The sequence below is a fragment of the Antechinus flavipes genome, chromosome 3 (assembly GCF_016432865.1).
Source record: "Antechinus flavipes isolate AdamAnt ecotype Samford, QLD, Australia chromosome 3, AdamAnt_v2, whole genome shotgun sequence".
Lineage (NCBI taxonomy): Eukaryota > Metazoa > Chordata > Mammalia > Dasyuromorphia > Dasyuridae > Antechinus > Antechinus flavipes.
The window spans coordinates 420,601,553-420,745,731 of record NC_067400.1 but is presented as its reverse complement, the minus strand read 5'-3'; the positions used below and the strand labels follow the sequence as shown (position 1 = coordinate 420,745,731).

At 35.8% G+C, this 144,179-nt stretch overlaps 2 protein-coding genes across 3 annotated transcripts in view; both read left to right on the top strand.

Annotated features, from left to right (window-relative positions):
- Window positions 1-25,572, top strand: part of GAD1 (glutamate decarboxylase 1) — a 56,070-nt gene extending 30,498 nt beyond the window's left edge. For both annotated transcript variants that reach the window (XM_051986189.1, XM_051986190.1), the window contains exons 8-17: window positions 772-887; window positions 972-1,051; window positions 1,282-1,336; window positions 4,525-4,641; window positions 6,478-6,542; window positions 9,839-9,917; window positions 11,146-11,295; window positions 11,994-12,101; window positions 17,477-17,566; window positions 23,614-25,572. In XM_051986189.1, coding sequence (XP_051842149.1) covers window positions 772-887; window positions 972-1,051; window positions 1,282-1,336; window positions 4,525-4,641; window positions 6,478-6,542; window positions 9,839-9,917; window positions 11,146-11,295; window positions 11,994-12,101; window positions 17,477-17,566; window positions 23,614-23,787 — 1,034 coding nt within the window. In that variant the 3' untranslated portion in view covers window positions 23,788-25,572. The remainder of the gene's footprint in view (window positions 1-771; window positions 888-971; window positions 1,052-1,281; window positions 1,337-4,524; window positions 4,642-6,477; window positions 6,543-9,838; window positions 9,918-11,145; window positions 11,296-11,993; window positions 12,102-17,476; window positions 17,567-23,613) is intronic.
- Window positions 25,573-82,461: 56,889 nt separating this feature from the next.
- GORASP2 (golgi reassembly stacking protein 2) lies at window positions 82,462-127,127 on the top strand. The gene is made up of 10 exons (XM_051986188.1): window positions 82,462-82,610; window positions 110,024-110,104; window positions 111,214-111,417; window positions 111,740-111,826; window positions 112,622-112,752; window positions 115,447-115,579; window positions 118,532-118,655; window positions 121,856-121,942; window positions 123,148-123,258; window positions 126,067-127,127. The coding sequence occupies exons 1-10, from the start codon at window positions 82,548-82,550 to the stop codon at window positions 126,396-126,398; spliced, it is 1,353 nt and encodes a 450-aa protein (XP_051842148.1). The 5' UTR covers window positions 82,462-82,547; the 3' UTR covers window positions 126,399-127,127.
- Window positions 127,128-144,179: the final 17,052 nt, after the last annotated feature.

Here is a 144,179-nt window from a genome sequence, read left to right as displayed (position 1 = left end):
GAAATATAATGATTGACCATTCAGTGCTCTTTGAGGAGACTTGGTATTCAGTCTTCCCACATGCATTTATTTAACACCTACTGTATTCAAAGCATTATGGTAGATACTAGAGATACAGTGACAAAAAGTCTTCTCTCAAGAAGCATGTGGATTGGGGGACTGAAAATTCAGGAGGCAAGAATTTTCAGGAAGTTCCTTTGTTTTCTCTCTGATTTCATTTTTATAACTTTTCTGTGCCTCAGTTTCCTCATCCATAAAACAGTAATAATAATACTTATTATTGCACAGTTTGTTTGAAAGCACAAGTAAAATGCTTCCATGGGAATAGCTTCAATCTATCACAACAATCTATGACATATAATAAGCCTTCAAATTATTGATTGACTTTATGATTGAGTCATTGATCAACCTCATATTGAAAACAGAAAGGTTATATTTTTTGATTACTACTGCCATCACTCCCTTTTTCATTTCTGCTCAATTTGAGAAAGGTAGGCCACTGGAAAAACCAAAAGCCAGTTTACAAAGGTGAATCTAATAATGAAAACTTCTAGCCCCAATACAGACGAGAGGATAGAAGTTGGGACCATAAGGGCCCCAATATCCCCATAAAGGGAATAGCTCAGTGTGTCCCAATTCAACAAGATGTCATTCCTTCCCAGTTTTCTCACCCTTCTTAATATCGTGAAATTCAAGCACTAACTTTGTTGTTTGGAGGAATAGCAAGCACAATGACAACCCCCCCTTAACACAAGGCTTATTTGGTTATAGGGGGTGCCATATCCAATATGTACAGCATCATGGCTGCTCGATATAAATACTTTCCAGAAGTCAAAACCAAAGGCATGGCAGCTGTTCCTAAGCTGGTCCTCTTTACCTCTGAACACGTAAGTTATAGCTCCTGCTCATGGACTTTAGTCTATCCTAAATGAAGATCTTCCTTGTCAATACATGGCTCTTTTTTGTTTCAGAGTCACTATTCAATAAAGAAAGCGGGGGCCGCACTTGGCTTTGGAACAGACAATGTGATTCTGATAAAATGCAATGAAAGGTAGGAGGAGAGAGTGACTGCTAAATTTTTTGATGTATTAAATGTGTTCATCTGTTAAATTTGTTTTACTGTGCTTAAGGGCTGGTTCAGTGCAATGTGCCAAGCTGCTAATGAGCTGGTGAAAATATCTGATTAAATTACTTTCTTCTGCATCTGAAGCTTCTTCACATGCAGCCTTGTTGATGCTTCTTAAAAAAAAAAAAATCTATCTCCTTCTGTTACAATTACAGGGGGAAAATCATCCCCGCTGACTTGGAGGCAAAAATTCTTGACGCCAAGAAAAAGGTGAGTGTGGTAGAAAAGTCTAAACAAGAGTCAGCCGTCCTAAGCAAGCCTGAATGTTTAGTTATCCACACATTACTGTGAACAAGTCATTTATTCTCCCTAAGCTTCAATTTCCTCAAATTAAAAAAAGGATAAGATTTATCTTATATTCCTACCTTATAGTTTGTTGTAAGGAAAGAGTTTTGTAGTATGATGTTATGGAAAGGCCACTGGACCTGGAATTAAAAGTCTTGTATTTGAGTCCCAGCTCTGATTTAGCCAAGCCATTTAATTTTTGTGAATCTCAGTTCCTCATCCAAATAAATAGATGGATATTTAGAGAGAGAGAAAGAGAGAGAGAGAAGCTCACAAGGTTATTGTGATAAAGGCTTTAAAAGACAATGTGCTATGTAAATGTGAGTTGTTAGAGTACCATAATACAAATAACCTCTGGTATTTACATTTTAAGTCTAGTTTTGCTCTAGAAATCAAAAGACATTATTAAACTAAAACATTATTTCATGAGAAATAGCCTTTTGCAGTAGATGATGAGATGGCTTTCACAATCAGGGAAAGTCTTCATTCAGATCCCATCTCTGATACCTATTGACAAAATCCAATCTGTTGGTGCCCCCAGATAACTCTTTAAGATGACAACTTGCATAGCAGGTCCTGAACTATAGTGGTAAAGGGAATTTTCCCGTTGGAATTACCAATCGATCAAATCACAGATACAGACTCCCAAAATATCATTTAATGTTACCTCTAACATTTTTTTCCTTCAATTTTTGTTGATTTCCAATTAACAGGTTGACTTGGATCTCTATAAAACTCTGTCTATATGGTGCACAAAAAAGCCACTTGAAAAGTGAAAAATTCAGCCAAAAATCAGTTATTTTGTCCACATTATGCTAAATAACTCTGTATTTTTGTTCTTACTTTCTTCTGAACTTTCCTTTTCTTTTTTCTTGCTCAATTGCTTGCTTGCTTAATCATCCTATGGAACACAGCTTTATTTAACTTTTAACTTGCTTTTTACATTGGTACAATCTCAGTTTAACATTGGAGTCTGTTTAGTACAGCTATTCTCATGTTCTAGTTTATGGCATATAGTAACATGTCTTTGCTGATCTAATCTCAGCAAATTCTATTAAGTGAAAAATCTTGTCGAACAGATGTATTCATAAAGGCCCTGCCATGTTACAGTCAATCCATTTAACTATAATGTTGTTTTGGTTTAGCATTCTTGCCTTCTGCTGTAACAATATCTATTTTCTGGGCTTTCAGTAGACTGAAGAGAAAAATAGATGAGAAGGAAAGAAACTGCTAAAGTTTGGGCAAGAATAATTCAACAATTTCAACTCAACATACATTTATTAATGATCTGCTCTATATAAAGTAAATGATAAACTCTGGGGCTAGAAAGATAAAAATAAAGTCTTTGTCCTCAGAGAGATTATATTCTATTCAGGCCTTACTATAGACATGGCATATAATCCAAGGAAAATGGAAGTGGAGAACATTAATAACAGGAAGGCTCATGGAAGGCTTCCTGGAGGAGGGGAAATCTGAGTTGAGTCTTAAAGCAAGATAAGAATTCTGAGAGGAAGGGATGAGGAAAGGTAGCTTGCACAGAGGCATGAGGTGGAAGTGGACTAAGATACCTCAAAACTCTTGACTCCCAGATGTCTCTAAACTCATTCCTCTTCTATTTCAACACTTCTTCCTTTCTTGTTTATATATTTTGATATATCTAGTATTTCAAGTTCCAAAAATGATGGATTTTTGTAACTTATTGCTACATTAACATAATCACAAGCCAAAAATATTTTAAAAAGGATGCCTACTAAGAAGAATGGACAATATCTATGTTTAAAAAAAAACCCACAAAGGTCTTATATGATGTCATTGGACAGTTGGCCACTTTACATAAGAGGCAGCAGGAAATACTGATAATAGCCCTTAAAATCATATGACCTAGGTCTCCTTTCTGTGCCTCAGTTTCCTCATCTGAAAAATGAAGAAGCTAAATTTAAATGATCCCTAAGGTCCTTTCCAATTCTATACCTATGATTCTATGAATTATGTCTCAGTCACTTATCAATTATCTCAGTCTGAAGTATTTTTAATATGTTTTTACTGATGTCTTTATCTTCGTATCATTGTCTTTACCCACACCCACATAGATTAAACAAGAAAGAAAAAGAGAGGGGAAAGAAAGAAGGGGAGGGAGAGAGATAGAGAAAGAGAGAGAGAAAATGTAATGGGTTGAGGCTTAAGTTGATGCACTGAGGTCCCAAGCACGTAATTGGACCATACTCTATTAATATATATGCTTGGAGAAAGAATGGTCCCACCCACTCTTTGTGCAAGTCCTGATGTGTTGTATAGGAAATGACGATTTTGGTGGGTGGAGGCAGGGGAGTGGAAAGGGAAGCAGAAAGAGAGACTGCTGGCTGGCGTCCTGTCACAGCTGCTCGCATTGCTATCGCGACCCCTCTTCACTTCTGATCCCCCCTTTACCTGCAATTCCCCTTCACCTCTGCTAGCTGGCTTCCTGTCGCAGCTGCCCATATTGCTATCGCAATCCTTCTTCACTCTACTGAGAATAAAGATTGAAGATTTTTCCCTTAACCTGAATTCCTGACTCAGGCTGATTTTAAATATGCGGTCATCACAAGAAAGGAAGGAAGGGAGGGAGAAGGAGAGAAAAGGAGGGAGGAAAAGAGGAAGGAAGGGAGGGAGGGAAGGAGGAAAAAGAGAGGGGAAGGGAGGGAAGAAGGAAGGAAGAAAGAAGGAAGGAAGGAAGGAAGAAAAGAGAGAGAAAGAGGGAGGAAATAAAGAAAGAAAAGGAGGGTGGATGAAGAGAAGAAAATAGGAAAGAAAGTAGGAAAGAAGGAAAGTAGGGAGGAAGGAAAGAGAAAGAAAGAAAGAAAGGGAATTTTATGTCTGATAATGTACATATCTACTCTCCCATCGATGTTTTGAGAGAAGAGATATGTTTCATTCTGTTGGAACCTTGTCTAACTATCTCTAATAACTACAGGATGTTTTTAAAAAATGAATTCAGCTGCCATCAGTTGAAATCAAACTTTGATACTTCTTGGTTCAAACAAGAGATGCTAAGTATTAATTAATTAAATAATTAATGAACACTCAATTAAAAATTAATTAAATGTTAATTAATTGTTCGTTGTCTTGTGCTATAGGGCTATGTTCCTCTTTATGTCAATGCGACCGCAGGCACAACTGTGTATGGAGCTTTTGATCCGATACCTGAGATTGCAGATATATGTCACAAATATAACCTCTGGCTGCATGTTGATGTAAGTTCTGGGACATACTAGACAGACCAGACCTAGCTAGGTGAGGGAATATAGTTCTCCGTTTGGGGAACTCAGGCTGTTTCCACTTCCACCCTCACTCCCCAATCTCTCCACATCCTCTCAGTCTCATGTTCTCCTCTGGTCCACAATCTGGCAAGTCTGGACAAATGTCCAAATTTGCCTCATAATCTGGTATTCTTCTTTAGATTTCTCTGGCCCCCTCCAGAATTACTTGAAATTTTTGGGGGGTTCATACCTACCAATTTCTTCCATAGCAGCTTCCATAGCAGTAAACTGCTCCTAGATGGCAAAGAGAGAGAGAGACAGACAGAAAGAGAGAGAGAGAGAGAGAGAGAGAGAGAGAGAGAGAGAGAGAGAGAAAGAGAGAGAAAGAGAGAGAAAGAGAGAGAAAGAGAGAGAAAGAGAGAGAGAGAGAGAGAGAGAGAGAGAGAAAGAGAGAGAGAAGAGAGAGAAGAGAGAGAGAGAGAGAGAGAGAGAGAGAGAGAGAGAGAAAGAGAGAGAGAGAGAGAGAGAGAGAGAGAAGAGATAAAGGAAGTGACCACACATGCTTGATTACCTGCTCTCAATGTAGCTGTCCATGCCCTTTGCTTAGGAAGATTAATCTAGAAATACAACATGGAAATACATATACTACTAAATGACATTTTCCCCCTGAATTTTTCTGAACAGACTTAAAGAACAACAGAAAACACTTTCAAATACATAACTATATTTCTTCTCTCCTCCTCTTCCCCTCCTCTCTCCCCTCTTTTTTCTGTGTCCCTCTCTCCTTCTCTTCCTCCCCCTTTCTCTCTTTCCCTCCCCCCCCTTTTTCTCTACCCTCCCCAAGGCTGTGCTGGTAAATATTTAACAACCATCTCACATTTAAAAAATTTTATGATGACACACTTTAACATTTAATCTGCACTAACAGTCTCCCATCACTTTCTTAATCTGTATAATCAACAAAACAACTAATAAATTCCTGATTTGTAGTATTTGCTGATTTTAAGGTGTAAGTGCTCATACACTGAAAATTTAACAATCTGATTCCAGCATACCTTTCTCATCCTCCTCTTTCTCTCTCCCCTTTCCCTTCTTCCTTCCTTTTCCCATTCTCACTCCTTTACTTTTTCTCTACTTTTTCTTTTTTTCTCAATATATCCTTCTACTGTCTGTATACTTGTCTCTATCTTATCTTTTTAACTCCTTAGACCACTGTTTTTTCTTTTGTGAAGCACTTGACAAAACATATACTACAAATATGATTCATTTCTGTCTCTCCCTGTTCTTTCCCTCATCCCTGTAGTATTTTTCATGGTTATCCTCAGGAAAACCTGGACATTTTGTAACTTGCTATAAATTTCAGCAACCACTTGAGTGACAGCCGTACAGATATTATCTTGCCACATATCTAGGTCCTTTGAGATACATCTCATGCAGTAGGAGCTAGATAACAGCCATCTTCCCTTCTGCAAAGCTCCCCCTAGTGATCCCTGACTCAAGCAACAATCTAGGAGAGTCTTTGATCTTTATCTCATCTATGCTCAATATCTTTGGACATCTGTAGTGTTACCACAGACTTTAACTAACTTTAACTAACCTGATCTCCCACCCTCCATCAATTAACTTTTATGCCTGGAACCTGGCCCTCAGAGAAATCAACTAAAAACATTTGCAAAGATTGAAGTTGTCTCCAGTTTCAGTTTATTTTGCCAGAGGAACTTCTGTATCTTATCTTCCATACAAGCCCCACATATTTAAAGGAGGAATGATCAACTAGCCTAGAAAGGAATTTGGAATCCCCTTATCCCTTTTCTTTCTCTGCTCTCACAGGCTGCTTGGGGAGGAGGTCTCCTCATGTCCAGAAAGCACCGTCACAAGCTCAATGGCATTGAAAGGTATGGGGCACAGTTTCCAGGAATTCTACCATTCAAATTATCAGACCCGCATAGTGTGGACCACTGATTCAGAATGGCACCTCCTTTGATTGCTTTGCAGAATCAGTTATTTTTCTACTTAGCTGGGAAAAGCTCGGATGCAGAGTTTGCAGTTTGCCATGTTCACCCGCTAATTCATTTTCTTTCTCTGCCTCATGTTGCTAGCTGGCTCTTTTGAGATAGAAAGGGGAGGCAGGTTGAGAGAACATCACTTACTCATTTATTACACCTTTTCTCCTTTCCAGTTCAAGGCTATTGGCAAAAAAATAAAAAGTAGCTTATGAATAGAGGAAAAAATCATAGTAGCCTCTCTGTTTTCTATAGTGACTTTTCTGGAATAAAGCCATTTCTCCTGGTCATTTTTGTAAGTAAAGAGACACAATAAATAAGGATGGCCATTGAAAACACAAGTGAACAAGGCTCCTCACAGAGAGGAGCCAATCCAGATGCAATTTAGATTTCTCAAACAACTTCCATTTCCAAGTTTTGAATCTGGAAAAACCTGAAATTTATTTTGATTCTAGGAATTTTCTTCTTTAGTGTGAGTATACATAAGTGCACATACATGTATGTCTAAATATACATGAAAACACATGTATACATGTGTGGAAGTATATGTTCATATAAGCACACATGGTATTGTATAGTATATGTGTGTATACTGAAGATGTAGACTATATATAAGGTGTATATATACACATATGCATATAAACACATTTACTAAGAGAAATTTTTTGGAATCAAAATATTTTTCAGATTTTCTTAGACTTAAGGTTTTAAATTGGGAATTTTTTGATGAATCAAAGAAATTCAAAAAACATTTATTAAAGACCTATGTATCTGCAAAGCATTGTGCTAGGAGCTGGAGCTGAAGAACAAAAATGAAGTTTTATCCTGGAAGAGATTATATTTTATTCTGGCTTCACAACATGCACAGCATAAGTATAGTCCAAGAAAAATGGAGGTGGAATAGAATGTTAACAACAGCTGGGTTCTTGGAAGCCTTCATGGAGGAGGCGGCACCAGAATTGAACCTTAAGAATTCTGAGAGATGGTAGCAAAGAAAGATGGCATGCTAAGCAGGGAGAATGGCTTGATCCAAAGCACAGAGGGGAAAGTATGATATTCAAAGATATAGATATAGATATACAGATGTCAGATATATACATATGTTTTACATATACATGGATATATATATATATATAAATGAATGTATTATAGATTATGCATTATATATTTTGGGGCAGGTAGATGGTGCAATGGACCAAAAGATACTCCTGGAGTCAAGAATACCTAAATTCAAATCTGACCTCAGATACTTACTATGTGACCCTGGACAAGTCACTTTAACCCTATTTGTCTCAATTCTTCAACTGTAAAATGAGCTGGAGATAGAAATAGCAAACCAGTCCAGTATCTCTGGAAAGAAAATCCTACAGAGGATGATAAAGAGTTAGACACTCCTAAAATCACATTAGCTTATGTGACCTAAAGAAAATCAAATCTTGACTAGATCATCTTATTTTCCATTAAGCAAAATTATATTGTTTATTTAGAATATTTGGGAAGTTCAGAAAAAATTATGACATTTTGTAAGACAAATATTCCTTAAAAATAGGACAATTTGTTATGCAAAGAACAAATGGGCTCTTGCTATTTGTAATGAACCTCAGCCCAACTCCTCTGCTCTAAGGCCCTTATGGCTTAAGCAGACTCCAAACTTTGACCCTTTTGGGTGAAATGAAAATTCAGTACTTGCAGTAAATTTGTTTTCTTCATTATAATTTTTGGAGGAAAGAATTAGTAAGGGTTTCTCTGACATTCTACAGACACAAATATATCTATTGAATACTTTCCCCAATGAAAGACTTCTGTGACATAAAAAAAGTTAAGAATTCTGGATAAGGGATTTAGCATTGGAAGGGTAAACAAACATTTCAAAGAAATCATTGATTATTGGGGACAGAATCTATCTGGTTCACCTGAAAATTTTTAATGTCTATGCATCATTGAAGCAAAATTGTTACAATCACTATTTATTCCATTTAGGGATTGTTGCAAAATCCTGTTTAACATGCATCTTAGTCACTTAATTGTCTTGGATAAAGTGATTAGGATATTAAGAGTCCTTAACTGTTAACTATGGTCACAATGGACATAGTAAAAGCATGATCATTTAGCATTTAAAATAACCTTGCTGATAGCAAATTTTAGAGTTGACTAGTCTATAGGCTTTTTAGGAATGTCTCCTCATACATCATCCCAATTAATTGTCTCTATTAAGAGGTATCTTTATACACTGGACCTGAAATCAAGGAAACCTCAGTTCAAATCCAGCCTCAGACACAAGGCTGATAGTTGCTCTGTTTGTATGTCTTATTCTCAACTTCCTTGTCTCTTCTGTTAATTTTAAAATTTAAAAGTTTTTTATTTTTAAATAAATTTAAATTAAAAAAATTTTAAAATCATTATATATAGCAACAATATTATAGCATGATCAATTCTGATGGACATGGCTCTCTTCAAAATTGAGGTGATTCAAACCAGTTCCAATTGTTCAGTGATGAAAAGAGCCAACTACACCCAGAGAGAGGACCATGGGAATTGAGTGTGGACCATTACATAGCATTTTCTTTTTTATTATTATTATAGTTTTTATTTACAAGATATATGTATGGGTAATTTTTTAGCATTGACAAAACCTTTTGTTCCAATTTTTCCCTTCCTTCCCCATACTCCCTCCCCCAGATGGCAGGTTGACCAATACATGTTAAATATGTTAAAGTATATGTTTTATATATACTTTATATATATATAAAAGTAACAATGTGTAACAATGGGCAAATCATTTAACATAATTATTCCCTAGTTTTCTCATTTGTAAAGTGGGGATAATAAAAGCAACTACCCCTCAGAGTTATTGTAAGAATCAAATAAGATGATATTTATAAAGCACTGTATAGATGCTATCTATGATAAGGAGGTAACTTTATAGTTAGATCTACCACCAGCTCATTTTATGGATAAGTACAAGAAGGAGGAGTCTGAATCACTTTCCTGGGGATAAGTGGCAGTATTTTGCTTACTGTACTGACACTGTGTTTACCAGTCAAACATGCACATTTATTTAATCAAACTAGGGTTGTGTGTGAAGAATATATCAGTTTATGAACATGTAGTGATGACAAAAGAGCATAATCTATTGTGCTCCATGATCTGCATCTCCTCTAATAAATATCAATTTCTTCTTTTTTCAGAGCCAATTCAGTTACCTGGAATCCTCACAAGATGATGGGCGTTCTGTTACAATGCTCTGCCATTCTCGTGCGGGAAAAGGTTTGCTTTCTTTCAGCAAATGACTCTGATGTACTAAAGGTTTTGGTAGCTGGAAATAAGGGAAAGAAAATGATAGCTGCTGGCAACAAGGCTAGCAACTCTGTTTTTAGGGCAGCCATAATACTGTCCTTCCCAGGCATGAATTTTTTAGTTTCCTGAACAAAAATCTGTCTGGGTATAATCAGACCAGGTTTTGTAGACATCAATAATCTACTATTAATAAATCCACAAGCATTAATTAAGTATCTGCTCTGGGGCAGGCATTGTAAAATAGTAGCTGCCCTCAAAAGGCTTACGTTCTAATGTGGGAGACAACATGTACGTGTATGTCTGTATGTATGGAGAGAGACAGAGAGACAAAAAGACAGTGATAGACAGATAGACAAAGAGAGAGACAGACAGAGATAGAGAGACAAAGAAATAGACAGAAAATCAGAGAGATAGACAAAGAGATAAACAGAGAGACAGAGACAGTGAAACAAAGAGACAGAGACAGAGAGACAAAGACACACAGAGAAATACAAAAATAGAGACAAAGAGATAGAAAGACAGAGAGACAGTGAAACAGAGAGATAGAGACAGAGAGACAAAGACCAACCAAGAAAGTGATAGAGACAGAGAGAAAGAAAGAAAGAAAGAAAGAAAGAAAGAAAGAAAGAAAGAAAGAAAAAAGAAAGAAAGAAAGAAAGAAAGAAAGAAAGAAAGAAAGAAAGAAAGAAAGAAAGAAAAAGACAGAAAGAGACAGAGAAAAAGAAAAACTGACAGAAATAAAGCTTTTATTATTTTTTTCATAGAAAATTTTAAAAGGAAGCATTTTTTTTGGTTTGTTTGAATCTGCCAATATTCCTACTTTGCCATTCAATGTATTGTTTCTAGGGCATTGTCAAAAGTATTATCACCCTAAACTAGCAGTGTTCCCATGAACTTCAGTAGGAGAGCCTGGAGTTAAGGGAGAGGATAGACAAGTACCCCAAAGGCTTTTTCTGATGGCAGTGCCTACAGTGGAAGAGGAAGAAATAGAAGTCAGGAAGCCCGAGAACTCTGCATTATATTTCTCCCAAGAGTGACCTCCCCCCTAATGGGACAAACATAAGATAACTTAGCAATATTAACAGGGGGGAAAATAAAAGCTGTATGTCATCTCAAGTCCCCTTTCCTTCGGGCAGCCAGTCATGTTTTAGAAAATCATGAATACAATATGCAAAAGTTTCTCTGTTTCCACCCACAGGGCATACTCCAAGGATGCAATCAAATGTGTGCAGGTTACCTATTCCAGCAAGATAAGCAGTATGACATTTCCTATGACACTGGAGACAAGGCCATCCAGTGTGGCCGCCATGTGGACATTTTCAAGTTTTGGTTGATGTGGAAAGCTAAGGTAAACAAGGGGAGAATCCAGGAAATGTGATAGAAATGTTTTCCCTTCTTATTTTCTGATCACATGATAGTAACAGAAGCTAGGGAAGGTAACCTTGGAGTCACTCACCTGTCATTAACATATATCATAAATAGTTGGCAAAGAGGATAATCTATAAAATGGTGACTGCCAGCCATTATGAAGGATGCAAATTTTGGCAGTTTTGAACCTCACAGTCTTGTTAGTCAACCCCAAGTCAGCTCTTCAGAAAGTTCATCAGCAAACACATGGCACTTCTGTTTAATTCTCAAAGCTTGTGCTTGTCTAGATTGACTAATTTGTCAATACTTGAACCCAACAAAATGTTCAAGACTCCTGCTAAGCCAGGGAATGCACAAAGACTAGTGGCTCTCTCCCACCTGCCTGTTGATCAATGGAAAGGTATGACAGTAGTGAGAAAAGTTACTTGTGTGTGGGAGGGGAGCAAGGGATGTTTGGTCAGAGTTCACTTAATACTTTCAGGTCCAAGATGGAGGGACATATGCATGTTCCAAAGCAGACAAGACTTCAGACTGAAAGCAATGGGCAGTAAAACTTAGTTCAGACAGGAGGTTGGACTAACTGACTTCTGGAGTTCCTCCCAATTCAATTTTATGATCCTAATGCATAAATGGGGAAATGATCCATTCTTATTACTATCTCTCTCCCTTTGAAAACAGGGCACAGTGGGATTTGAAAATCAGGTCAACAAGTGCCTGGATTTGGCAGAGTATCTATATGCGAAAATTAAAAATAGAGAAGAATTTGAAATGGTTTTTGATGGTGAGGTAAGTCATAATAGTCTATCCTAATTATAGCATATGTTGAAGGCTTTTGTTGTATTGAGTATTTTCATTAGTGGCGATTATGAGGCCGTATTTGTCCAGAATGCCAAGTATTGCCCTCCAAACAGTATTTTATGTTTTCATTATTGGTCTTTGGCTCAAAAAAAAATACTGCTATTCAAGACATTTTGGAATGTATTTTTAAAATGTTTTTTGACCCAGAATTCAGTTTGGAAATGGCATCATTAGACACACTAGCACATTCACAATTTTTTCTTGTAGGGTTGTGCTCAGTGATTACTTAGTCTGGCCTCTCTGTCTTTGGGAAACAGTGCATAGAAACCATTTAGGACAGCTGTGAAACTGACCTATTTCCCTATTCTTCCAGAGCTCTGGGAAAAGCCAGCTGATATCTTTCCTTGCTAGTAGTAAATCATCCCTGCTAATCTCTACAATCAGGAATTCATCTCTAAAATCCTTACTCCTGCAGAACAAATCTACTTTTTCCATTTTCTTTTCCTTAGAAGATTATCTTCTGTAACCCTTTACAAAGCTTTTTTAGTTTAAAATTTGGGGCCATCTTTTTTTTTTCCTCGGCATTTATCTTTATTTCTAAATATATGCCTCTCCCACCTATAAAGTAAAGACTTTACAGTCTAAGACTAACAAGAACCACAGTTCAGCATAATGAATGAGTCTGGCAGAATATACATAGTCCCTGACTTCTACAAAGAAAGGCAGAAGGCACATCTTCTCTTCTTACTTGGGGGCAAACCTTGGTTATTATAATTAATATTAATTCTTAAAATATTTTCAAATAATACAGGGAATAAATGTGAGCTTTATCTCTCTCCAAAACAAATTCTCAAAGAGATAAGTTTAACAATCATTTAACCCCATCTTCCAGAGGTAAAGCACATGACTCTGTCAAGTTGCCATCAACATAATGAACTTTTTAAAAATGCTATTCTACAATCTGGAGGAGATTTGAATAAGATTTCTTTTATGTAATTCCTCTTACAGATTTTATTATAGTCAGACAGTTTGCTGGTCATTTTGTCTTTGGGACCTTGATGGGGAAGTTGCTTTGACTTCATATTAGCAAATATTAAGAACTGTGAGAGGAATTAAATAAAGACATCTTGTTCAAATATCACCCAGGTTGTAGAATAAAACAAAACAAGCATAGACTAATCTGTAAGATTGTTGACTACTTATTATATAGGAAGGCCTTCAAAAAGGTCACTTCTCTCCCTCTGCCTCTAGAGTGGATTGGATTTAATGTTCTTTACCCAAAGAGTTGCCTACTCTCTCAATAAAATATTTTATTTATTTTTTCCCTGAGGCAATTGGGGTTAAGTGACTTGCCCAGGGTCACACAGCTAGGAAGTGTTAAGTGTCTGAGATCACATTTGAACTCAGGTCCTCCTGACTTCAGGGCTGGTACTCTATCCACTGCACCACCTAGCTGCCCTTTCCATAAAATATTTTTAAGGCAATTACACAAACTTTCTTTGTAATGCCTTCTCTAATGGTCCATGAGTTCTTTTTCATCTAGCCTGACCTCTAATAGAATCAACACATCAAGCCTCCCTTATTTTATTGTGCTTCTAGAGAGTTTGGTATTTCTGCCAAATCTTGGGGGACGAATAGGTGTTGCTAACCTGACAAAATGATGGGGAAATGAGTTCTCACAGGAGAGGATGCTGGCTTAAGGCAGGATCTTGGGAAGTATCTATTCGCTTGTAGGACTTGTTCTTAGAATTCTCTAATTGCAACTTGGTCATATGTCCTATTAACTATATCCCTATCAATATCCCAATTTTGTATGTCTCTCTCCCACACTACACTGTCTCCCCATCCCATTCACTCCCTAATTTATCATATTTTTTTCAAATGAGTTGTAAAGCTATATATATTGATGAAACACATTTCATTGGAGAGGAAGTAGAGTTGTCTGTGAGACTTGCTTTTGTGTCCATGGTCCAGTTCTTCCCTTTTGTACATGAGTAATAAAAATGCCTTGGCTAATCCAGAAAAAGTCAGACTATTGAATTTATTTTTTAAGGATCTTATTTGTCACTGGATTGATTTGGGTACTGTCAAAAATTCCACCACATATATACAAATATATGTAAATATTATATGTATATAGCGTATATGTACATATATATATATATTACATATCATTACATTACATATCAAATCATGTGCCCAAATATATGGAAGTTCATTTTATATTCTTCACTATAACTCAAAATGTTTATTAGGGATGTTGTCTATGTCCTATAATATTAGTTTTAAAATGAAGCTTTACTATAGCCTGTGAAAAGAATAAGAAAATTAACTTTAATCTAAATGTAGATCAACATTACACTGATTAAAATTTGAAATGTATTAAAATTGGATCAGTTTCTAGTAAATGAAAATTTCATAATCAAATACTATTAAGGAATAAGTGTTTATCCAAAAGACATTTTAAAAAAAACCTTAACTATCTATAAAATGTCCAAGAATATTTAGAACTTTGGTTATCCAAAGATCACAAAACTTATAGTTTAAGCTCTTACATTTTAAAATATTTTACAAGTTATTTGCATTTTATACACCATAGTCATTTCCTAACAAACCACATCCTCCATAGATCCCTTCTTAATAATTAAGAAATGAAGTTAAGAAAAACCAACAAACAGAATGGATTCAGAATTCCATGCCTCTGGTCCAAGAGGCATCTTACTTCCAAGAAGAGAAAAATGTTTCATCATTTGTTCTTTGGAACTAAAATTGGTCATGGTATTTAATATGAATTTTGATAGTGTTGTCTTAATTTTAAATAAATTTAATTACTGTAATCTTCGTGCATGTTGTTTTCCTGGCTCTGCTTTCTACCCTATGTATCAGCTCATACAAGTCTTTTCAGATTGTTCTGAATTCCTTATAGTTGTTGTTTTCTATAGTGCAATGACATCCAATTATATCCACAAACTACAGTTTGTTCAGTCATTCTCCCATTCTGTGGACTTGTTTTCTTGTTATTCAGAGGTGGGTTTTTTTGGCTTTTACTAGTATAAGAAGTGATGTTGTGACTATTTTGATATAAATATGACTATTATTTTTGGATCAAAGTATATAAATAGTTTTAAAAGTTTTCTTATATAATTTCAAATTGATTTCTATAATGGTTATATCAATTCACTGTTCCACCAAGAATATATTCCTGTTTCTGATTTATGAGAGTTCCTCCAGTATTGGCTATGCAACAGGGGTGCATAAGTCATCAACTTTACTTCTAGGTCACCTCCTCAGCTACCTTTCACTCATTTCCATATCTTATCTCACCATGATATGACAGCAAGGAGAATTGACAGTGTGGGAGAGGACAGACAAAATATGACAAACAAAAAGACAAGAAGTATATTTTTATATTTTCTAATGAGTTAATAATATAATATTTCAACCTATTTCCTAATCAACTATTCTCAGAGCCTTCATTCAGGTTCATCAAATATTATTTATTTAATAAACTGTAGAAACTTATTTTTTCCAAACTTAAAACTCTCTATGTGGTAAATCATGTAATCTCCTGGAATTAAATAAATATTAAGAATACTAAATATTTTAATTAATAATATAGTTTATTAAAAATGAATTCAATAATAAAACAAAGACATAGATAACTATTTATAGTATTTAGCACAATTAGAGTCAATTTACACCCTCACTGATGACAAATTACCTTATTTCTAAGAGCATAATCCATACCATTTAGCAGACTTTGAAAAAAGAATCTTTTTTATCCTTTTAGTTTCATAAAGAAAAAAGGTTGTCTCCATCATCCTTCTCCTTGGGCTCTCTTAGTCTTTCTCTAGATGTGACAGAAAAGTAGCATTTTAAGCTTTTATCAAGTCCTCATCCTTAAGAGTATATTTCCATGCTGACTTCATAAAGTGTTTTTAAAATTAATGTTTCCTCATAAAATAATAGTTGAGACAGTTCTCTCAAGAAAGAATTTCCCCCCTCACTTTTTTTATCTTAGTCTTCAGCACAATTTCTCATCAATTCTCTTTGATCAAAGTTAAACTCACACATAGTCACTCACTCAGCAGAGTGAAGCCCCTCATTAAATTGTAGTTACAATTGTAACTTGCACATATTATACATATATATGTAGTTTTTCTGATTTTTAAAGAGACAGTAACAGCTTCTATAGTCCCTGTCAGACAGGTTTTTGAAATGGGGTAAAACCATCTCTTTTATTTTCTTTGCTAGTTTGATGGATATGATTTAAAAACTCAAAGTTATTGTTTGCTATCATTTTGGAACATTATTTTATATGCTTGTTAATGGTCATTCTTATTTTGGCCACTTATTGGGGAATAACTCTTAACAAAATATGTTTTATTCATAGGAGAATCCCTCAGACCATCATTCCCAGACTGTTTTAGCCAATTTCTTAGAACTACTAGATTAAATAGAAGAGGAAAAACTTTAGAAGTCAGTCACATTGACATCAAGGAGAATGTGAGAGAGGACAGATAAACTGTGACAAACAAAAAGACAAAAATTCAAGCAGTTATGAGACCATGTAATAAAGGATAAAAAAAACTCCAAATACTCCAGTGGTCCCTGAGGACATCACTGCATTAAAACACACAAAAAAAATTCAGGCTTATAAATAGGGCTCTGAGTGAGAGGAATGCTAGAACCAGCTTGAATTGTCAAGAGAGTCAATTGTTAAATATTTTTACTGTGAATATTTACACCTCAAAAATGGATAAACTCTACAAGTTAGGGCTTGACTTAGTGTTTTATTGATTATCTAGACTTAATGTGGTGGGAGGTTAAGGTGAAGCTTAAAAGTGAATCATGTGTACTCTTTTTTGGTGGGGAGAGCAATTTGTCTAATATTTACTATCACATTCCTGTTCCAAGTCACCAAGAAGAAAAATTCAATTATGTTCATTGTAAATAAACTGAAATCTACAAATATTTATTGAGTATCTACTTTGTAATGGGATCTAAAAAGCAAGGAAGTATATCATATTATTAAAAAAAAATTTCAAGAAATTTGAGACATTATACAACAAATACATTATACATAGATTTTAAATTTAATTGCTTACAGAAAGATTTTTCAGTTATCTGGAAAATTCTCTTTTATGGAAAAAACTCATATATTCCCTGAGTATCAGGGAATCAGCATAACATGCTACTCTACTTTGTACAGCAACATTTGTTCAAACATATCATGCCATTGGAAATCTGAAAGCTTTACCTTGTTGACTGATCCTCCCACTTCATATATGACTTTGAGTAAGAATTTGGGGTTGGAGAAAACCTTTCCTTGGGTTTTCATATTGTTGTTTTTGCCTCCACAGCCTGAGCACACAAATGTTTGCTTCTGGTACATTCCACAAAGCCTCAGGGGTGTTCCAGACAGCGATGAAAGAAGAGAAAAACTTCACAAGGTATAGAGTATATATAATCTATCATCTATTCTTCTGCATTCTGTCTAACAGATTACAATTTAGCTTGTTCTCATATGATTGTTCTACTTATCAAGATCAAAGATTTTTGAATAGCTCAAGAGTTTTCTTTTTTGAGTTATCCTTGTCAATTTTGTTTTAAGGTCAACTCAATTATGTCGCTTTAGTAAATTATCTCAGTATTCATGAGTCCCCTTGGAATATAGCCAAAATTCCCTGGGCAAAGTAGTCTAATGAACATCCTTAGATAATGGCAGAGTCTCAGGCCTAGTACAGTAAAGGCCAGAGCTCTTCATAACTAATTGATCACCACTCTAGAGCTGTTTATCCATCTGACTTCTGTCTATCAACTAGGAACATGCATTTAATACAAAGTAAGAAATGAGGTAGGTGGTTCAGTGGTTAGAGTACTGAGCTTGAAAGACCTTAGACATTTATAGCTGTGGACCCTGGGCAAGTCACTTAACCCTCAGGTTCCTCATCTGTAAAATGAGCTAGAGAAAGAAAAGGCAACCCCTCTAGTCTCTGTGCCAAGAAAACCCCAAATATGTTCACAAAAAGTTTGGAGTGACTAAAAAAAAAGATTAAACAACAAAAGAGAATGAGATGAAAGGTTTGATGGAAACTTTGCTCAGGGGTTGAACTTTCAGTTATTTGTCAAAAAAAAAAAAAAAACACTTGAATAACTACTTGAGGACATTGTTTGAACCTATAAATACAAGTCCAAAGCAAATAATCCAGCCCTCCATTCAGACAGTCTCTATGGCAGACTAGGAATCAAATTTTGCTTTTTGATGCATTAAATCTGCTCCTCAGGATGATGAATTATCTTTTATATTAATAGTAATTTCCTTTCTAGTGGAATGCTTTTGTTATCATAGAGTCTCAAATTTTGAGGACTAGAGCAGTTGAAGAGTTTTAAATAATAGTAAAGCAGCTAATTAAAATTTAAAGAGGAGTGTCTAACACTAAAACCCAGAGCTCAAATGACTGTTTTGAACTTTACCTCAAAAATCTACTGAGCCCTGACAAGGTCTTTCTCTCCCTGTATCTTTTTCCTTTCCATATCTTCTTCCTCTTTGTCTCTCTCAAATATATATATATATATATGTCTGAATATACATATAGACGTTTTTATACATGTCTGACCCTTCTTTTCTCTCTTATCTCTCATTTGCTTCTATTCTTTCTATATCTTTCTCTCTATCTGTCACTTCCTTTCCGTTAATCTTTTTCTCACTCTCATTTTCTCCTCTTTCCTATATGTCCTTCCCTTTATCTTCTTTCCTCATTTCACTTTCTCTCCCTCCCTATCTCTTTCCTCTCCCCTTATATTTCTTCCATTTTCATTTTTTTCCCTGCATTTAACAAACCACAACCTAAAACTAAAGGTACTTTTTTAGTATTTGTTGGGTTCAGTGAACAAAGTTTTATGTTCCCTCTTTTTAATTTAAATGGTAGGAGTTGAAGTATTTTTATTTTTTTAAGAAAACATTCAAAACAAATTAAATTACTTTTTTATATAGCCATAAATTGTTTTTTTTGTAGGTAAATGGCCCTTGAGAAAATTTTATGTATATTCTCACCCTTTGTCTACATAGTGTCATAACCAGTATTCAGTTCAGTGAAGCACTGCATTAAACCAACCATTATTACTGAAAACAAAAATAAACAAAATCAAATATTAAAACTAACTGCAATTTTTTGCTTCTGAACCCATTATTTGGCATTTGATAGTCCCATCTTCAAAGTGCAAAGGCCTTGGAGAGCAGTAAAATCAGGGTCTGTTAAACTTAAAATGTCATAGAATAGCCTTTTGAAGACTATGTTTCATAGAATATCCATGGGTCATGCCTTAAGGTAAGTAAGAATAGGGAAAGTCAGCCTCAAGGTCTGAATTCCTAAAGTGTTTAAACAAAGCAGATTATAGATTAGCCCTCAATGTCATTGCTGGGATGCAGCAAACCTCAGTGGGATCATTAGCCTGTGACCAGGGAAGAAAAAATTTGCAGAAGAGCATGACATAATTTTAAAAAAGAAGGAATGGATGAGAAGATGGAAAAAAGAAGAAAAGAATATGGTTTCTGACAAAAAGTAGTTGAGTTCCATTGGCAAATCCTTTATTATAGGACTTGAATATATGTATATTATATATATATATATCTTATTCTTCCCAAGTTTGCCAATCAGAAATATAATTTATAAGTATGCTTAGACAATATAGATTGTCTATAAATTTTAGGTCGGGAAATAGACAAAACTGGAAAGATTGGCTAGTTTGGTGAGGTTGAAATATGGTAAGTTGTTGTCTTTCTTAAAAAAAGAGTCATCTAACCTAAAATAGGACAACTAGATGGCACAGTGAATAAAGTACCAAACCTGAAGTAAGGGCTCAGTTCAAATCCAGGCTCAGACACTTACTACCTATATGATCCTGGACAAGTCATTTAACCCTGTTTGCCTCAATTTCCTGATTCCAAGCCCAGTGCTCTATCCTGTACCACCTAGCTGCCCTGATGGTCTCTTAGGTCTATTCTAGATTCAGTTCTATGGTCCTACATAATTAAGTAATCCAAAGACTAGTATACTGTTCTGGGTGAGGTATCAGGAAGACCTAAGTTCAAATCCTGCCTGTGACACTTATTATCAATGTGACCCTGAGCAAATTATTTAACTTTTCTCTTCTTCATTTTCCTTGAGTCTAAAAAGAGGCAGATGGACTTGATAGTCCCTAAGATCCCTTCCAGCTCTAAAACTATGATCACTCAGCAGATTCCTTTTTTTAACCATATCAAAATGACTAACTGTCCCATCTCTTTCTTTTGAACTCATGGTAGGAATCTGCTGAAGCATTCATGGTTAAAAAAAAAAATAAGACTTTTCTGGAGATCAACAAAAATTTGGAACCTGAGCTGGAAATTATGGTAATTAAACCATGTATGCGAAGCAGTATATAGGGATGGGCAGTTTTCTTGAGGTTTCTAAAAGCTGGGGCTCTTTATGAAGAAAGACAGAGAAAGAAGAGAATGAGAAGGAGAAGGAGAAGAGAGAGGAGAGAGGAGAAGAAAGAGAAGAAGGAGGGAAAGGAGAAGGAGAAGGAGAAGAAGGAGGAGAAGGAGAAGGAAGAAGAATCAAATTAGACAGATATAGACTTCTGCCACCACTGTGCTGTCAGAGTTAAATCTTTGTCACCAGATTTATAGATGGTGCTGTTACAATCCAATATGTTCATTCTAACAAAGAGAAAGGTTCTGTTTCTTAAATAACTATTGTTCCCCACCCCATCTCCCTCTGTCTCTCTCTCTCTTCTCTCTCTCTCTCTCTCTCTCTCTCTCTCTCTCTCTCTCTCTCTCTCTCTCTCTCTCTCTCTCTCTCACACACACACACATTGTTTCTGTTTTTCTCTTCTTGCTGTTTCTCTCTCCCCTTACCCTCCTTCCCTCCTTTTCTGTCTCTGTCTTCCTTCTCTCCTCCTCTCCTTCTTTCTCTGTCTCTGTGTCTCTCTCTTTTCCTCTGTCTCTCTGTCTTTCATACTCATGCTCTATTTTCTGCCTCTTTCTTCTCTTTCTCTATCTCTCTCTTTCTTTCCTCCCTTCCTCCCTTCCTCTCTATGTCTTTTTTCTCTATGTGTGTATGTCTCTCCCTTCTCCCTCTCTCTGCCTTCCTTCCCTCCCTCCTTCTGTTTCTTTCTCTGTTTCTCTCCCTCTCTCTGTCTGTCTGTCTCTTCCCCTCCTTCTCTCCCTCCCTCTCTCTCTCTTTTTTTCATTCTCTTTCTCTGTCAACACATTCAGTCTTCACCATATAGGCTTCCCCCAATTATTTTCACAAACAACAAGACAATGAACTTAGTTTCATATCTAGAACAGAACAACTGAGGCTTTGTCCAGCTCAGAGTTAGAAGACACTGATTATATTTGCCAAAATTTAGCAGGGTAGAAGTATTGTAACTCAGCAAGAATAATTGAAAAGGAAACTATCAAATAGTTGCACTATGCCTTGCACTGCGTTATCCTACTTCAGTCTCCTCAGCAATAACTTCATGCTGAAATCTCTGCACAACAGGGGGTCGATATTGGACATCCTTTATGCCATTTATAATGGGTATGAAAATTTCACATTGCCTCTGTAGAGACTTTCCAGATATTGCTCTATTTTATCCCTCAAAAGCATATAACATAAGAATCCACTTCCTCCTCGTGTTTATCCAATCACTGTCCTCGCTTTATAGTTGAGAAATAGTGATTAACTAACTGATTAAATAATGATGATATAACTAATATTTATATAACACGTTAGAGTTTTCAAAGTATTTTACATGTTATTATCTCATTTGAGTGTGAGGTATACTGTGAGGTAGGTATCATTTTTATCTTCATTTCACAGATGAGGAAAATGAGGTTTAGAGGAGATGTGCTTTTCTGGGGGTCACTCTAAGACCCTAAGGTAAAATTTGAATATAGGTCTCCCTGACTCCAAAGCTCCAGAGCTTTATGTAACTACCACACAACACTGCCAACCAATAAATAGTGAGATACTTTTTGGGGGAGAGGCTGTCACAGAAAAAGATCAACAGTGTGGCTTTTGTCAAGCTCCAATTGGCAAAATTGAATGTGGCTAGCTGGAACAAATTTTGGGAAGTATTTCAGAGTTATATTTAAATAACTGCTTTTGGCTCTGCTGCGTGAGCCTGTATAGTTGCCCTTTTTCAACAGACACTGTTAGAATTGACTCTGGTAATATGCTGGTCCCTTAAACTCATGAAGTCTACTTTTAAACAGAATATGCCAAAAGAGGATCTCTCATCCCATGGGAGAAAATAGAGGCATCCAAAAAGCACGGGCCAACTATACTAACATATCATAGTGTATCTGGCCCATATTTTATACATGTCTATAGTAGTATAATACATTGTAGTTCTTTTAGGATACTGTCCAAGGATTTGGTTACTATTAACATTACTTAAATACAAGTCTTCCTAATTCTATCCATTATGACACATTGCCTCTTCCACAGCACATCAGCCACAATAAAAATAGGAATTTTCAACATTTTCCTTTTTTTATTCTTGCCCATGTTAAAAAATAGTAAAGGTATTTTTAGCTAAGTTGGTCTTTCTAAACTCCCCACTATACCTCAAATGCATTGAATTATTTATTATTGTTATTTACTGTTGTTATTAATGACAATATCTGTTAGCTGTTACAAAGCACTGTGTGTATGTATACAAACTCATTTGAAAAATATCCTTAAAGGATGTCAGAGGGAGATACGGACAAGTAGGATGGCTTAGAAACTAATAAGTTGATTTTATTACATGATTTTTTTTCACTTAATAGTCTTGTTTTTCCAATTAGATGTAAGATAGTTTTCAACATTCTTTTTGGTAAAATTTTGAGTTTCAAATTTTTTCTCTTCCTCCTCCCCAAGACAGCAAGCAATCTGATATATATTATACACGTACAATCATTTTAACGCATTTCCACATTAGTCATGTTGTGAAAGAAAAATCAGAACAAAAGGGAAAAACCTAGAGAAAAAAAATTAAAATGTATGCTTTGCTCTGCATTCAGTCTCCATAGTTCTCTTTGTGGATGCCAATGGCATTTTCTATCTCTCATCTACTGGAATTGTCTTGGATCTGTAGTTCTGAGAAGAGCTAAGTCTACCTTAGTTGATTATCACACAATCTTGCTATTACTGTGCACAGTGTTCTTCTGGTTCTACTCATTTCACTCAGCATCAGTCCACACTATATGATTTTTTAAAACAAAAGCTCTATTTATAAAGATTTTCAATTTCATAAATTACCCTCATTTTCTGTTCTTCAAATATGGAAAGTTTGTGTTTGTTAGATAGAAACATAGGATGATAGATTAACAGCTGGAAGGCACCTCAGACATCAAGGTAATTTGACCCCTCCTGTTAGTCTGTCAAGATAAGAACAACAAAAAATAAAAGTGATTTTAAAACGAATGAAAAAGAGAAGTTAAAGTTGGTCTTATGTGTTGTTTTGTGTTCTCTATCACAAGGTGGCACCGAAGATCAAAGCTCTGATGATGGAATCTGGAACAACTATGGTTGGATATCAGCCTCAGGGAGACAAAGCCAACTTCTTCCGGATGGTCATCTCAAATCCAGCAGCCACCAAGTCTGACATTGACTTCCTCATTGAGGAAATAGAAAGATTGGGGCAGGATCTGTAATAACAATTGGCAAATCCTTTCTTGCTTTCATGAGCTGTTTTCCAGAACTGGTTGCTTAACACCCAGTTCTACAGAACACATTTCATGGAAGTTTCCTTTCTAAATGTTCCACTCTCCTATGGCATCCTAGAACAAATCCTTATAAGTTGCTGATAACCTATAGGCCACTTTACTGAGGGAAAAAAAATATATTATTGTGATATGTACTGCTAAACCTTATTTAAGCCTGTTTATTGTAGTTAGCAAGAAACTAATAGGTCTTAAAAGAAGTCACAGATGAAAAACTCTTTACAGTATATATGTACAGTTATATATAATTATACATATGTATAGTGAGTAGGACCTTAGTAATAAGCAGCATGTTTTCCACTTTCAGAGAGCCAATTCTTCCTTCCACAGTTACTGAGAAGGGGGGTAACGTGCTGCAAACCAGCTTGCTAAATGAAAACAGGAAAGCTTTTATAAAACTGTAGTTCTGTAGATACAAAAGAAATTAATACTTAGCAGGACTTAATCTTACCCTCAGTTAGTCTCTCCAGCCTGACATAATGAATTAGGAAAATTCAGAACTATAACTAAGGACGAGCAAGAGAGGCTTTGTCCAGGATGCTAACATTTACAGGGCATTGACAGAACTTGTTTTCCTTCATCAGGAAGAAACAACTGAGCTTAGCACTTACTTAGGAAAAATAGTAAAAATAGGAAGCTGTCAGATGACAGTAGCTCCCTCCCCCAGTTGGCCTGAATCCCAGGTAAGCTTCTTTCAAGACACATTGTACTCCATTCCCAGGTGATGACCTCACTAGCAGCAGCTTCTAGATGTCCTGGGGTGTCTCCTCCCAAGAGATCTTGTGTCTTGAGATCTAAGCTCTTTCTCCAAGGGAGGTCTTCCTCCCACTAACCCATCCCTGCCCCAGATGAATTTGTCTTATTGCTTGCCCCAAGAATAGGCAGTTTGTGGTTCTTGCCCTGAGTTCCAGAACTGCTAGTTTACAGCTCTAGGATAGTCACCATCTGCTGCCCAAATAGTTACTCCCTCTCCATTAGTGTCATAGTAGGGGACAGTAGTAGCACAGTCCTTGTTAACAGGTATATTCTTGCTGTATTTTTAGAGATTACTTTGTGTAGATTGTGTATATTATTGTTAAATGACTGTGGCAGGAAAAAAGGAACATATGTAATGGTTTCAATAACTGTTCAATTGTAGGTATATGAAATATTTGCTTTATTTATATTGCAGAGATTTACCATGCTAAGAGGTGTCTTGTATTTTCTTCCATTTGTAATGTATCTTATTTATATTTTACTGATGTAAGTTTGAAATAATGTTTATGGTATTTTAGTGTTGTGAGCCAAAGAGAAAAGAGTAAAATTTAGTGAAATTTGCATTTCTATTAGAGTGCCCTTAAAAGTAATCACTTAAGGATCATTTTCCTGTCTGTAAAAGGAATTCTGATACTGTACATAGAGTTGAGTATATTGAAATCCCTTTACTTCCATAGAATCTGCACCTTTGTTACCCTTACTGTTTGGCTGTGTGTCCAGTTTTCCGAATGCTTTTCTAGTAAATCCTGGCTAACAACCAGGCCCTTGTACCTTTGTAGTAGATCAGGACCAAGCTCTGTGATTAGTTTAGCTAAATTCTATGGCATCATTTCTGAAGATCCTTATGGATCCTACGAGAGCACTGACCAGGCTCACCACTGTTTTGCAGAAAGAACATTTTAGAGTATATATGAGAAAAATGAATAAATAAAGATGTTCTCTTTGGAGAACTTGAATAGAGTGGTTTGCCAGTTTATCTTTTTAATTGAGAGAGATGTTTCCAATTGTAGTTCCAATTGTAGTCACCTGGGACACCTACAGATCATTCATTTCCCATTAGCCAACTGACTATGTGGCTAATTGCCTGCATTTTAACCTAAATCTCTATTCAATGTCAAAGCAAAGTCCCACAACCACCTAGGAACTGCAAGATTTTATTGTGGCCAGTCACTAATATTTGTTGATTTCAGTGTCTTGGAAAGGTTTTGCTCCCTTATCTCCTTTTCTGTTTTGCAGTTTAAGTCTTCATTTCTTGGTGACTCTGTGAAAGTTAGAAGCACAGAATGAAATAATTTGTCCTGCCCAGCGTGGTTTGGGTGATTCTAGTTTGCATGACTTTCTCTCAAGAAATAATGACATGACTGTGAAGGAATCCAGAAAAATAATGAATAAGGGTTTTGTGCAGAAGGGTTTTAAAAAAGAAGATTTTGAATTTATCCTCCTATAAAATTCCAAAGCTTTCTGGATATTTGCATGTAGCATCCCTATGTAAACAATTCTCTTTTATAAGAAGCCGTGTGATATAGTAGACAAGGCAGGGGATTTGGAATCATGAAAACCTGGGTTCAGATTCTGCCTCAACTTTGTGACTGAACATCATTTTACTCTCTGTTTTTCCATCTGCAAAATGAGATTAGATCTTAATGAACTCTAGGATCTCTTTCAACCCTAATTCTGTGACTCTTTGAAATATTTGCATGCAGTTCACAAAGTATAAAAATTGAACTTTGTGGAGCAAAGATCTAAAAGCAAAGATGTTTTCCCAAAAATCTTAGCCAGAATCCATAAATGATTTTGGTGTGATAGGAGGAACACAGAACTATAACTTGGGAGATCTGGATCTGAATTTTGACCCTACCATTTGGTACATTGGAAAGAACTCAAAATTTGAGGAGATTGGTTCAAATTCTGCCCCTTTCAATTATGATCTGTCTGCCTTTGAATGTCAATCTCTTCATTTATAAAATGAGAGAATTGAATTGGATTACTTTGAATCTAGAATTGACATCTGTTAAATTTTTAAATGTAATAGCTATTAGGTTATTGGGTGGTAAAAGTACAGTGAGTAGAGAGTTTTGGATCTGAAGACAGAAAGATTCATTTTCCTGAGTTCAAATATTGCCCCAGATATTTGATAGCTGAATGACTGTAGATGTCATTTAACTCTATTTGCCTCAATTTCCTCTTCTGTAAAATGAGCTGGAGAAAGAAACAGAAAACCACTCCAATATCTTTGCCAAGAAAATCACAGATTTCCATGAAGAGCTGAAAAAGACCGATGACATTAGGTAACATAATTGACCTAAAAAAGAAGATTACTTTTCAAGACAGTACTTGTGGTACTTTCTAATCTCAGCATTTTGTTCAAACTGAGAATTCTTTCTAAAGTAAGCCATTAGGATTAATTCTATACTCCAAGGCTTCATGTTCAAAACCCAGTGGCAGATAAGTTTATTTGGAAAAAGAAAGCTAGTTGGTTCTCAATCCTAAACATTTGGTTTTAAGGTTTTTCCCTTTGAAAGGAGCTGCCTCTCATGTATCCCAATTCTAATTACCTATGAGACTATTTCCTGGCAACTTATATAAAATGAATATAACATTCACTTCTCTGTATTCTTGTGCTTCCATAGTCTAAATTGTAAAGGTGTACATGATCTAGGTTTTCTGGTCCCTAAATCTGACTTTCATTAAGTACATGAATTCCTAAAGTGGCTCTTCTAGTCTTTCTCCCCGTAGTAGGCATTGTTTTGGAGTTTGGGGATTGTTATTTAGGAGAGAATCCCCATTGCCCACTAATCCAATTGATGAGTTTGGGAAAGGATAACTATTAAAGAAAGTTGAAAATGTCCAATGCTTGTGCCATGGAATCCTTTTTCAAAGCATTCAGGGGCAGCCCAATATCTCTTAACAGATAGACATAGAGAATGCTAAGTACCTAAGGGAAGCTCAGAATTTTAGAATAATTTATTCAGGGATAAATACTGGAAATTATTCAAGAAACAGATTGTTCCAACTTGTTAGAAAAACTTATTAGAATGATGATAAGTAATGAAGTTTTAATTTTTCAATAAAAATTTCTAACGCCTCCAAAATGGTTCTCTACAAACCCTTTAAGGATTCATACTTTTCATAAAAAAGAATGGCTCTTCATCTTTGCCAAGAATTTACCAATTCCTCCTTTTTTTTCTCCTCCTTTTTCTCTTCTTCCTCTTACTGCATGAAGCTAATGAGTAACTGGGAGTGGGGAGGACTAAAGAGAGGGAACTAACCAAAAGTAGACAAGGGAAAAGGGCGGTTCATCCAAAAGGAGATGAAAAGGATCCAAGAAAACTTGGTTCACTTTATAATTTTGCCATGGGCTAATTCTATAGTTGGATCTCTGATAGGAATCTCAAAATCAATGGAAATTCCACGAACAAATCTAATACAAGAGGGGCCACAATGAGCATAGAGTGACTGGGACTGGATGGGCCACACTTCCATCCAGTGGTGGTCCACTGGCTCAGCAGTAATATTAGCACCTTTCAACTTAGAAATAGTTGAGTTCAAATCCCAACAGGTCAAGTCACCAAATCATTCTGAATTTCAATTTTTTTATCTGTCAAAAAAGGAGATTAAACTAAATGATCACTAATATGTCTTATAATTTTAGAAGACATTATGATATTATGATGGGAGGTTTTTCTGTACTTCAAGTGAATTTTTTGTGACCTGACCCTACCTATCTCCTTCCTTCTCTTTGTTGGCCTGCCCAGTAGCAATATTTTGGGATCTCCATTTCCTTGCTATGGGGTACTGTGTACTGAAGCCTGAAGTTTCTCTCTGGTGACTGTCTTACCACTTGTTCCTTTCCCACTCCTTCAGGGACCAAGAACATTCCTAGTTCAGTTTCTTTTGTGAAAAATGCCAGAAATGAATTGCCCTATTGCTCTGCTCACCATTACTGCACCTTTCCAGTCCAAAATATTCCACCTTTATGCACAATGTATTATGTCTTCTCATACGAGAATATGCCCTTAAGGATAGAAACTTTCTTTTTTATATATCTGTATGCCACACTTAGCTCAATGCCTGGCACATCAATGAATCTTTTTTTGTTCATCCATTCATGTTTACTTTGAATCTTACTATAAAAAGTACACAATAATTAAAGAGAAACCCCTGAAGTTTTCATTCTATTTAAGGTGTGCTAAGGAAGCACTACATTTTTTAAAAACAGAAAGAACTTTGGATTCTTTGGATATAGTTTTGCCTTATAATCTCATTATTTTTGTATTAGGGGAAGCAAATTGCCATAAACTCTTATTTCCAGGCTGCATCATAATGGCTTCTAGACAACACCAAAATGTCCACATATAATTCCTGTAAGTAAATCAGCTTAGACAATGTTAGAGCAATTCTCTTCTCATTCCTTTCTTCTCCTGAGGGTAACCCTAAGAACAGAATAAACAAACAAAAAGCCAAAAAGAAAAATCCTTGCTATCTTGGTTTTGAGGCCTTAGGGATAAACAGACAAAAGAAGAATAAAGTACAAGAAGGGGAAGTTATTTGAGGAAATAAAGGTCCATTACAGCCTAATACCAGACAGAACTAGTTAGAATGCAGTTCCAGACTCAAAAGAGAAGAATAACTTGTCCTCGTTGCCTAATATTTTCACTGGTTTAGAGGGGAACCATTTCTGTTTTCCTCAAAGAGAAAGTAAAATGTTCTAGTGGGAGACAGGAGAAAAATGACTTCTTTAATTATGAAAATTATTTTAAATGTCTTCCCCAAACCAGAAACATCCTTTTTGAGTTTTGATTTGTACTAAGTTAACCAAATAAGCCCCTTAAATTGAACTGTTTCCCTTAAATCAATGGATTCAACCTAATAATAAACTTAGGGTTGTTCAGTCTTGTTCTACTCTTCATGATCCCATTGAACATAACATACCAGGTCATTTAATCCTCCACTGTTTCTTGAATTCTGTCCAAGTTCATGTTGATTGTTTCTAGACAATCTATCCATCTCATCCTCTGCTATTCCTTTTTCCTTTTGCCTTCAATCATTCCTAACCAACATCAGAGTCTCAAGATGTGACCAAAATATTTAAGCTTCAGTTACAGAATTTGGCTTTCCAGTGAATAGTCTGAATTAATTTCTTTAAGTATTGATTAATTTGACCTTCTTGCTATTCAAGATATTCTCAAAAATCTTCACCAACACAATTCAAAAGCATGAATTTTGTAGTGTTCAGCTTTCCTTATAGTACAACTTTGAATATTATTATATTATTATTATATCATTATTATAATAGTAATGCCCAGTAGCATTATTACTGGGAAAAAAACACAGGTTGTTTCTGTTTTTCCTCAAAAGCCCAGATGAAGTGCCACTTTCTCTATGAAGGCTTCTCTGTAAAGTTTTCCCTCTGTTCCAATTTTTTACTTTTTAAAATTTTATTTCTTCCTCTTATAAACTTAGCATATTTTCATTTGTATTATAATTATTTGTATGCATACATTAATCTCTTACTAGATTAGAGCTCCTTGTGAATAAAGAGTATGAAATTTTTCCCCCATAATCTCCTTCAGCACCAGGCAGGATGCCAACACCTTGCCAGAAAACTGGATCACTTCCATTTGAATTGTTCTGGCAAGATTCTGAAGATCACCTGATAAGATAATGTACCAAACACTGAAGTTCTTTCTCAAGCTGAATTGCCAAGCATTCATGTAGAGATCACAGTTCCAATGGGCTGACCATGTTGTTTGAACATCAAACGTATATTTGCCTAAAAGACTATTTTACTGAGAATTCACACAAGGCAAGCACTCACACAGAAGGAGTGATACAAGGACATTCTCAAGGTCTCTCTGAAGAATCTTCCAACTAACATGGGAGATAATGACAAAGAACCACCCAACATGGTGTGCCTACATCAAAGAAGGCACTGTGTTCTAAGAGCATTCTCAAAAATTCTGTTTTGCTCATAGAGCAAAATAGAATTGAGGTAGCTAAAAAGAAATATGAGATGTAAATGTAGAGACACCTCTACTCCAAATGTTCATGTGGGCTATTTGTGCTTGAACTGTGATAGAGCCTGTGTTTTTTACAGCTTTTTATTTTGAAAACATATGCATAGTTTTTAACATTCACCCTTGCAAAACCTTGTGTTCCAAATTGTTTTCTCCCTCCCTTCACCTCACCACCTCCCCCAGATGGCAAGTAATACAATATATGTTAAACATGTGCAATTCTTCTACACATATTTCCACAATTATAACTTTGCATGTATTTTGAAAATAAAAGTATTATTTTTTAAAAACTTACCTTACTTTATGAATGTAACAAAATGTTATTGTTCTGTATGAAATGATGAGCAGGATGATTTCAGAAAAACTTGGAAAGATTTACATGAACTGATGCTGAGTGAAGTGAGCAGAGCCAGAAGAACATTATATACAGTAAACAGCAATATTATGTGATCATCAACTGTGATGGATTTAGCTCTTCATAGCAAAGTGGTGATTCAAGATAATTACAATAGACTTGGGATGGAAAATGCCATCTGCATCCAGAGAAAAAATTACAGAGAATGAATATGGATCAAGACATAGTATTTTCATCTTGTGTCTTTTCCCCTTTTAGTCTGATTTTTCTTGCATAACATGACAAATAAGGAAATATATCTAAAAGGATTGTTCACGTTTGACCTAAAAAGAAAAGATCATACCTTGCCAAATCCCAGCCTGAGATTAATCCCAGCATCTGCTATATCCATTCCTACTCACATGGAAGTGAAGGAAGCACAAAGAGTGCTGAATGAAACTAGAGAAAATGACAAAACTATGATGACTTGGTCTGCTACAGATTTATACTATTTAATCTCAACTGGACCTTTAATGTGGCAAGACAATACTTTTATACAACCCTAATCAATTCACTGTTCCACTCAATACAGTGACTTTTCCAAATCTTTTTATACCACTTCACAACTACTATGGCTCCCCCTCTCCTCATATTTCATATTGTTTCATATTTCACAAAATGAGGCTATTTCCCCAAGATCTCTTTTCTTCATCTCGCTTCACTCAGATGCCTTCTACAACTATTTCCTTCTTTATCTCTTTCATACATGAAGAGATCACTCTGCTTCTTACCAAGGCAAACCCCTCTATATGTATCAATGATCTCATTCTATCCCATCTTCTCCAGCACATTGCCTTGCATCTATCATTCTCATTCTCTCACTAATTCTCAATATCTCCCCGAGTACTGACTGCTTCCCTATTGCCTGCAAACATTCTCATATTTCCCCCACCCCCAAAAAAAAACCTCTTCCTTGATCTGTGCATTTCTACTAATAATCATCATATATTTTCCCTGCCTTTTATAGCTAAACTCCTTGAGAAGGTTATTTGTAATGAATTCTTCAAAACGCTTCCCTTTTCTTGTCTTTTGCTCTCTTAATCTTTTGTAGTCTGGCTTCTAACCTCATCATTCAATTGAAACTAATCTCTCCAAATTTGCCAGTGATCTTTAGTTGCCAAATCTAATGGCCTTTTCCCAACTTACATCCTTCTTGACTTCTCTTAAGCCTTTTTCACTGTTAATCATCCTCTTCTCCTTGACATTCTCTTCTCTCTAGATATTAATGGCACTATCCTTGTTCTTCTCCTGCCTATATGATCACTCCTCAGTCTTTTTTCTGGATTTTCATCCAAGTCTGATCACTACTCTTGGGCATTACCTGAGGCTGTCTTGGGCTCATTTCCCTTCTCTATCTATATTATTTCACTTGATGATTTCATCAGCTCATATGGATTCACTTATCATTTCTATACTGTTGAGCCTAAAATATTCTTATCCATCCTTAACTTCTTTCTTGACTTCCAGTCTCACATCTTCAATTATTTGTTAGACGTCTTGAACTAGATGTCCTGTAAATACTTCAACATGTACAAAGCTGAAATCGTTATCTTTTCCCCCAATTTCTCCTTCCATTTTTTCACAAATTTTCTATTAACAGTGAGTACATAATTATCCTCTTCATCATCTAGGCATATAACTTAGGCATTATTCTCAGTGTACCATTCTTTCTCATCATATCTCATCTGTTACCAATCCTATCATTTCTACTTTTTCAACATCTCATATACATCCCCTTCTCTTTTCTGTCATGGTCACCACAATAGTGTCAGATCTTCATCACCTCATGCCTTGCCTATGGCAATAGTCTTCTGTTTGGTCTCTCTTCCTCTTTTACTTCCTACTTCATTCTATCCACCACTCAGATTTCCAGTAATCCTTCTAAAATTCAGATACGACCACATCACTGTCCTTTTTTTCAAACTCCAGTAACTCTCTATTACCTCCAAGATCAAATTATCAAAATCTCTATTGGGCTTTTAAAATTTTTTGTTACTTGGCCCTTTTCTCCCTTCTTATCATTTTATACCATACTATATATGTTGCATATACCTTCTGATGCAAGGACATTCCATCTATTAACTTCATTTTCACTAGCTGATCTTCATATTTAGACTTTTCTTCTCCTAATTGCCACTTTCTGATTTCCTTGTCTTCCTTAAATTCCCAGTTAAATTTATATCTTCTACTGGAAGCCTGTCCAAATATACATAGGTAGGAGAAAGTAGGATATCAGGCAATATTTAGTAATTTAAAACAAATGAAACATGGAGTTTTACACAAGGGAAATGATGCAAAATTAAGAATTGAAACTCAAAAGGAGAAATTGTCATCTTTTATTTTGCAAAGTCAAAATAAAACAAAAAATTATATTGCATGGCAACATTATATGGCATAAGATATGGAGCAAAAGTACAATCTATTAAGAATTTTAAGTGAGTTACACCCAAAAGTCAATAGAGGAATGGCACATGGTGGTTATAAGGGTAAAATTCATAACAATTATAAATTATAAATAAGGGATTCATCAAAGAAATGTCTGATGAAAATAGTAAACTAACCATATGGTAAGAATAGTGAGAAATATGATAGAAAGCAAGTGTCCCACTAACATCCTTCCAATGTTAGGATGTAGTTAGGAAGGCCTCTGTGTAAACATTTGGGAGGACATGGAAAAAATGGATGAAGATAAGTTGGGATTTATATCATCAGAAGGGACATACATAGCTATAAGACCTCAGGTCTATTTCTATTTTTGAGACTTTTGTGATTAAGAACCATTGAAGGTCTTTGATCAGGAAAGTATATATGATCAGACCTAAGTATTATATAAATTGAATGATTTAAAAGATATATTAAAGAAAGGGAGGACTAAAACAGAGAAAAATAATTAGGTAATTGCAATTGTGTAATCAAAAAGTAACAAGGCCCTCAACTAGGGTTCTGACCTTGAGAGTTGAAAAAAAGGAATGTGAACAAAGAAAGTCAAATCAAGTGCAATCAATGGAATTCAGAACAAAATATAATGACTAATGTTAGTTCTAAATAATTGATATTTTAAAAAAACCTATTTCCTTCTTCTCAGCCAAGAAATGATAAACCACAGCTAGAGGATATCACATATTCTGTCAGTCACAATCACTAAATCAGATGCTTTTATTTCACCTTTTTTTGTAAGCAAAGGTAATATTAGGAACTGAGTGGTAAAATGTGACTGTTGTATGAAAACAATAACTCATTAATCATTTAAAAATAAAGGATGGGATGGACATGCAAACTATTGCTGAAGTAGAATCAATAATACTTGGCAATTGATCAGATATGAGGGATGACTGAGGGGGAAGAATGTAAAAAGCTTCAATAATGATAATTCAGTAGAATTTTTTCTTTGATGCCTGGAGTTTCTTTCCCTTTTACAAATACCAATGAAAGAATTTTCCATACAACTTCACCTTTCCACTTTAGAAATTTCATATCAGTAAAGTTTTCATGTACCATTTCTGGGATAAGATTTATTCATAGTAAAATCCTTTGTTTCCTTAAAAAAAAACTCTACTCAAATGAGATCTATATAAAGGCTTTCTTGAGCCTCTCAGGTGCTAGTTCCATTCTTAACAACAATAAAAATGTTCCTTGTTTATACTTAGGGCTGGAGGCAAGGAAGAAAGGAAAGGAAGGGTGAGAGACAGAGAGAAACAGAGAGAGAGAGAGAGAGAGAGAGAGAGAGAGAGAGAGAGAGAGAGAGAGAGAGAGAGGGAGGAGGAGAAAAAGGAAGAAGAAAGGAGAAGAGGAGGAGGAGGAGGAGGAAATGGAGGAATAGCAGAAAGATGAAACTTTTGTTTAACTCTTCAACCAATAAAACAAAAAGAACAGGATTATCTGAAAATCCTAGTATCCTCTGTCTAAGAGGCTCCAGAAAATTTCTCAGAATAAATCTAATGTTGCTAGAGGTGCCATCATCACCAGAATCTGAAAAGGAATAATTCAACAACTACAGATGATTTGAAAAGCAAACTTCCATTTCAGCACCATGGACAGATAAGCATCAACATGTTCATAGATGAGACAAATGGAACCTGGAATCCAAGATCTCTATCAACTTAGTGGAATGAAAATTATCTAACATTCCTTTACCTACCTTTGCTGAAAATTTTGTGAATAACCCAGAAAATGAAACCAAAATGCCATTTTTTTTAACATTCATTAGCACTTTTTAAGTATTAAATTGCTGCCACTGAAAAGTTGAGAGGACACAAATAAGAATGTCCTTGCTGAAGTGTTTATTTCCTCTACTCTTTGCTAGCATTTTAAACAGATGGTATCAATTCAAATGAAAATGAGGTATATAATGAATTTTATTAAGATTAACTTTCAATTGGGGTTTTGCTTTATTGTGCATACCACAAATAATTGTGTAAGTACCTTGTAAACAGACTGTATATGTGATACAATCCATAGTTATTCATGCTCTATCAGTTATATTGCAATTTGGCCAAAGTTACCATATAATCTCAATAATCATTATATACTATTGCCATAATCAAGATGGGAGGGACATCTCAGAAGGTGAAAGTGACTTTTCAATTGTTTTTAGATGTTACTTTAGATGTTTATAGATGGATAGAACAGTTTTTAGATCATTATTGCTGGGTAGTTGAATGAAGATTTTTTTTAATGCCCTAAAGATTAGTTGGTAATTATACTTGATGTTGTCATTAAGAAGAAAAAAGACCCACCCTAAGAGATAACTTAACTATCTAATTGTTCTATACAGTAAGCTGATATTGTCTAGGGGAAAAATTAACATAAACGTTCTTTGAGTTTTGTTTCCCCAATAGGACGCCTCTCTATATAGGTCTACCTAATTAGATAGATACTTGGCTTCATGTGTGGAATTAGAAGAACCATAAATGAAATTAAAAGTTCCATTTAGTGGCTTTTCTTTTATATTTAAGTATCTTGGTTCTATCTAGCTCTGAGAAATCCATCACTCAGTTTCAGCTCTTATCGTGGACAGCAGTCATATTATTGGATTAGGCCCACTAACAATCCAGATGATCATCTTGTACCCAAGCACTGAGCATTTGCTTTTCTACATGAGTTACTGTTTACCTTTTATTTGGGGAGTGGGGGGAAGAGGGCATCCCACAGTCCTCTCTCAGTCTTGTCATTTCTCTCCTGTTACAAAGTTTCTCCTACTTTGCTGCCATACTTTGTTATAGTTTTTGCAAGATGGTCCCAAGAAATCTCATGAGGACACGGCCAGCATTTTTTACATCCAGCCCTCCTCGAGAAATAAACTCCCTTCTTCCCTGAAGGCATTGAGTCATTAGCTAGTAGGATGATGGTACAAAATGTCTGCTCACACATTTCCCTTTCATTTTTATTAATGGGACTCATTATGCCAGTGGTAACTGGGAATCTGGGGTTCAGAGTACATGTGACTGATTGAACTGATGATTCAGGTTGTTGAATGTACTAGTGAAAGAAGTAGCATGATAGCTGCTCCAATGTATCTTTTCAATAAATCTCACTTTACTACAAAAATCTGAGTCTCCCACATAGTCAAGTGACTATGTACTTCTTAATTCAAACTCAAAGACATGAGGCATCAGTCTCATGCAACTCCCCCTCACACTACTTCTTAATCCCATATTTTCTTTCTTTTTAAAAAGTAATTAATTAATTGATTTTAAAAATAATTATAACTTTTTATTGACAGAACCCATACCTGGGTAATTTTTTACAACTTTATCTCTTGCACTCACTTCTGTTCTGACTTTTCCTTTCCCTCCTTCCACCCCCTCCCCCAGATGGCAAGCAGTCCTATACATGTTAAAAATGTCACAATATATTCTAGATACAATATATGTGTGCAGAACCGAACAGTTTTCTTGTTGCACAGGAAAAATTGGATTCAGAAGGTAAAAATAACCTGGGAAGAAAAACAAAAATGCAAACAGTTTACATTCATTTTCCAGTGTTCTCTCTTTGGGTGTAGCTGCTTCTGTCCAACATTGATCAATTGAAACTATTAATTCCCATATTTTCTTTAAAACTTAAGTTCCTTATATGTAATGTCTAAACTTCTATTTCCTTCAACTATTTCTCCTTTAAACTACTATCTCTTACCCTTCCTTCCAACAAGGCCTCCATTTTCTCTGGATGAAATTCACTCAGTCATTTCTCATATATACATTATTAAAATGCAATAATTTCTCCAAAGATACTTCCAGACCTTAAATTATATTATCAATCAATTATCAAAATTATATGGTGCCGATTAAACAATGTAAAAATAAATCAGTGGAACTGAGTAATCAAGGAAAAATCAGAAATAACTGAAATAAATAATTCAGTGTCTAATAAATCTGAAAGTATAAATCACCTGAAAAAAAAAAATAATCCCCTACTAGCTAGAAGAATTACTAGGAAAACTGGGAAACAATTTGGCAGAATTAAGTTTAGACCATCATCTTATACCATATACCATAATGAATTCAAAATTAATAGGTGATTAAGGATCACACCATTAAAAAATTATTAGATAATCAGACAAAATACCTGGATTGTGAATTCTTAACCAAAATATAGAGAGAATCACAAAAGATAAAATAGATCATTTTCAGTATATAAAATTGAAATGTTTTTGTATGAACAATTTTTTTTAATTGTATGAAATTAAAAAGGAAAACAGTGTGGAGAAAATCTTTGTATCAAATGTCTCTAAGACATAGATAAAACAGGAAAGAAAGAGAGACAGACAGACAGATAGACACAGACACAGATAGAGGGAAACAGAGAAAGATAAAGAGATGGCTCCTTTGCGGGAGAAAAGGGAGACACACACTGAGAAATATAGGTTGCATTAAAACAAAAAATATTATTAAAAATTAGTTTGATAATAATAATTTCACCATATATTTCTAGTTCACAAAAAGAAGTTTATAGGATCAGTCCTGGAATAAAAAAGAAACAAGCGAGTTTATTGGACATAAAATTATTGTAAATATGAGAAGACTGAGCGACTCTTCAACAATGAGATGATTCAAACCAGTTCCAGTTGTTCAGTGCTGAAGAGAATCAGCTACACCCAGAGAAAGAACTGAGAAATGAGTGTGGACCACAACATATCCATTCGTTCTGTTCTTGGTTGCTTGCATTTTTGTTTTCCTTCTCAGGTTTTTTTCTTTCTTTCTAGATCTGATTTTTCTTATGCAGCAAGATAACTGTATAAATATGTATACATATATTGGATTTAACATATACTTTAAAATATTTAACATATATTGGACTACCTACCATCTAGGGGTGGGACAGAAGGAGGGGAAAAGTTGGAACAAAAGGTTTTGCAAGGGTCAATGATGAAAAAAAAAAAAAAGGAGAGAAGACTGAGCAAGATGTCTAATTCAAAGATATCTAAAATACGAATACTTCCATTATCAGAATTACAAATGGGAAAAAGTTGTTTGTAAGCTTAATTCCCAGGGTAACTGATCAGAAGAAGCCTTCTACTTCTCTACTTTTTGTCTCTCCTCTACTTGGGCTCCCAGGCTTTGTTTTTTTTTTTTTTTTTAATTAACAATTACTCTCAAATTATTCTACAATGTTAATGTCCATATCTGTCAACTCACTTATCTTTCCCAGACTTATTCGTGTATTTATACTTAGTTCTAACTGTGAGATTAAATGCTTTTGACCATAGTTAAAGGTATTTCAAGCATCATTCAAGAATTAGAGGAAAGGAGCACCATGTGAGTCCAGATTATAGTAACTAATTATTCTCTTGCTAATAAGGTCACAGGTTCAAGTTAAACAGATCACACAGTTTCCTCCTTCTCTGATTTTTAAAAAAGAAATTTAAAAAAGAAACATCTGAAAATGGCCATGATGTTAATATTGTGAATTAATCTTTACTGTCCTCACTTTTCCAAATAGCTATTTTAAACCATCATAATTTTGTCAGTAATCTTTTTCAGGTCCATCTTTCTGATAATATAGAATTCTTGTTTCTTATAACTGAGGTCTCTATTAGTTAGTTTGATAAAACAAAACCAAACAGCTTCCTTGCATTTTATTCAACTGATTAACTCCAACTGTTTTATTACTAAGCTTTTTAACTTAATAGTCTAAAGAGTATACCATAAAACACTTAATGAGTCTTTTCTTGGGACCTTATAAATTGTTAGGGTCTAATACACTTGAAGATTTGAGGTGGAAAAATTCTCATCTCCTTCTAAGGAAGCAGAAAGATCTTTTATTGTCATTGGATAAGAATTCTATGCACAAATAAAAAATCATTATCTATGGAAAGATATAGAAAGACAAAAGGGAATATATATATCTGAGGAGAGTGCAAGTAAATGTTTAACAACTGGGTCTACAAAAATACAAGACTACATTAAATTTAATCTGAATTGTTAACATTTTCTATATCACTTTCCTATCTAGACTATTAACAAAATAATACATTATTTGATACAAATTGGCCCCAATTTGTAGCATTTGCCAGTGTATGAGTTGTAAATATGCTAACACTGAAAATTTTACAATTGCCTCATCTTCTCAAGTTCAAATTCAGCCTCAGACACTTACTAACTGCAAGAAGTCACTTAGTCCTGTTTTCAGTTTTTTTCATCTCTAAAAAGAACTGAAGAAGGAAATAGTAAAAACATCCAATATCTTTGTGAGAAAACCCCAGAAATTGTTTTTTTTTAAATGTACTATACTTAATACAGACTTGCAGTTTTAAGTACAAATCTCTTTTCTGTTTCAAGTCAATTTGTGGCACATAGAAGTATCCAATTTTTTTCACATTTGACAAATTCAAGATAAAGATTTAGGTACATCATGTTTTTCTTTGTTGCTAAGGGAAGTTTATTGGGTTAGAGAAAGGCTAATGAATATGGGGTGTATTTGAAAAAGACTGCTACATAAAACCAGAAGGCAGAAGGAAAAATATATTAAAAAAAAAAAAAAGTTCCCAAACCAACCTCATTGTTTGTTGTTGCACTAGAATATAGAGAGAATGCTGCAGTTCTACTTTGCCAAATTTTTAACAAATTTTAACAAAACATGAGAATTGCTCATGTTTTTTTTCTCATGAGAATAATGGCATCATATGGGCAGATTTGCATTTTTTTGATATTTTTGTCAGCTATTTAGGCAAGGGTTGTGTGTGTATCAAATTTTCAGATGACACCAAACTAGAAGGTGGGGCTATCATATTGAAAGATAGGGTAAAGATCCCCCCAAAAAATTGATAGTTTAAAACGTGGGCCAAATCCTACTTGAATGCTTGGATGGAACTATGATCTCATCAATATGACAAGAGACATAACTCATACATACCTTTTCATCCTGACTCTCTTCTACATCTTCCCTAAATCCTCCAAAGTTCTAACCAATACACTGAGACCGTCTTCTAGATTTCTGTGAACAGAGTTGAGGGTCATTTTGTATTTTTCTGTTTTATCTGTGTTGTTGAGCCATTTTTCAGTCATATTTGACTCTTTGTAACCTCGTGGAGTTTTCTTGGCAAAGATACTAGAGTGGTTTGCCACTTCTTTCTCCAGCTCATTTTATAGATAAGGAACTGGCAAACAGGGTCACACAACTAGTAAGTGTCTGAGACCAGATTTGAACTTGGGAAGATGACTCTAGGCCCAGAACTCTTTCCATCTTGTCACCTAGCTGTGCTTCATGTATCACTATGTTAGAAAATTCACTGTCAAGTGACCAGGCTACTGGTTATTAGCCTGACCAATTGGCTGAAAAATATTTGTTGTTTAGGTCATGTTTAGATCAGCCTATCGAGCTAATCCAGTGCTGCTTCATAACTGTTAGGGATGTAAAATTAAGGTCTCCAAAAATTAGTTGTGAATCACAGGGTAAAAGGACACAGGAGAGAGGGGAAATACTTCAGGAATAGTGGACAAGAACAGACTATAGAAAATGGGGATTGAAGCTGAATCTTGCAGGAAGCCAAGAAAAAATGAGGGACAGGTGAGAAGGGAGATATGAAGGACATAAAGGATATCCCCCAAGTTGAGATATCCAAAACTCAGTTGCTGTTATGGAACAAAAAAATATGTTACAGAATAAAAAAATGGTACAGAAAAAAATAATACATATATATATATATATGGGACCATCTACATGGAGATGAAAATTGAACCTAGGGTAATTAATGAGATCATCAAACAAAATAGAATAGAGAACTTAAACTTTTTGTGTTAGGGACCTTTTTGGCAGTTTACTAAATACTATGGACTCCTCAGAGGGAAAAATGTTTTTAAGTATATAAAAGACAAAGAATACCAATTATCTGGAAACAGTTATCAAATATATCTTTATTTTTAAAAGATCAGAAATTTTATATCTCTAGATGCTTACATGAATAAAATAAAGAGAAGATCAATGAATTGAGTGTATAACTAAAAGTGCTAGAAAAAAGAACAAATTAACCCCCCCAATTAAATAACAAATTTGAAATTCTGAAAAATAAAAGGAGAGAGTAATAAATTTGAAAGTAAGAAAACTATTGAACTAATAAAACTGAGTTGGTTTTATGAAAAAAACCAACAAAAAATAAATAAATCTTTAATTTGATTAGAAAAAGGAAAAAAAAATAAAATTATCAAAAGTGAAAAGAGTGAACTTACCACCAATGAAGAGGAAATCAAAACAATAATTAGGAACTATTTTGTCCAATTGGATGCCAATAAATCTGATAATCTAATGAAATGAATGAATACTTTAAAAAGATCAGAGACCCTAACTTAATAACTGGTATAGAATTTTCCCACATCCCTTCCAAAATTTGTCATTTTTCTCTTCCTGTCGTGTTAGCCAATCTGATAGGTATGAGGTGGTTCTTCAGAGTTGTTTTAGTTTGTATTTCTCCAATCAATCATGATTTAAAGCACTTTTTCATATGACTATAGCCTTGATTTCTTTGTAAGAAAACTGCTTGTTCAAATAAGGGTCCCTTGTTCTTATTAGGAGACAAGATCAAAGGAGACAAGGAAGAAATAGTATGGAAGATGCTTAAAGTATATGCAATAAGAATGAAGCAGGGTGGGGGAGAGGGAAGAAGTTCTTGGTGAATGTCCTCATAGGTTTGGAATAGCCACTGTGTTGAGAGAGATGGTGAACTGATTTAGGGAGGTGTAAATGGATTGTTGCAGGAAATCAACAATTAGATATGGTAGCCACCTTAAACTCCATTAAGAGAGACAGAATATCTAGGATGAAAAAAAAAGGGATAATTTTGCTATACTCTATCCTTTTCAGACCAGATATGGGCCATTCACTTCTGGAAGTCATACTTTTAGGTGACATTGCTAAGCTTGGTAATAACCAGTAGAGGGTCACCAGAATGAAGGTCACCAGGTGAAAGAACTCAAAATATTTCAAAATAACCATCAGTTGAAGGCACATATATATCCAAGGTAAAGACTGTAGAGCAAGGAATAACAATGAGAACTATGAAATCAAATTCTGTCTAGCATATGGTACTCAGCTGAGCTCAACTTAATTTCTTTTTCTAAAGGACCCCAGAGTTAGAAAGGATCTTGTGGACCTTCTTGTCCAACAACTTATTTTACAAGTGAGAAGCCTGAGGTAGATAAAAGTAAACTAAGTTTTCTGGTATACTGACAAAACCAGGAAGAAGAGACCAGGGCTGCCCCAAGCAACATAATTGACTAGCACTGGATACTTCTCTTTATTCTGCTATCTAGTAACTTTATCCTATTATATAACTTCTGATTTTGCATACATTTTTTCCCTTATAGTTAAACCTTAGAAAATATTCTTTGTCTAGAATGTGTAGCCACAGATATGAGGAGAGAAAGAAGAAAATAAGTACCAGACTGAGGCATCGAAGTGGCACCGTGGATAGAACTCTGAAACTAGATTCAGGAAGACTGTAGTACAAATTCTAACTCATACATTCATAAGCAAATCACTTAATCCCACTGATCCTCAGTTTTCTCACCTATGCAATGGGGATGATAATAATAGTGCCTACCTTGCAGTGCTATTGTCATGATTAAATGAGATTATATATGTGAAAGTTTTTTTTTTTTTTGCAAAGTTCAAAGCACAATATAAATGCCAGCTATCATCACCATGGGGTATCTAGGTAGTACAGTAGAGTACCAGGTTGGGACTCAAAAAGACTCATTTTTCTGAGTTCAAATCTGGCCTCAAGCACTTACTGTGTAACTTTGAGTAAGTCACTTGAATCTTTTTGCCTCAGTTTCCTCATCTGTAAAATTATTTCCTTCTGTAAAAATATTTCTCTCTGGAGAAGAATATTAGGGGCAGCAGGTGTTTTCATAATTTATCATTAAAGAAAAAAAAATTTCCTCTGACTAGTGTAGAATACAGCCTCTCACTTCAGTCCTCTTTCCACTCTTTACTGAATAAGCTTTAGAGGAGCATATATTTCAAATGTGTAAATGTCTATAAATAGAATCAAGAATAACACTTGAATATAAAAACTTTGCTAGCCAATAGCTCCCTCGATGTAATCACAATAAACTTAAAATGAATTGGCATGCAAGGATAGAGGAGAGCACACATGAGTAAGAATCTCTAATTACTTTTTTCTTTGAATTGACCTCAGCTGATCTATTCATTAGCCCCATTCAGTGCTAAATAGTGATTTATCAGCCTGTGCTTCTTCTGACTGTCAGATTTATTTAATCAACTGTGACATCTCGCTTCTCACTTTGGAGTCTTTTTCAGGAAAGCTATAACTGACAAACACAAATAAGACTGTGGTGGATGGTTTGGTGTTTTTAGGACATAGATCCAACTGCCATTTGTGAAAATCCAAATTGATTTGGCTGATTGACTCTAGCTTTTTTCAATGTTCATTCAAAGACTCAGCTATCCATTTCTTTGCCTACTTTCTGAAATGACAGGACTTTAACGGTGCATTGCAAGGTCAACCCCTTTTTAATTAATAATGGTCATCAGATAAAGATTTATGGATAGGCTACCTTTTATTCTTCACTTAGGAGTGTGGTATTGTGGGAACTGCTTTGGACCAGGAGTCAGGAAATAGGAATTCTAATCCACCTACTTTCGTAAATAGCTAATTGTTTGATTAGAGGAAGCAGGAAGCTACTGGCTCTGGAAACAAAAGTCCTGGCTTTGGAGTCAGAAAACCTGGATTTAAATCTGCCTCAGCTGATGACTAGCTATGTAACAGTGGGCAAGCCAGTTAATCTCTATGTATGGATCCCAATGTCCTTATCTATAAAATAAGGAAATTGAACAGACTTTCCTCATATGTAAAATGAGTCCTTTGGACTAGAAGGCTTGTAGGATTTCTTTCCTATGAGCCTATAATCCATCCATTTCAATGTAGCTCCCTATGGCAGGTACAGAGAAAATCTGACTTATAAAATTTATTTTAAACCTATCCATCTTTGGTGGAGAACATTATATGCCACAGAAGACTAAAGCAGCAGAACCATAATCTGATATAGATTAAAGACCATTTCATCCATCTAGCTATAAAAGTGTCAAAAGAATAAGCAAGCAGCCAAAAGAAGGCGGGGGCAAGAGAAACCATTTAATTTGTTTAACATTTTTCATTCTCTGTTCATTAAAGGCAATAATAGTACATGTTTAAATTCTGTGACTCAAGAGAACATTTCATAAATTTTCTTTAAATTTGTTTTATTTATTTTATTCTGAATTTAAGAAATAAAACAAACATTTCCATGACACAGTAAAATAGAAAAAAATATTTTTAAACTATAAATCTAGTATGTAGAATTTTCTCTTCTTTTAAAATATATAATAAAGTTATCATCTAACTTTGGGTTGTTTTTTTTTTCTTCCCTACTCCCAGAAGTGGCGACCCTGAGACATAAAATACACACAGACACACAGACACCACACACACACACACACACACACACAGACACACACACACACACAAACACAGAGGTATATATATAATATACACATATATGTATATATATGTACACATATATACACATATGTATGCCTGTATATGTATATATAATGGCATTCCATGCATATTTCTATTTATCAATTCTTTCTCTTTTTTCCTACTATAAACTGATTTAAGATGAAATAAAAAACACCTCCTATACATAGTAACGTAATTTCTACCTACATGAACCCTTCTGTAGAGTGGCAGCTGCTTAGTCTATATTTTTGCTTATTAATTGGAAAAAGTGTATTATAATGGATAGAGAACAGGAAGATTGATTTGTTTTGGAAATCAAGATTTCCTCACTAGGAGTACCCTATACAAATTAAATAATGGGCCTAGTCAAAAATAAAATTTAATTTAAAATAAAACTTAAGTCCAGTTTTTACCATCCACATATGAATCTGGGCTCCTAAAAAAAAGACTTTGTTTTATATGTCAGTATGAAAAAACAGAGAACTTGCACAGCTTCATCATATCCAGAGCTATAGACCAAGCATTGATTTAGCCATATCTGAGCTATTTTGTTCCATCCCAGACATCACAGTTTAAGAAAGACATGATAAGCTGAAAAGTATCTAGAGGAATACAATATGAGGATTGATTAATCAAAGGCATTAGAGAAGAAAAGACTCAGCGATGTGATACATGATGGTGTCTTCAATATTTCACAAGTTGTCATGTAGAAGAACAATTACTCTTGAATGGCTTGACCTCAAGGGGTCAGACTATAAACAATGGGTAGAAGTGTCATAGAGGCAAAATTAAGCTTGATGTCAGGAAAATTTCCTTAGTAACTAGAGCTATCTAAGGATGTAAAAGAGTACTTCATAAGCCAGTAGGTTCCCCCCCACATTGGAAGTCTTCAAGCAGAAATTGGATGTGTGTTCATTAGTTATGTTGTATTGTTGTTCAGTCATCTCAATGGTGTCCGACTCATTTGGGATTTTCTGGAGTGCTTGACATTTCCTTCCGGAAAATTTTGTAGATGAGGAAACTGAGGTAAACAGGGTTAAGTGATTTGCCCAGGGTCATACACCTGTATATATAGGAGTATATGAAGTGTATAAGACCAGATCTGGAACTCAGGTCTTCCTGACTCCAGACCTGGCACTCTGTCCACTGCACCACCTAGATGATACATTAGAGAGGAATTCTTATCCAGATATAGAGAGTCTCAAAAAAGCCCCTTCCAATTCTAAATTTCTGTGATTCTGTGAAACATCAGGGGACCCAATAAAAGACTCTTTACCCCAACTAGCCCCATCATCACAAACTGCATCTCTTGCACATGAAATGGAAGTGGATGCTCTGTATCCATCATGGCCTAAAGACATATCTGCAATCAATGAGCCATCTGGATTTAGTCAGAGGATTTATACATTATATACAAATATATTTATGTAAATTTACATAAATATTAAAAAATAAATATTACATAAATATATTATGTAAATAAATGTACATAAATAAATTATATTACATAAATAAATATAGCTATATTCTCACCCCCAATTCTCTGAACAACCTACCATAGAAGGAAAAGAGGATATAATGATCCTCTAAGTTTAATAGGAGAAAAGAGGATTTGATGTGCTAGGGTCCTCCAGGTGAGTGCCTGAGACTTGGTTGTGATGGTAGATAATAGACATGAATGGGGAGATGCAGACTTCATTAGGTTTTAGAGAAAGGCTTCACAAAGGCATTGGTAGGAAAGGAGGAAACTGGTAGTAGACAACTGCATTAAATGTCAAGTCACTATCACTGATCTTCAACAACCAAATTCTATTTTTTATTGTTCAGGCATTGTTTCCATTAAACATGTGGCTGAATCACTGTTCCATAAAATCCTAGAATGATAAGTTGGAAGAACGCTTAGAAGTCCCTTAATCCAAATTCTTCATTTTCTAGAGGAAAAAAACAGGGAAAGTGTCTTTCTCAAGGTTACACAGCTAATTAATGGTAAAATTCAGACTAAAACTCAGATCATCTCAGCCCCCGTTCTTGGCTTTTCCCATGATGCCATTCTGTCAGGCCTCCAGTAATACTGAAAATAATTCATAGCCATTTATAGATATAAATCTATGCTTAAAAGTCCAAGGAAATTCATTTTCAGTAGAGGAACCACATACTCAGATCAGGGCAGTAATACAAAATTCTAACTTCACAGAGGACATTGCCAGAGCCCAATTTCTGTTCAGTTAGGGAATAATTCACATACAGAGGTCAGAAATAAGGCAAATGTGCTTATGGGCAAAGCCACTTTGTGGTTTCTTTTGGCTTTCTGATTTTTCCTTTAGAGACTATTAAAGTTAATGAGCTTATTAATTGATTAATTATATTATTATTTATATTTTATTTATTATTACTATATATTATATTATGTTATTATGATTATACATTAATTAAATATATTAATAATTATTTAATAAAGTTAATCTCTCTCTCCTTTTTTAAAAAAACCTTATTTCTTAGTTTAATTAGCTTCTCTTCTGAATTAGCTTCGGATCCAGTATTTACAACAGTCTGTCTAATTCCATTCACTGATTCACTGGGACAGTTCATTCAATTTCACCTATGATCTCAGAGCTGATTTTATAGAAAGCCTTTCATGATATAATGGAAAAACTAATGTCCCTGATATCAGAAGGACTGAGTTCAAATGCTTACTGTGCCACTTCTCAGCTGTAGGACTATGGACAAGTTATTTAAAGCTCTCCATGGAACCTCGCAATTTCCTCATTTGTAAAATGTCAGTAATACCTCCCCTGCCTTTCTGATAAGGCTGTTAGGATTATGGAATCAAAAACGATGTGTATGATATTAAAGAAGTGTTTCTGGGCCCACAAAGACTGAAGCAAATATACCCGACCCCTCACTCTATGGACTTATTATGCTCTGGACAGTGGAACAGCAGATAGAATTGTGGGCCAGAGTCAAAAAGCCTTGAGTTCAAATCTAGCCTCAGATACTACCTGTATGACCCTGGGCAACTCAATTGCCTCAGTTTTCTCATCTATAAAAATTAAGATAATAAAAACACCTACCCCCCAGTCAGTTTTTTCTCAATGGTATTTTATTTTTCCAAATCCATATATAGAAAGTTTTCAATTGTAAGACTTTATGTTCCAATTTTTTTCCCTCTCTCCCTTACCTCCCTCCTTCCCAAAATAGCAAGCAATCTGACATAGGTTAAACATGTGTAATCCTTATAAATATATGTCCATATTTGTTATGTTGTACAAGAAAAATCGGAACAAAATGGAAAATAACACAAGAAAGAGTTAACAAGCAGACAAAAAAAAGGGATTGAAAATACTATTTTCAATTCCTCTTCAGTTTTCATAATTTTCTTTGTGGATATAGATGCCTTTTCCCATCCCAAATCTATTGGCATTATCTCACTGTTGAAAAGAAAAATCCCAAATGTTAGAGGGAATGTGGGGACACTGATACATTGTTGGTGGAATCGTGAACAGATCCAACCATTCTGGAGAGCAATGTGGAACTATGCCCAAAGGGATATCAAATTGTGCATATGCTTTGACCCAGTAGTGTTTCTACAGGGTTTCTATCCCAAAGAGATACTAAAGAAGGGAAAGGGACCAACATGTGCAAAAATGTTTGTGGCAGCCCTGTGTGTAGTAGCTAGAAGCTGGAAACTGAGTGGATGTCCATCAGTTGGAGAATGGCTCAATAGGTTGTGGTATATGAATGTTATGGAATATTATTGTTCTGTACGAAACGATCAGGATGATTTGAGAGGCCTGGAGAGACTTACATGAACTGATGCTGAGTGAAATGAGCAGAACCAGGAGATCATTATACACAGCAACAAGATTATAGGATGATCAATTCTGATGGATGTGACTCTTTTCAACAAAGATGATTCAAACCAGTTCCATTGATCTTGTGATAAAGAGAACCATCTACACCCAGAGAGAGCCATCTTACACTCTGTGGGAACTGAGGATGGATCACAATATAGCATTTTCACTCCCTTTGTTGTTTGCTTGCATTTCATTTTCCTTCTCATTTTCTTCTGGTCTGATTTGATTTTTCTTGTGTAGCAAAATAATTGTATAAATATGTATTCATATATTGGATTTAACATATATTTATACCATGTTTAACATATATTGGGCAACTTGCCATCTAGGGGAGAGAGCAGTGAAGGAGGGGGGAAATTGGAACACAAGATTTTGCAAGAGTTAATGTCACAGAATTCTCCATGCACATGTTTTGAAAAATAAAAAGCTTTAATAAAAAAAGAGTCAAATCCATCACAGTTGATCACTTTCTAATCTTGTTGCTATATACAATGTTTTCTTGGTTCTGCTCACTTCATTCAGCATCAGTTCGTGTAAGTTTTTCCAGGCTTTTCTGAAATCAGCTTGTTTATCATTTCTTATAGAGTACATTCATATACCATAACTTGACCATTCCCCAATCGATGGGCATCCATTCAATTTCCAGTTCCTTGCCACTACAAAAAGGATTATTGCCTTTTTGCACATATGGATCTTTCCCCTCTTTTATGATCTCTTTAGGGTACAGACCCAGTAGAGACACTGCTGGATCAAAGGGTATGCACAGTTTGATAGCTCTTTTGGCATAGTTGTAAAATGCTCTCCAGAATGGTTCTTCTAGGGTTGTTGTAAAAAACTTAGCACATTGCCTGGCACATAGTGAGCACTATATAAATGTTGTTATTGTTATTAATTAGAATTTAATTCAATCCTAATGAGACTAGCCTTTAAAGAGATGGTGACTAAGCTGCCTTTTTTCATGCTCTTCAGTTAAACTCAGACTATAGCATGATCTAGGGGACAATCTACTTATATATTAGATTTAGAATCACATTTAAGTTTTCATCAAAAAGGAGGAGTAAAAAAGTATTTAATAAATCACACATAAGACAGTTACTTATTTTCCTACGCATGAAAGAAATGAAAACAAAAACAAAACCTCTCACAAGTTTGTGGTAAGAGTAACAGGTAATGCAGGATTCAGTAACAACTTATAACTGTTATGCTCTCTTAGGAGGCTAATACTTAAGCCTCAACAGAAAATAAAACAGTTTCTAAGATTTCTGATTAGGGGTAGATTTCACCTTGAACTCTATACTGTCCAAACAATTAACTCCCACTACATTTGTACTAATAAATTGGCCAGACTCTAGCCAATCAGACTTCCCCCGCCAGCAACTAGTTCCTTTAATATTGGACCCAGAACCTTCAGTCCTCTTAAATTCACAAACTGACTTAAGTATATCTCCAAATCTGAATATAATAATCCATCTTGAGAATGAGGTTTGATCTTCTACACAGAAAAAGTAATACAAAACTGAAAAGGCAGCCAGGGGTCCAGGTGCAAGCTCCCCTCAATCAATCACGAAACATTTATTATGTGTATCTACCTATTGTGCTACCTGCTGAGACTACAAAGAAATGCAAAAAACAGTCCGTGGTCTTAAGGAGTTCATCATCAAATGGGGGAGATAAATATGCGGACAAGCTATGAATTATATATAATATATATTATATATTAATAGAGTATGGTCCAATTACTATTTAGCCTCATGTGCTTGGGACTCAGTGCATCAACTCGAGCCTCAGCCCATTACAGAAAGACACTAGAATTAAGAAGGCTTCCAGAATTATGTGGGATTTTAGGTGAAACTTGAAGGAAGTCAAGGAGGTCAGTAGTCAAGAGTGGAGTAGGGAGTATTCCAAACATGGGGGACAGCCTAAGAGAATGCTCAGAGCTAAGCACCTTGTCCTGGCAACAACCATAGTTCTGATATGGGAGGAGAAGAAGCGGGGGAGAGGGAGAGAGAGACAGAGAGAGACAAAGAGAGAGAGAGAGAGAGAGAGAGACAGAGAGAGCCAGAGACAGAGAGACAGAGACAGAGACAGACATAGAGAGAGACACAGAGAAAGAGACACACAGAGAGACAGAGAGAGAGAGAGAGAGAGAGAGACAGAGACAGAGAGAGACACAGAGAGAGAGAGAGACAGAGACAGAGAGACACAGAGAGAGACAGAGAGAGACACACAGAGAGACAGAGAGACAGAGAGAGAGAGAGAGACAGAGAGAGACACACAGAGAGAGAGACAGAGAGACAAAAAGAGAGAGACAGAGAGAGACACACAGAGAGAGAGAGAGACAGAGAGAGAGAGAAACAGAGAGACAGAGAGAGACAGAGAGAGAGACAGAGAGAGAGAGAGAGTGAGAGAGGAAAGGAGGGAGGGAGGGAAAAAAAGAAGGGAGGGAAGGAAGGAAAGGAAAGGAAAGGAATAATAAAGAAAAAAGAAAGAGAAAAAAGAACACTAATGAAACATTTGTTCCTCTCTCCTCAGGCTTACCCCTCCCCATCAAAGTGTTGGTGAAAAAAAGGTGTGGTTCAGCCTGATACCTAATGAAATATGCAGAGTTATTGATGCTTTGGTCTCTATTTGTATCTCTTCCCCAAATGTTCTGGTCTCCTATTACTGCAGTCAGGATTATGAATGGTCCTTCGATTAACTACCTTGCCATTGCCTCCAGCACAGTCACCTGCTTCCTATTATCTCTTTGTTCTACTGGAAAATGTTACAACTTTCTTTCACTGTTCTTTCCTACCTTTGTCTAAACCCCTCTCAACTGGAGCCCTGAAAACCTCACTGCTCGCCTATTTTAACTGTCGCTCACCCTCCTGAGTTAAGGCTGAGGTAAAGCAGCTGAGTTTTATTTTCCTTTCCTGGTCTTCATCCCTTCCTCCAGTTGATGTCCCAGTTTATAGGAATGGGGAAAATACTTGGGTCATTTTTCATGTTCCCATCTCTCCCCTGTTATCTCCCTGGTAATTGATTCTATGCCATGAAAATAATCACGTAGTTTGGAGATGGTTTTAAAAAATGACTAAAAATAGCAAAAGGAGTCGGGGTAAAGCAGGCAGAAGCAGCAGCAGCAGCATCCCTGCCACTAAGGCAAGCACGCCTAGTCTCATCACAACCTGTCTTTTTAACGCCACCAGGTGGCGCCATAATGCACAGAATGCTGGGCCTTCAGCGAGAAAGTCTCACCTTCCTGAGTTTCAATCTGGCCTTAAACATTTACTGGCTGTGTGAGCCTGGGCAGAGGCACTTAACCCTTTTTGCCTGTTTCCTTGTGTGTAAAATGAGTTGGAGAAAGAAAAGGGAGACCTCTCTAGCATCTCTGCCAAGAAACTCCAAATGGGGTCATAAAGAGTCGGACGTGACTGAAAATGACTAAATAACAAAATATGTTTGTCTTTATATTATACATACACATTATACATATTATATACACCCCCATCCCTCCCCATTCACCCCCCATTAGAATGTTAGTTCACTGAGGATTGTTTCATTCTTTATACTTGTATTCCCAGAACCTAACAGATTGCCTGGCAGGTAGTAACCAAATTTTGCTCATTGACAGGGAGTGCTCAAAGAAATCTGTGAGCAAAAGATGTGGCCCTGGGCTTTTTGTTTGGTTTTAAATTGTATGCTACATGGAAATTACTATTGCCATTTGGGGGGGGGGCGGTGAGGGAAGAGAAAAATAGGGAAAAGTTACATAAGAACTATTATATATTTAAATGGAATAGCAAGTTATACATGATAGATTTGAAGCTTAGTGTAAAAAAAGTGAAATGTACTAAAAAAAGCATATTGTCACTGATTTTACTTCCTATTACAGTTTGAGATCCTCAAGTTCAAATAAAGAAATAACAAGGGCAAGGGGAGGGAAAGAAATAACTATGTGACTTTAAAAGCTGGGGCTTAGATGTTTGGGGATGCCATTGGATGTCCCACCAAATTTCTCCCAACATAGATCACAATTCTTTCTTGCCTCCAATTCTGACTCATTGATATAATAGATTAAAGTTAGAAAATCCTGATTCAAGGCTACCTCTGATGATTACTTCCTGTGTCAGTTCAAGCAAGTCACTTAATTTCATTGTAAAATGAAGGAATTGGATTAAATAGCCTCCTCAATCCCTTATTATCAATAAGATTGTGTTTGCTTCAAAATAGTTATTACTCTGTAGTATATTGTATATTCTGAAAGTATAACAAAATGATTGAGATATATAGGATTATGAATTTAAAGTTGGGATGTTTTTTCACAGTATTTTCCAGTGTCTTCCTCCTCTCGATGGGTGACACATGTTTTATTTAGCTGCTGTCACTATCTGAATCTTTCTTTGCCAGAAACAGTGATTCATACATACATATATATATATATATATATGAGAATTCTATTCTCAGAATCTAGCCTAGTGTCTGGCACACAGTAGATACATAGTTTTTAAATGTAGTGTTATTTGAATGATCTTTGGGGGGATTATTCCTATCAAAGATTCTCCTGTTATACACTCCTACCAGCTGCATCCTTGAACAAGACTCACAACACAGGATCATGGATTTAAAATTTTCGAAGACCTGAAAAATCACGAAATCCAGAGGTGTCAAACATACAGCCAGGGGCCCACATGGGCCCACAACGCTCCCCAAGGCCAGTGTGGGCCCAACCAAATTAAAATGTAATTGGGAAATATTTGAAAAAATAAATGAAAATATAATAGGACATAACTATACGTTTTCTGAGTCAATATGCAGACTTTAAGGGATTCTTATGTACAGTTTAATGGCCCAGTTTCTGTTTGAATATGACACTATGGATCTAGCCCAATCCTTCACCTTTTACAAATGAGGGAATTGAGAACCAGAAAGTTTAATGGCATCTCTAAGATCATGTTGTCAGTTACAGAATCAGAATCCAAATCCAGATTTGTTCATTCTAAATCCAGCATTCTTTCCACTCTACTGATCATAAAAGACTTGGCAATCAACTTTTGCTAAAGACAACCATAGAAGTTTATGGGGCAGGATTTGATTCTAACTTAAAAAATAGGGAAATATTTTTCAAAATATTACTTATCCAACAGTTTACTTTTCTACCCTGTATCTTCTATCATACCACATCTCCAAATCAATATTTCATAATTTTTGTTTAGAGGTAGGCTATTCCTATTAACAAAGGTAAAGGTCCTTGATTTATTTTGGAAATACTGCTTATTAGCTAGTGTTACTATCCACATTTGCCACTTCATATTAATTACAGCTATTAAGTTTTCATGGCCCTATCAAAAAGAGCAGCTCATTAACTTTAATTATTTTTGAAATGCAATGGAATGGATACATAGTGAAAATAGCAGGTGGCAGAGGGTCATAGCTGCAGAAATTAATTAACAAATGAATGGAATTCTTTTTAAGTGAGGGTATACTTTTGTGCTATGTTTGTGGTGCTCTGCTTTAGTGGGACTTCTTCATTTAGAAATTCATTGTACCAATGAAATCACAAGGACAGTCCCTAACCCTGTCCCTACTAACCCAAAGAGATGAATTAATCCAAAGTCAAGGAATGATGTTTCTCAGTCTATGGTCTTAGGCAGAGTATTTCCTCTAGTAGTTTTTTGTTTATTTGTTTTTTCCTTTTTTCGGAACTCTTCCTTGCCAGATCCGTATATGGAATACTTCCAGGCCTGCCTTTTACCATATTCAGCTAGTGCCCTAGTTCAGATGACTGTAGACAGAAGCTGACATTTAAAAGTTTAGCTAGAAAAACTCCTTTTATTGCAAACAAAAGCCTCTTTATTGTGCCTTGTGTTTTATTAGCTTTCTACAACCACAAAACTAGTAAGAACATACAGTACTATGTTTCTCTGGGTTTGTCAGTCTATTCCACTTTTTCTTAAAACCAAACCAAACCCTCCTTGAATTAACATAAACATATAAACTAAGAGCTCTTCTCCAACAGATTATCAAAAAATGTTGTGGATTTTCAAGAGAAGAACTGAAAACTAGTAACAATCACATGAAAGATTTTTCTCTGTCACTTATAATAAAAAAGTGAAAATCAAAGCATTTCAGAGGTTCATCTTGTACCTAATACATATAAGAAGAGTTCTAGAAAACAGGCATACTAACACATAATTGGTGAAGTTATAAATTGATCTAAATATTGCAGAAAACAATTTGAAGATATGCAAAAAAAAAAAAAAAAAAGGCTATGCCCTTTGACCTCAAAAATCCACTGCTGGTTTTATGCTGGCACATAACCTAAAGAGATAGAACACAAGAAGAAAGATCCAATATGTGCCAAATTTTAATGAGAGCATTTTTGAGGTAATAAAGAATTGAAAATAGGCAAGTGTCCATAAATTTTGACATATAAATGTAATGAAGTATTATTGCATTGGAAAAATGATAAATACAAAGAATTCAGAAGGAAAAACATAGAAAAGTTTACCTAAATTGATGTAGAGTAAATAATCAGAAAAAAGTCTAGAAAATCTAATGACTACAACTATGTAAATTTTAAAAGGAAACAAATTGTGTTTGCTTTTTCTTTCCTGTGTTTTTTTTTCCTTTTTGGTCTGATTTTTCTTGCACAATATGACAAATATGGAAATATGTTTAAAAGGATTGCTCATGTTTAACCTATTGCTTCCTATCTTGGGGAGAAAAGAGATTAGGGAGGAAGGGGAAAAACTGGAACATAAAATTTTACAAAAATGAATGTTGAAATCTTTACATGTATTTGGAAAAATGAAATACTATTGAGAAAAAATTTAATGCTTTGCAATCATAATAACCAGAAGGGAAAGCAGAAGAAATATACTTTCCTTTCTTTTTTGAGGAATAAACATGAGAAGATCTCTATCTATACAAGTTCCTGGGCAGTGGCCATCGGTTTGACCAAATGGTCTGGAGCTTGGAACACACAGGACTCTACCCTTTGGGATCAGGATCAATGGATAGTTGTATAGAACATGACAGTATGACTTAAAGACATATCTAAAACCAAACAAACAAAAAACAGGTAGGAGCTATTACAAGAACACCACTGGTTGGGGAGTGGATCCAATGTCAATTGGGACATCCAGATGGTAACATCATCCATGTCCGACACAGGACCTCTCATGAAGGACAAAACAGTTTTGTCTGACCCAAGTAGCCCTCAGTCTGTTCCTCAACTGGTAAATGGAACTCCCCCATCTCAGGGTAAGAGAGTTGTCTCTATTCATGAACAAGTGCATCAAAATGCATCTGTCTGTAAATGTCAAGTGTCCTATCTCCCAGAAGCCATGTCTGTGTTAAATCAATGCTACCCTGGAAAGGGGATGAGTTCCCCTTTTTAACAGTTTCTTGGATCCAATCTCCAGGAAGATTTACCTGATAAAAATAGACTGTGATTGGACATAGTCCTGCTTCTCTCCAACTATTCCTCATTTCTTCCCCAATGCTGAGTTGCTTTCAATTCAAAGTCTTTGCCCCCCAGAGGGCTGCATGGAGAAGAAGCTCAGATGCCCCTCAATTGGCATCCTTCCTTTCTTTTAAGGGAACTCCTACTTGGAAAGGGATTATGGGGCAAAAAGGGCAGTATTGTTAAGCGTCATCTTGCTTTCTAATAATATGGGAGAGGTTAAACTGCTGCTATGTAATTATGGTGGGTGTGCATTTACCTGGAAGAAAGGAGATGCCTTAGTTAACTTTGTGGTAATTCTGAATCACTGGATGAAAGAGAGGAAAAATCTTTATTTAACTCCTATTTTAGAAGAAAGGAGCAAAAGCCTCTAAAGGAACAAAGATTTTTATATCCTTCTGCTGTTGAAGTTCTCAGGAAGGAGAAGTTTTCACAGGTGTGCCAGGGAATATTGAGAGATTGGTAAGCACAGAGACAATCTCTTAATCATTTTATTACAGATATCCAGTAATTGTTGAGGGCTTCATTTTGTCCCAAAGTCAAACCTGACCTAAGAAGGCATTGGTTTTAGAGTGAACCTTCTAAACAGGCAGGACACCTGCACTTAAGGTCTGTTTCCCAAGGAAATCATAAAGGAGGGAAAAAGACTCACGTGTGCAAAAATATTTGTAACAGCTCTTTCTGTGGTAGCAAAGAATTGGAAAAGGAGTGGATGTCCATCAATTGGGGAATGGCTGAACAAGTTGTGATATATGAAGGTAATGGAATATTATTGTTCTACAAGCTGATTTGAGAAAGGTCTGGAAAGATTTATGTGAACTGATGCTGAGTGAAACAAGCAGAACCAGAAATACATTGTATACAATAACAGCAAGAATGTGCAATGATCAACTATGAAAGGCTTGGTTCTTCTTAGTGGTTCAGTAATCCAAAGCTATCCCAATAAACTTTGGACAGAAAATGCAATCTGCATCCAAAAAAAGAACTGTGGAGATTTAATGTAAAACAGTGTTCACTTCTTTTTTCTGTTTTTTTTTTTTTTTATTTCTTCCATGGTTTTTTCCTTTGCTCTGATTTTTCTCTCCCAATATAATTTGTTAAACAATATGTGTTAGAAAGGAAAGATTGCTCTTCCACAAGTTATTGCCTTATCCCATTCAGTTAACTCCAACAACTCCCTATCTCTTCTAGAATCAAATACAAATCCTTTGTCTAGTATTCAAAATCTTTAACAACCTGGCTCTCTCTTATCTTTCCAGTCTTCTTACACTATACTCCCTACCAACGACACTGGCCTTCTTGATCTTCTTTAACAAAATCATTGTTTTTATCATCTCCAGATTTTAGGCATTTTAATTGATTGCTTCCTCAGCACTTAGAACAGTAAGTGGTGACCAAGTCATTAAACATTAATCGAGGAAATTTACTTTGCCCAACATAGAAAGAATTTTAACTTCTCTAGACTTGAACCATCACCCCCAACCCGTCCCCAGTCTTCACCTGGAAACTCATTCAGTCTCTAGGATATTGGGACTCACATAGTCAAGAATACCCACCAAGTCTGAGGGACAGTCATTATGTAAGGTGGGACCTTTTATGCTCCTAGTAGACCAACAAGCTACATCAGGGAAGCTGAGGCTAGTCAGGTTGCATGAGGAAAGGAAGTTATATCAGCATTAGAGAAGCTACATCAGGAAGTGACTGGTCCTACCACACAGGTAGAGCAATGGGCTCCAGGCATCTCATGCCTGTTACTGGGAAATTAATTCTAATACCTGCAGGTAGATCCAATGGCAAAAAAGTTCATGGTCTGTAGAGGGGTCTGCCAGTGTAATTGATGCATTGGATGTTCAACCTTCACTTCTAGCCAATCCTCCTAGGCTGTGATGTACAGATAGGTAGACGATGGCCAATTTGAGTCTACTAAAAATAATTTCCAGGGGATTTGGTTTTGATTGAGTTGCTAAGCAGTTTAGAAATGCTCTAGATTCTTCTGGTAATTATTGACAGTGATGGAGGGCAACACTCCTTTACCTCAAATGTGATATCAACTGCAAGAAGCTCATTCCTTCAAGATTTTTTTGTGTGTGTTTTGAAAAACACTTATGGAAGTACACATTGTGTCGAAATGGGAGGAAGATTGGTATAGCCTGTGAAAAGATGACTCCCACGATGGCAGTGGATATGATCTCTGCAATGAATTGTTCTTTGGTTTCCTAAAATGAACCAGCTCATCAGATTGTAAATTTTTGCCTTTTGCCTCTGTTAAGCATGACATAAAAGCCATGAAGCATTTTAGCAGATCCATGAGGGGTGAAAGACAATAAAATGGATACAGTTATGTGCCTATGTTAAAGATGGTTCACAGCTGCCTATAGTTATTGATTCTCTCTCAGGCTATAAAAGAAAGGTTTGGATATTTCCTAATGATGGTAAATAGTGAAAGGGGCACTGGAGTATAGAGTACTTTTTGAGTGCCTGAAGAAAATATAATTAGAATACTACATGAAAATAAGAGGCAGGAAGAGGATAACAGCAATGAATAAATGAGTTGATATAATCCTGTTACGAAAATGAGAGATATATTAGAGAATAATAGGACTGCGTGGAAGCTATGAATCAGTGTGAATAGTTTGTGAGTGAATCCCTGTAACAATCTTTAAAGGAGAAGGTTGGACTCTATGATGAATCTTGATATAAAGAACACGATAATGAGGAAGATTAGAGTGACTCACACAAACTGGCAAGGCTTCCACCCTGTGCAAATAGCCAGCAAGATTAAGCATTAATGGATTCCTAGTACTTGCAATTTTAATATTCTGAGGGAAAGGATAAAAGAATAGTGTCACAAGTGACATACCTAAATGCTTTAGTACTGGGTCCTATGTAGCTTTTGAATGGAAAAACAGAATATCTCAAAGGGTGGGGAATGGAGTATAATGAGTAGACCCAGAGTCAGAGCTTGAGTGAAATCAGTATAAATAGATTTTTAACAGGCTTGACACCATTACCAGAGTTTCCCCCTCTCTGGGTATCTTGGAGGGATTGGCTGGGGTAGAAGGAAGCTGAAGAAATCGCTTCAGGGCTTCAAGCTGTTCACTTGGAAGCCTGTACGGCAGCTGACTTTCCTGGGCAGACTAAATGTAAATGCTAATAGGAGAATTGTGTAAAAGAAACCTTGTCCAAAACTCATGTGTTTAGGGACCACCTGGCATGGGCAGATACCCGAGTTTTGGCACCACAGGAAACATGAGGGCACAGTCCTGTGTGCCAGTACTGGACGTTAGAGATAGACCAGCATAGTAAAGGTTGGCAGAAGGGGATAGGACAAGGTCTTAAATTCCCAGGCCACAACCACTTGGGGCTTGTTTGGACCCAATTTTTATGATTAAGGCACTGGGTCAGATTTCTGACTTAAAGGAAGATTCCATTTACAACCTTCTTCCAGACTGGAAGCAAAGGGGTAGAACCAAAATATCTCTTTATTATTACTTTATGACTATAAAATCTGGATCTGTTCACCAGAAATAGAATTTAAGATGATGTTCAAGGTTGGGAACAAATGGTTCAGAAGCTTATTGGCTCCATTCAGGGAGCTCAAAAAGATTTTATCTCTGAACCAAATCTTGGATAGGACCTCAGCTCTAGGAATAACTTGAAGAAAGATTGGAATTGTGGCAGAAGAGTTCGTCAAAGGTAAGTCATCAAGGATAAAAACTGAAGGAATAAAAGAATGAATGTAAAAGAATCAAAGAAAAATAGGAGGAAAACACAATGGTTTATGGTAGAAGCAACATTCTCCCATTCAAGGTGGGCTAACCTTAAAAGGTTTTGAGGTATTATTGGATGAGTCTAGGCTAGCTCAAGAGACTAAAGATTTAAACTATTGACATGATTTCTTGGTCTTTTGAGAACAAAGAAGCCACAAGCAGCTCCAGTTGTTCCTTGATTCTTGGCTGGTGAGTCACTATGTATACCTCCAGCAAAGGACCTTCAATTAGCTGAATTAATTTGAGGGTATCAGGCAGTCCAGGGCTGAAAGGGAGAGGCTGCAGAAAGAATTGTAGAAGAAGAAAGATAACAGCTACATACAATATCAATTTCTATGTATCAGTCTAAATGGACTCAGAGCTATCTGTGATTGATTGCCATTTGGGGTGTAAAAGGAATGGCCAGTACATTCACCTGAGACTAGCAAATTGCTAAGACAGGAATAGTTAGGAAATCAGCCCTTCCATCCTAAAAGTTATACCAGAAAGAATTTAATGAGTAGGATTAAGACATAAGTAGAAACAGTGAACAAATTTTTTTCTTTTTTTTATTTAAAATTTAAAATTTTTCATTTTGTTTTTCTGTATGAATCCCACTCCCACCATTGGACAAAGAAAAAGAAAAACAAAACAAAACAAAACAAAACTCTTGTCACAAGTAAGAATAGTCAAGCTCAGCCTATAACTAGATATTGAATGTAGAGAGTGGAATGACTGAGGTAGCTGTCATATACTGGAAATAAAGATAGCATTTAGGAAGCTATTACAATAATCCAGGTAAGAAACAATAAAAGCCTGAACTACATGGTGGATGGGTAAGTAAAGGGGGGGAGGATTTGTGTGATGAATGTAATTGAGGTAGGAGTGACGAGACTTGGCAAGTGATTGAATGTGGAGATTGAAGGAAAGGAAAGAGACTACAAACAATAATGATAGTGATGAGCACAACAGAAACAGGAAAATTTGAAAGAAGAGTTTGGTGAGAAATGCAAGTTCCTTTTTGGATTTCTTGTGTTGAAATACTAATGAAACAGCCAGGTGCAAATATGCAGGTGACAGATGGGGATGCAGAACTGAAATTCAGGAAATTAATTAGGGTTAGCAATGTAGAAGTGGGAATCATCTGCATTGAAATGATAATTGAAATCATCAGTGCTCATGAGAACACTGAGAGTGTAAAGAAAGAAAAGGATCTAGCACTGAACCTTGGACACACTCAAATGAAATGTGTGGGAAATCTATGGTGATATGGCAAAAGAGATTGATTGGTTGTGGTTCTTCATTCTTAAAGAGGACCAAAATGACATCATTATGCTAGTGTTAAATTACATTGTGGTGACTGTGGCTAATCAGTTCAATACAAACTCGGAGTTCTCTGCCACAGGTTAGGCAAAAGAGATGGAGAAGGCACGGTTAAACATAGAGCAGGAGAATAAGATAGAATGATGTCACTGAAGGCAAGGGAGGAGAGTATTCAAGAAGAAGAGGTGGTCAACAGTATAAAAGCTTGCAGATGATTAGTTACCTATCTTTTCCCCAGGCTTAGATGGAACTTTTTTTTTCAATCAGACCTATGATTTCATCAATATAGAGAGTTCCTATTAAGAAATTTCCTCATATTAACACCTCAACTTCAGTTTATATCTTAATAAGTTTCCTGGAACATTGAGGGTCAAGTGATTTGCCCATGATCAAATGTTTATTAACTTCCAGAGACAGCTACTGAGTCTGTATCCCAAGGAAATCATAAAGGAGGGAAAAGCACCTATATGTGTAAAAATGTAGCAGCTCTTTTTGTGGTGGCAAAGAATTGGAAAATGAGTAGATCCCCATCAATTGGGGAATAAGTTATGGTATATGAAAGTAATGGAATATTATGGTTCTATAAAAAATTATGAACAAACTGACTTTAGAAAGGCCTGGAAAGATTTCTATGAACTTATGCTGAAGAAACAAATAGAACCAGGAATACATTGTACACAGTAATAACAAATTATGTGATGATTAACTATGAAAGATTTGGTTCTTCTCAGCATTTCAGCAATCCAAGGTAATCCCAACAAACTTTGGATAGAAAACACCATCTGCAGAAAGAGAATTATGGAGACTGAATATAAATCAAAATGTTATGATCACTTTTTTTCTTTTTCTTCTGTTTTTTTTTTTTTTTCTCTCATGGTTTTTCCCTTTTGTTCTGATTTTTTCTCTCCCAACACGATTCATACAGAAATACAAAATGATTCATACAGACCAAGAAATTGTGTATGAATTCATTACCGTGTATTTTTTAAAAATGAATATACATGTATAACCAGAAATAAAATTTTTTTCAAAAAAAAAAAAAAAAAGAATACAGCTAGGCGGCGCAGTGGATATAGCACTAGCTCTGAAGTCAGGAGGACCTGAGTTTAAATCTGATCTCAGACACTTAACACTTCCTAGATGTGTAACCCTGGGCAAGTCACTTAACCTCAACTGACTCAGAAAAAAAAAAAAAATACAACACATACTAGTTGGATAAAAAGGGAGGGGGGGAAACCTTCCAGAAACAGGAGTTGAATCTATCTTCCTACTCCAAGGAAAGATTTCTGTGACCCATGCCATTTCTCAAAGGGGAATACAAAGCCATTCAAAAGACATATTTGACTGTTTGACAGTTCTGGCTAGGAATGGCTATAGATGTATCTCATAAAAAGAACCCAAATAGCTTTGTGATAATGGGCTATATTCATGAGTGTTGTGAACCCTTCCCTAAAGAGAACCAGCAGATAGCAATATCAGCTGCATTATAAAACAGCCCCCAGAGCCACCCATCAGATAACTTCAGCTCTCTGCCCAGAACCACTGTCAGGAGGGAGCAATGTTCCAGTAGGGTCATAATCTTAAAAACATGTGTTTTCTGATCTATATATGTGTCTTTTCCAACCAATAACTTGAGGAAACTTTGAGAATGTGTGCCCTTATAGACATGAGGGAGAGTTTCTTGCAATGAATATGGTACAATGTAAAAAGAACTAGATATGAAGTCACAGATTCTGGATTGGAATCCATATATTGCGATTTACTACTTCTATGACCTGAAACAAATCCCTTTGTCTTTATGGACTTTAGTTTCCTAATTTGTAAAGGAAAAGAATTACTCTATCTGGCCTCTAAGGGCTCTTAATTTTTAAAAAAAAAATCAACTTAATTTTGCTATTCTTTTTCTTTAAATGCTTTTGCTTTGAAATAATGTGCCCTCTGGTATGGTCTGAGCAAGAGTATATAAGAAAGGAAAGAAGCATTTATTCAGCATCTACTGTTTCCCAAGCACTATGCTAAAGATTTTACAAATATCTCAGATCCCTATAGCAACCTTGGGAGGTAGTTACTATTATTATCCTCATTTTGCAATTCAGGAAATGAAGCAAACAAAGGTTAAATGGCAAAAACAAACAAACAAAAGTTTTCGCCAGATCACAGAGTCAGTGTGTATCTGAAACTAGTTTTGAACTGAGATCTTCCTGACTTTAAGCTCAGGGCTGATGTTGGCACACATGTATCTTGAATTTGAAAGCTATTTTTAAGAGATCAGAAGTACACATAGAAAAGTAAAAACTATTTTTTTCTTGTCAAAAGGATGTTTCACGTTTCTTCATCAACTCATTCTAAGTTTCTCTTCTCCTATCAGGTATATAGAAATGTTATGCTATTAATGCATTGTTGGTGGCGTTGAGAACTGATCCAACTATTCTGGAGAACAATTTGAAACTATGCCCAAAAGGCTATAAACCTGTGCACATCCTCTGATCCAGCAGTATCACTACTGGGCCTGTATCCCAAAGACATCATAAAAGAGAAAAAAGAAAAGGACCCACATATGCAAAAATGTTTCTAGCAGTCCTTTTATAAAAATTATTACAGCTTTTTATTTACAAAACATATGCATGGGTAATTTTTCAGCATTGACCCTTGCAAAACCTTCTGTTCCAACTTTTCCTCTCCTTCCCCCCATCCCTCCCTTAGATGGCAGATAGTCCAGTACATGTTAAAGTATATGTTAAATACAATATATCTATACATATTTATACAGTTATCTTGCTGCACAAGAAAAATCCGACCTAGAAAGAAAGAAAACACCTGAGAAGGAAAACAAAAATGCAAGCAAAGAAGAACAGAAAGAATGGATATGTTATGGTCCACATTCATTTCCCATAATTCTCTCTCTGGATATAGCTGACTCTCTTCATTACTGAACAATTGGAACTGGTTTGGATCATCTCATTGTTGAAAAGAGCCACGTCCATCAGATTTGATCATCATATAATCTTGTTGCACAATGATCTCCTGGTTCTGCTCATTTCACTCAGCATCAGTTCATGTAAGTGTCTCCAAGCCTCTCTGAAATCCTCCTTCTGGAATAATTATTGTTCCATAAAAAATTAAGAACAAGTTGATTTTATAAAGACCTGGAAAGATTTATATGAACTGATATTGGTGAAACAAGCAGAACTAGGAAAACATTGACACAGCAATAGCAAGAATGTGAAATGATGTTGAATTCATATTTTTTCTAACTCCAGTGTAACTCTAATTACTACACTATATTGCATCTCCACAAGAAAGGATTGAGCTTACTCTAGATATAATTTGTCCTATTTTAAAATTATAACACCTCTTTTCACAAAATTAATTTTTTGAGTCATATGTAAACAGAATATTAAAGTTATAAAATGGTTTCTTTCACAATAGCCCTTCCACATGATGGGGGATGATATTAGGGGAACAGTGACTCCATAGTCTGGAATATCTACCTAAATTTTTTTGACCCTCCCTTCATATTAATTAAGAAATCTGATTTTTTTTCTTTTTCTTTTAATATTATACAACACATTTCTAAATTTCTAAACTTTTTCTTTGGTGTCATCTGCAGCTTCTGCAAAACTACTAAAAATGTCCATTCAATGTCTTATGCTGACTTGTGATATATTAAAAGAGAAATGAGGAAAGTCATGATGTGAAAGGAATAACTGTAGTGACTAATGTTTAAGGAGAGAATTCTAGACAACCTGATGATTCAGAAAAGAAATTACTCAAATAACATGAAAATGTAAATGAGTAAAATCAGTCCAGGGCAACTAGGTAGCATAGTGTAATAGAGTACTAAGCTTAGAGCCAAGAAAGACTCATCTTTTGAGTTCAGATCTTGCTTCAAGTCCTTACTAGCTTATGATCCAGGGCAAGTCAATTCACCCTGTTTGCCTTAGTTTCCTAATCTGTAAAATGACTTGGAGGAGATGGAAAACCATTCCAGTAACTGCCAAGAAAACCTCAAAAAGGATCATGAAGGTTCAGACATGATGAAGCAATAACAAAACCAGTCCATATTCTACATGCTGATTGTTTCCTTTAGAATAAGAATGAAGAAGAGAGGAGAAAAATTTATTCCCAGATACTGAATTCTTTAAAATATATGTGTGTGTGTGTATATATATATATATATATATATATATATATATATATATATATGTATATATATATATGTATGTATGTATTATGTATGTATACTTTATATTATGTTTAGGTACAATTTTTCCTCACCCCTAACTATTTCAAAGAGGTTAAATTTTGAAAGAAAATAGTAATTAATAATCTATTAATTAACAAGCAGACAAGACACTGTTCCATTTTTTTCTGTTTGTTCCCAGTGTCTAGCCCTGTGCCTTGTATATCATAGGAGCTTCATCAATTATCAGGCATTTATTAAATTGTTATTGGGCACAAGAATAAAACAGTGCTAGCCTTAAAGGAATTTACATAATAAAAGGAATAGACAATCCCATATTGTACAATCAAAACAGATACAGGATTTTTGAGGGAAAAGTGGTAGCAGCTGGCACAACCAGGAAAGACCTTACACAGAAAGTGGTCCTTGAACTTACTTAATCTTGTATAAAACCAGGAATTCCCAATAAGTGGGGATGAGGAAGGAGCATTTCCTGGAATGTCAGTGCAATTTTAGAAAAGGGTCCACTACAATGAGCATTCTATCTTATTCCAATAAGCTCTAACTAGAAGGAAAAATATCTTTCCCAAAAGAAACATTGCTAACTTTCCCTTTCCTTCTCACATTTGTCTTCATTTCTGGGTCACAGAAAAATCTAGGGGACAACTGGTCATTTTTCCTATGGCCTGCTAGCACACACTTATGTGTGGTTGGGGAGGAGAGATCTGCAGGGCCTCTGGGTTGAGTGAACTTTGTCTAGTGGCCTTGAACCGTGGTAATTTTCCTGGCTTGCTTTGCACAGGAAAGGGAGGGAATGAGAGATGTTTCGTGGTTGGGCTATACCAGATCTAGAACTGATAGCAGGGAGAAAGGTATTTTCTATTGCTGCAAGCTTGCTGGAGTGTTTGACTAAAGCAATTTTAATCTGAAGCTCATGATAAACCAGAAAAAAAATGAAAATACAATAAGTCTTAATACTAAATGTGTTCTCTGAATATTTCCAAAATATATTTTTAAATATTTGACACCTCAGTTAAAAAACAGTTTCTATTGCCATCTCTGCCAAAACCAACAGCTTGACATTGACCCTTCCCTCACATAGCCTAAGGCTTGCAACCTCCTAGTTCTGCCTGAAATAATTTTGTGGACACTGTGCAAAATACTTTTTTTACTTCTGATACTATCTTTGATGGACTTATCTCACACTTAGAATATAGGTGCAGAGAAACAGTTGCAAATTGCCAACCATCCAGAAACCAGCTCCATTTCCAAGGTCCTAATCCTGTTTTTAGGCCTCTTTCACCATCAAGGGTTAGATTAGCTAAGAGTGAAAATGTGTGTGTAAAGTCTTCAAAATCATAAATATAAACTATCATAAAATCATCTCAAAAAAATTCAAAATCTCAAAAAATTTCCTGCCCCAAATTAAAAATCCCTAAGAAATCACCTCACACCCATCAAATTAGTAAAATGACAGAGCTTTAAATGAATGGATGAATAAATGAAAAAGCATTTATTGGTTATGTACTCTATGCCAGACATTGGGGATACAATCACAAATAAGTAAGACCTTCTTATTTATTCCTGCTTTCATGGGGCGTATATTTGGAAATGAATGTGACATAAAAACAAACATCAATAAAATTTGTAGGAAAATTAATGTAAAATAAAGCTACAAGTTGGAAGATGATTTCTAGGGCACCTCAAGGACAGCAGGAAGAAAAACTTGATGTAGCAGTGCAGAATAATGAATTGAGCACTAGATTTGGAGTGAGAAAATCTGTATCCAAATCCTGATTTTGGACAACCAAGCACTTATCTTAAGTTAAACATTGTAGAAAAAAAGACAATAACAAAACAATTGAGGGAAACCTCAAGGAGGTTATATTCTTTAAGGTAAGTCTCTCTGAGTTTCAGTCCCCTCATCAATAAAACGAAAAAACTATAGTAAATTGTCTGTAAGGTACCTTTGAGAACCAAAATCTTCAATTTCCTATTGCTTCTGTAATATTAAACATTATGAAAACCTCCTAAAACTCATCATTCCTAGGGACTTTTCTTCCCAAGAGATCACCAGCACCTGACAAAATCAGATCTCTATATAAACTTTTTCTTGACTGTCCAATTTAATTTGTCTCATGAAAGAGAAAAAGAGAAAAGAAGAGAAAGGAGTGACATGGATTCCTCTCCATCTGTCAGAAAGATATCAAAAGTCAACATACAATCCATGCCCCTCTGCTGTTTGATGGAACTCTTAAGCAACCGTCTCTCTTTGTTACATCAAACACTGAAAATAGCCTGTAAATAAAAGAGCCTCAAACTGTTACAGTTCCAGTAATTATTGACCCTATTCCACCTAGCAGCTTTCATCTTCATGGTGCTTCACAGGTGATAATTAGTTCCATAGGCATTTAACTCCCAAGTGTTACATGCTTCCACCTCCATAGTGTCTAGTCAAATTCACCAAGCAGAGACATTTTAAAAGGAAAGGAATCAGGACAACATTCAGATAATTTGAAGAGACAGCCTTATCCCTGAAAAGTCCTTTAGGCAAGTAAAGGCCTCATCATTTATTTAACTTTCTTAGGAAATTTGATTAGAGCACTGAAATATGATGAGGCTGGTATTATCTACCAATTGGAAAAAATAACAACAGTAACATAGAATTTGGAATCAAAAGGTTTGAATTTAAATCTCAGCTTCAACGCTTACTTAACCATATGACTTAACATTTTTGTTAATCTCCTGTTCAGTAAAATGAGGATACTAAAGGCTGCACAGTATGTATAAGTGCTTGTTGATTTGTTAACAGACAGCTGGAATTAAAACTGAATAAAAGTCCTATAGCAAGCACTTATTAATTCTAAAAATCACTCCAGGCTTAAAAGCCTCAATTTTCTCATCTGTAAAATGGAGATAATAATATGTGCAGTGTCTACCCCCTGGGTTGTTGTGATGAAAGATTTTCAACCTTTAAAGTATTATATAAATATAAGTATAGTATATATATATATATAAATTATTATTTGTGGACCTACAGAGCTGATGAGATATCAAGGATATAGAATGTTATGTCTGTTACATACGAGGGTCTCTTTCTTCTTTTTGTATGCTAAAGGTACAAGGGGAAAGGGCATTTTATTATTTTTGATTTCTTAGAGTTGTGTTTAGCTATAATTTCTAGAATGAATTTATTTAACCATTCTAATTTTCACACCCATGTAAGGCTTATGTAAAGACCTGCTGTTTATTGATTGTTGCTGTTCAAATTATTTTAATGGTGTCCGGTGACTCTTCATAACCCATACAGAGTTTTCTTGATAAAGATACCAGAATGTTTTGGGACTTGGTGAAAGATGAAATCACTGAGGAAACAAAGGTTGGATCTTCTAAGCACGTCAATTTATTAATCGCTGCATAAGAATTGCCCAACAAACAGGGACCAGACCTTCTCAATGGACCTCAAATACAGGGGGAAAAAGATATTTCTATATTGAAAACAATTAATGAAATAGGCCAATTAATTAAAAAGAAACAATTAACCAATCTACAACCTTAGATAATCTCCATTTTCTAATTGGAGGAAACATTAGGGGCTTTCCAAGTTGGAAAGAAGAGAATAAAAACGTGCAATTTCCTGAAATCAGAAAAGGCGTTATCCTACTCCTTCCACAAGTCTGTATACAAAGGAACATGGAAACAGTACCTGATTGATCAGTATGGACCCACTTTTCATATAAGAAATATGGGTTAGTTGAAATGTACAATTGTGAGAAAACTCCTTGCATTGATCTTTGGATCTGACTGGGTTTCTGATCAGCATAACTAGTAAAAGATGCTAAATAGCAGGTACAAGAGGTCCAGTTTCTCAGGTAGACAGGGCCAGATGTAAACAATGCAATAAGGTTTTCTCCTGATTCCCATAACTGAATAAAGTCTTTTCACATGACGGAATTTGGACTAGACCTTTAATTGAATAGAACTAAGCTAGCTCCAGAATTGAGTCACAAGATTCACTCAATTCCCACAATTAACCACTTCTTGTCTTAATCCCCTCAGTTCCCTTAGTATGGTTTTTCCTTCTCCAGCTCATTTTACAGATGAGAAACTGAGGCAGACAGGTTAAATGATTTGACCAGGATCACATGGCTAATAAATATCTAAAGCCAAACTTGAACTCATGAAGATGATTCTTTCTGACTCCAGGTCTGTCACACTATCCATTGTACCACCTAGCTAACACCACTCACCCTTTTATCAACCAGTTTGCTGACAACTAACAAAATACTTTTTCCAAAGATGATAATTGGATCCAATTAAAGCTGTGCAGCTGTGAGCCCTGTAACTCTCAAATATTCTCTCAATTAGTGAATGAAAGTATATTTTGTATTTGTGGCAGCCCTGTTTGTAATGGTTAGAAGCTGGAAAATGAATGGATGCCCATCGAAACGAATGTGAACTATCTGCATTTTTGTTTTTCTTCCCAGGTTATTTATACCTTCTGAATCCAATTCTCCCTATGCAACAAGAGAACTGTTCGGTTCTGCAAACATATATTGTAGCTAGGATATACTGCAACATATCCAACATATAAAGGACTGCTTGCCATCTAGGGGAGGGGGTGGAGGGAGGGAGGGGAAAAAAAAATCGGAACAGAAACGAGTGCAAGGGATAATGTTGTAAAAAAAAAAAAAAATTACCCTGGCATGGAATCTGTCAATATAAAGTAATTATTAAATAAAAATTTAAAAAAAATGAATGGATGCCCATCAATTGGAGAATGGTTGAGTAAATTGTGGTATATGAATGTTATGGAATATTATTGTTCTGTAAGGAATGACCAGCGGGATAAATACAGAGAGGCTTGGAGAGACTTACATGAACTGATGCTAAGTGAAATGAGCAGAACCAGGAGATCATTATATACCTCAACAACGATACTGTTTGAGGATGTATTCTGATGGAAGTGGATCTCTTTGTTAAAGAGAGCTAATTCAGTTTCAATTGATCAAGGATGGACAGAACCAACTACACCCAAAGAAAGAACACTGGGAAATGAATATAAACTGCTTGCATTTTTGTTTTTCTTCCAGGGTTATTTATACCTTCTGAATCGAATTCTCCCTATGCAACAAGAAAACTGTTCAGTTCTACACACATATATTGTATCTAGAATATACTGTGGCATATTTAACATGTAAAGGACTGCTTGCCATCTGGGGGAGGGGGTGGAGGGAACAGAAGTGAGTGCAAGGAATAATGCTATAAAAAATTACTCTGGCATGGGTTCTATCAACAAAAAGTTATTAAAAAAAAATCCCAAATGGGGTCGTAAAGAATCAGACATGACCAAAATAAGTAAAGAACAACAGCAATATCAGTTGGACCTAGGATTGTGAAAATCAAAGAAGACAATGTATATGAAAATGTTTTGAAAACTGTAAGTCACTACAGAAATATGAGGTTTTGTTATAAAAATACAATAGATATAATATATACATTTTTAATAATTTAAAAAAAGTATATTTTGGCAAGAGCCTGAGGTTAACAAAGGAGCTTCATTACATATAAAAAATTAGAGAAAGAGAGAGAGAGAGAGAGAGAGAGAGAGAGAGAGAGAGAGGAGAGAGAAAGAGAGAGAGAGAGAAAGAGAGAGAGAGAGAGAGAGGGGGAGAGAGAGAGAGAGAGAGAGAGAGAGAGAGAGAGAGAGAGAGAGAGAGAGAAGAGAAAGATGAACAGACAGAAAGAGGAAAGTTTGATGTCAACCAATATTCTAAGATTCATATGAAGAATAATCTTGCTTCTAGATACTTTTATTTGCTTCTAAGCAAACATTTATGAGGACCTTAAAGGTCATCTTGTCTAGCATTTTCAATCTATAAAAGAGGAAACTGAGACTCATATATAGGTGCTGTTAATATTCCCATTTTTATTGTAAATGGATACAACCATTCTGGAGAGCAATTGGAACTATGCCCAAAGGGCCATCAAACTGTGTATACCCATTGATCCAGCAATGTCTTTACTGGGCCTATATCCCAAAGAGATCTTAAAAAAAGGAAAGGGACCCACATTGCAAAAATGTTTGTGACAGCCCTTTTTGTAGTGGCAAGAAACTGGAAACTGAGTGGATGCCCATGAGTTGGAGAATGGCTGAATAAGTTGTGGTATATGGATGTTATGGAATATTATTATTCTGTAAAAAAGCAATCAACAGGATGATTTCACAGAGGCCTGCAGAGACTTACACGAACTGATGCTGAGTGAAGTGAGCAGAAGCAAGAGATCACTGTGCATGGCAACAACAAAATTATATGACAATCAATTTTGATGGACGTGGCTCTTTTCAATCATGAGATAACTCAAGCCTGTTCCACTGATCTTGTGATGATGAGAGCAATCTACACCCAGAGAGAGGATTGTGGGAACTGAGGGATTTCATTCTTTTTGTTGTTGTTTATTTGAATTTTATTTTCTTTCTCATTTTTCTGGCTTGATTTGATTTTTCTTGTGCAGCACGATAATTGTACAAATATGTATGCATATATTGTATTTAACATATATTTCTCCCATGTTTAATATATATTGTACTACTTGTCACCTGGGGGTGGGTGAGGGAAGGAGGGAATTGAAACACAAGGTTTTTCAAGGGTTAATATGGCAGAATTATCCATACATATGTTTTTTAAAATAAAAAGCTTTAATAAAAAAAAGCAAAAAAAAAAAAAATCCCCATGTTTATATATGAGGAAACTGATGTTAAAAGAACTAGTGAAGCACATAAATGCTTTAGGCCATTAAGTAGCTCCTTTCTTGAGAACAGCTTTCCTCAACAGAATATTTACTGTCTGTTGCCTGGGAAATGTTTTCGTTTCCCCCTTAACATATTCCTCTAGAAAAGAATAGTCTCTCACTTGTCCCAATGCAAGTGAAAGTATCATCTATTAAATTGCCCAAGAAAATAGGGCTTTTCTAATATTCTAATTCTAGAATTCAGTTTAAAAAAAAGTTCCCAAAGTTTGCGCAAGAGAAATTCCAAGCATGTGCCACATTCTAAAAAACTGTTCTCTTACAAAACAAGTTTTAAGCAGGTGATAACTAGTTCATAAACTGTTATTTTCTTCTAATTAAAGAAAAGCAGATATTGACTTAGGATCTTCCAGTGTTCCAAAAGTTGGAAGAATACCAAAGATCATGAAGCAAGGAATCATAAAGTATGAAACAAAGGATGGTCCAGGCAGACTATCTACCTGGAACATCACAGAGCCCTGCCAGTTTTAGAATGCTGTCAAATATCTGTCAAATTAATGTAAGGGGCTGGGAAATAGGGGTCCCATATTCTATTTGTGGCCTTAGAAGCCATTTACTCTGGGACATAAATGGAGAAGCCCTACTGTTAAGACTTGATAGTTTTGTATCCCTGGAACAAACGTCCCACTATAGAGAGAGGGACTTCATCCAAACAGGGTGTCATTCAAATTCAAGGTAAATTCAAATGAATTCAAATCAGACGTGTTTCCTTTCCACCACTTGCCATTTGACACTGACATACTGAAATGTAGATACATGTAATCAGTATATATGTGTTAGACCACGTACTGGGTGCATAACAGATGAAATTCTAAGCATATTAATTTATTAATAATAATAATCACAAACATTAAAAATAACCAAACATATACCAACACAAAATATGATAGAGGGCTATAGAATTTGCTCAGGAAGTATAAATCCAGGATGCTCAGTATAGTATAAATGTACAGTTTATCCTCAGCAACTTCAGGTCTTTCCTAGAGATAAAATAAATTATGTCACTTCATTCATGTCTCAATTTCTCCTAGTCCTCTGTTTCTCTTTGAGATGCCTCATGAACCCCCCTAAAGACTAGTCACAAGGACACTAATAGTATTTTTCAATTCTGCCATTCTTTGGGCTAAAAATATATGTAGGTTATAGGCTACTTCAACAAGACAAGTGTCTTCTATGTCACCATACATTCTGTATAAAAAATGCATATGAAGGTAGTGTAGAGAGCAAGTGTACCAGCATTTGGGGGAAATTGGGAGAGGCTTCATGAAGAAAGCATTCTCTGAGTTAAAGTTTTTCAAGAAATCAGAGGTTTCACGTGTCCGAGGGAGAGCATTCTAATGCGAAGTCACAGAGATGGACTGTCATTTATATGCCAAACTGTACACAGGCCAGCATGGTCAAATTGAAAAGGGCAAAGAGGGGAGTTCTGAGATGGAAGGTGAGACATGATCAGACCCACACTTTAGAAAGAGTTAGAAGATTAAGGCTGTAAACCTTTGTGACTAGAAGAATGGTTTGTCCTCAAAAGAAATAGAGAAGTTTAGAGACTTCACTGGCTGGACTAAGGCAACAGTGGTTCCAAGAATGGCTGGCTGAATCTGTCCAGGATTTTCAGAAATCTTGCTGAATCTTAAAGAGAATTGTTAATTCTACCCAGAAAAGCTGACATACGATTGACATGTATCATTGACATGTAAGTTTTGTGAGTTTTGAGACTGTCTCTCCAAACCTTCAAGGCCTTCCTTTAGCCCTACTACCTCAGACATAAAGGAATCTAGTCAATCAAGGGGGAACCCAACCCTAAATCATACTAGCTCCAAGAAGTCACAGAAAGGCTGTGCCTCCGTTGTGGATCTTCTAGCCATTCCTCAGTTACTTGTTCTGCTCATAAGTGAAGTGACCTGTAGTAAATGGGAATCAAGTAAAGCTCAGGGACAGAGAGAGACAGAGAGAAACAGATGGACAGACAGAGACAGAGAGACTAAGCAGAGACAGACACAGAGAGACAGACAGAGAGAGACAAAGACAAAACAGAGACAGAGACAGACAGGCAGACAGAAAGAGACAGAGAGAGGGAGGGAGAAAGTGATAGAGAGACAGAGAGACAGACAGACAGGCAGACAGACAGACAGAGACACAGAGAGGGAGAGAACCTTTGATGGAACTTTGCACTCCAGCTTTCCTGTCTCCCCCACTGGCATAATCCTGGAGTTTGAGCTCCCCAACCATCACATGCTGTGGGACAGTGGTCAACTCAGAAGGTTACAATCACTTCACAGATACTGTTCTGGGTCAGTGTGTAGCAAGCAATGACTTCTCTTGCCCCTCTAACTGCCAGTAATGTGAAGTTATATGGAGTCAAAAATAGAAAGAGTCTGATAAGAAGTAACCCTTTGATGGTGATAAGATAGTGTGACTAATAGGGAAGAAGTATTATATCTTAATCAAGAAAGAAAAAGGATTAATTGTTTATTATGTGCCAGCATTGCATTATTCATTTAAAACACAAAGATAAAAATGAAACAATCCCTGCCTTCAAAAAGCATACATTATGTTGAGGGAGACAACATGTTCACATGCAAGAATATACAAAATAAGCATTTGCAAAAGAAATATAAGTTCATGGGAATGGGAAACACTAGCAATTAGGGGATCAGGAAAAGCTTCATGTAGTTTCCTACAGCAAAAGAGAAAATTATAACAAAGAGGCTCTCTTTTGATAGTAAAAAAAATACTGTTAATAGGAGAAAGGGTATTATATATTGATTAATTTAACCAAGAGGCATATGACTAAGAAAGCAATCACATAAAATGCTTACTATATGACTGGTACTATGCTGGTGCTGAGTGGTAATACACAGATAGAAATAGCATAATTCCTTGTTCTCAAGGAGGTTACAGTTTAGTAAAAAAAAAAAAAAAAAAAGGAATATGTATACAAATAATTATACATGTTATAATAACAAAAGGACATTTAGAAAGAATGTTAGAAAGCTGAAGAACATCCAGAAGAGGGTGACCAAGGTGGTCTAGAGTCTTGAGACCATGCTATGTGAAAAACAGTTGAAGTACATGGAGATGTTTTGCTTTGAGAAGCTAAAATTTATGAGGGAAACTATAACTTTGTTTAAGAATTTGAAAGGCTGTGATGTGGAAGAGGAAATCAGACTAGTTCAGTTTGGCCCCAAAGAATAAAGCTAATGAACAGGGGGTAGAGATTACAATGAGACAAATTTGGGACTCAAGATTATACAATATAAGGTTGTTAAATATAAATAAAAATTATATCTATTAATTATACATACATCAATAGACACATAAATTAAATATGTTTATTCACATATACATAAATATACATTAAAAATACAAGATAAGGATTGACTGAAAAACTAGGGATATTTATCTTGAATAAGCGAGGACCTAGTGGGGATGAGATATTTATCTTCAACTTACAATTCCAGTTTTCTTATACTTTACTCCCTTTCTTGTTATCCCTCTCACATGACTATGTACTATCTGTTTTCATTGACAATCCTTCAAGCTTGAAACTCTCTCCCTCATCATCTTTGTCTTCTAGCTTCCCCAGTTTCCTTCAGGTCTCAACAAAAATTCCATTTGCAAGAAATTTTTTAAGAATCAAAAATCCCATCTCTTTAAAGAAATCTTTCCTACAAGATTATCTTCAACCTGCATGGTATATTGCCCTTAGTTATTTACATATTGTCTCCACCCATTAAATTGAAAGGTCCTTGAGGACAAGGATTGTTTTTCCTTTTTCTGGTATCCTCCGTATTCATCATAGTGCCTCTCACAGAGTTTACACTCAGTTAAAGCATGTTGACTTGACTTCAAGTCTTCTAAGAACTGTTTTGTATACAAAGATTAGATTAAATTCACATTCTCCAGAAAGACAGAATTAGGAACATGTGAAGTCTTGCTTGTTTAAAATTTCAAAAAATACTAGTTTGATTTTTCAATCTATGAAAATATTCTACAAGTTTACTTTTTTGTATTGTTGCAAAGTATCAAATTCTTTACTGCAGATTCCATTCCCAATTGCAACTTTTCTGAGCAATAGCCTCCAATGTGTTGATTTAATAGCAAACATCCACCAACTTGGGATTTTAGGCCAACTAGTTCATTTTACAGATGAGGAAACTGAAGCCTGAGTGTCTTTATCTATTATATAGATATAGATATAGATATAGCTACATGCATATATATTCACACACACACACACACGTATATGGCCTGTTCCTTCCTCTAAATTTCTTCAATTGTTTTGCTCCTTACCACAGAAAACTATAAATCCTCTGCTGCAAGATTTCATCATATATATATATATATACATATATATATATGGCAAAAACATGAGTACAAAACAAAGAAAACAAACAAATGAAAGCCCAACCATATCTGCCACCTATCTCACCCAGTTCTAAAATAACCACAAAAATTGTTTTTAGTGAGAGGAGTGCTGTATTGTCATTAAAAATGTATAATATCAAATTTAATTTTAAAAATGTAATTAGAAGGCAGCCTACAGGCCATTTGGAGCAGTCACAGATCATCTGATTTCAGATCATAAGCAACCAGTGAAATCTGCCTAATGGAATCTTGATTTGATAATCTAGTAACAGGTAGAATAGTGTTTCATAAGCTGAGGTCCATGAACTTAAAAAAAAAAAAGTATTTTCATTATATTTCAATATAATTTATTTTCTTTGTTATCCTATGAATTTTATTTTATACAATGAAAAAGATTATTCTAAATTTTTACTATATTTTTCTTGCTTTTTGCAACATTATTAATATAGAAAAATGTTTGCATAATATCACTTATATAATTGATATAGTACTTGACTTCTTAATAGGTGGGGGAGAATCTGAAAGAGAGAATTTGGAACTTAGAAAAAAAATTTTAAAGGTTAAAAGTAAATAATTTATTTTTTAAAATTTTTTCTGGTTATACATATATGTTAACTTTTTAAAAACACATTTCTTTATGAATCATGTTCAAAGAGAAAAATCAAAGCAAAAGGGAAAAATCATGAAAAGGGAAAAAAAAATAGAAAGAAGTGAACATAGCATGTATTGCTTTACATTCTATCTCTGTAGTTCTTTTTCTGGATGCAAATGGCATTTTCTATCTGAAGTTTACTGAGATTTGTCACAGAGAAACCTTCTAGTGGCTGCTAGGTATTATGGGAGCCATCTGCTAGTGGTTGCTGGGGAACAATTCTGACCAGCAGAACAGATCCCTTCATGTGAGAGGATGATAACAATACAAGGAGAATGATAATTGCATTCTCTGACTTCTCTCCTCTTCCCTCTTGCCTCCAATTTATTTCATTCCCAATTCACAAGCAACATCTGTGTCAATAAAGGTTGATTACAATTCCTTCAGGTATGTTATGATTCACAACTGCAGGGACTTTTGGAGAAAGGACCTGCCTCTTCATACTTAGGCATGGTCCTTAACAGAGATTGTCTTGGATCCTTGAAGCACTGAGAATAAATAAGTCTTTTATAGTTGATCACTGCACATTCTGGCTGTTATTATGTACAATGTATACCTAGTTCTGTTTGGTTTGTTCAGCATCAGTTAATGTAAATTTTTCCAGGTATTTCTAAAATTAGCTTGTTCATCATTTTTTTATAGAACAGTATTCCATTAATTTCATATGCCACAACTTATTCAGCCACTGCCCAATGGATGAGTATCTACTCATTTTCCAATTCTTTGCCACCATAAAAAGAGCTACTATAAACATTTTTGCAAATGTGGGTTCTTTTTCCTTCTTTATGATTTCTTTGAGATACAGACCCAGTATTGAGATTGCTAGATCAAAGGATATACACAGTTTTATAGTCCTTTGGGCATAGTTCCAGATTGTTCTCCAGAACGTTGGATCAGTTCACAACTCCACCAATAATGCATTAGTGTCCTAGTTTTCCCACATCCCCTCCGACATTTATCATTATCTTTTCCTGTCATCTTAGCCAATCTGAGGGGTGTGATGCATTTCTCTAATCAATAATGATTTAGAGCATTTTTTCATATGACTATAGATGGTTTCAATTTTGTCATCTGAAAATTATCTGTTCACATCCTTTATAAATTTATAAATTGGGGAATGACTTGTGTTCTTATAAATTTGACACAGTTCTTTATATGTTTTAGAAATGAGACCTTTATCAGAAACACTGTCTATAAAATTTTTTTCCAGCTTTGTACTTCCCTTTTAATCTTGTTTGTTTTGGGGTTTTTTATGCAAACCCTTCTTAATTTAATGCAAAATTGCCTATTTTGCATTTTATAATGTTCTCTAGTTCTTCTTTGGTCATAAATTCTTCCCTTCTCCAAAGATTTAATAGGTAAATTGTCCCTTGCTCTTCTAATTTGCTTATGAGATCACCCTTGATGTCCAAATGTATATTTATGTATATGTGATGAATTTATGTGTACCTGCTTCAAGTGAGCCCCTTCAGAAACCCACTAATCTGATTTGATTTTCTATTTCCTTTGGTGTTTTCATCTCCCTTCCTGAGATGTCAGGAAGGGCGTGACCACCTTCTTTTTATGGTGTTTTCACCCCTTTTTTGAGCAGTCAGGGAAGGCGTGATCACCCTTTTTTGGGGGTTCTCACCTTCTTGAAAAGTCAGGGAGGTCATGACCACCTATGTTCTAAATCAAAAGAAAGCGGGAGATGTTGGAATCTTTACAAACTGTTAAGTCATTAGAGTTGATAGAGACAATAATTATCTAATTTAGCATGGTTCAGTATCACTGATCTGATCTTACAAGGAGATGTTTTGGGCCATAACCTGAAACAAGGTACTAAGTAGAACTAATAGAAACAATGCTTGTGTTCACACCTTTAGAGAGCTCATATAAGCAAGAAGTATTTAAGTACTCATTGGAGTTCACAAGTATGGGAGATTCACAAAGTGAACTTTGTAACTTTGTGAATTCACACCTCCCTTGAAGCTCTTAAGGCCAGAGAACACTCTGGGAGATATTCCACAATCCCACTCTCTCAGATATAAAAAGCAGACAGAAGCCCAGTCAAGAGAATTCAGCTGAATTAGATTGGAGAGGAGCATGCTGGGACAGACACAGAGCACTCTGGGAGATTGAGAGCCAGAAGCCCTCTCTCAGAGGTAAGAAAGATTCATTCCATTTTCCACTTGGCTGGCTGGAGGCTGGAGAAAGCAGAGGCAGAAGCAAAGGACAATCTGCAAGAGCTCTTGGAACCAAGCAGAGAGATAGGCCTTAACTAACCAGGCTATTTTGGAAGGAGAAAATAAACGTTTGCATTTTTACCAGCTGGCTGCATTTGGGTGATTATTACTCTTAACTGAAACTAAGGCTGCCTCCAGAAAACCTCCCTGAGAAAACTTCTCCCAGAGAGAACCTTTATATTATTTTAAAAGAAGAAAATCACCACATAGTTTTCCCAGCAATTTTTGCAAAATAATGAGTTCTTATTTCAGAAGCTTGAGTTTTGGGGTTTATTTTTCTAGCTCTATAAAATAATTATAAAATAACGTTTTGGCAGTTTGATTAATATAGCACTGAACAAGTAGATTAATTTAGGTAGATTTGTCATTTTTATTATATTAGCTCAGCCTAACCATGAGCATTTGATATTTTTCCAATTGTTTAAATCTGACTTTATTTGTATGAAAAGTGTTTTGGGTTTGTCTTGGCAGGTAGACACCCACATATTTTATTTTGTCTACAATTATTTTAAATGGAATTTCTCTTTCTACCTCTTACTACTGAGCTTTGTCAGTAATATACGAAATGCCAATGCTTTGTGTGAGCTTATTTTATATCCTGCAACGTTGCTAAAGTTGTTAATTGTTTCCAGTAAGTTTTTGGATGATTTTCTAGGATCCTCTAGGTATATCATCATATCAATCGCAAAGAGTGATAGTTTTATCTCCTCATTGCCTATTCTGATTCTTTTCATTTCTTTTTTCCTTTTCTTATTGCTAAAGCCAGCATTTTCTAGTACAATATCTAATAGTGGTGATAATGCACATCCTTATTTCACCCCTGATCCAGGTTCTCTCCATTACAAATGATTGTTGTTGGTTTTAGATAGATACTGCTTATTATTTTAAGAAAAACTTCCTCTTCCCCCTATGTTCTCTAGTGTTTTTAATAGAAATGGATATTGTATTTTGTCGAAAAGCTTTTTCTGCATCTATTGAGATTATCATATGATTTCTGTTGATTTTGTTATTGATATGATTCATTATGGCAATAGTTTTCCTGATATTGAATCAGCCCTGAATTTCTGGTATAAATCCCAACTGGTCATAGTGTATTACACTGCTGATAAATTGATGTAATCTCTTTGCTAATATTTTATCTAAAATTTTTACCTCAATATTCATTAGGAAGATTGGTCTGTAATTTTCTTTCTCTGTTTTTGCTCTTCTTGGTTAGATAGTAGTACCATATTTGTGTCATAGAAGAAATTTGGCAGTACTCCTTTATCTATTTTCCCAAATAGTTTACATAAACTTTAAAAATTATTTTTATTATTTTACATAATATTAGTATTAATTGTTCTTTAAATGTTTGGTAAAATTCACTTGTGAATCCATCTGGCCCTAGTGATTTTTCCTGAAGAAGTTCATTAATGGCTTGTTCAATTTCTTTTTCTAAAATGAGACTAAGTAATTTATTTCCTCTTCTCTTATTCTGGACGATTTATATTTTTGTAAATATTCATCCATTTCGGTTAGATTGTCAAATTTACTGGCATACAGTTGGATCAAATAAATAGCTCCTGATTACTGCAAAATAACTCCTAATTATTGCTTTATAGTAAATAATTTCTTTCTTTTTGGCTGAAGCTATTGGGGTTAAGTGACTTGTGCAAGGTCCCACAGTCAGGAAGTGTTAAGTATCTGAGATCAAATTTGAACTCGGGTCCCGCCTGACTTCAGGGGTGGTACGCTATCCACTGACCCACCTAGCTGCCTCCAATAATTTGTTTTTTAAAAGAAAAGAAAAAAAAAAAACTTTTGGGAAGAGGTAGTAGGTTTCACTAGACTGCGAAAGGGGTCCATGTCAGAAAATGGGTTAAGAAACCCTGAACTGGAGAAATTCACCAACCAAGAATGGCTTCAAAATATCATCTGGAATAAGGCAACCGCTACCAACTTGTCCTGTTTCAATATTTGCCATTCAACCCTTGCTTTCCCTATTTTGGTTTGTTAAGTAGGACCAAGAGATTGGGAACAGGAGGCGGTACTTTGGGAAGGGGAGAAGCCTGACCAGATAAAGGATTGGAAAGCATAAAAAGGAGCTCTTCCATCTCCCCAGGTGTTAGGTACACTGTTTGCTTGCCCAGGGCAAGCACCACCAAGCCAACGCAGGCAACCTTCTTTAACAGCTGTGAAAGCCAATGGACAGAAAGACTTTTTGACAATACTGACCAATCTCCAGATAAGGGGAGGAGAGCTTGTTGATGCTACCCCCACCCCCTCCCTTTCCAAAACACATTGAGGGGAGAAGAAAAAAGAGATGATTATTTACTATTCCCCAAAGTCTCCACAGGTCACTAACTCTAAGGTCAGAATGTGCACGAGCAATATTTCCTACAAGAAGATTCACCTAAGTAATTAAAGTCCATTCAGGTAGAGCCTTTAAAGACACGGAATCTTGGGGTTTAAAGGGATGGTGAAGGGGGGGGAATCTTTTTCTCTAACTCAAGCCACTAGGGGATGCTGCAGTGCAAAGGGAAAAAAATTTGTCAGCCGAGAGAACTAGACTTGTTAATCTTGTCCTACTGGAGCTGCCATAGGAACTCGCCCTGGGAAATGAAAAGTAGCTCTGAGATCTCGCGAGGAGAGCCAGAGTGTTTGAGTCCGTCACCTTCCACATCACCGAGGCTTCGCTTCCTCCAGCTTCCTCTAACACACGCGACTTCCTCCTCCACTACACCTCCACTTTCCCCTTCTTTTCGGCGCCCGGGAGGTGGCGCTATCCCCGGTGCCGCTACCTCTATCCACACTAGTGCCTTCACCGCAGTGATTTCCCATCGGGCAGTGCGGCGCCGGCCTCCGGAGCCAGTGAGTGCCACGTCCTAAGTGAGGCCCGGGCCTTGCGCGGGGCTGGGGGGGCGGGGAGCTACGCGGAGAAGGAGCCGGTGATCCTCGTCCTGTGCCTGCCACCGCCATGGGCTCCTCGCAGAGCGTCGAGATCCCCGGCGGAGGCACCGAAGGCTACCACGTCCTAAGGGTAAGAATGCGGCCAGGGGACTGGAGCGATGCGTGCGGGTCGGGGTTGGGGTCGGATCCAGTGTGCAAAGCCGAGAGGGAGCGCAGACACACCCACTCCTCCCGGAGGACCCCGAGTGCTAGGAGGAGGAAGCGCCCCCCCGCCTGGCTTCTCCGAGGAGAGCCTCCTGCCTGCCTCCCGCGCCCAGGGTCGAGCTGGCGAGGAGGCAGCCCCGCACACTCCTGGGACTCTGGGAGCGCGGGGGACGGGGGCCGTCCGCTTGTCTTTCTCTGTCCGGAGCTTCTCCCCGCTCTTGGCCGAAGTCTGCGTCTTTCCTGGCTCCTTCGAGTTTCCAGGGAGGGTGTGAGGGCAAAGCGGTGTGCGGAGCTTTCTCCAAGGGACAGTAGTGGCGCCGGCACTGAAGCCTTCTAGTACTCGGGTCCGGGTAAATGCGCGAGTTGTCACCTTCCGTCTGCGAAGACAGAAAGGCAGGTGTCCGCTCTCCTGGGCTTCGTCAACTGCTAAAAGAAAGCAAGATGGCACGGGCTAGGCTTGCCTTCCCTCTCGTGATTCTTGGATCTTATTTTACCAAGATGTTAGTCTGTTTGCCTTTAAGAAAAAAAAAAAAAAAACAACTTTGTAATACGCTGCCTCCCCCCCCTCCTTTTTTGCAGTCTCTTTGCACCTTACTCCTCTTCCGTCTTTTGGCTTTTAAAGCCCTTCATGACTAGCCCCCTCTACACTTGCACTTTAGTCCTCTGTCCCATACTCTGCATCCCAGTGACACTGGCCTTTGCTATTCCTCACATTCGCCTCCCACATCACTCACACCTGGAACATTCCACAACTCTGCCTTTTACTTTCGTTGGCTTCCTAAACTCTCAGCTAGTCCTACTGTCTGAAAGAAATCTTTCCCAGTGTTCCTTAATCTTAATGCCTTCCCGGAGACCCTCTCTAATTTACCTGTATGTGTACGTCTCGTTTGTTAGCTTTCCGTTAAGCTTGAGAGCAGCGAATTATTTTTACCTTCCTTTGTATCTCTGCTTAGCACAGTTCCAATTAGGAGGCACTTAATAAATGCTAATTGAATGAACCTTTCCTCCTATTCCTTGGAATCCAGAATTCTTTTGGAGGGTGAAGATTTTGATCCATCAGTGGTGAGTGCTGTAACTTAGCCTATTGCATGGATCTTCAAAAATAAATGAACATTATTTTAATTGTCATAGAACTCAGAGAAACTTATAGTTACACTCCAGTATTGGAAGCAAAAAAGGCAACTACCATGTGGATGGTAGGTAGGTTGGCCTTAGAGACAGCAAGATCCAGGTCCAGAGGTTTTGCCTCTTGACACATCAATTAGACGTGTGATCTTAGGGCAATGGCTTAACTGTCTGAGAGTCTAAGATTGTAATTTATATGCATGCTTCTGACTCCTTTACATCAAGAAGAAAAAAAAAAAGTGGTTTTGAGTAAGAAAAATAGCACCAGGATAACAGGAGGCTGGATTTTATACAAGAAAAACAATAAAGATAGAATACTGTTCTTTAAGACTAGGAGACTCACCTAACCCTTGGATAATACTTAAAACCATATGGAGTGACAATAGGGTCAGTGATGGACATCAGCAGAGTGATTTCTAGGTTGTGGTGCCATTCAGAAAGATGACAAAGCCTTATTTATATCATTAGGCTATGACTTGAAATATGAGACCTATTAGGTAACAGTATTTTCCCTCTGACAGGAGCACAGAAATAACAGGATGTATTTAATGATACTTCCCTCTTTTCTGGTTGGTTCCATCGTCGCCTAGAGTATACCAATTCTTTTTACTGTATTGTATACATATTTTACCCTCCAGGTAGCTCTCAACTCTTAGAATTTCTTACTCAGAAGAGGTAGAGGTAAAGCCAGAAGGAAAGAAAAGTTAATTGGTACTGCTTTAGGTTTAAAAGTTAATTTAAAAGTTTATAAGCATTTATTAAGCATATCCTGGCACTCTGCTAGCTGCTGGATGATACACACAAAAAGGCAAAACCATTCCCTTTTCTAGTCGTCCACACCAACCCTGTGATATTACAGATGAAAATATTTGGGCCCAGTGAAGTTAAGTAGTCTGAGGTCATGTGGTTAGAAGTCCCTCGATTAATAATAGCTAGCACTGGCCAGAAACTGGAAACTGAGTGGATGCCCCTCAATTGGAGAATGGCTGAATAAATTGTGGTATATGAATGTTATGGAATATTATTGTTCTGTAAGAAATGACCAGCAGGATGAATACAGAGAGGCCTGGAGAGACTTACATGAACTGATGCTGAGTGAAATGATCAGGACCAGGAGATCATTATATACATCAACAACAATACTATATGATGATCAATTCTGATGGATGTGACCCTCTTCAACAATGAGATGAACCAATCAGTTCCAATTGAACAGTAATGAATTGAACCAGCTACACCCAGCAAAAGAACTCAGGGAAATGAGTATGAACCACTACATAGAATTCCCAATCCCTCTATTTTTGTCCGCCTGCATTTTTTGATTTCCTTCACAGGTTAATGGTATACTATTTCAAAATCCGATTCTTCTTGTGCAGCAAAATAACTGTATGGACATGTATACATATATTGTATTTAACATATACTTTAACATTTAACATGTATTGGTCTACCTGCCATCTTGGGGACGGGGTGGAGGGAAGGAGGAGAAAAATTGAAACAAAAGGTTTTGCAACTGTCAATGCTGAAAAATTACCCATGCATATATCTTGTAAATAAAAAGCTATAATAAAAAAAAATAATAATAGCTAGCACATATTGTGCCTACTATGTGTTAGGCACTATATAATTATCTCATTTGGTCCTCATAACAATCTTGGGAAGGGATACTGTTGGGGAGCTGAAGCAAGTTAAGGGACTTGATGAGGGTCATATAGTCAATAAATGTCTGTATTTGAATTTAAATTCAGATCTTCCTGAATTTAGACCTGGCATTCTAGCCACTGAACCACCTAGCTACCAGGATTAGAAAGTTACGTCCTCTGATTTTATGAACTCTGTCCAAGAACCTACTGACCATGTGGTTAACACAAAGACTTAGTATGTCCTGAACTCATTAATTCTGGAAGACTCATTTATTGTAAGTTTTTACTTATCTGCCTGTGTATTCACAGCCTCCTGTCCCATCAGTAGTATGTAAATTAAGACTGAATTTTAAATGTTTGTATTTTTAGTTACTAGCATGGGTGCCTGGTACATAGTAGGCACTTAATAAATGATAGATGAATAAATGAATGCCACAGATCCTGGGGTGCTCAAATTAATGCTGATTAAGAATTCAGAGAGTGTAGAAAGAAAAAAAAAACTATATGGCTGCATCAATGAAAATTTTATGATGAAGGAAGTCTTAGGTACAACAACAGTAATTTCTGTTGCATAATGCTTTCAGGTATAAATTAAGTTTAATTTTTTCTCATAATAATATATAGCAACAGCATTTGTTTAATGGGTAGGATCATGGGCAAGTTGATTCTGGTCTTTTGTGGGGAGGGGAGAGAGGGAGACGATCCAGGTTAAGTGACTTGCCCAGGGTCACATATCTAAAAAGCATCTAAGGCTGGATTTGAAATCAGGTCTTCCTGATTCCAGTGTCAGTGCTCTATCCACTGTGCCACCTAGTTGCCCCAAGTTGATTAATTTCTGAGTCAGCTCCAACAGTTCTCTAAGACAAATGCCCATCTGCCCTGATTCTAAGACTTTTCCTACTGATAAATAAATCTCCATATCTAAAAAGTCACAGATAGACCCAGAGAGAGAGAAGCAGACAAATGCTTTATTAAAATGCTTGTTGTTTTTCATTATGATGCATAATTATTACAGAAGGTGATGGACTGTGATTTATTTAGTAGATGGCTTTCAGAAAGTGTTACAATTGAAATAGTATAGCTTAAAAGATCCTGGCTCTGCCATTGACTTCAAATAATTGGAACTATTTCCTTATTTTTGACTCCTTGTTTTTCCCATCTACAAAATGACATTAGTACCAAACTAATTTCCCTATATTGAATTTCTTCCTACAGATTCAAGTTCTTTAGATATTTTATCTTTCATGCTCACTAAGTATCCAGGAAAGTGATTCGAAAGCAAGCATAGTTATCTCTACATTCTGAAACATAGCTTGAAGTTGACTAATTTTCATTGAATTTTCTCAGAAAGTCAGTGATTAAAGCAGGAATAAAATTTAGAGTTTTTTGAGTGCTATACTTTATTGTTTTATCCTATAAGGAGCTGCAAACTTATTGACTGTAAAATAATGTATAGAAATGTCTATTATTTATCAGTAACTATGTAATAGTATATTTCCTATTTAATTCTATTTAGCATATAAACTAGAATTATGACGGTCAGTCATCTTTTTTCTAAAATGACTTAATTATAAGATTATTATTAATTATTTCATTAATAAATGTGATTTTGGGCACATTTTGATTGGTAATAAAAAAGAATGGGTTTAAACATGTCCTGCTTACACAAATTGCCAAAATTTACCATGAGAAGTTAACTCTAAGAGAAATACTTTTTAGAGCATCTCTTTGTGGTGTAATTTTTTTTTTTTTTTAGTGTAGTATAGTTTAGTAAATAAACCCAATTTTATTTACATGAAATATGCCTTTCAAAAAATATTCAATACAGGGCAACTAAATGGAGCAGTGGATAGAGTGCCAGCTTTGAAGTCAGGAGGACCTGAGTTCAAATTTGATCTCAGACACTTAATATCTCCCAGCTGTGTGACCCTGAGCAAGTCACTTAATCCCAGTTGCCTCAGCAAACAATCAGAAAAAGATTCAATACTTATTAGAATCAAAATTCAATAAAAACTTAAATATTCATTGTTGTTTGTTTTTGTATTTTTTTTTGGTGAAAAGTCCTTGATGTATGGGATTATCTTTTCCTTCCACAATATGGTCCAGACTCTTTGATAGAGTCTTCCATGTCTTTTCTACATAGTTGATGCATAGTGTTTTACTGTGTTCTTTGACATTATTCTTTTATAGGTAAAAAAAGATTTTATGACAGAACATCATAGGGTAATATATTAAAATGAGGGAGTTGCTAGAATTCACTTTCCTAGGCTTTAGTAGTTGAATATCATATAATGCTTGTAACCAGATTCTTCAAAGATTTGCAAGTGAAAAGAAATGTTTAGGACCCAGGGACATATATAATTAGTAATATTATGGAGTTACCACAAATCCTATTATTGTTGGTTTCATTTCATGCTAATTTCTATTGCCTCATGCAAATGTACAATTAAACCTTTTTTTTTTTTTTTTAAGCAAATTAACGTTAATTTTGTTTCAAGAATTTCACAGTGCTTTTAAAGCCTAGGGTTTGTTTTAAGCATTTTTGTCAGCTTTAGCAATCAAAAAGTATTTATTAAGCACCTAATATGTGCTGGAAAGTGTGCTAGGTATTAAGATTACATAGTCCCTCCTCTCAAGTAGTTTTATGTTCTATCAGGAGAGAAAAATTATACAGAAATATACAGAATACAAACTGAATGAGCACTAGGTGGTTTTGGAAGGAAAGGCTCTAGCAGAAGTGAAGAGTGTGTACATTCCAGGCATGAATGTGTTGAGGGACAGAAATAGGATATTGTATGTGAAGAACATAGAAGAAGTTAGCTCATAGAATAAGTGAAGTAGAGAAATGAATAATGAAATAATCTTACATTTGATTCTAAAGGCAACAGGAAGCCACTGGAGTTTATTGCATAGGGGAGTAATGTGTTCAGACTAGGTCTTTAGGAAAATCACTGTAGCAGCTATTTTGTGATTGGACTTCAGTAGGGAAATATTTGAGGCAGTTGGGAAGAGATGATAAGCACCTGACCTAAAGTAGTGAGAAAAAGCTGCATTTAAAAGATGTAGAAATAGAAATAGCAAGATTTGACCGTTGTTTAGCATATGGAGGAGGAAGAGTAAGTAGTTAAGATACCAGAATTATGAACTTGAAAGATTGAAAGGATGGAAGTGCCCTCAGACATAAATAGGGAAATTTATTATTTTTTTAAAATAACTTTTTATTGATAGAACTCATGCCAGGGTAATTTTTTACAGCATTATCCCTTGCATTCACTTCTGTTCCGATTTTTCCCCTCCCTCCCTCCACCCCCTTCCCCAGATGGCAAGCAGTCCTTTACATGTTGAATAGGTTACAGTATATCCTGGATACAATATATGTTTGCAGAACTGAACAGTTTTCTTGTTGCACAGGGAGAATTGAATTCAGAAGGTATAAATAATCCGGGAAGAAAAACAAAAATGCAAGCAGTTTATATTCATCTCTCAGTGTTCTTTCTTTGGGTGTAGCTGCTTCTGCCCATCTTTGATCAATTGAAACTGAATTAGCTCTCTTTATCAAAGAGGTCCACTTCCATCAGAATACATCCTCAAACAGTATCATTGTTGAGGTATATAATGATCTCCTGATTCTGCTCATTTCACTTAGCATCAGTTCATCTATGTCCCACCAGTCCTCTCTGTATTCATCTCGCTGGTCATTCCTTACAGAACAATAATATTCCATAACATTCATATACCACAATTTACTCAACCATTCTTCAATTGATGGGCATCCATTCATTTTCCAGCTTCTAGCCACTACAAACAGGGCTGCCACAAATATTTTGGCACATACAGGTCCCTTTCCCTTCTTTAGTATCTCTTTGGGGTATAAGCCCAGTAGAAACACTGCTGGATCAAAGGGTATGCACAATTTGATAACTTTTTGAGCATAGTTCCAAATTGCTCTCCAGAATGGCTGGATGTGTTCACAATTCCACCAACAATGTATCAGTGTCCCTGTTTTCCCACATCCCCTCCAACATTGCACATTATCTTTCCCTGTCACTCTACCCAGTCTGACAGGTGTGTAGTGGTATCTCAGAGTTGTCTTAATTTGGATTTCTCTGATTAATAATGATTTGGAGCATATTTTCATATGTCTATAAATCGTTTCAATTTCTTCGTCTGAGAATTGTCTGTTCATATCTTTTGACCATTTATCAATTGGAGAATGGTTTGATTTCTTATAAATTAGAGTCAATTCTCTATATATTTTGGAAATGAGGCCTTTATCAGAACCTTTGATTGTAAAAATGTTTTCCCAGTTTATTGTTTCCCTTCTAATCTTGTCTGCATTTGTTTTGTTTGTACAAAAACTTTTCAATTTGATATAATCAAAATTTTCTATTTTGTGGTCAGTAGTGATCTCTAGTTCTTCTTTGGTCATAAATTCCTCCCTCTTCCACAGGTCTGAGAGGTAAACTAGCCTATGCTCTTCCAATCTATTTATCTCATTCTTTATGCCTAGGTCATGAACCCATTTTGACCTTATCTTAGTGTACGGTGTTAAGTGTGGGTCAATGTCTCGTTTCTGCCATACTAATTTCCAATTTTCCCAGCAATTTTTGTCAAATAGTATAAATAGGAAAATTTAAAAGAGGATTAGGATAAGAGGGTAATTTACACTATTTTGGCCACATTGAATTTGAGGTGTCTATGGTTTTAAATTGTTTTAGATGTCAAAAAGGAAGTTGGTGATGGAGCTTAGGAGACTGAGATTGGGGTTGTGTGGAAAGAGAGACATAGAAATCATATATGATAGTTACAGGTGATATAGAAAAATGCATCATGGATACTCCTTTTTCCTCAGATTCCTGTATTTTTGTTTGTGATTATGGTTTTCATGATTTAGAAGTTTGGGTGGATTTCTAGAGATTGAAATGTTTTGAGGAAGAGAAGATATGAATGATAATTGCTACAATTTGGTAGCATATATTTTGTGTTTGGGATACAAACAGCAGATAATCAAGTAGTTTTGTTGCTGATTAATTGAATAAAATTTAACCAAATCCATGAAGTCCGTCTGCAACATAGCCTAAATTTTAAGCCAGTATATCAACATTTTTTCCTCATGGAGTAATTGTTTTCCTGTGTAGTAAATATACAGGTTTTGAATTATCTTTCAAAGACAGAAATCTGCATCTTTCAATTTGTTATAAATTTGGAATCTTCATATCATACACGGCAACATCAATATTATATGATGATCAATTCTAATGAATGTGACTCTTTCCAACAATGGGATGATTGATGCCAATTCCAATGTTCTTATGATGAAGAGAAACATATACACCCAGATAGAGGACTGTGGGAATTGAATGTAGATCACAACATAACATTTTCATTCCTTTTGAGGTTGCTCACTTGCATTTTGTTTTCTTATTTGTATTCTTTCCTTTTTGATCTGATTTTTCTTGTGCAACAAGACAATTGTATAAATATGTTTACATATATTGGATTTTACATATATATTTTAACATGTATAACATATATTGGATTGCTTGCCATCTAGGGGAGGGTATGGGGGAAGGAGGGGAAAATCTGAAACACAAAGCTGTGCAAGGGTCAGTGTTGAAAAATTATCCTTGCCTATATTTTGAAAATCAAAAGCTTTAAAAAATAAATAAATTTGGAATCTTATGCTTTTTAATCTTGTGCCATTTCACATTTTATGTATACCAGTCAAAATCATTTAAGTTACTAGTTCAACCATTTATCACTTGATAAATCAGTCTTCTTCCAAAGTCTGTAACTTTAAAAATTGTTTTGTTACACTTATGTTTTATAAGTTTTTAAATAAAATGTCTTTCTCTGCCACCTTTAAAAAAAAATCATTTAAGTTAACTTTTATCCTACGGTCATATGAGAACTTTCAAAATTAAACTAGTTTCTGAAGATTTAAGATTATTGAATCTTTTGATAAACATGTCATTATTGACAGTCATCTTATTGTAGCTAAAACTAAAAGTGTGAGGTTTCTAACCCAAGCTGATAGTTGAGATTCTCATTTTGTTAGTATTGCTTGGAAATTTTTAATCATAAAAAATAGATTTGGTAAAAGTGGTACTCCTTCATTCCACTTGAGCATACCAGGTTAAATTACTAGAAAATACACAGCTGATATAGTGTTATGAAATTGGGGAAATGGCTCATAGGTCATGCCTTATCAATGATAAGTCAGCCAAATATGAATTTTATTTAAAACAGTTATTGTTATAATAAAAAAAAAGTATTCCTCCAAACAAACCAATTTGGGAAGACTCTGGTACTGGGAATTAAATGCTAAGAATTGCTTATTAAAGATCGAGAAGCTCAAAAGAACTAATTTAAAAAATGTAAAAGAAGGAGGTCTAGCAGTACTAGATCTTAAAACTGTATTATAAAGCAGTAGTTATCTAAATTATCTGTTATTGGCTAAGAAATTGAATGATAGATCATTGAAGCTGAGTAAATTCATAATAACAAATGATTGTAGTAACCTCACATATAACAAATGTAAAGATTTAAGCATTTGGGACAAGAATTCACTATTTAGCAAAAAAATTGTTGGAAAAACTAGGAAGTAGTCGGGCAGATACTAGCTATATACCAGTAACTCACTATTTACCAAGATAAAGGAAGTTATAAGTATCAGATTTATGAATAGGAATGGAATTTATGAACAGGAGATTGAGAATATTATGAGTTGCAAATGGATAGTTTTGATTACATTACCTTAAAAAAAATTTTTTACAAATAAAACCAATGTAGCCAAGATCAAAAGGAAAGCAGAAAACGGGGTTGAGGAGATTAAAACCATCTTATCTCAAATATTTAGAGGGCTTTATCAGATTTATAAGAATAGTATAAAATGGTCAATTGATAAATGGTCAAAGAATACACATAAGCAGTTTTGGGAAGATTTCAAAAGGATGTTTGTGTGCAGAATGGCTAAACAAGTTGTGGTATATGATTGTAAGGGAATACTGCTCTGCTGTAAAAAATGATGAACAGGCAGATTTCAGAAAAATCTGAAAACTAAAGTTAGCAAAATGAGAACATTCTACATAGAAACAGCAATAGTGTGCAATGATCAATTGCAAATGTCTTAGCTATTCTCAGCCATACAGTAATCCAAGACAATTCTAAAGAACTCATTGTGAAAATGTTAACCACTTCCAGAGAACAGATGGAGTCTGAATATGGATCAAAACATACAAATTTTCACTTTATTTTTTTTGTGTGTGATTTTTTTTTCCTTCATGTCTGTCTTCAACAACATGAGTAATAAGATATGTTTTCTATGATTAAATATGTATTATATCAGATTATTTACAGTCTCATTGAGGGAGGAGGAAGATGAGGAATTCAATTTTTTTTTTTAAAAATGAATGTTAAAAATTATCTTTACATGCAATTGCAGGAAAATATTTTTAAAAGGTATATATAGTGATAAAAATTATTTAAAATTATTATTGGTTAGAGAAATGAAAATTAAAACAACTTTGAGATACTATCACATCTGTCAAATTGACTGAAATGATCGAAGGGGAAAATGACATATTAGAAGGCATGTGGGAAAACTGGGATACTAAGAAAATGTTGGTGGAACTCTGAACCTACCTAACCATTTTAGAGAGCAATATGGATTTATGCCCAGAGAGTTATAAAACTGTGTATAGAAATCAGTACCAGTTTTGGGTCTGTTTCTCAAAGTGATCTGGAAAAAAGAAAAAGAATCTATATGTTCTAAAAATATTTATGGCAGCTCTCTGTGTGGTAGCAAAGAGCAGAAAATTGAGGAGATCCCCATCAATTGGGAGGTAGCTGAATAAGTTGTGGTATATGATTGTGATGAAATATATGTTATGCTGTAAGAAATGATGCACAGATTGATTTTAGGAAAACATGGAAATATTTGCATGAAATAATGAAGAGTGAAATTAGCAGAACCAAGAGAACATTGTATACATTATATACAGTAACTGAAGTATTTTTTGAAGAGTAACAAACAGTAAATGTACAAACATTTCTGAATAATATGAATATTTAAATCCTACAAAGTACTTATGAAGGAAGATGCTATCTATCTCCAAAGAAAGAACTGACAAGAAGTATGCATTGTATGGCTTCCCATATATATGTGCCAAATGGTGGCTTTCTCTGGTGTGAGGTTGAAAGGGAAGAAGAGAACTCAAAACTCAAAATACAACTAATTTTTTTAAAATAGTGGCTAATTAAAAACTATCACAATTTTAAAAAAAGATTTCTTTGATCTTACTTTTTTTTTTTTACATCACCATCAGTTTCCCCCAGTGACCTTTCCCCTTCTTCCCAAGTTAACCTCATAGCAAATAAGTATGGTCAAGCAAAACAAATCAGCACATTGGCCAACTAAAAAATTTATGTCTAATTTTGCACCTCTACTCTGGTAGTGTCAAGCTGAAATAGATACAAAGCCATCAGGATCCCTGCAGCAACAACATGACAGAAAAACCCATATTAATATTATCTTTGCTTTATTTTGTTAAATAATTCCAAGTGTTTGATATTTCTCCTTTCTAGTCTACTACACTTGAAAAGAGAAAGACATGCTTCACTGTCAGTTATCTATTGAAACAATAATTGGTCATTGCATTGATCAGAATTTTAAAGGCTTTCAATGTTCTTTTCCTTTGTTATTATAGTCATTGTATAAATTGTTTTCCTGATTCTGCTCACTTTTCTCTGCATCAATTCATTAAAGCCTGAGGTATCACTACAGTGAGGCTCCTAGCAGAGGATCACATGATTATTTAAGGCAAGATGGTTGGAAAAGAAGCAGGTAAAAACTCCTTCCAGTCAGTAGTAGGATCAAGCTGAGCAGCCTTGTACTTTCAGCCTGGGAGAGGTAGAGGAACATGCTGGCACAAGTCAATCTGTTTCATTGGCTTTAAGTTCTTGCCAAAGATCTACAGTCGCACCTTGGAGAAATATTTTGTCTTTGAAGTTATTCCATGCCATATACAATGTAAGGCATAACTGTAAGCATGTGACTTGTTTTTTTTAACCAACCTGCCAGAACTCATATATCCAAATGAGTTCTGTCCCATTCAGACTAATTATTATTAGAAGAATGTATATTTATTCTCATGGTACTGCTGAGCTGGGTTCAAGACTCAACTTTTTTAATACCCTTCAGAGTCTGTGGCATCTTCTTCTGAATATTCTCAGTGGTTTAAAAAAGAAAGTTTTTGAGCTGTTTGTTTTTTGAAATAACCAAAAGTTATTTGGAGTAAATTAGGTCGGTAACAAGTTGGGAAATAAAACCTTTTGCAGTCCTTAACACAAAGTGTAATTATTAATTAGTTTGGTTTTCACTTGGGGCCTATAAAGTGATTCTGACTAAAGTTCTAAAACTGTTTTAAGCATCATTAGAATAATGTTGTGAATAAAGAATGTGAATATGTTAAAGAATATCATTCTTTCGAATAAGGGAGATCTGTTCAGGGCTTTTTGAAGCTGTTTTTTTTAGAGCAAAAGGAACCAGGAAAGTGGTGCTGGCCCACTCTCTGGGGCAGATGTACTAGAGTACTGATAATTAGGAGAAAGCTGGGCATCTCAGCTACAGTTTTGTTTCTGTATTGTGTATCCAAGGGAATATTCTTCACTTTGGGAATGGTAAAACAAATGTGATTAATATCAAATCCTGAGTTGGTGATTTAAATGAGGTCATGAACAAACTATATCGGATCCTGAAAGATCTGGCAAGTGAAATCACTGAACTATTGTTATGGATCTTTGAAGAATTCAACCAACATTTATTAAGCAGCAAAAGACTGTTTGGTTCTGGATAATAATAGCTTACATTCATAGCTTACAAGTTCTTTCAACTTTCTTGTCATTTCATTCTCAGAACAGTACTGGTTGATAGTGAAACTGCTATTACTCCCCTTTTACATAAGTGGACACTAAAGAATCAGCTAGTCACATACAGGTCACATACTTACTAAGTGATAAAGCTGGGGACTAGTCCTAGGTCTTCTGGAGCTAAGTCCATGTTCTTTCTATTGTGCTTCACTTTCTTGTAGAGTTGGAATCATGGAGAATAAAGAATGTTGAAAGATTAGCGGTAAATAGAATTTTTTTTTCCCCCTAAGAGGAAAAGATACTGTGACATTATAAATAGGTGAGCTTGACTCCCAACCCCAGTAAAGATCAGTAAAAGTATGATTTTTTGAGTCCATAGAAAGAGAAATAAATCAGTAAAAGTATATAGAAAGTATATAGATACTTTAACATATTTAATATGTATTGGTCAACCTGCCATCTTGGGGAGGGGATGGGGGGAAGGAGGGGAGAAATTGGAACAAGAGGTTTTGCAATTGTCAATGCTGAAAAATTACCCGTGCATATATCTTGTAAATAAAAAGCTGTAATTTTTTTTAAGTATATAGAGAATCAATAATTGTTACACTAATCTCGTTTCCTTTTTTTTTTTTTTTTTTTTTAATTTTGGACAGTTAGTAGACTAGCAAATTAGGGAAGTACTTTAAGTATATATGAATTTCAGATAGGCATTTGGCAGTTTCTCATCTTTGTAAATATGTAGAGATAAATATGGAGTACCATTACATGAATTTAAGCCTGAAAGGAGATTATCAGTGGCATATTATAGGGTGTATTCTTCCTTTTCTTTTGAGCACTTTCATCGGTGAATGGTGTGAGGACTTGTAAAAAGCCATATGATGATATACTTAATTTCATAACAGGAAACTGGGAGATGGATGACAAAGATTCTAAAAATATCTAATTATACTGGAGTAGAGTTATCCCTTCCATTTCAGGGAAGTGAGGGATGCCTGAGGGACACATACTCACACCCTCCCTTCCCCCAAGCAATGTGGAAAATCCATGTTAAAACTTTTTGACCTTTCCTTCAGTGAAGAAGTCTGATTTTTTTCTTTTATGAGATGTTCACAGTGCCTTGTTGGTCATAGACTCTGTCATCTCCAATGTCTTCAAAACTCCCAAAGAATTCCTATTTAATTTCTAACATTGACACACAATATGTCAAAATTGTGATGGGGAAAATCACAATGTAGAAGGGATAACTACATATGTTGAATTTATTTTGTTATATTTTAATTTTATTTATTATTTATTATTATTGTCTGTTCAGTATTGTCTCTAGAAAAGTTTTAAACTCAAAATACCAAATTCCAGAGTTAGAAGGGCTCTCAGTGGCCCTTTAATCCAATACATACCTAAAAATTCAATACAACATGCAATTGCTCACTCAGGATCTAGAATGGAAGGATCCTACCTCACTCCCCTGCAGCATACTGGTACCTCTCTTATGGAGAATGTGTAGGATCGTGTGAATGAGTTTTAAGATGCAAAGGTGTGAATGGGCTCTGATCTACACTCCTTTCCCTGTCCCCCTCCCCCCCAAATTACACTTCTGGAGGAGATCCCCACATTCATGAGCTCTTAGATCTATTAAAGAATAATGTTAAAGTATTTTAAAACACTTAATAAAGATAAATGTAAAGGGCTTTTGCCCCTAAATTCTGGAAGTAAACTGCAAAAATATGGTCTGGAAGAGACACAACTAGATAGTACATATGAGAAAAACTTTGGGATTTTAAGTGATTACAAACTCAGCATTAGTAACATGAAGTGATTGCCAAAAACTGTATTGTGTTCTTGTCTATATTGATAGTGTTAAAAAAAAAAAAAAAAGTTAAAAAGAGGCAACTAGAGAGCACAGTGATATGGGACACCAGCCCTGGAGTCTGAAGGATCTGAATTCAAATGCTGTCTCAGACACTTAACACTACTTAGCTGTATGACCCTGGGCAAGTCACTTAACCCGAATTGCCTCTCCCCCCACTCCCCATCCCCCCCCCCCAAAAAAAAAAAAAACCAACAACAACAACAAAAGTACAACAAATCGAGCTATGCCTTGTGCTGGTCAGACAATACCTAGAATATTTTTTTTTTTTATTTGTTTCTGGTTGCCGAAGTTTAAGAACTTTATTATAGAGAAGGGTACATAGTTATAAGAGGACTTTGAAACTGTACCATTTTAGGTTAAATAAGAGAAGAAAGAGTTCATGATAAATAGCTAAGGCAAAGGTTATTTGCAAGTGTTGGACTTGGTCTGTATGACTCCAGAGGGCAGAAGAAGCAATGGTAGCGTTTACAGGAAAGCTTAGTATGTAGGCTTAATAGATGGAAGAATATTTATTGCACTGACTTGTAAAGTATTAAAATGTCCTGTTCCTAGAGATATTAAAGTAGATGCTAGACCGCTATATGCCAGGAATTTGTCTTTAGGAATACATGAACTAAATGGTCTTAAATATGATTTTAATATCATCTTTCGTTTGTAGTTATAGGTCACTACAGAAACGGAACTAAATTCAAAGTCACATACATGTCTTTTTAATAATTAATTATTGTTTTTTCTCAGGCACTACCATACAGCTATTTTCATTTGCAGCTATTATGTAATGATGTTACTTAGCCACATTGAAATTATTAATATTTCTTTAAGTTTCACTATATCTTGTATATAAATGGCATGATTGACTTGTAAGTAGAATTTGCATTTTGAATTATTTATCTCATGCATATGTTTAAAAATTTCATAATTGGAATCTGTTCTGCTTAAAATTAAGTTCTCTATTTCAAGTTTGTCTTGAGACCCATTCAAAAAAACCAATTCATTTATAGACCTAATAAACCATTTCTTTCTTGAAAAAAATCCTTTGAAGTATGTGTTCATTTGTAGTACTCTATGTTCTTTGATCTCAATAGTTTACCTTGATCACTGAAAATAAATAAAAATTTGACATGCTCTCAGAGCCTAATGAAAACCATTCAGAGGTTCTGAATGAACTTAGCTTCAGTTGTTTCTTAGGTTTTCATGGAAATGTGTGGGTTTTGTTTATAGCATTTGGAGGGAGAAGAATGCAGGAAAAAAGATTGTATATTAATTACAAATAGAATGTCCTCTTAGGTTGATTATATAGAAAAAAGGAGGAAGAACTCATATTGAGTAAAGCCTTTGAAAATTTAAGGTTTAAATAAGCATTTTTATGAGGCTAAAACTCTTTATAAGCCTTGTAAAAGGGTTTCAAAATTATTTCTAATTTAGGATGTTAAAGCAGGATGCCAGAGTTTCTGGCTATGCTTTAAGTTAGCATGTTTGATATTATACTTGATTGTTCGGGATACTTTTTTTTAGTTACCAATACCATCTCCTTCACTATCTTGGATGTATGGGTAAATGAAAATCTTTCTTGCAATCTATTAATTACTATTACTATTGCAATCTATTGGGACCTCCAATTTAACTTATACTCAGAAGCATAAAACTAGAGTAGGAAATAGCCTGTTTTTCCCATAGATGACAACTTTCTGCAGATGTTGAAGAAAGTATTATTGTTTAAGTACAGATTGTATTAGGAGGCCCCTGAAATCTCAGAGATACTATAATGTACTAGAAAAAGGTAGATATATAACATGAGGAAGCTAATGGCAACAATAACTGTTTATTTGAACTAAATTGTTTCAAAACTAGTTGCTATTTGTATTAGAATTATTTTTAAGGACACTTATACTCTTTTTTTTTTAATCAAGATCATTAAGAAAAATAGCACTTAAGGACAGTATTAAAAATTAGAGTATTTACATTATGTAACACTAAATCAATAAATTTTGTGTGTGTGTATAAATATTGATATAAAAAGATTATAAAGTTATAGAAAATAATTTCATTTATGGAAAGGTGGATATGTACTATTTAAGGAAGGGAGAAAATAAAAGTTAGAACTTCTGGCATAGCTCATTAACATATAAGCTTTTATTATTTATACCATTTGCAAAGCATTTTGCTGGGTACTATCAAAGAGTAGATAAAACACTGTCCTCTTCCTCGTGCAGCTTGCAGTGTATTAGAGGATTAAACCTTGACATAAGTCTACCAGAAGTACAAAAAAGTGCAGGGAAAGTTTGAAAAGGGAAAGATTTATAACGACTAGAAGAAATCAAAAAAGCTTTGTGGAGGAGATAACATTTGAATTAGAATTTAAAGGATGGGAATTCAATAAGTCAAAATAGGAGAGAAAGCAGAATAAGGTAAACAAAAGTAAGAAAATATAGAATGCTTATAGAAGATAGTAGGTCTGATTGGGGTGAAAAAGAGAAAGGCATGACATTTTGGTTAGTGCAAACGCTTTAATTGGTATATAGTGGGAAACCATTGGAATATTTTGACAGAGTAGAGACATGATCTAATCTGTGCATAAGGAATTCAATATGTGATGCCTGTATTAAACTCTATGGCTCAAAATATAAAACCACAGCTCCTGCCTCTCAAGGATTTAGGCACTAATTCCCTGAGAGAATTAAAAAACAATCAAAGATGACTTCCCAGTCTTCCAGCTCTTGTGAATTGAAGAATCATGATTTCATCTATTGAAGTTAGAAGAAAGATCAGGCGTTTTTGGAAGTGGGGGAGGGAGGAGGATGAATTCAATTTTGGCCATGTTGAGTTTAAGGTACAAGAAGGACATTCAAATAGAGATCAGTAAAGTGGAAATGCAGGACTGGAACTCAGAATAGATAAGTCTGTACTAATAAATTTGGGGGCCCTTCTAAGAGGGAGTAAGTGAAGTTTTCAGAGCAGTAGAAACATTCTCTTCTCCTTCCCCATTCTTTTATTAATTTGGCAATAATATGAAGAATGGATTGGAGGAGGGGAGAATGGCGATAGGTGGTAAAGAGAAGCTGTACTAATGACCATGGAAAGGAGTGAAAGGCGAGTACAGACTAAAGAAAATCCACAGGACTCTGTAACTTATTGACTGTGAGAGAGGAAACAGAAAGTAGAATCTGAGGTAATGCCAAAGTTGCTTCCTAAAAAAAGGCAACAAAAGAAGTAGGTTCAGAGGGCAAAAAATAAATTTACTTTTAAGCATATTTGCTGGCTGAACATTCATCTGAAAGTGTCTAGTAGAGCAGTACATTTGAACAAAGAGGGAGATCAAAATAGAGAGATTTGATTATCTACATTAAGGTAATAGGTGAAGTCATGGAAGATTGCCCAGTGAGAAAGTAATGAGAGAAGAGAGCCGAGGGCACAACTTTGAGAATGCAGAAATTAAAGCATGGAGAAAAGCCAGAAAAAAAACTGTTAGCAGTGAGTAGTAGAATGTCAGCAGGGCAGTTGGGTGGTGCAGCCAACAGTCCTGGGCCTGGAGTCAGAAAGACTCATGTTCCTGAGAAGTTCAAATCTGTGTGTGTTGTGTGTGTGTGTGTGTGTGTGTGTGTGTGTGTGTGTGTGTGTGTGTGTGTGTGTGAAATAATAGCATTTTTTGCTTGTAAAAAGGTTTTGTTTTTCCTTCATTCTCAATGCAAAACTGGGAATAGGATTGGAGTTGAATAGAAAGCAAATTTTTACTGATTAAAATATAAAATTTCTAAAAAGAAGATATTTATTTTGTATAGATATTAAAGTTCCCTTTAGCCTATATGTCTTTGATTCCCCCATCTTTCCTACTCTTAAATCTTATTTTTAACCAGTTTCCTATATGCCATCTTTATATAGTTGTCACCACATATTTAAGTATATGTTGATTTAATTTGTATGGTCTTACATTGAAGTGTTTTCCTGCCTCTTCATCCTATGCAATAGATGTGATGCTAGTCTTTTTACAGATATTTATTGTGAGTACAAGAAGGCACTGTTGTTTCTGGTTGCTATTAGATTCAAAATAAAGGTCAGCAAAAATCAAGTCAATAAGCATATATGAAGCACTTATTATGTGTCAGGCACATATGAAAGCAAAACATCCCATATCCCCCAGAAGCTCAATTTGCTGGGGGAGATAATATGCAAACTAATGTGTTCAAACAAGATGCATTCAGTCTTCAATTTTGGATAAGATTAGGGGAGAATGAAGATCCTAGAAAACAATACATAAGTAAAAACACAAATTTTGATACATTGAGCTTAAGTGAAATAGAGGGTTAGGTTCTTTTGACCACCAAAAACTAACCTTTTGCTAGAGATTGCTGAAAATTATTTTCTGAATGTCATTTTGGTAACAAAATATCAAAAATGATAATTTTTTCCTAATATAGTAACCAAGAAATAACCCATAAAATGCAGTGCAAAAAATAAACTGCTAACATGTAATACATTTGTTATTGCTAGTTAGTTCCCTAGAATTCTGTACTGTGATCTTTTTGTGCTAACATTTCAGTTTTTAAAAATACCAAAAAACATTGATTTCAGATATTTTTTACAACACATGAAATCTACAGTACCATAGTGTACAGCAAATAAAATTCTTAAAACTAACATTTTTTAACCTGAATCTTCCTTTCCACTGTGTCCGTTAGAAAGTGGGCATTGTAGTATATCCTATACTGCTGTAAACCTCTCTAGCTTGACTGCTCTCTGAAAACCAAGGGAGAGGTTGCTGGGACTTCAGTCTGTCAGAAGTTACTGAGGCTGACAAGGTCTCACCATTACTTTAGAGTTCAAAGGATTTGCGGTATGTTTTAGGTGTATAGTTGTAACCAAATCTTGAGTTTTAAAAGCAAACAGTGAAAATAAGCAATGAATGCACTAGAAGCTCTTTACAACAGTAGCACAAACAAAGCCAGAGATGCACCAAAAAGGATACCAACTGCTCCCCTAACTAGTATTCATTGTATCTCTTTTTTTTTCTCTACTGCACAAAGCATGGTTGCCAAGGTGAAAATGAAAATTGGGTTCCTTAAATAATTACACAAATGTTTGAAGTACTACAAGTTAAGTGTACAAATGTTGAGCATTGACTGTGCAAGATAAATTAGAGATAATTTCAGAGGGAAGAAGATAATTTTGCCATTCCAAAGAGAACCTGTCAGCAGTCCTTCCAATTGATTGCAGTAACCTTTTGTCATTGCTTTTATTTTAACAAACATATCAAAATTGAACATTCTTCTAAGTGCTATACCTTACACTGATCACCAGAGATCTCACATTAGGCTACAAATAGTTAATATTTGTAGAAGATGTAAAAATTACCTAATTTTTGGTATTGACACTTCTTCACCATCACTATAGTAGTCTAAGGATGGTAGAAGAAAGAATTTATTATTGTCTTAGAATCTTATTTTGCCAGAGATTAACCTGTGACCCAGGAATTTATTTTTAAAACTTTGGCAACTATGTTTCAATATAATTGAATCCTAAATTATGTATTTTTATGAATTTAAAAATGCTGTTCTGAGGAATCCATAAGCTTCATTAGATTTCCATTGAAATTCATGACACACACAAAGTTAAAAATCCCTGATTTAAATGTGCCATGATTCAAAGCTTTACAGTAGAATTTTTCTGCTAGTTCCTTCAAAATTTCATGTGTGTGTGTGTGTGTGTGTGTGTGTGTGTGTATAAAATAAATAATATTTATTTGGGGGAGCTTCATGCAGTTTCATTGCTAATAGGAAATTATTTTCCCCCCTGAAATTTCTATATCTTTTATAGTGCTTTTCTCCTTCCTCAGAGAATAGAGTAGAATATTGCAGTTTAAAAAAAAAAAAACAAGTAGAATTTAATAAACCAGGGATTTATGGAATGTAGTTTTAAAGTTTTATTCAGTATTAGCCATAGAATTTCATTTTAGCTAGAACTTTGGTTCATCTAGTACAATCCCGAAGGTTTTATATAACATCTTTTAGGTCATTTTTCTCTGTTAACAATAAAGCTAAAACCAGTAAAACTCTTATTAACCTACTGTTACTTTCCTAAAATAAAATAGGTCATTAAAATTCTTAAATGTCGTTTTGTTAATGATGAGTTGTCAATGGCCTACTAAATCATTGGACAATGGGAATTAAAATAGCTTTTTGCCCATTGTGAAGCATATTGGAAGAAAAATTAATCAGATTTAAAGAAGACCTAACGCAGCAATTGAGAGAGCACTTGGGTTGGCAAAAATTGAATGATATACTTAAGAGAGATTGGTGCCTGAAATGTTTTCATCAGTCAAATATATTATAAGAGAAGCTTTACTATATATTTTAATTCTAGATTTTAATTTCTGTTCTGCAAAATAGAAAGTTCCTTTGAACAGCTTTTTGGGCTAAAGAGAAAAGGTATTGTGCCTACTGGGGGTGTAGTAGTGATTGACAAGTCCTATTTCTTGATTGTTAATTCTGATGGTGTAAATAAAATTGGGAGAGAAATTAATTTCAAGGTTCATTAGAACAGAGGAAAATTGATATTTGAAGTAAATAAAAATTGAAAAAATAATTAGCAAAACATTTTATTTAAGTTGGTATTTAGAACTCAAACTTAGCTATTGAAACTTTTAAGTTGTGGAAATATTTCTTATAATAGAATTAGAAACCTTTCAATCAATAAGCTAACATATTAAGCACCTCCCTGGTATGAGGTCCTCTACTGGCTTCTGGGGGTACAAAAGGAAAAAACAAAGCAGTTCTTGTTTTAAAGGAGTTTATATTCTATCAGCATATATGTGTAAATACAAAATATAGGTGAAATAAATACAAGATAATTTGGTGGGGAAAGGGGATCAGGTAAAAAGCCTTGTAAAGGAGATGGTGCTTAAATCAAATCTAGAAAGAAACGAGATTTTCTCATTTATAATATATATTATATTATCGTCCTCGTATATAAGGGGACAGCCTCTACAGAATTAAGGTGATAGAAAATGGAATGTTCTGTGTGGAGTCAACAAGAATAATTTTTAAATGATTGAAAGTGTAGAAAAGGCCAGGTTTTGAAGAACTTCAGATACCTAACAAGAGTTTGTAATTCATACTAGTGGGAATATGAAACTACTGAAATTTATAAAATCAAGTGAGATGAAAATATCAGTCCTAAACATCAGAAAAATCACCTTGGTGGGTGTATGAATGATGAATTAGTGGTAGGGAGACCAAACGGGAGATTTGTAATAATCTAGGTGAGAGCTGATGAGGATTTAAAAATAGTACTTTGGGCTGTTTAAGAGAGGTAATCCTGTTGGGAGCACCAACAGAAAAATCTGAAATGAATCCATAAACGGAACAAATGAAAAAGAATTTATTAGGAATTTATATACCAAGCACTACACTAAGAATTGAGAATACAAAGAGAGAAATCTGCTAGCAAAGAGCTTACTTTCTAAGAAGGAAGAAAAGGCTTATGGGAAATGGTGGTCAGGAAAAGGTAAAACTCTTGGGAATGATGAGTAGAGCTCTAAGGCAGTTAACTTTCTGATAATGTCCTTTCCAGATGATCTGACCATGCCTCTGGCTATCATTTTGTGTAGCTCTCTCTCTTTCTTTCTCTCTTCTCAATTAAGTCTGAGAAATAAACATTTATTTTTGATTTCTCTACTTAACTCTCTGCAGTCTGACTTATAGCTTCACCATTCAACTTTAAAGACTGTCTGCAAGGTTAACAACAAGATTTCTCTTTCTTTTAAAATTTTGAACTTAAAATTTGTGGTTTCTTAATTTCCAAAACTAATGGCCTTTTCTTAGTTTTCATCCTTTTTAGCCTCTCTGTAGGCTTTAATGCTGTCACTTTGTCATCCTATATCTTTTTTTTAGGTTCTTGTGACATTGCTTTCACCTGGTTCTTCTTCTGTCTCTGACTCTATCACTCATTTTAGATGATTCCAAACTCTATAAGTCCAGTCCTAGTCTCTTCTGAGACTATCATCATATATATCATATAGACATATCATCAGCTCTCTTTTGGGCATCTGAAATTGGATGATCTCTAGGGATATAGAGCGCCACATGTCCAAAATAGATCTCATCTTTCCCTCCCAACCTTCTCTTCCTTTCTTTCCTTTTATTGTTAAGGATACTCCTAGTCCCCACCTTGCTTCCTCACTTTGTTCACTTCATACATCCATTCTCTTATCAAGTCTTGTCACTTCTGCCTTCACAGCCATCTTGTGTATAGTTCCTTTCTCTCCACTCAGCCTCTATGAAAGTACAGGTTCTCATCCCCCTTTACCTGGGATATTGCAGAGGCTTTCCAACCTCAACTCTTTCCTAAAGCTTAGATCTGACCATATCACATACCTTCAGCTTCTTTTTTGGAAATGTGGTGTTTTGAAGTTGTATAAACTGCTATTTTTGAAAAAAACGTATTTTATTTTGAATGGACTCCAAATCTATTTTTATAGGGTTTCATTGTTGTTGTTTTTAATCAACATTACTTCACATTTACTATTGTGCCATAGTTCCCTTTTAGTGTCCTGCCTCAGTTTCCCTGAATTATTCTGCCTCAGTTCCTAATTCTTCTACCTCAATCCCCCTGGTTGCAACACTACCTCTCCTTCCTAATCATCAGGATATTTGATCCAGATAAGGAGAAAGACCTTCTATCTTAGACATCATGACCCCAGATCTTCCCTACTTATCAGAATATCTGGTGCCTCCCCGGACGCTGTCAGACCCTGTCAGACCCTGTCAGAACCTGACTGATAGCCAGTTCCTGCCTTCAGTGCTCTGACTCCCTGCCTCAGTCTCCACATGCATATGTACTTCAGAAGAAACTCACATTAGCTGCTGTATACTTTGAGACATCAGCCCCTGGGGGCTCAATCTCTCTCAAATAAAATATTAAAAACTCTAATCTCTATCTTGCCTCAGTTTCTCCGGCATTACATACTAGTATATTATAGTTCACAACTATATCTTATATCTGGTAGTCACCAATCTTGTCATTTAAATTTTTTATTCTTAAACACCCAGAAAGAAACCATTTCCATATACATAGCAGAATCCCAAAAAAGATTGTTTATTCAACCACAATTCATGTCACACTTGCTTGTTTGTGCTTCCTTCTAGGTTTTGTTGTTTGGGGAAATTTTTTGTACATTTGCAGGAATGTTTCTGTGGCCTTTTTTGGGGGGGAGGGCATTACTGTTGCTAAGCCTGCTCTCCCCACCCACCCACCCCCCGAAAAAAATCCACAAGGAGAGGGAAAAAATAAACCCTTATAACAAATGAATATAGTCAAGCAAATCTATACATTGGTTATATCCAACTATAGAGGTCTCTTTCTTTACCTTGGATGCATTACTTCTCTGTCAGAAAAGGGTAACACGCTTTATTATCCATTCTTTAGAAATATGGTTTACCATTACATTGATCAGTTCCTAAGTCCTTCAGATTAACTTTTCTTTATAGTGTTATATGTGTTAAGTTGCTCTTATGGTTATGCTCACTTCACCCCACATTAGTTCTTACCCAGGACTCTCTGTAATTGTCTCATCAATTTTTTTTATTGTGAAATAATATTCTCTTACATTCATATATCACACTTTGTTTAGTCATTCATCAATTGACATCATCCAAGGGACAGCAAGATAATACAGATTGAAAACTCTCTCAGTTATAGGAGGGAAGTAAAATGGAATAATGCGGCAGACATAGGTGTGGTTCCATTGAAAATAAGCCAGTAAACTGGAGATGCCACACCCATCTCACCTTCTGGTTGATCTCATAGCCTTTGGGAGACCAATGTCACATGAAGTAATTTGTATAAACATTATTATCTCTGTTTTTTGTTTGGTTTTTTAAATTTTAAACAAATACAAAATAAGAAAAGTTGTCATGTGCATAGCAGAACATGAGAGGATTCAAAATATAAAACAATAAATCTCTATTTCATATATATAAATTGTATATATATTCATGTATGTAAAATGTATATTATACATTGTGTTCAAAGATGTTCATCTTTGTTTCCCTGTAGGTGTTTTTTGGTTCTCTGCTCTGCACTTTTTGCTTGATTTTTATTCCATCTCCTCCTTGCCCCAAGAACACAACAATATTAAGTACAGTTATATGTGTACATATATGTGTGTGTGTATCTATACATACATACATTCATGATATCTGTGATTATTTGTATGTATATTATTTCTCCTCTCTCTGTTGTACAGATCAGTTGTTTTTCTGTTTTACATTCTCTATTTTCTGTGCTTTTGATTTTGTTTTGTTATTTCTTTGTGTCTTAGAATGTCATTAGCTTCCCTTTGTCCAATTCTAGTTTTCAAGCAAGGAATTATTTTCTTAAGTTTTTGGTTCTCTATTTCAAGTTGGCTGAAACACTTTTTTTCCCCATAATTTTCTTGGATTGCTTTTTTTTTTCCCCCATTATTTTTCCTTGATCTTATTTTTAAACTTCCAAGAAATCTTTTTTTTTTTTTTATTCATGGTACCATTTTTTTTTGTACTTCCATTGTCTTCCTCTGAATATTAACTTTCATCTTTTGTGTGCCCATAGTAGCCATCTATGATTGGGTTCTTTCTCCCGTGCTTGCTTATTTTAGCAGCTTTTGGTGTGATCAAGTTCTAATCCCCAGGTATGGATAGTTATTCCCTAACCTCTTTTTAGTGTTATTTTCTGTATTCTGTCCCGGGCTGTCTTCTCCACTCCTACACCATGGCTAGAGCCCCCAGTTTTGCTGTCAGGCAGATGAACTCCGGCAGCTGCATATCTGCTCCTCTTCTCTGTTCACCTGACAGGGCCATCTGGGTCCTCAGCCCTCTGCCACTGCTCTCACCTGGTGTGTGCTGGCTCCTCCTCTCCTACAGCTACAGCCCAGCTGTGTTTGGCATCCCCTCACTGTGGAAGGTCTTTCTTCTCCTTCAGCTATCAGACCCCAACTTTGTCCATGAGGTGAAAGTTTCTTAGACTGAAGCCACCTGCCAACCTCAGCTGCCCCTAAGGGCTTGTTTGTTGTTTTGGCCTGCACTTGATTGCTCTCCCCTCAGGCTGAACCTCTGCTCTTAGAGGTCTGGTCTTTCCTGAGATCTTCTTTGATTATTTTTGGAGAACAACTGCTTTATCCTGACTTATTTCTGCTGATCTGCATTCCCTCTGAGGCTATGTTCTGCCTTTTTCTGTGGAGGAAATTTGTAGATTCCAGGGTTTTCTGACAACTACAACAACCCGTTCCTGCTTCAAACTTCAATCCTGTTTATTGTCTGTATGTCTTTTATGTCTTGCGTTATTTTTCCATCTCTAAACGGATATTTGATATTTATCACATCCTAAATGGATTATGCTATTTCTCATACAAAAAATGAATTCCTCCAATTAGGCAGGAACCTTGTCTTACATTCCCCGTGGTCTCTTCTGCACCAAACTTGTAAATTCAATTTTATTCAATGAAATAAATCTTCATCAAATACCTTTAGTGTAGAAAGCCATCTTCCCAGAATCTTCTCCTATGTTCATTTTAATGACCAAAAAAATAGGTTGCCTGATCATAATGCTGGTGCTTTCTCTCCCCTTGCCCCCTCCTCACCCCCCATAATATGCCAATTTTAAAGTTATTTCTCTGTTCAAATTTCACATGATGTTATGTCTGCAGCTGGATTAGACAGAAGAGGATATACAAAGAGAAGGTCTATGTAGAAGCAGTAGGTTTAAAAGTTATTGAAGAACTGAGACTTGAATCAGGGAAGGGGTCTCAGCACTTAGTAGAGAAAAAAGATGATTGACGGTGTCAACTTTAGCAGACCAAATGTTCATTTCCCCTATTTAGATAAAAATTTAATGAAACAACATATATCTCACACAAGCACAAATTTAACTCCTACTCATCCTTTATCAGAAATCTTTCTCTGATAATTTCAGCATTTAGATTTTATGTGGCCCTTTACTTATCCCTCTTATGAAATTATGAAAAGACATCAAAAGTGTAAAGAATATGGAATCGGGAAATTGATTAATATTCTGGCTCTAACATTTGTTTGTTGTCACTTATTGAGCCTCAGGATAATAGAAAAAACTCTTGTAGTCAGGAAAACTCTTCAAGTTCTGCCTCCTTTTTATTAGCTAAATGATCATGCACATAATTCCCTTTACATCTTTGAATCTCTATTTCTTCATCTATAAAATGTTGAGAGTAACTATTAATGACTAACTTCATAGAGTAGTTGGACAAAAGGATTTTGAAAGCTTTCAAATATACCAGAGGTATGAAATAACTACTTGGTTTTTTAATGCTATGATTATTTAGTCTACTAGATCCTTAGTGTGCAGTGTGTTCTCTATACTATAGGTATTTGCTGAACATTTATTTCATTGAATCAAATTCAACTCACCACAAGTTTCGTGCAGAAGAGACCACAGGAAATGTAAGACAAGATTCCTGCCTAGTTGAAGAATTAGTTTTTGGATGAGACATATCATAAAGTCATAGATTTAGAAATAGAAAAATAATGCATGATATAAAAGATGTGCAGAAACTGAGAGTTTTACAGATAGTAAATAGGGTCAAAATTTAAAACAAGCATTGCTTATTGTAGTTGAATATTTCCTAAAAGAAACTGGGACATGATCTCAAAGGGTCGACATAGGTTAGATAGGGAGAACAGAAGAAAAAGGAACAATTATTGTTTATCTGATTTCATTATCCTAAACCAATTGAAATTGATGACAATTAAGTGAAAATTAGCCTACTAAATTATTTATTTTATTTATAATCATTTAAATATTTCTATCAATATTTTATCTTTATAGGTACAAGAAAATTCACCAGGGCATAGAGCTGGACTAGAGCCCTTCTTTGATTTTATTGTTTCTATCAACGGTTCAAGATTAGTAAGTTCTATTTTTGTTTTTTATTTTTTCTTTTTCTAATTACATTTTTGTAGTCTTTTGAAAGTAAAAGTTTTAAGACTCATTTGACATTTATACTTAACACTATTTTTTTTAAACTTCAGTGCTTTTGTTTTTTGGAAGTTTCTTATTGGTGAATAATGTGTGCTTTTAAACATTCTCAGATAAGTAATTGTTTTCCTTAACATTTTGATTTATTGATAGATGAGCAATTTAATTAGAAGCAAATAAGAAAAATTTTTCAGAGAACATAATTAAAATCACTTGTTGTGAATTGCGTTGTGAATTGCTTTTCATTTACATACACGTTGGAAATTCCATTTTTAAAACTGTTGTAAAATCATGGCAAAATTAGTTCTTGTTACCTGTTGGTCCTCAGCATATTTATTTCTAAAGGAGCTTTTTTTTTTTTTTTTTTTTTTTTTTTTTTTTTTTTTGGTCTATTGTTTATTAGATATGTTCATTCCTCTGGTAAAATATTTAAATTTTATTTCTATTTCTTTCTTTTCTTCCAATTCCGATTAGCATAGCTATATTCAAGGAAGAAGCCCAGAAGAAGTTAGCTTTTGAAAAACAAACTTCTGCTCCTATAGAAAAAAATCCATTGTTTCAAAATAGGTATTTTTCTAGATTAAAATAGTAAGAGGACTATTCGTTGGCTTTCTAGGCTCCTTTTTGCTTTTATCTCTTAAAGTCTCTTCCCAGCCTGTTCCCTAGCAAGATATAACCCCCGGAGTACAGTGTGGAATGGTACATCTCATAATTTAGTCAATAAAAATGTTAAATTTGATATGGATGCTTACTTGGAAACAGGAATGTTGCTCAATTTTTATTTTTTTTTTTTTTTTAACATTTTGCTACCTAATAATAGGGGAGAAATGAAATATTAAAAGATACTGTTATTGGGGTTTTCTTTACTTTCCTAAACTTTTTGCAAATTGGTATTTTTTATCTTTTGTCTTATTTGTCTTTTCTGCATTTTGAATCTTGAAATGTTTTTTGTAGTGCTATATGGTAAGTAATATAAGAAAATTGGTCAAAATTTTTAAATTTTATAAAGAAAAAAATACTTTGTTTTTTTAAATTCACAGAATAAAGACAATGATACTCTCAAAGATCTGCTAAAAGCCAATGTTGAAAAGCCTGTAAAAATGCTTGTCTATAGTAGCAAAACACTGGAACTAAGAGAAACATCAGTCACCCCCAGTAACATGTGGGGTGGTCAAGGTTTACTTGGAGTGAGCATTCGTTTCTGCAGCTTTGATGGGGCTAATGAAAATGTCTGGCATGTATTGGTAGGTATTGTTTGTGAACTGTCACAGCCAAACTATATTTTATACATATGGTTTATAGGTTTAGAGAAAGTTATACCTTCCTCTAAGTATAAAATAAAAGCAAGCTTCTTTTGGAATATTCACAATATTTATTAAAAGTTATAGAAATTTTGAAAAGTTTATATGATTCTGAAGCTATCCTCTACTAAGTAAACAGGATTGTTGTATTTAAAAGGTTTTTTACACTTTTTTTTTCATTTTGTAAGAAGATTTATGAATTATAAAATGTGGGAGATTATGAAATTTAAATATAATGTGTATTGTTTTATTTTGTTCATAATAGGAAGTGGAGTCAAATTCTCCTGCAGCATTGGCTGGTCTTAGACCTTATAGTGATTATATCATTGGAGCAGATACTGTTATGAATGAGGTAATATAATGTATTCCTTGACTTTTGTCATGTTTTCCTGCTGATATTTGGATTCAGAATTACAGTACTTCATATTCGTCATTCAAAAACTGAATTTTGGACACTCATAAGGAAGTGTCCAAAGGAAGGACCATCTCCACGCCACAGTAACACAGTATAATTTAGTAGAGGATTCTTTTAATAATTTGAGTATTAAGGAATATTATTATGGCAGTGAAAAAAGAATACCAGTAAGGAGATTGTAAGGAGATTGATTCTGGAGTTACTCCTTGGACTGATATTTCTGAACTAAGACCAAAGACTGAGGAGAAAAATTATTTGCCAGATCTGGGGAAAACAGAAATAGAGAAGTTAAATTAGAGTTGGAAATTCAGCAGGGTGGCAGCATGTGATAAATAGGAAAAAGAAGAATTTAATAAGCCACAAGATAAGGAATGGGGAGAGTGAAAATATGCAGTACTTTCCATGTGCTTTTGTATGGCTACAGTGATCCCTTCTGCAAACCAATTCCATTCAAACTTTTCCAAAACTACAATTATCACTCTTCAAAATCATGCCTAAATATTTGTTATAAAACCCAATTTTTCTAAATTTGGAAGGTAAAATTTCTTAAGCCACAGAGGTGTCATTTAACAAATTATTGTCCAAGGGAACACTTTCCTATAATTGTACACCATACTGTGTACTCTTACTAGAAAATCACTGACAAACTGGAAATGTTTTATGTCTATTTGATGTCTGTGTGTTACACTGTAATAGTATAAAAGCAAATGTATTCTATACATTCTTTTTCAGTCTGAAGATCTGTTCAGCCTTATTGAAACACATGAAGCAAAACCATTAAAACTTTATGTGTACAACACAGACACTGATAACTGTCGAGAAGTGATTATTACACCAAATTCTGCATGGGGTGGAGAAGGCAGGTAAGGTCAATTGACAGCAAAAATTATGACTATTTAAACTTTAACAAATGATTTCATTATAGAGAGATTCTAATATATCTTGAATGAAAGGCTGAAAAGAAGATGTAACACGTAATTTTGCCCAAACTAGAAATCTGTAAAAATAAATAAGTAAATAAAGATTAAAAAGTAATATTTGTATATTTCTAGAGACTGGCTCTTTTAATTATGAAAGAACACACAGTGAATTTAAGCCTTTCTTTTCATTCCAAACCATTGGATAACAGGCTGTGATTACAGTTTAGTACATAATTGGCAGCATTTCAAAAGCAAGGAACCTTGTTCTGACATGACTGGGGAAAAAGTGGCAAAGAGTGAGCACATGGCATCCTGGCATGCATTAGCAGTGGTAGAGCTAGCCATATAGCCTGAAAAGAAAGAACCCTTTTCTTCATCCCTTCTGCTCTTCCTCTTCCCAATAAAGGCATTTTTTTCATACTTTCGAAATTCAGCTAATTAGAATTCCAACTAGCTTCCTCTTTCACAAGAAGCCTTTAAAATGTCTATATTCACTCATACTTTAGTGCAAATTAACTTAATTAGATTGTTTTGGGGAAGTTTAATTTTGGAGTGCATGGTACCTAGGCAGGATACCTAAATGTAGGGACTTTCTTACTTGTTGGGGAAGGGGGAGTTTTGAGCAACCAAAAAGATAAATTATGGTTATTTGGTATCTAGGGATCAGAAAGAATAGTTGTCATAAATTATGAGAGTTCTGCAGGGGGGGAGGGGGGAACTACAAATTTCACATTTGTATGTGTACTTTAAAGTACTCGTGCTCCCTTTAAAATACCAAATGGGCATTGGCTTTTCTTTTTGAAAATAAGGAGTTCAACATAGCTCTCTTCAATAGTGCATTGATTCAAAGCAGTTCCAGTTGTCCAGGAATGAAGAGGGCCATCTACACCCAGAGAGAGAACTATGGGAACTGAATGTGGACCACAACATAGCATTCTCAGTCTTTTTATTATTGTTTGCTTGCATTTTTGGTTTTCTTCTTGGGTCTTTTTTTTGTTTGTTTGCATTTCATTTATTTTTCTCATGCAGCAAGATTACTATATAAATATTTATATATAAAATAAATAAATATATATTGGATTTAACATATAATTTAATATATTTAACATGTATTGGACTACCTGCCATCTAAGAGAGGGTTGGGGGAGGGGAAAATTTGGAACAGAAGATTTTGCAAGGGTCAATGTAAAAAAAATTACCCATGCATATGTTTTGTAAATCAAAAGATATAATAATAATTTTAAAAAAGAAAAAATAAGTAGTCCAAGAAGGAATAACCTTGAAGTTCCACCTTCTCATTTTCTTCTCAAGAATCCTAGGTGGCTAGCTGAGTGGAAGCTCAGTGGGGCAAATAGAGAAAAGAAACTTGACTTCACTTTCTAGAATGTGCTAAACTTCTGCTTACTGGGATAATCTAAGATTTGAAATAGAGCTTACTCATAGGAATACCCTCTTCCCTTTCCCCTCTTCATGTACAGTAGTACCTCATTCCACTTAAGAAATTCATTCCCTCTTTTTCCATTCCTGCTTGCTGAGTTAATAAGTGATAAAATAGACAGGAACTTGGGAAAGTTTTGCAAAAATGGGCCCAGTTTAGGGACAAGCTATAAACATAGCTTAGGAGGAGCATTGAAAGGTATTAATATGGCCTGCTGCTATATTTTCGTCCATATTTTGTTGTCATTGACTCTTTCTAGGACATTAGGACATCAGTGAGTAGTGGTTCTCAGAGAAGTACTAGGTAGACTCCAGAAGCCATCAAGAATGGTATCATAGTGGCAGCAGCCACTGCACTGCCAGTGAATCTCTGTGCTTACTTCTGTTAAGTGAATATTTTTATTTTTCTAGTTATTCTTTCCTTTGAGGGGAATACACATGTAGAGCTTGCTATGTGCCAGGCTTCATAAGTATTTTGTTTTATTCTCAGAACAAACAGTAGTGAGGAAATTGAGGCACACAGGAGTTGTGGCTTGTCCAGGATCACGTAGCTAATAAGTATCTGAGGCTAGATTTAAATTCTGATCTTCCTGACCTTAGGGCCAGCACTCTTCCCACTGCACCACTTTGAGATTTTTATATAGGAGAATTGGTTTGAATTGAAACCAATTCTTGTTAAGGAATTAGATTATATAAGATCCTTCCCCTTTTAAATTTTTTCTTCTCCTTCAGATTGCTCATAGATATGAATACTTATTGACTGAAATAGGATCATAGAATTTAAAGTTATAAGGAACCTTAGAAATCACCCAGTCTTAGCCCCACATACATGTTTTACAGATGCACAGCTGAAGCTCAGAAAGGTTGAGGGTCTTCTCTCACCCATGGTCTGTTGGCAGTGAGTGGGAGGGCTGACCTGTAAATGCAAGCTCACTAACTCCAGGGATCTTTCCACCATTTCATGCTACTGGTAGGGCTGTTGATATCTTAAAAGTTTCGTGTGACCCAATACAGAAAGAATATTGCCTAGTGGCACCCTCAGCATTGAAGTCAAAGTGCTCACGATTAAAAATGTTTTGCAGGTGCCACACTCCCATTTCTTTAATTTTTAAAATGAGACAATCATCAGATAGCAAACGTATTTAAGCCAAATTGTGACTGACCTTCAATAGTACCTTTGAAAATGTCATGTTTCTAAAGCCTAGGATGTGGCATAGGATATGGCTATTTACATCGAATACCTACACGACCATTTGAAGAAGGGAAGAAAATTTCTCTTCCAGGACAGATGACTAATACCCCTGTGACTCCCCTTAAAGATGGTTTTACAGAGGTAAGATACTTACTTCACTGACTTAATTTATTCTTTGAAAAAAAATTTTTTTTTGTGGATGCCTTTGTTTTTATGTCAGTCATTCCTGGACATAACCCTCCACCTGCTTTCTTCCACCTCCTTCCTCCTGCCCTATTGAAGCCTCCCTTATAATAATGAAAATGTTCAGCAAAACCAACCAACAGTCATGACATATGGCTACATAAATTCTCTGTCTTTGTAGCAATTCATCTCTCTACCAAGAGGAAGAAGATTATGTGTTCTCTGAGCCCTAGCTTATTTATCATTTCTCTGTATATTTTCATAGATTATTCAGCCAATGTAGAACTTTTCTTTTTCAGTTTTTGACCTCTTTGGTCCAGTGGTAGGATTACTGGATCAAAAAGGACAAGTAGTTTAATGATTTTTTTTTCAAAATTAATTTTTACCAGGAATAAAAGGCTTTTTGAGTTGAATATGTGTATTAAATAAATAAATAACTCAGCTTAAGCTCTCCTCCTCCTCCTCCCCCCCCCCCAAAAAAAAAGAGAATGTTAAAAGGTGACTATACCTTTTATTACTTCCATGCTCTCTAAAACTTAGGATCAATTCAGGTATATTGTCAATCCCCCTAAGAGTATATTTTCTGCTCCCAAGTACCTTTAGCCCTAGACAGAACATGCAGAGCATGTGTGTATCCTGAACAGAGTTGAAGCACTTTATCCCCTGTAGATCTCTATCTTTGGGGCTTCTCTGTAACACATGTTCATTGTGAGGGCCTTTTCTGCCTTGTCCTGTATGTCAGACTAAAATTATATTCTTTTATGATAGGATAAAAAATTAATAATGATAAACAATCGGGGAAAACATTATAAACTCACTATATCTGGATCTCAGCAACACTTCAATGCTATCTTTGAGACAAGAAACCTCTGGATTGATGATAATATAATTAGGTGGATTGTTAGGTGATTGAACAGTTATACCCAGTGAATGTTTATTGATTAGAGAATCATGCTTTTGAAAGGGATAGGCTCAGTGATTTGCTGAAGGCTGTGTCCCAAATCTTGGATGAAAACATGGGTAGTCTGTTTTTCAAATCTGAGGGTAACAACAAGCTGGAAAGAATATCTAATATGCATTGAATGACTTCAGAATCCAAAATGCTGAACTTTAATAGGGGTAAGCTAAAAGCCTAATATAGTTTTGTTTTTTAATCAGCTCCTCAATCACATGGTAGAAAAATATCATAAGAGAAATCATATGGAAAAAAAATCTTTCAGGCCAAAAATTGTTGGAAAGTACATAACTTTCTTTCAATACAAGTATAGACCAATCTAGACCCCAGTTTCTTAAACTGAGGTCACAACTCCACGTAGATTCTTATAACTAAATTTAGGCATCATGAAATTAGGATCTATTATCAGTAAATATTTAATTTGCATACCTATTTTCTATAACCAGAAATTGGAGCCACATAAACATTTTCCAGGCTAAAAGAGGTTACAAGTAGGAAAAAATTTTAAAGTCCTAGTCTAGACAGCATTTTTAACTTCACCAGAAATTCAGTGGAGCAAAACACCAATATTTTCTGAGTGTATGTTTCTATTGAAAGGCATTACTTGTTTTATTGCTTAAATTTTTTAAATTCTGAATTTAAAGCCAGATTTTAAAATATTTCTACATTCAAAAAGAAAAATAATAAAGTATCTTTGCTGACCGCAAATTCAGTATGAATGAACAATATGATGTGAAATGTTAAAAATATATATATATCATATGAACCTAGGTCTCATCAATAGAATTAGAACATCTAGCATAAAACAGATACTGAGAAAATTTGCCAACTGGATCCTGGGTGAGGGCAGGAGGACAACCAAGTTGGTGAGGAGATTTAAAACCATGTCATATAAGGAAATATCACAGGAACTGATGCTGGTTTGGGGAGTAGAGATAAGACATTATATAATATGTATCCTTAATGTTTGCTTGGAAAAGAAAATTTACTGCTTCTGTGGGCTACTAAAGGGCAGAGGTATGAGGACCTAGAGGAGAAGATTTCAGCTTATATATGGGAAAACTTTCTAACCAAATTATATAGAAATTAAATGAAAAAAAAATGAGAAGCAATAAGATTTGGGCCAAATACACCTGTTCTTACCACAAAATTAAAATATACCTCCTTCTTTGTTAATACTGTTAAACACAAGCAGTGTAAATATGCTGTTAGTTGCAATAACTGTTAAACTTTTTTTTGTTTAACTGATTAGAAGAAAAGTGTTGCTTAAATAAGTTTGATTGTTTGATATGTTTGTCCAAATGAAATGTATCATGGTTTAAGAAAACTTTAAGTGAAGTGCTTCATGAGTTATCCCTCACTGGGTAGCTCCCCATAAGTAGACAAGGATGAATTTGTAAAAAGGGATTCCTTCTTGGGTTATTATTGGGTTAGCTAATCTTTCAGGCTTCTTTCATCTCTGAATCCGTAATTCTAGTACCAGCCAGAAGGGTGAATTTATAACAAGACTGTGTTTAAAGAGAAAGAAATATGTCTTAGAAGGATGAATGAGATTTAGGAAGAATATAAAAAGAATACCAAAACTAAAAATATAAATTGGGAAGAACGGAAATTGTCATGAGCTAAGGTGTGCTTACAGTGTTGTAGTTGACTAAAATGGAATGTTTAGAGTGACAGAAGGTTACTCAAAGATCAAGGTAAAAAGGGCTGGTGTGATTGTTTTGAATGAGGGATGAGAATAGCTAAATATGGGATGCTCAAATGAGATGGCCTATGCTGTTGTCTAATAGCGTAGTCAGGATCACTACCTCTGGTATGGGTCATAATGGCAATTTCTGGGGTCAGAGCATATGATTAAAAATTTTTGTTCCCTCTTTATTATGTGTTCTAAATGTTTTCTTTGAAATATGCCAAAGTAAAACATCTAAATAATTTTTATCTTGGTTTTTGGTAAGGTCCAGTTATCATCAGTGAATCCTTCACCTATATCACCACCTGGAACCACAGTTATCGAACAAGGTCTGTCAGGGCTTTCTATTAGCTCAACCCCTTCAACTGTCAGCAATGTTCTCAGTACAGGTAAAAAGAAATTTTTTTCCCTTTAAAATTTGTTTGCACATGGCCAGTTTCCAAGGATAGCTTGTCTCCCTATTTCTTCTCTATTCCACAAGGCAAATGGCCTATGTTTATGTACCACCATTCAACAACAAACAAGGAGTTTAAATTGTCATATACCAGCCATTGGGTCTAAACCTATAAAGTCTAGAGGCCAAGGAATCAACACTCTATTAACCACAGATAGAACATCTAGAGGCCCTGATCATGTATAAACTACTTTTCTTTTATGATAGTGGCAAACATCTTTGACAATCTAACTTGATTTTGGTAATTGAAGACCACTAATGTCTGTAGTTATATCCTCCAAGGAATCCTTTAATATCCTAACATATGCATTAGCTCAGACACCCTATTAGAAGAAAGCCCGCAGTTGTGGATCACATGATCCAGCACCATGGAATTCTGCAAACCACTTTAACTGTCCATTCAAAAAAACAAAAAAGGAATTATGCACTAGATGTATAATAATAAGCATAAACATTCCAGTACAAAAAGAAAGATAAAATCCCTATAAATTAGCTATCAGAAGCCTATTAGTTAGAGGTCTTATTCAGCACTCTTCTCCCACCAGGCTTTATATACTCTAGTATGAGCACCAGCTAATTCACAGATTTGGGCAGGGGTTTATCTTGGGAATCCTCCCATTACTACAGAGATTATAAAAAACATCCCTCAAGCAGCATATATGCTGACTCTGCCAAACTATTTGTAGTTGAAGTGAAGTGGGTACTTTCTTTTGATTGTGACTTCACTATTGGGTTAAGCTGCAATGATAATGCTAAAGGGCAGAAGTATGAGGACCTAAAGGGAATAGATTTCAGCTCTAAAAAAAGTTACAGTTCCTAAAGCTGCAGCCACTCTGCTTAAAACACTCTCACTCCTAACTCTATAAAAAAGTGAAAACAGTAATTCATTCCAAATTGAAAAAGAAGGAGCCAGGCAACAATGTTAAAAAAAAAAAAAAAATTAAATGTATTCTATGCAATCCAAAGTGACTGACCTTGAAGATAGGTTATATAGAGACAACTAAAGAAACATAGTTCTACCAGGAAAACCAGAATACCATAATGCAAAAAATGATATATGGAAATTTCCCAAAACTTCCAAATACAGAATACAGACAACAAAGATTTGGGAGAAAACACCCAAATTCATGCTTCAAACTACATAGTGATTAAATTGTATGCTTTCTGTTATACACAATAAATTTTGCAAGAGGCTGGTAGAAAGATTTTTAGACATAAAGAATAGGAAATTAAGATAATACAGAATTATTCTTTAGCTCTATAACAGTTTTCAGAGAAAAATAGAATAGTATGTTCCTGAAAAGCCAAGGAGCTCCAGCTGCATCCTAAAATGATATGTCCCATGGATCTTAGCCTAATCATCAATTTTTTCAAAAAAGAAGCATCTTTTAACAAAAGAGGCATCACAAAAACAAAAACTACAGACATGAGATGAAAATCTACAAAACTATGTTTTGCTCTGTTCAATCAAATGATTTTTTCTCATCAACAAACACAAATCTTGTATTCTTATATTTTTGTTTATCAGCTTTTTCAAAAAAATCATTTATAGTGTATTTCTTTGTGTGGGAATATTATGCTTTGCAGAATGAATTGAACAAATACATCCCCTAAAACCAAGTTTTAAAGCAGCCATTCCTGAAATATAGTCCAGGCCTTCATGGATCCCCAAAACTTTTTCAGAAGTTGATGAACATGTTTATAATAATGCTAAAAAAAATTATCTGTCCATTAAAGTACTCTCCCCTTTTATGACTACATACCTTGAGGCTGGTTTTTCCTTCTTTTTATACCTCAACTGAAACATCAAACATGGAAATAGATCTGAGTATACAATTGTCTTCTGTTAACCTGAATGTTAAAAATGTTTAATTAAATATGCATTTTTATTGTTGTTTTAGAAAATAAAACAGGTTCATAAAAACCTATCATTTATTAACATGTATTGAGTTATTTCTAAAGGAATCAATGATGATCAATTTTAATTTCTGATATGGTAACATAATAGATGGAATACATGTAAATAAAAGTTTTGGGAGGATTTTTCAGTAATTTTTAAGAGTAGAAAGGGGTCCTGAAACTCAAAAGTTTCAGAACTGTTTAAAACATTTATTCCCTTTCTGATTCATAAATAAATCCTTGGTTAAAATTCAGTTAAACATGAGCTTCCACCCATAACTCATCCTGCTACTATTTCATTTTATCTCAATATGTGTGCATGAGTTAAAATTTGTCATTGAGAAGTCAGATGAATTACCAGCTCTCATCTCTTTCCCATCTATGTAATTTTATCTATTAAGTAGTTCCTTAAAGCTTGTATTTTATTTTTCATGACTATCCCCTGCATATTTAAGACTGTTTCTTCTGCTGATTCTTTTTTGAGACTTCCAAGGAACTGATCTTTTTTTCTTAAAAATATTATGGTATAGTGAAAACAATGCTGGATCTGGAGTTAATAAGACCTGGGTTCAAACCCTACTACTGACACTTCTAAGCCATGTGACCATAGGCATTGAAACTTCTCTGATCCTTCATGTTTCTTCTTTATCTATAAAATGGAATGGTGCCTATGAGGATCACTGTTGTTGGCAACCCCAAGAAACGATATGCCCCACAGATCTGAAGTGGGTTGCCATTTCCTTATCCATCTTATTTTACAGATGAGGATACTGAGGCAAATAGGGTTAAGTGACTTGCCTAGGGTCCCACAGCTAAATTGTCTGAGATCAGATTTCTCTTCCAGATTGATCTTTCTGACTTCAGATCTGGTGCTTTATCCACCATGCTAACTAGATGTCCTTTAAGGATCAGATTAAATGATGTTATATGGAGGATTCTCTAAACTTTTAACAGCAGGGAAGCTATTTTTGTTCATTAAAAAAAGCTTTCTTTTTTTGGATAGCCATATTGATACTTTATTTTTCCAAAAAATATTTGCAGATCAATTAAGTTGTTACTTTATCTCACTCTAAGTATGTAAAGATATGCAACCTATTACACAGTGTTTTTGAGACAGATTTTAATTTACATAGTTATATCTTGAAAAATCTAGGAGGCACAAAGAATTATAACACATTGATTTTATTGGTTAAATAAATTTATTTGAAATAAAAATGTAACCTTGGTATATTGTAGGTGTACCAACAGTACCATTATTGCCACCAAAAGTCAACCAAACCATCGGTTCGGTGCCACCAGTCAATCCAGCAGCTACGTTACCAGGTAATTTTAAAAGTACAGTTTACTTTGGGGAGCAACATTTTTGACATAGAATAATAGTAACTAATATTTTATAATAATGCAGGGTATTTTTTTTCTTTTCAAGTCTTGGGATAGAAACATAACAGTGATTAACCCTATTTTATAGTTGAGGTTATAGGTGCAAAAAAGGTTAGAGCACATAGCAAATTAGCAAGTTAAGGATTGGAACCTGGTCTTTTAACCAGTTACCTCATGTTCTTTCTATTAAATCACTCAATGTGAGCCAATAAAGAAAAAAAAAACATTACTACGATAAGGATGGTAATTCTTTTTTTTTCTATGAATATAAGTTTTTTTTTTTTTTTACCAAAAAGCAAAACAAAAACAAAACCCTAATTTAATTATGGCACTATAAATATCTATTTCAAAATTATTCTGCCTTTACATTTTTCACATAGTTGTAATACAGATTAGTTCTGTTACAGATCCATGAGTAATCATTGTTGTAGATTTCTGTTATCAGTGTTGTGATCCTTTAAAATGGCATATAATGCCACCACCCACCATATTCTCATTCTAATCATGCTGACCTGCTATCATTTGTGTAAGCACTCTTCTACTCCTATTGTTGGACATTAGAATTCTTCCAAATGTCTTCTTATTAAGCACCATGGGCGCTGCTGCAAGTCCCCATCGCTAGGCTAGTCCCCAGGAAACAGACCTGTCTATTAGAGGGGCTGCCCTCAGTGCATCCTATGTGGTGGATTCCACAGAGCTTTTTACACCGTTTTGGCAGCAGCTCTCACCAGCCCAGGGTCACTAATTGTGACCTCAGAAATCTGACAGAGAATTAGTGCCTTCCCCCTCCTAGTCAGGCAGCTAGTGGAATATAAATGGTCCCCATAGCTAGCAGGGACCGGATTTTGTTGGTTGGTCTAGTTCTGTTTTTTGCTTCACTTTCATGTTTTATTACTGGGGGGGGGGAAGGGGGGAGGGGTTATTTCAAATGGGGCAGGGTCATTGGGAATTGGCAAGAAGGCTTTTTTAAAGGCCTCCATAAAACTAAAATTTAGTATCCCTCCCATGCTATTGTATGGCCATCCCTGACATGTGCTTCTGTGGAGAGCTTATGGGAATAAGGGCCCAACCACCATTTTGTTGTGATTGGTAGCTTGTTACAGGTAAAATGACTTGGTTTTTTCCGGGGCGGGGGGTTGTTCTTTCAGGTCTGGTGCCTTTGCCAGCAGGATTGCCCAACCTAACAAATCTCTCCAATCTCAACCTGCCGGCACCCCAGTTAATTCCAGGAGCAGGGTTACCAGAAGTTATGCACCCTGGTATGTATGAATCTATACTGAATCATTTTAGAAACATTTCCCCCTCCTACCCTCTCCCTCCCAGAATCTCTAGAACCAAGAAAGAGTCAAGGTTCTTCATCTTAGTTTTTTCCTTGAAAGCAAATCATTTCTATCTGTTTTAGCTACATTAGAACAAGATATCAAATTTGACTATTGAACAGTTTTCCTCTGATATCAGTGCTTTGAGGGGGCCTCTACTCCCACTCTACCCCACATAGGAGAGAAAGAAGAGAATATAAGAAAAATACCCCTAGGACTATCTTGATCTGTGAGCAAAAGTATTTCACTTTTTTTCTTTATGCTTCTTCCCCCTCAAGCACTGCTATTATGTGCCTATTTTAAACATGAGAAATGTAGATATGATATTTATGCCAATGAATTACAATAAAAGTCTATTGGCTGGCCTAGTGGAAGTTAATTAACTATCTACAGGAACTTTTTCTGTCAGCAAATGGATAATGATTTCTTTTTTAAAGTGTGGTCTAGATTTCAGCATTTAAGCTTACTTCAGATGTTTACAATTGAGAGTAGCAAGCATATAACACATGATCTTTTTTAACTTAACATAAATATCCTTAAATTTTATTTTCTGCTTGTAGGGTATTTTAGGAGAATTTCTGTGATATCAAATAAAGGCCTTTTATGCTTTTAACAGTTCATAACTTAAGTGGTAGATTTGAGAGAATTTTGTCTCATGGCTGGTGTGGATTTCAGTCCTACTAGCCAATAATTTATCTCCTGGTAAATAAAAGCCAAATTTTTCATTTGTCAGTTGTGCTGAAATAAAAGAAAATGCGTGCAGTCAAATTATTTATTATCATAAATTTACTTTTAATTTCTTTTTGTACATTACTTCTATTATGCTTACAACCTAATTTAAAAGTTTGTAAGAATTTGGTGACTGATATAATGAGTCAGTTTTCTTATCTTAAAATAGGAAAAAGGGGCACAGTGGGCAGAGCATCAGCCCTGAAGTCAGGAGGACCTAAGTTCAAATCTGACCTTAGACACTTAACACTTCCTAGCTGTGTGATCCTGGGCAAATCATTTGACCCCAGTTGCCTCAGCCAAAAAAAAAAAGAAAAGAAAAGAAAAGAAAAATAGAAAAAAGGAATTAAGGTCTTTTCCAGTCCAAGGCTTTATGTTCCTCTGATGCTCCTGTGTATTTGGAATGAATATTCTGGTAGAATTGTACTTTTCTTAAGGATATAAATATTGAAAGTGTTCACTCTCAGCAACATCGTTGCATTTTTGAGAACCATGTACTGTAACCCATTCAGATGGATATGTTTCTCTACTTCCTCATCCTTCTGATTGTCTTTCAAGGAGTAACCAAATTACCTGAGTTTCAAAATGACTGTAATTTTGGTTATATGGTGGTAAAACACACAAAAAACTGGCTCAACCATTTTTGTACTTCAATTATAAAGACATTTTAAAATCTAGTTATGTTGCTTAAATGTATTTGTCATTTTCTGTTTTTAGCCATATCTTCATTAATGTTGTTCTATGACATACCATTGCCAAATATTATTCTTCACATAGAATCCCTAACAAATGAAAAATGACTCCCATAGACTGGAAGGTAAATTCTTGGCTTGGAGATGGAAGAACTGAAATCTGCACCAGTTACAAGATAAAAATGGAGCTTTTCGTTGCCAGGATGATAAAGAGACAGACTCTCCCTCTCAGATCTACCTAAAATTACTGAGGTTTTAAAAGAACCTAAGGACTTTACTGACCATTAGGTAGGAAAGACCATCCATTCTAAGATCAGCCAGGTCTGATCACAGGATCACACCACCACATAATTAATAGGATCTTTTTGGCCAGAGCAGTTCACAAAGACCATCTGTCAAGGGGTAGAGGTTTGTGAATTTTGAATCTTTGAAATATTGACCTATTTCTTTTAATTCTCAGACATGATGCCAGCAGCTTCTGTGATCTCAGGGTTCCAACATGACTTTACCTAGTTCTCAGTCTTAATTGGGTGTTAATTTAAATGTTCATGTTTGATTACTATGTTGAATGTGACTTAGATTTGAGTTTTTTATTTCCTCCTTCCTGTCTTATTAGGCAATAGGGAAAAGTCTTTGGCTTATTACAAAAATATATTTCTAGGCCATGATGTTTAGCTAAAAACAAATGTGGCCTGTGGTTTCGTTGTGTTATAATTGATTCTGTATTTACTTACTCTGTTCTGTGTTCTTGAATTGTGCTTAGGAATTCAGCTTTTTCTTTTAGTTTAAAGATAAAATTAAACGAGAAGTTCTCTCTCATACCATTAGCACTTAGGGATATCTCCAGGATATGTGTGTGTTATCTTTAACTTGGTACCACTCCCCAGAGATATATCTCTGCCTTTACTTGTCCTTGTATATTTATAATTAGTAGTTTTTATGACTATCAAGGAGACAAGTCTGGTAGTTTGGATCCTCTAGCAAAGATTACAAGATGCAGATGGGTCCCATAAAACAGTTAACATTCTTTAATTGTCACAGAGAGGTAGTGATTGGCTGCATGTGAATGCCAGGCCGCCTTTCTTGGTAGAGCCCACACTTAGTGTTCCCACCCCTGCCCTGTAGCCTCTCATTTCTTTGTCATGTGTTGGTAAAGAGGGTCCCTCTCTCTCGGGGGTTGCTGACTGTACCGAAGTGGTCACTGATCTGCTTTAACAGTCATACATATCACTGTTTATAAGCCTGTCATGCCTCACTCAGACCTTATTAAACTTACTTGAGATTTTACCATAAGCCATCCATGTGTTTGTTTTTGTTTTCACTTCAGGTTTGCCACCTCTTTCTTCCTTGCCTCCCTTAAACCTGTCTGGAATAACACCGCTGTCCATGCCATCAGAATTTCTCCCCTCGTTCCCTTTGGTCCCAGAGGTTTCTTCTGCAACACCTGAGCTGCTGTCCTCCCTTCCTCCAGTAGTGAGCCTACCTTCCGATCCAGCTTCTGCTGCAAGAGCAGAACAGACCTCTTCACTCCCCTCAGATGTTCCTCCCCCCACTTCAAAGGCTGCAGCTGCTGTTGAAGACATAGCAAATGAGCCCATCCCGACCAGTGAAAAGCCAGTTTCTACCGTAACAGATACAAGTGTTTCAGAGTCACCTTAACTTGAAACCTTTCCTTGGGATTGGCTTGGTATATTTATTTAGCCACAGGAGCGTGTTTGGAAATGCAAACTATCATTAATTTCATATTAGTTTGTACTGTATCTGTAGGAGTCCTGTAAATAATTCTAAGGGTAAAGATTAAAAAGAAGATATAGGCTTTCTAAACTGCAAAGTTGGGGTGGGGGGCAAGGTTCACCAGAAAGTGCTTGTATTTTAAGGGTAACACAGGCTCCCACTGCCACCCTTGGAGAGGCTAGGACTATAGCCTGTTGGACCTTCTGCCAGCTCCTTCTGTAAGAAAATGGAACCTTTTATGCATAATCTTTACCTGCAATGTTTCTTGTACTTTGTAAACAGTTTGCAGGAATGCAAACCATCTCACACACATTGGGGGGGGAGAGGTTCTACTTTTGATCTTTGTGAGTCACATCTATTTTAACATTTGCAAAAGATCTTCCAACTAAAGATGTTTGTTAAAGTTACAGAACGTGCACTGTTAATTGAGCATATTTTTATTCAGCCTATACACAGATCTTTGTTTTGAGCTCGTAAAATTACTCCACATTTTGTAACTGCAGCTGTGTTGCTTGATGAGTTTGCTGTAAAATGGCATTTGAAAGGAGATGTTGTATAGTTTTAAACCAGAAGGTGGCACTTTGTGGCTACTTGTAAAATAATAGCTATACTGGGAAAACATAGATACAGCAGCAATAAATTACTGTAATTTTACTTTTCTTCCTGTGTGTTACATTCCAGTACCAGTCATTGCTATATGTGCCTTAGACATGATTTTGTATCAAGGTAAAGGTCTCCTGTCTTATTGAGATTTTTGCCTATTCTTTGGGGTTATCCAGGTGGTTAATATCAGGTTGATTTCTTGAAAAATGTAAACTCTGTTGAATAGATTTTCATAAAAGACAGCTCAATGACGATCAGTCTAATAATCCCATGCCAAAGAAGCCAGTCTCCCATCTTTCTCCTGCTGTGTGGTGTGCTATGGTGAGTGACTTAGATATATCTCAGAACAGAACTTTTTCTACCAAAAAGCTTAGAAGAATTGTACCTTCTTCCTATGGCAACTTACAGGCTTGAGGCAAACTTCTAGCACTTGTCACCTGTTACTACATTTCATTTTCTAGCATGGATTTTACTCAACAGCTTGACTTAGATTTGCTACTTCCATTTTCATGTAGAATTATTTCCTTCAGGCCAATAGGCCTATGTTTAGATAATACATTATAATAAGGGCATAAAAGGAAATAAAAATAAAAGTTACATTTGGAACTTATAGTTTTTTACTGATCTATTACAGGAGGAAAATTGGGTTTCCCCTTACTACTGGTTTTCTTATAAAGGCCATTAATTGGATAATTGAATAAATTCCATCTTGGGGAATTTGTGATTACACATGAAAGTTGTTAGTATTTTCTAAAATATGTCCATCGGTCCAAGCAAACCTGATATGAGAAATTTTGGTTTATGAAATAAAGCAGTTAGCCTTTTCACCTGTGAAAGAATTTGCCATACAATTCCTTTGAGTAGCCATTTCTCTTACTTCTATCAAATGCTATGACCAGCAAACACCTTTGCTGGAATGAAGTTAATCTAGTCTTTAGTGCTTTAGTTATAAAGTGGGAGTGAGGTAGTAGACTCACTGGGCCATGGAGATGATTGTTCAATTCTGTGCCTTCTGTAGAAGCAGTTTAGTTTTTGATACTGCCACTTACATCATGCCTCCAGCTCTTTTCTACATGTAAAGTGCTAAATTAGAATTCAGGGGTAAACCTGCCTCCCATTGATTCATCATTTCAGTACACAGTAGGCATGTAAAGCTGTATGCCAGGGAAGGGAGACCCCAGCCCTCAGGAGGTAGCAGTTCAGTTGAAGAGAAGTTGATAGAATTTAGAATTAAAAGGAACTTTTGCGTTGTTTTTGCTCAACCCTCTTCTTTTCAGATGAGGACACTAGCTAAAAAGGTAAAGTGAGTGGCTCAGAGAAATGGACAGACTCAAATCCAGTCCCAACTCCCATGTTCTTGTCTGCTTTGAAGCATTAACAACACAAGGCAACCGTGTTGTGCAGTTCATTTCAGTCATGTCTGACTTAGTGACTCCATTTGGGGTTTTGTTTTCTTGGCAAAAATACTGAAATGGTTTGTCATTTCCTTCTCCAGCTATTTTATTCTTTTTTTGTTTCTTTGTGAGGCTGTCAGAGCTAAGTGACTTGCCCAGGATCACACAAATAGGAAGTGTCTGAGGCTGGATTTGAAAGAGAAGCCTTCTGACTCCAAGCCTTGGTGCTCTAACCACTGTGCAACTTCGCTGTCCCAGAAGAGCAACATGTGCCAAGTCCCATATAAGCAGTACGTAGTCCTTGTGCTTAAATAGTCAGGGAGAGCTTCATGAAGGACTTGAGCCGGATGCTGCAATGGAGAAGAGAAAAAAAAACAGGCATTTACTTTATTCTGCTGCTATTTGGTGTCAGGGGAAAGAATCTGTATTTTGAGCTTCAGTGTTGCCTAGGGGTATCTGACTTCCTGAGTGCAAGCTACAAGTACCTTTTCATCAATGATCTCTCTGCTCCAGCTTTCTCATTTGAATCTCATCTTTTGATTAAACTTGCTTCAGCTCAGAAACTAGCAGTTTCCTTCTACAAAGGTAGTTGAATTACCTTGATTCTCAACGTGGGCTTTTAATAAGGCAATTAGCCAACTCATGGTCTTGGTGAACACTTATTTACTTTTTCAGTTTCAATGGCCCAGAGTTAGCTCTCAGCAGAAGCCCAGGAAGTTATAGATTCCACTTGACTGAATACCTTTTAATGGGACTGTCCTGCTTCTTTGGCGTCAGTAAGCCTTCCCCAGGCGCTGGGCTCTAGAACCTGGCTTGTCAAAGTGTCACGGAAGTAATGAAGTGAGATTAAATGCCCATGGGTGGACTCCCCTTTTTTGCCTTTGACCTAGGAAAGTAAGCAGTGTACCCACCCCCTTTGCTTTATTAGTCTCTTGTGTTTAGGATCTTTGATTTAGCAGCTTTAATTCCTTCTTCTATGGCCAATTTTCCAAACACTTTGAACAATAGGTAAGTAAAATGGAAATTAGAATTCTGTATAACCTGTCATTTTCTTCATAGGCAACTACTTCTGCTCCGACACTGTCTCTGTGCCACAAACGCTCCATTATCGGGCTCACAGCTGGCACGCCGCTTGGGAAAGCTCCCGTCCTGGGCAGAATAAAGAAGGACTTCATTCCCCAAGGGCCGGGCCAGACACTGCTCACATTGATTAAGCTACTTAGAGGCCTTTCCAATCGTGGACCACCCAGGACCATTTGCAAATTAAAGAACCTTCACATTCAGGTCCATGATGACTTTGGGAAGTCATGGTGTTTTAGGGTTAAAGCAAGAAGGGCCCCCAGAAGTGATTTGGTCCAACTCGCTCTAACCAATGATGGTGCTGATCCAAGGTCGTCTGGCAGTGACCTGGGCAGCCCAGATTCTTAAGGTCTTCTGACCCAAAATCAAAGGTTCTGTTATTTGGATGAGCATTTGAGCCCAAGCGCCAGTGAAGAATTCAGTATGATTTCCAGCTTTCACCCCCGCCTTGCCTGGCACGGAAGTGTTTCACATCCAACGTAGATCTGCCCTGGGTAAAAAATCAAGAATGGGCATCCCGGCCCCGGCGGAATTGGGTCCGAGGATCCGCACTTGCGTCTCTGCCCACTAGGTGGCGCTGAGCGGCGTTCCGACGTGAGCGTCAGCCGCCCAGCAGCCCACGGGGGCAGGGCGGGCTCCTCTCCTCCCGAGCCTTCTGGAAGCGGTGCTAATTGCCCGGGCTAATGAGGCAGCAGGAGCGCAGACTCCGCAGGTTCAAGGAGGCCGAGTGCTCCCACGGCAGGTCCGGGAGCACCCAACCCCCCGTGGACTAATTTCTGCCAGAGACAGGAGCTCACACCCCTCCCCATTCTGTATTCTCCCCGGCGTGTCCCAGAGGCAGCGGCCGGCTTCCCGGGAAAGGCCTTTCACGTCCGCTTGGTTCATTTAGGAGCCTTACCCTAGGAGGCGGCGAGACGGGTCAGGATAACTGCTGGGAGGAGCCGAAAATGTCCGCCTCTATGTGCCGCCGCCTAAGGCCACGGCCCGCGGGACATCCCGCTCCCCCCACCCAAACCGAGGGCGCCGTACTCTCCTCATCAGACTTACACGTGACCGGTTCTGGAAGGAGAGGTTTGTAATTCGTGTTGCAGGGAAAGCGCGAGGTTAAGCCCCACAAACCAGCCTGTGAGGAAGGTAGAGCAAGGCTTATTCCCACTGCCATCCCCGCTCTGAAGAGCAAGAGAGCCTGGGTAAAATGTGGCAGACCCAGGACTTCGGAGTCAGTTCGGGTGTTTTTTCCCTAGTACACCAGAAGAAATAGAACGTTGTCTTCAAATAATTGAAAGGTCATGAGGTCCACTCTGCACAGCTCCCTGAAAGCAGAACTTGGGCCGAATGGAAGGTCCTGAGGGAGAAATTTAGGCTTGGGAAAAGGGAAAATTTTACAGTAAGTGGGAGCTGAAAGGCGCACACCGGCCCCAAGTGACTCCTCTTGGAGGAGGTCTTCAAGGGGCTAGATGACCTCTCGTCAGTGTGCCGGTCACAGAAGGGGCGCCCTGTAGGAACAGGCAAGAAAACCTGAGCTTTCTCAAGGCTGAGACCGCCATTAGAACAAACTTCCTGCCCCTTATAACAGCCTCCTCAGAGCAAGGGGAGCCGAGGAAGAACCTCCTCACGGCAGCTTCTGGGGACCCTGCCAGCCTCTCACTCGGCAGCCTCTCTGTTATCTTAAGACCAGCTCTTCAGAAGTCAGGGTCCGCTTGGCCAAGAGTGGGAGTCGGCACAAAAAGGCGCAGGAGCTCAGCCCGCCCCGGGCCTTTGGGCAGCAGGTGGGCTCCTGGGGCCAGAGCGGGCTGGGCTGCCGGGCTCCTGGACACCCGCCGGAGACAAACGTCCCCCTCCCATCGCCCAGGACCAAGGCGACATAATTTACATGTATAGATTTTACAAAGCACCTACCTGGAAACAACTCTGAAAAGAGGTGGTATGAGTAATTTTTTCTCCATTTTAAAGACAAGGAGACTAATGCTTACAGAAACCACGAAAGCAAGCAGTATAAGAGCCCCCATCAAAGCTGCAGTTGTTTACAGCAAAAGTATCAAACATGCTGCCCTGTGAGGCCTATGATATTCCCCAGTGAGGGGCAGACCAGATTAAAATGTAATTGGGAAATAAATACTAAGAAACAAAAATATAAGGCAAAAATAATGTTTTATAAATCAAACATACAATAAAACATAAATGGTTTTCTGGTCAACATGTGCCCGCAGGAACCTTCATGTACACTTTAGTGCCCTGTTTCTTTTTGATTGACATCATGGGTTTATAGTAACACAAGCACGAGCTGCTCCTTCCTGCGTGTACCAAACCTGAAGTATTCCCGACATAAGTACATACACAAGTTTCTTTTATGTCATCCTTCTTTGTGTCCACTTCCTACGGATGATGTATGTGCCTATTGGTGTGGTAGGGTTCCCCAGGCTTACAGGGCAGATCTCTATTGCTAGATTTCATATTATCCTACTCCATTAAATGTCTTTGCTTGGAATTCTGTCTAGAGAAAAGGTAAATACATGGGTGGGGGCATGGGAGCTTTGGTACCGGTGGAATATGGACCTTTGGCATACCTTGAACATGGACAGCTGTTCTGGAGACCCCACTTGCAAAGTGGAGGGAAGCCTTGCCTTGGGGAGGGCTTTAAAAGCAAATTTAAAATTAAGTCATTTGCCTTTCTCTCTGCCATAAATTGTCAGTTGTCTCAGTCAAAGCTAATCAACTCCTATGCTATTCAATGAGTACATCCCAACATGTATATTAACCAGGTCAAATTAGAAGTCAGAAGGCACTAATTCATATTTCATGGGACAAGCATGACCCATAGCAGGATGAGAACAGAACAAATGTATGAGGAAAGTAGCTAATCCTTTGTAGATTAAGGGAGCTACAAACAGTTACATCTTGGAGCTATATCTTGTCTCTGTCAGTTAATTCAGCTGAGAAAGGGGGGAGAGGGGGAAGAAATTCTTTAAACCAAGTCAAACTAAACTAGCAATTATATAGTGATTTAAAGTTTGAAAACATTTTATAAATATCTCATTTTATCTTTCTTCACAACAACCTTGGGAAATAGGTGCCATTATTATCCTTATTTTAAAAATGATAAAAGTTAAGTGACTTACTCAAAGTCACACAATCAGTATATCTCAGGGGCTGGATTTAAACTCAATTCTTACTAACTAAAGCACACTATTCACCATTTAACCAGCTGCCTCTAATAATTCATTATTTCACACCTTATTTTCTAGTAACATTATCAAATGACCCATCCAGTAAGTTTTCATTTAGGTTCCTGAGAGTTCTAAAACTGTTCTTTGAACTAAAGACAAAATCTAGACTAACATGACTCCCAGCCCCCATGGAGAGTCTGAGGATCAGAGTGAGAACTGCTTGGCTCTTATTACATGTGAATCAGTCAAGACTGAAAAAATGACCCTATTCAGAAGCATTTATGCTAAAATTGAAGAACAAGTTGATCTTTCATTCTGAAGTGATGGTTTCCCTTAGTTTACAGAAATGTTTGGATTTTTCTGTGGATAGGTATTAGATGATGCTACCAACATCAGAAATTAGAATCCTTTTTCTTTTTATTAGAGGGAATAGTGGTGAGTAGACAGCTTATCAGCCCTCTGAAGCCTATTTGAATATGTTACATATGTCCCTATATTTTTGGTCTGGCCCACCCACAGAATATTTGCTTGTAGATAAGATTATTTCAAACTGAGACAATCTGTCTTTGCTGAAATGCAAAAAGCCATCAGAGACATTTCAAGACTATAAAAGGTCAATGCATTCTGAAAGATAGCTATTAGTTGAAATGTGAAATTGCCTATTGCTAAACAAAGACTGTATATTTGATTCCTATAAATTCCATGGAAGAGATATTTCTGATTTTTTTTTTAAATATTGAAATGAACTAATTATCTCTCACTAGAACAGCAAATCTGTTTCATGGGTTAATTTTTTTTAAAGTCTTTATGACAAAGATGACAAAAGACAGAAGGTCCGTGGGAAGACAGGCATACAGTGACACTCTTAGTAGAGCTGTGGACTAGTCCAACCAATTGATAAAAGCAATTGGAATTATGTGAGAAAAGTCAAAAACTAGATCAGATCCTCTGGTCCAAGGTCCTGCCACTGGGCATGTTCAAATTCATGTGAATAAAGAATTATTTTAACATGACCATAAATATTAAATTTGCATTATTTGAAATTATAATTGCATAAAATATGATCATTTGTTGCAGCCCAATGGAATAAACTATGAGAATTTGAATTATTTTTTCACTTCAGGGGATTCTTTCCTTGTACTAATTGGGACTTAGTGTATACCCCAAAGAAGTAAAAGATAGATGAGGGAAAAGGCTCTATTCATAGCAGAATAGTGGAAATATATGGAAAATAGTTGCACAAATTATAGTTTATAAGTATATTTGAATATTACTGTGCAGTAAAATGTGATACATAAAGAATTCAGAAAAATATGGGAAATAGTATGAACTGATAGAGAGAAAGGAATGAAGTTGTAAGAGAAAAATATTACAAAAACTCCAGGATTGTAAATCAAAAGAACACTGGGAGGAAGCTGAGTTATTTAGTGACCAATCTTTGTCTCAGAGAACAAAATGATAAAGAACATTCCCTTTTTCAGTAGAGACATGGGGGACTATAGGTAGAAAATATTATATAGAGCACCATATTATTTGACTTTTTCTTACAAGTGAAGATATGAGGTCATGTATAAGAAAATGGACTATGGTCTAGATGAAAAAACAAGTAATACTTTAAAAAAAAAAAAAAAGTTGGTATTTAATTAAAGTCCTAATTGCCCAAGTTCTGTATCATTCTGCCAAGCTGGAAAGATTTTGAATAGGGTTCTATTCTTCAAGGATCTCTCTCCCCAAGGGGAGAGAAACTTATTCCCAGTTTTGCCAGCTAGGTTTTGGGGGCAGTGGATTGGGACTTAGTGACTGTTAGAAAGCTTTCACCAGACCAAGCGCCCTTCTGAATATGGCAGGAGGCAGATAAGTTGCTTCCTTGCCTGCGGGTCATTCTTGGGGCTGCTCTGGCATCTCCCTTGGCTCACCTGGTGGCAATCTCTGGTCTAGATTCGGATGGTCAGGTAGGTGGCAAACCTAGCCCCAGAATCAGGAAGACCTTAGTTTAAATGTGGCTGCAGACACCTACTAACTGAGTGACCTCAGTGAATCACTTCTGTCTGCTTCAGTTTCCTCAACTGAGGATTATAATAATACTTACCTCCCAGCGTCATTATTATGAGGAGCAAATGAGATAATGTATCTAAAGCCCAATGCTTGGCACATAGGAGGCACTTAAATGCTTGCTCACTCTCCATCCCCGCCCCATTTTTCTGATGCTCACAGGTATAATCTCTCTATTCTAGCTCTGACACTCATTCTCTAAGAGCAGAAAGGAAAGAAACACTACAGAGAGAGAAAAGAGCCACAAAGCAAGTATGCATTTCTTCACGCTGGCCCGGGTACTAAGAGTCGATCAATGCAACTAATTTCCTCCAACCAGAATCTTTAAGCAACCTTTGCCTTCATCACCATCAGAAAAAAAGGGACCTCAGTTTTTTATGCACACTCATTTCCAGTTTCAAAGCCTATCAAAAGGCTTTTGTTTATCACTAGATAAGCCAATAAGACACAATCACAAATAAGTGGGCAGCAGGTTTTCTCCACTATACATCATGCCAGATTTCCAAAGACAGAGCTCCCCTATCCCAGAAGTCCTCTGGGGGGACTGGGCTTTAATTACTCAGTCCCCTGGTTATATTCATTAATATCTTCCTCTATGCATATGTGCACAGCAAAAAAAAGCTCTGGGCAGAGATGATGACTTTTGGGCGTTGTGGCTGAAAAGATCATTTTGTGGCCAACAATTCTTTCCCTACTGTGCAGTGCAAGGATTATCCTGTGAGAAAGCAGCTTGTCATTTGCAACCTTGCTTTTTAAATTTCAGTTCTAAATGGGTGACATCTTACATTCAAAACTTTACCCCAAAGTGTCATTTTACTGCTGTTTAGAGGTTGTAAATAAATTTATCTTTAAATGAAAAGTGATATTTTAACAAAGAAATATTTTCTACTTGCGGCAATGATATGTAATTTTATACCAAAAGGAAGAACTTCATTTATTCTTATTCCTACTATTTCATTTAAAGGTCCCTTGCTTTTCACAATTAAATGAAAATCTATAAGCATTAACCTATGAAAGGCAATTATTAGAATAATCAATGACTTCTTCCTTGAAAATCTACAAAGATCTATCACATACGAGCTATGGTACTCAAGTACAATTCCTTGCTTAGCCATCAAACTGTAAATTAATTGTACACTCTACACTGCCATTAATTTACTTTTATCACTTCAGTACATTCTAAATGCCATGTTGGGGATTTTAAACAGCTTCCATAACAGACAAGCATGAGACAGGAAAGTGATAAATTTGATACTTACATATTTTCTAAATAGTAATTTTTTTATTTCAAGGGACAAGAGGGGAAGACAACCAGAACCAAAAATAAATAAATAAATAAATAAAATCCTATACTCCAAATTACTAATAGTAAGAAAAATGCAAAATAAAACAACTTTAAGGTTTCTCCTAGTGCCTTGCAAATTGGAAAACAGGACAAAAAAATGGAAATAATGTTGAAGAGGCTTCAGGAAGAAAAGTACACTTGTATGGGGGAGGAGGGGTAGTATTTAATTCCTATCCTACTTAAACTATAAGATTCCTGATTAATCTTAAAAATTTCAGACTAAGTGTAAAAGTCCTTCAAACTGTAGTGATTGTATAAGAATCGTGTTTAGACAGGCTGAAAAAACTTGGCCATGATCCAGAAGTGGTCTATAAATTATAAAAGTAATTAGAATTTCATTCACTTGAGAGGCTGAAGCAATTGGGGCATTCCAACACACTCTTTGGAGTAAAAGAACTGTTTTTTTGTGGGGTTTTTACGGGGTCTTCCCCCAAATATAATTTTATCTTTCTAAATACATGTAAAGATAGTTTTCGACATACATCTCCATAAGATTTTGTTTCAAATTTTTTCTCTCTTCCTCCCTTATTTTTCCCCTCCCTAAGACAGCAAGCAATCTGATATTGGTTATATACATGTACAATACTTTTAAACATATTTCTACATTTGTTATGTTGTGCAAGAAAAACCAGACCAAAAGGGGGAAAACCACAAGAAAGTAAAGGAAAACAAATACAAAAGTGAAAATACTAAGTCTTGATCCACACTCAGCCTCCATTGTTCTCTTTCAATGCAGATAGCATTTTCTATCCTAAAACTAATGAAATTGCCTTGAATTACCACTTTGTTGAGAAGAGCTAAATCCATCATAGTTGATCATCACACAATCTTGTGGTTGCTGTGTATAATGTTCTGGTTCTACTCACTTCACTTTGCATAAATCCATATGTCTCTCAAGGCTTTTCTGAAATCACCCTACTCATCATTTCTTTTAGAACAATAATATTCCATTACATTCGTATTCCATAGCTTATTCAGCCATTCCCCAACTGATGGGCATCCACAATTTTCAATTCCTTGCCACTACAAAAAGAGTGAGCAAAGGAATTGTTGCAGAGAAGAGAAGTAGATGTTGGGAAAGGTCACTGGCTCTAAAGACATTGCAAAGAAGACCTAGAGTGAGGAAAGTCCAAGGAAAGCTCATTTCTTTCCCCACTTTCTCTTGTTGGTACTTGTTTATCCATACTTTAATATAATCTGGTTTTGTTACACAAATGTTTATTATAAACTGAATTTTGTCACAACTACTAAGAGATCTATGGTTAACTAAAGAGATATAGAAAAGTAATGTTAAGCAAAGAACTCAAGCTGTGATTAAATGTTAAAAATTTTCCTAACGAGCTCAGAACAGTTATAATTTAATTGATAACTTTAAATAAACTTCCTGAAACTGAAGAGGAGGGAACTATGTAGGCAAATATATAAAAAGCAATATAAGGACACACACACATACATATAATATATCTGTATAAGGACAACACTGTACTTTATGAGCAAAACGGTATTGCAGCAGCTCAAAAGAAACATGAGATGCATAAATTTGGAGATATTTTCACTCCAACATAGTGATGTCACATTGGTCTTCTTCAAATGAAGGACAGCATTGCCCCTGAGGCTTAAATTGATCTAGTTATTATAAAAGAACGTTACAAATTAAGAATCTTACCTAGGATAATTTTTTCTTTGTGATTTTAAATACTATGCTAAATAATTATTTTTAATGTTGTTATATTGCTTGGCTTCCTTTTAAATAGGATTTCCTGCATTATTGTTCAATCATTATGTTTTAGATAATATTAATTTTAAACATCTTGATTGTAACTCTTATTTTTTTAATAATAGCTTTTTATTTTTCCAAATACATGCAAAGATACTTTTCAACAGTCACCTTTGCAAAATTTTGTTTCACATTTTTCTCTCTAATTCCCTTCCTTCCCCAGATTAATAAGCACTCCACTATAAGTTAAACATATGCTGTTCTTCTAAACATATTTCCATATTTGTCATGCTTCACACACACACAAAAAAAAATCAGATCAAAAGGGGGAAAAATGAGGAAGGAAAAAAAAAAAAACACTACCACCACCACCAAAAAAAGTAAAAATACTATGCTTTGATCCACACAGTCTCCATTTTTTTCTCACTCTCTCCATCACAAATCCATTAGAATTGGCTTGAATCACTTCATTGTTAAAAAAAAAAAAAAGCCACATTCATCAGAACTGATCATCATATAATCTTCTCTTATAGCTTGTACAATGTTCTCTTGGTTCTACTCACTTCACTTAGCATCAGTTCATGTAAGTCTCTCCAGCTCTTTCTGAAATCATCTGATCTATGTTTAAGAGAACATCATTTTATAATTGTTATAATCTGCTGATAACTGTGATTGACACTATTATCACCATTTCTAATTTGCACTATAAGAATTGATCAAATTGGTCAAATTCATTATTGCTCTTTGGTGTTTGGTTAAGCACTATGGAGCAAAATTTGAAAAATATTGTTGGTTTATGAAGGTTGTTATTTATAAAGGATTACTGATTTGCAGAAGAGAACTTGTATTTACTGAAGTTTCTGTAAATATAGTGAGGATGAGAGTAAGAGAACTGGGGGGACTGTAGAAAAGTAGACATAGGAGAAGGTCAGGAACATCCTCTAAGGAGAGTATCAGGGAACTAGTGGAGTCATTTAAAAAATAACAAATACCTCAAAAAATGCCTATTGGGTACAATTTTGGAAATTAGTTTACCACCCTCCATTTGAGGAGAAAGTATTATGTAATATACTTGAAACATTATTGAATGGAAATGATGCGACTCTCCACAGCAAATGAGATTTGTATTTGAAAACACATTTGGGATTTCACCTATTCAGAGTGTTAACAGAAAGACTTTTTCCTGGTGGAAATTTACTTAAGTGATACTGAGGCTAAGAATGTTGTCCCTACTAGTGACTAGATGCTTATGGCAAGCTTCTCCAAATCAAATAGCAGCGCCATTTAAAAATCAGACGCATTGTAAGACAGAAAAACAAACCTAATCTAAGAACATCTTGACAGAAGTCCCTTAGTTCCCTTAAAAAAGAATCAATAGAGAATTGAACTAGGGCTTGCAGCAGAGCTATTACACTTCTGGGGGATCTCTGACAGTATTAAGACTGCTCAGTGGAAAACTTTAAAGGCTCCACTCTTGAAAACTGATGAGCAATAAAGAAAACTTGCAATAATTTATTTATAATGTTGGGTGGTACGTGGAGCACCAGGTCCAGAGTCAGGAAGATCTGAGTTCAAATGCTTCCTTAGACATTTACTACCTGTGTGACTTTGGGCAAGATGGTTAACTTGTGGTTGTGTCAGTCTTTCCAGCTGTTAAATGAGGCATAATAATAGTAGCTATAAATTTGAAATGAATTTAGGGTTAGAAATCTTGGGAGCAGGGTTGTTGTGGGTATCAAATGAGATATTTGTAACATCCTTTAGCATAGAGCTAGGTGCAAAGTATCTATGTAAATGCTAGATATTATTATTATTAATAATAATAATAATAACAAACAAAAATTATTCTATAGCCCTGGTCAAATAGCTGTAATGTCATTGAGTTTAGGGGAGGAGGAGAGAAATCAGCAAAGAAGGGAACTACTATCGTGATTCCTATCACAGATAGACAGCCACTTATCCAGATGGTCCCCCTTGAAGAAATAGACTTGACTATTATAACTCAAGTAAGCATAGGTCAGTGGGGCTGATCTAACATAAAAGAATCTCTGAAGATACTTATAGTGCTGGCATGAATCTTGACCTGGGACAAACAGATTTTTTTCTTTCATCTACCTGAATGGGATTCTAGGGCATCATCGCTTTAATTCGAAGGACTTATCCATGTGATGTCTAAAGCCAAAGAACTGGATTGATCAGCATCTTGTCACTTACTGCAGGCTTAGAAAATTATGGTATGTGAAAATAATAGAATTCTTATTATACAGTAAGAAGTTATAAACATGAAGAATTAAAGAAACATGGAAAGATCTGTAGAAATTGATATAGTGAAATTAGAACAATAAGTACAAGATGTACATTAAAAGATCATTAAAAAGTCAAACTTTGAGAAATTATTATTATAATTAATAGCTAGCATTTATATAATGTTAAGACTTACAAAGCACATTATACATATTATTTGATTCTGAGAACAAGGTTACAGTTGAGGAAACTATGGCAGAACTTGAATTCATATCTCCCAGACTCCATGTCTAACACTCTATCTACTATATTGCCTTTTAGTGCAAGGGATAGAGAATAATTTATTTGAAATCAGGAAGACCCAGATTTGAATCTTGCCACTGATACTTCCTAGTTGTATCACATGGGTCAAGTCATTTAAGCTCCTGGATCCTCAATTTCCTCAACTGTAAAATGAAGGGATAGTCCTAGAACATATTAAAGGTCTCTCCCAACTCTAAATCTTTTATCCTTTAATTGAAAAACCCAGGAAAGTCCAGGAGAAGAGATAATGAAATGTGCTTGCTTCTACATGACAGAGAGCTAGATGACTAGAATAAGAATATTGAATATTTGATTAGATACGGTCATCATCTTGAATGTTTTTGCTTAATTACTCTTCTTTTTCAAAAGGGAGAGCTAAACTAAGAGAGAGTTGGGGTGTTGTGGAAATTACTGTGATTTAATGCTGAGCATGGCCATGCAGGCCTGTAATCCCTGCTCCCAGAAGTACGTGATACAGTAAATGGAGTACTGGACAAATCAGCCTCAGTTTTTTCCAGGCACCTTTCTAAGATTATAAACTGGCGACAAGATGCAGATTTTTATGGGGGTGGAAAAGTGGGAAGGAATTTCATTGATGGAATCACAAGTACAGACCAAAAAAAATGCACAGGATACTCTGCCAGGCTCTGAGGATACAAAGACAAGAGCCAAACCTTTTCATTTCACTTTCAGGAAAAAAGTTATTTTGCAGCATGCATTGGAAGATGCAAGAAGTGTCAGAGAGAAAAAGAGAAGCAGGTTGAAACAAATTTGTTAACAATAGAGTAATATTCTAGAGGCCAAAGTGGAAATGGACACAGAGAATGCTTAGGAACTAGAGAAAGCCAGAACTGGGCAGGACAGAGATGAAAGTAGGAGTTGGGGGTGGGGGTGGGAGGAAGAAACTGTATAACCAGGAAAAAGAATGATGGAAGGCTAGCAAGCCTGAGAAAGATGGTCTATCTATTGAGATAGCCATGGAGACTGCTTGCTGCTTCTCCCAATCTCCACTACTAGAGTAGCCTCCTTTTTTACCCTCTCCTGGGAGCCTTTCCTCTCATAGGAGCATGAGTTAGTGACCTAATAGGTCAGCATGGAAGCGCCAGGGCAGCAGTCTCTGTACATGAGGGGAAAAGCCCTCTGTCCCCCCACCCAAGAGATGCCGACCTCTGAGCCAAACCTACTTGCTGCTCTGCATCTACTTCAAGTAAGTCTTTAATCCCCAACTGAGAAACGGTCAAAGGATATGAACAATTTTCACACGAAGAAATTAAAGCCATTTCTAGTCACATGAAAAATGCTCTAAGTCACTATTGTTCAAAGAAACGCCTCTCAGATTGGCTAAAATGACAGGAAAAGATAGTGACGAATGTTGGAGGGGATGTGGGAATATTGGGACACTGATGCATTGTTGGTGGAGTTGTGAATGGATCCAACCATTCTGGAGAGCAATATGGAACTATGCTCAAAAAATTATCAAACTGTGCATTACCCTTTGGCCCAGCAATGTTTCTACTGGGCTTGTATCACAAAGAGATTTTAAAGAAGGAAAGGAACTCACATGTGCAAAAATGTTTGTGGCAGCCCTATTTGTAATGGCTAGAAACTGGAAACTGAGTGGATGCCCATCAGTTGGAGAATGGCTGAATAAATTGTGGTATATGAGTATTATGGAATATTATCGTTCTATAATCAGCAGGCTGATTTTAGAAAGGCTTGGAGAAACTTATATAAATTGATACTAAATGAAGGGAGCAGAACAAAGAGAACATTGTACACGGCAACAAAAAGATTATGTGATGATCAGCTGTGATGGACAGGGCTCTTTTCAACAGTGAGGTGAATCAAAGCAATTCCATTAGTCTTATGAGCCATCTGCATGCAGAGAGAGATCTGTGGGAACTGAATGTGTATCACAACATAGTATTTTCACCTTTTTTGTTGTTGTTGTTTGCTTCTTTGTTTTTTTCTTTCTTATTTTTTCCCTTTTTGAGCTGATTTTTCTTGTGCAGCATGATAAATGTGTAAATATGTTTAGAAGAATTGCACATGTTTAATCTATATTGGATGACTTGCTAAGAGAGAAGTAGGTGGGAAGAGAGGAACAAAAATTTGGTGCACAAGGTTTTTCAAGGGTGAATGTTGAAAATTATCTTTGCATGTATTTTGAAAAATAAAAAAAGTTATTATTATTAAAAACAAGCAAAAAACTCCTAATAAGTTCTTAAACATAAAATATTTTTAAATTATAAAAAAAGCTAACAAAATGAAGAATTCTCTCTATTCCCAATATAGTGATCAATTCCCTTCCACTTAACAAATATCCCAACCTTTCTTTTTTAGAATTTTCTAACATAACCCACACTCCCAAGTCCATCCATATGGGACTCTCGTCATTGGTAGAAATAAATGCTCTATATCTGGTAGGGGTATGGCAGAGTTGGCAAGAGTGGGAAAAGAAGAGAGATCCAGTATCTTCTGATTCTTCTAGCTTCCAGTTTTGAGAGAGATGGGCAATGTCATCCTTGCTTCAGGTCACTGAAGGGAGAAAAAGACTCTGGGAAGAGAAAGAAGCTGGCAGTTTGTCATGTGTGTTATACTCAGCTTGCTATACTAGAAAATGGGATATTTTCTTTTTGGATGAGAGCTGGGACCCTGTCTCTTGCTCTCATTGGGGGAACTTCCAGCTGCATTGTTGTGTGTGTGTGTATATATATATATATATATATATATATATATATATATATATATATATATATATATATATGTATTTATCTGAATTTAGAGAAAAATGAAAATCAGAGAAAATGTATGTATGCGTATACGCATACATTTTCTCTGATTTTCATTTTTCTCTAAATTCAGATAAATGAATTTCTTTGCTCTATTTTCTTTTTTATGTTCATTGTTGAACTGGCATTTGGTGGAAGTTAAGCCTTGATATAAAGCTTTCCACTCTGCCCTTCCCTTTCCTTGTTGGCTCTTTTCCATGAATGAATAGTGATAAGGAGTTTAAATGGAACCTTAAATAAATAAACTAATAATATTTAAGGGAGCAGACATATAATTCTACCCTGATATCCCAGCTCTCTGAGGAAAGCAGACTGGCCAGTCTCTGGTCCTATCCTGCTTCCCCTTCCAGCAGGGTTTAATGTTGTCCTTGGAGAAAGGAGGACGGAATGAACACTAGAGATATCTAAATTTGTCCTCCTGTGAGTCACATTGACATAGTCATACTTTAATTCTTTCTATCATTTTGTCTTATTCCTGAGTATACAATTTCAGATCTTAAGAGCTGCTTTTTCTGTCTTTTCTCTGTAAATCCTAAAAGATGGAAAACACTTACCAATCCATGATCCTAGGCTTTCTACAAAACAATTCCAGGGTTATAAGGACTAGGTCTCACTCTACTGTGATGTATTTTCTCCATCCCAGACATCCAGGACACAGCTTTTGTGTCTTCCAGGTCCAAAAGAAGTCTGCACAGGTTTTGATGGGGGTCTGCACAGGTTTTGGATGGGAATCTGGCCTTACTTGAGAGGTGCTAGTAACTCACTAATTTCCCTGATTTGGGCAAGTTAGGTCCCACCAGAGAAAAAGCTTTTGATTTTGAATTATTTTCTTTCTAAGGCCTACTTTTTCCCCTTCAGGCTCAAGAGTTTATAAGTCATTTAGTTAATGACTTTGAACTTTTGGTTCAAAAGTTTTTGTTAAGCATCTAGAAAGGGAAGTGGTGGTTATAGAGAGAAGGCCAGGATGGTGTCAAAAAGAAAAAGTCACGGTGGTCTAGCTTTAATTCAT

What these genes read in the sequence shown, in the direction of transcription:
- GORASP2 (XM_051986188.1), top strand. Translation starts at nt 82,548, where the DNA reads ATGGGCTCCTCGCAGAGCGTCGAGATCCCCGGCGGAGGCACCGAAGGC. An exon ending in CTATCAACGGTTCAAGATTA is followed by an intron (nt 110,105 to 111,213) that starts GTAAGTTCTATT and finishes TTAAATTCACAG; the next exon opens with AATAAAGACAATGATACTCT. An exon ending in GCATGGGGTGGAGAAGGCAG is followed by an intron (nt 112,753 to 115,446) that starts GTAAGGTCAATT and finishes ATGTTTCTAAAG; the next exon opens with CCTAGGATGTGGCATAGGAT.